This window comes from Xyrauchen texanus, chromosome 4 (genome assembly GCF_025860055.1).
Source record: "Xyrauchen texanus isolate HMW12.3.18 chromosome 4, RBS_HiC_50CHRs, whole genome shotgun sequence".
In the NCBI taxonomy this organism is placed as follows: Eukaryota; Metazoa; Chordata; class Actinopteri; order Cypriniformes; family Catostomidae; genus Xyrauchen; species Xyrauchen texanus.
In genome coordinates this window covers 2,743,842-2,885,678 of record NC_068279.1, presented here as the reverse complement: position 1 = coordinate 2,885,678, position 141,837 = coordinate 2,743,842, and the positions used below count along the sequence as shown (strand labels likewise).

The window sequence follows — 141,837 nt, the reverse complement described above, 5'->3', positions numbered from 1 at the left end:
GCGCCTCTGAGAGCTGTAAACTCAGTGTTAGCACAAGGCAATTTGCAGGTGGGGCCCATACGTCACTGCGACACGCCCCCAGCCAGCATTCAGCCCATATCTGTGCGAGCAAAAGCCTGGGAAAAAATCCCCGACATGCCGAAATGGGTTTTGAACATAATAAAACACGGTTACTCACTTCAATTCGCTCGCAGACCACCCCGCTTTTCAGCGGTGGTCGAGACGAAAGTGAGGAAAGATGTGTCACATGTTCTATGCACCGAGATGCTCAAACTGATAGAGAAGGGCGCTATAGAAACTGTTCCTCCCTCTATGAGCGAGGCGGGTTTTTACAGCCGCTATTTTCTCGTCCCGAAAATGGACGGTGGCCTCCGCCCCATCCTAGATCTCAGACATCTGAACAAAGCTTTAATGATTTGCTCGTTCAGAATGTTAACAACCAAACATATCCGGGGATTGGTTTCTATCAGTGGATTTGAAAGACGCTTACTTTCACATTTCGATAGCGCCTCATCACAGGCCTTTTCTGAGATTCGCTTTCGAGGGACAGTCATACCAGTACACAGTACTACCATTCGGCCTATCATTGGCCCCCGTACATTCACGCGAAATGTATGGACGCGGCACTTTCCCCTGAGACAGCGGGAGTCGCGAATACTGAATTACCTCGACGATTGGCTAATCATAGCACAATCAGAGGGTCAGTTAACGACGCACAGATCTTGGATTATCAGCCATCTAGAATGCCTGGGTCTGAGAATCAATTTTGCAAAGAGCGTGCTATCCCCCAGCCAGAATATCTCTTTTCTGGGAATAGTGCTAGACTCAGTGCAGATGACAGCGCGCCTCTCATCAGAGCGCGCGCTCTCTATTCGACGCCTTGCAACATCATTCAGAATGGGTGCACACGCCCCCATCAAACGATTTCAAAGAATGCTCGGTCTCATGGCCTCAGCATCGGCGGTACTCCAGCTAGGATTGTTGCACATGCGTCCTCTCCAGCGCTGGCTCAAGAGTCGTGTCCCCACTCACGCGTGGCGCTCGGGCCACTTTTTGATCAGAGCGAATCACGCCTGTATAAAAGCCTTGACGCCCTGGAAAGCCGTCAACTGGTATCAAACCGGCGTGAGTCTGGGCGTAAATACGCGGAGAAAAATGATCACGACAGATGCCTCCAAAATAGGATGGGGGGGCCCTTTACGAGGGCAGGCCTGTCTCCGGCTTTTGGTCAAACCCGGAAAAGCGCCTACATATAAACTGTCTGGAAATGAAAGCGGTCGCCTTGGCTCTCAGAGCCCTGCTTCCGTACCTCAAAAACGAACACGTCCTGGTCCGAACGGACAACATGATGGTAGTTTCGCATATAAATCGCCAGGGTGGACTCAGGTCAAGCTCCCTGCACTCTATGGCCAGGGATCTCATCTTATGGTCACAACACCACCTGCGCTCGCTGAGAGCAGCACATGTGCCAGGCGCCCTGAACCAGGGAGCGGACATGCTGTCCAGAGACAAGGTTCTCCTAGGAGAATGGTCTCTCCACCCCCTGACGGTTCAGTGGTTATGGCAAACCTTTGGCGAGGCAGAGGTCGACCTCTTTGCCTCCAGAGAAAACGCGCACTGCCCCCTTTTCTTCTCAAAGAGCACGGACGCGCTCGCCCAAGTCTGGCCGAGCCGCCCCTTGTATGCTTTTCCCCGATCGCGATGCTACCTCAGGTCATCAGTCGGATCAGGGAAGTGAAATGTGCAGTGCTCCTGGTAGCCCCACTCTGGAACAACCAGACGTGGTTTCCAGAACTGATGCAGATGATGCAATCTGCCCCATGGCCGATTCCGTTGAGGCTAGACCTCCTCAGGCAGGCCAACGGGATGATTCTTCATCCCCGCCCCGATCTGTGGGCCCTCCATGCATGGCCCCTCAACGGGTTCCCGAGAACCTCCCCAGTGGAGTTTTGAGAACCATAACTGAGGCGCGAGCGCCCTCTACGAGGCGCTTATATGCCCAAAAGTGTTCAGTGTTCAGTGACTGGTGTGATACCAAGAGCTTGAACCCCAAATCGTGCGAGATACCAAGTGTACTCGCCTTTTTGCAAGAGCTGCTGGAGGCGGGCCGCACACCCTCCACGCTCAAAGTCTATGTGGCTGCCATAGCGGCGTCACACAATCCTGATAAAGGACGTTCATTAGGGAAAAACGACCTAATCATTCGTTTCCTAAGAGGCGCTAGGAGGATGAACCCTCCTCGCCCCCTCTCGGTGCCGATCTGGGACCTGGCCACGGTCCTGGACGCACTCAAGAGTGCCCCGTTCGAACCTCTCCGAACCGTGCACCTTAAACAGCTCTCGCTCAAAACTGCGCTCTTGCTGGCGCTCGCCTCAGTCAAGAGAGTGGGCGACCTGCACGCGCTGTCATCAAGGGCCTTCAATGCCCCTTAGGCGTCAGAGCTCACTCTACGAGGAGCATGGCCTCCTCATGGGCTTGGTCGAGTGGGATACCCATTTAAGATATTTGTGCGGCGGCGGGCTGGGCCTCGCCTTCGACATTTATCAGGTTTTATAACCTACAGGTCCCCTCATTGCATTCCAACATTCTATCAGCCTGACTGTAGAATGGACTGGAGTACGTATATGCTGAGCATTATCTCCTCACTTATAAGGTCCGTCTCTGACCGACTCAGAGGATTTTTTATGCATGCCAGTACATAGAAAAATGCATTCCAACATTCTATTAGCTTGACTGTAGAATGGACTGGAGTATGTATATGCTGAGCATTATCTCCTCCCTTATAAGGTCCATCTCTGACCAACTCAGAGGATTTTTTATGCATATCAGCACATAGAAAAATGCATTCCAACATTCTATCAGCCTGACTGTAGAATGGACTGGAGTATGTATATGCTGAGCATTATCTCCTCCCTTATAAGGTCCGTCTCTGACTGACTTAAAGGATTTTTTATCCATATCAGCACATAGAAAACTCAGTACATAAGATATGTGCTTGTGTTTGTACTATGAGCTCCCACCATGGACCACCTTGGAAGGGCTCTATACTATCCCATTATGTAGCTCGCCGTTGGCCGGCTCGTGGAATAATCACTTTGCTTTAAGGCTCAGGCATCTGCCTCTGGCTTTATAGAGCGAAGTCAGCACGCACGGCGTTTTACATGGTGTTCCCATAGCGTAAGCTACTTACGCAATAGGAGAGACCTCTTGATAGGGAACGACTCGGTTACTAACGTAACCTCGGTTCCCTGAGAGGAGGGAACGAATACTGCGTAAGCTGCCGTGCTTGTGCTTGGTCAGTTCGCTTCAGTCGATTGAACCTAAAGGAACTCGTATGACGGGGTGCCAATTATATAGCCTGGCTATGCTAATTTCGGCGGGCTCTGAGTCGCTGAACGCGGTAGCGCTCCATTGGTCGCTGCGTTCAGAGTCGCCCGTCATTGGTTCGAGCAGTTGCCGCAGCACAGCCAATGACCGAGCTGCCTCGCTCATTACTGTCTGCTGTGCAGCTGCAATGCGTTTTACATAAAGACTTCAATATTTCTCGAGAAACGGAGTTTTCCCATAGCGTAAGCTACTTATGCAATACTCGTTCCCTCCTCTCAGGGAACCGAGGTTACGTTAGTAACCGAGTCGTTATCATCACATGGTGTTGTCAGTATTTGGGTGTTTTCATTATGTTTGTAAATAATTAACCTAAACACTTTATCTTTTGAAAAATGATTTCTACTTGTCTTCTTTCACAAAGATACATCATTGTGGCAGCGGGGGCGTGGTCAAGCGCCCGTCCGGGAGAGAAAAGCGGTAAGGGCGCTCACACCTGAGCTAAATTATGTCTAACACCTGTCTCTAATTTGCAGTAGCTTGAGGAGAGCGGCATAAAAAAGCAGCAGCAACAGAGCCCAAGGGAGAGCCGGACACGAAGGCCAAGGAGCCTGCTGTGTTATATTAGTGTAATATTTGTGTGTGAGAATAAAACAAACAACCTTACCTGAACCCGCTTGCTGTTTCCGTCCCTTCCTCACTGGAAACGTGTTACACTGGTACCGAAACCCGGGAATATCTGCGGAAACAGTGGTTCCAAGCTATGGAACAGAGTCGCCCCATTGAGTCCGCCCAGCTGGCGGAAGTCCTCCAGTCCCTCGCTACGCTCCATCAGGGCCACCAACAGTCTCTGCTTGAGCTCCGTCAGGACCAGGATCGTCGGTTCTTTGAGATCATGCGGGCTCAAGCAGAGGACCGGCTTGCCATCCGGAGCATCCTCAGCCAGGAGGCTGCTCCAGACGCAGCCGCGACCCCGGACACCCGCGCCACACTGCCCCCACCCGCGCTACAGAAGATGGGGCCGGCAGATGATCCAGAGGCCTTCCTGGACCTCTTTGAGCGCACGGCGGAAATTTGGGGTTGGCCACGCGACCAGTGGGCAGCCCGCCTCGTCCCTCTCTTGTCCGGGGAAGCACAACTCGCGGCACAACAACTTCCGGCAACAAGCCTCCTGGCTTATACCAGCTTGAGGAGAGCCATCCTGCAACAAGTTGGCCGGACCCCGGAAGAAAGTCGCCAGCTCTTCCGGGCCATGAAGCTGGATAAATCCGACCGCCCGTTTGCGTTCGCCCAGCGGCTCCGTGATGCCTGTCGGAGGTGGCTGCTTGCGGGGGACCGCGACGTCGAGGAGCTCGTCGATCAAGTGGTACTGGAGCAGTTTGTCCAGCGCCTGCCCCGGAAAACGGCGGAGTGGGTCCAGTGCCACCGCCCGGCGTCACTGGAGGAAGCCGTACGACTGGCGGAGGACCACATGGCGGCAATTCCAAGGGCGGATGAGCCCTCTCTCTCTCTCTCCCCTTCCCCTGTGTCTTCCCCTGTTTTTCTCCCCTCCCCCCTGCCCTCTCGCTCTGCTCTCTCCCCAGGGTCCGTTCCTGCCCTCGCGAGGCTCGAGGATTCTCAAGACCAACTTCCCGGCCGTGGGAGAACCCGCCTACCCCTTCCCCGTCCTTCAGCCGCTCTCCTCCTCAGGTGGGGGCGCCCACCAGCACGGGAGCGTGTTGCACAGCAAATTGAGGTTTCGTAACCTCACCGAGACGCGGGACTATCCTGCGTCTATCCCGCGTCTCATATCAACACTTGAGATAAAAAAATTTTTTTCAAAGTACAAAAACTGAGATAAAGCAAACAGTGATCATTTGTTTAGTCTGGTCACGTTTGGTTTCAAACCGTTTCTGAAGCACATCTTCCATTTTCTTTTTTTACGGATTACAATTAACATGGCATGACCATCCCCCATTTATGTGCCATCACCGCGCGAACGGTGAAGAAAGGGGGTAGCGTTATAAAATAATCTTTCGAATTTTCTCCACAAATTTTTTTTTTACACACCTGAAACTAGCTCATCAGGACAGGCTTCGACATAAACTGGGAATATAAAATAAGGGAGCCATCCTAAATGTGTAATGTGGTGCTACATATCTGGATTGAACACACCTGGTCAACATTTAACGAGACAATTAAGAAATAAAAGGAAAGTACAAATTATTAAGGCTTACCTTTTAGCGTGCACTTGTGCCGACCAGTCTGCCAAAATGTCGTCAACTCAGCAGTTGTTCACTTTCAAATGAACTGGTGTCCATAAATTAAACCACAAAATTGCACAGATTTTCCCAAAATAATGTAGTTGTCTTCTCTCTTAAATTTATGAGTGAAATGCACCCAGTATTTTTTATAAAATGCAAAGTCATCATTTAAAACATAAAATATCCTTAATAAATATAAATTTCATGTTAATTTTTTTAGTCAAATTTACTTGACACATGAATCACTTTTTACAGTGAGGTGTGTTGGGTTTAGTGTTAAAACTGAATGATATCAACATTGAACATTATTAAATATTGTTTAATTCATTAGAAAATGAATTCCATGTAGGGATACACGCAGTAGTCCCAACAAGCATTTTTTTTAATGAAACTGTTTTTTTTAGTTGGTAGATCTTATTGAGTTGGTAATTTAAAAGTTGATCATCTCGCAAAAAGTGTGGACACCCCTGCCTTAAAGGAATAGTTCATCCAAAAATTTAAAATCTCATCATTTACTCACTCTCATGCATCCCAGATGTGAATGACTTTCTTCTACAGAACACAGACTAAGATTTTTAGAAGGATATAAGGACCCAGTAGGGGGCGATGTGCATGAATAATGCAAATCACCATAAACAAAAGAAGAAGAATGTGAAAGTTGAGATTGTTAGTAAAACATTAATTAAATATTGATCTGTTTCTCACCGACATTTATCATATCACTTCAGAAGACATGGATTTAACCACTGGAGTCGTATGGATTACTGTTATGCTGTTTTTATGTGCTTTTTGGTCCTTCAAAGTTCTTACCACCATTCACTTGCATTGTATGGACCTACAGAGCTGAAATATTATTCTAAAAATGTTATTTGTGTTCTGCAGAAGAAAGTCATACACATCTGGGATGGCATGACGGTGAATAAATTATGAGAACATTTTCAATTTTGGGTAAACTGTCCCTTTAAGAAGAGGATATTAAGAAATCATCCAGTACAGGTGGTGGCTATTTACACCTAAAAATGTCTTGTTGCAACATTACATAAAAGACGAAGAAGCGAGACTTGTTTTACAGTTATATCCTCTTAAATCAGTACTCAAGGATAAAATGATGAAGCTAAAGTCAGGTGTGTGCGCTCTAATGGCGGTATTTTTGCTGTCTGTCTATATTGCAGAGGTGAATTGCGTCGATAAATCTGACAACAACAAAGTGCGGAATGAAGCAGGTAAACATACGAAACATGCACTTAATATTAATTCAATGACTGTTGCTGTTTAGAGGTCCAGTAAAGTTCCATGTCTTGAGGTAAGTTTAATCAGAGACTATAATCAATAATGAAATATCTCCTACATGTTTGGGTTGCAATCGACGCTTTTTTACATTTCTGTGAAGCACAACGGATAGCGGTAAATGGGAGTTTCCTCAAGAGATTAAAACATAGAAAGTGCTGGATTATGACAGTCAGAATAGTGAAAATGGCAATTTGTTTGGTTGTCAATCTTCGTTCATTGTCTCTTTCTTGATCCCCAATTAGTGCGCGCGCATAAATGCCCCAGTGTTTGACCATTCCTTTGTCAAGTTTCTTTAGTTTAATGTGTTTCTTTAGTAAGTTGTCTGTTTCTTGTTTATTAAACTGTGCATCTGGGTTCTAGGGCCCCTTATTGGAGGGTTATCCAAGGTGACATATGCCACTTCAGAAGTGCAGAGGATCTGTAATGCGGTAAGTCGAGACAGGTTTTCATTTTGTTATGGTGGTGTTCGCTGATCTGCAAGTGAACGTGATGAGCATTTATTAGAAATAACAAATAAACAAATCCATGTACTTGTTATTGCTTGTAGATGAAGCCATATGTAGAAAGACGTGTCGGAAAGAGGTTTGCTGTTTTCACTGCCAAAAGTTTCAGCACACAGCTTGTGGCGGGAACCAACTATTTTATCAAGGTAAACTCTTTTGCCAAACATGTTTGGAAGGCTGTGAGCTTGTTACTTTGTCATAAAGTCAATTTGCATTTGGGTCATTGACGTGGCATTCATTCTTTAGTCCAGATCTATTCAGTTGTTCATAAATACAATTCATCCTGCAGAAAACACTTGAATACACCAATACTATAAATTACTGAGTTCAATGTCGTTTTGATATTTTTCCCGGGACTTAAAGAATGTTTTAATGGTGGAAATGGAGACTGTGAAATGTATTTTTAAATCTCATTAAAAGCTGAAACTCTTGAAATGATGTCATGAGTAGCGCAGAATAATCTTCTTCAAATGTATTTACAAAAATGAGCAGTAAAACAACTATTTAAAATATGATATTATTATATGATCATATATTTGGTATTTATTATATTTGGAAAAACGTTTGTTCACCAAATCAGTCAAGTGGTGTAACGACTTTTGAGACAAAAAACCGATATGAGCCCTTCAGACCCTCAAGACTGAGTGAAGTTGTAAAAGATATATTTTTATGAAAAGGCAAATTTAGTTCAGGTCATGTGATGTAACCTTGAGAGAACGTGATATTTTTTTACTCCATAATGACAATAAAATAAAGAGAAAATGCTTTGAAAAAATGAAACCACATTGGACAAAGTACATTTAAAAAATGACATGTTTTAAACTTTATTTTTAAAAGATTTCTCATTTTATTACCTCAATTGTCGTTCACACATGCATGTATTTCACGGAAGTGGTGTGTATAAACCACTAAACCTTTAATCCTTTGATTTCTTCAGGTCCATGTCGGAGGGGATGAATTCATCCATCTGAGAGTCTATAAATCTCTCCCTCACAGTGGAGGAAAACTAGAGCTGAGTGGAATTCAGACCTCTAAACGGCACCTTGACCCCATTGTATACTTCTAAACGAACGCCGACATTTCTCTCATCCAAACAATTTGATGCCGACCCTTTTGCAAAATAGTCACTATTAGTATTGCCACACTTTGTTATTCAAATATATCCAATCTATATTAAAGTGAACCCAATATTCAGCCATTTCAGTGCCTGCATATGAGTTTTCTATTGTCAACAACATGACTTTCCTGTGCTATAAAGGTATTGTTGTGAAATAATTACTACTAGATATTCCAAATCTGTTTGATAATAAAGGCAAATTTCATATATTAAAGGATATGTCTTTGTTTTATTTACACCCTCTGAAAGTAACAGTAAAATATTTTTCAAAACACAATTGTAACTGAGCCATCGTTACATGTGGGCCATTACATACTTTATGTAAAAAGTGCTCCCCTTTGGCAAATGTACTCTCCCAGCTACCCCTGTTATTCAGCGAGAAATGGACTATTCCAAAACTGTCCACTGGAGTTTTTGCGAAGTGACAGGGAGAGAGTTAGACGGGTGATAAATGGAAAAGGAGATCGCCTGAATATTGTATATAGTTTGTAGAGTGAAATATAGTGTATTAGCCCAAATCGGAGGAGTTTATCGATTGTGCGTGTGCGTGCATTACACTGTAAGTAATCACATAATTGTTGAACATTCTCAGCGGAGCTAACCCCCGCTGTATCCCTGTTTACATTTAAGGTTGTTTACTTCATTTTATTCTACTGCTGTGACACTGCTACAATTCCGTGTATATTTATGTCATTTGTTGTTAGTAATAGTTATATTTATTCCTTAAGAGTGCCCCGTTCGAACCTCTCCGAACCGTGCACCTTAAACAGCTCTCGCTCAAAACTGCGCTCTTGCTGGCGCTCGCCTCAGTCAAGAGAGTGGGCGACCTGCACGCGCTGTCATCAAGCGCTGCTTGCCTGGAATTTGGACCTAACGACTGCAGAGTTGTCCTTAGGCCAAAGCACGGGTATATTCCTAAAGTGCTCTCCACACCCTTCAGAGTACAGGTGATATCTCTGGCAGCGCTATCGTCCCCAGCAGACGAAAGCGACGCTAATTTACTCTGCCCGGTCAGGGCGCTCAGAGTATATTTGGAATGTTCTGCCCTGTTCAGACAGACGGAACAATTATTCGTATGCTTTGGCGGCCGCACTAAAGGTCTCGCAGTCTCAAAGCAAAGAATATCGTGCTGGATAGTGGATGCTATAGCGCTAGCTTATGAAGCCAAGGGCCTTCAATGCCCCTTAGGCGTCAGAACTCACTCTACGAGGAGCATGGCCTCCTCGTGGGCGTGGTCGATTGGGATACCCATTGAAGATATTTGTGCGGCGGCGGGCTGGGCCTCGCCTTCGACATTTATCAGGTTTTATAACCTACAGGTCCCCTCGTTGCATTCCAACATTCTATCAGCCTGACTGTAGAATGGACTGGAGAATGTATATGCTGAGCATTATCTCCTCCCTTATAAGGTCCGTCTCTGACTGACTTAGAGGATTTTTTATGCATATCAGTACATAGAAAACTCAGTACATAAGATATGTGCTTGTGTTTGTACTATGAGCGCCCCACCATGGACCACCTTGGAAGGGCTCTATACTATCCCATTATGTAGCTCGCCGTTGGCCGGCTCGTGGAATAATCACTTTGCTTTAAGGCTCAGGCATCTGCCTCTGGCTTTACAGAGCGAAGTCAGCATACACGGCGTTTTACATGGTGTTCCCATAGCGTAAGCTATTTACGCAATAGGAGAGACCTCTCGATAGGGAACGACTCGGTTACTAACATAACCTCGGTTCCCTGAGAGGAGGGAACGAGTATTGCGTAAGCTGCCGTGCTTGTGCTTGGTCAGTTCGCTTCAGTCGATTGAACCTAAAGAACTCTCATGACGGGGCGCCTAATATATAGCCTTAGCCATGCTAATCTTGGCTGGCACTAGAGTCGCCCCGTCATTGGTTCGAGCAGTTGCCGCAGCACAGCCAATGACCGAGCTGCCTCGCTCATTGCTGTCTGCTGTGCAGCTGCAATGCGTTTTACATAAAGACTTCAATATTTCTCGAGAAACGGAGTTTTCCCATAGCGTAAGCTACTTACGCAATAGTCGTTCCCTCCTCTCAGGGAACCGAGGTTACGTTAGTAACCGAGTCGTTGTCACGGCAACTGAATAAACAAAAATCTCGCCTGGTCAGACAGATACTACACGCAGTAGTCCCAACAAGCATTTTTTTTATGAAACTGTTTTTTTTAGTTGGTAGATCTTATTGAGTTGGTCATTTAAAAGTTGATCATCTCGCAAAAAGTGTGGACACCCCTGCCTTAAAGGAATAGTTCACCCAAAAATTTAAAATCTCATCATTTACTCACTCTCATGCATCCCAGATGTGAATGACTTACTTTCTTCTGCAGAACACAAACTAAGATTTTTAGAAGGATATAAGGACCCAGTAGGGGGCGATATGCATGAAGAATGCAAATCACCATAAACAAAAGTAGAAGAATGTGAAAGTCGAGATTGTTAGTAAAACATTAATTAAATATTGATCTGTTTCTCACCGACATTTATCATATCACTTCAGAAGACATACATTTAACCACTGGAGTCGTATGGATTACTGTTATGCTGCTTTTATGTGCTTTTTGGACCTTCAAATTTCTTACCACCATTCACTTGCATTGTATGGACCTACAGAGCTGAAATATTATTCTAAAAATGTTATTTGTGTTCTGCAGAAGAAAGTCATAAACATCTGGGATGGCTTGACAGTGAGTAGTAAATTATGAGAACATTTAAAATTTTGGGTGAACTGTCCCTTTAAGAAATCACACAGTACAGGAGGTGGCGATATACACCTAAAATTATCTTGTTGCAACATTACATAGAAGAAGAGAGACTTGTTTTTCTTACAGTTATATCCTCTCTTACATCAGGAGGTACTCAAGGATAAAATGATGAAGCTAAAGTCAGGTGTGTGCGCTCTAATGGCGGTATTTTTGCTGTCTGTTTATATTGCAGAGGTGAATTGCGTCTCCTGCGTCAGATCTATCGACAACAACAAAGTGCGGAATGAAGCAGGTAAACATACGAAACATGCACTTAATATTAATTCAATGACTGTTGCTCTTTAGAGGTCCAGTAAAGTTCCATGTCTTGAGGTAAGTTTAATCAGAGACTATAATCAATAATGAAATATCTCCTACATGTTTGGGTTGCAATCGACGCTTTTTTACATTTCTGTGAAGCACAACGGATAGCGGTAAATGGGAGTTTCCTCAAGAGATTAAAACATAGAAAGTGCTGGATTATGACAGTCAGAATAGTGAAAATGGCAATTTGTTTGGTTGTCAATATTCGTTCTTGTTTCTTTCTTTGATTGTTCTCCAGCTTTCTTGATCCCCAATTAGTGCGCGCGCATAAATGCCCCAGTGTTTGACCATTCTTTTGTCAAGTTTCTTTAGTTTGTTGTCTGTTGCTTGTTTATTATTAAACTGTGCATCTGGGTTCTAGGGCCCCTTATTGGAGGGGTATCCAAGGTGAAATATGCCACTTCAGAAGTGCAGAGGATCTGTAATGAGGTAAGTCGAGACAGGTTTTCATTTTGTTATGGTGGTGTTCGCTGATCTGCAAGTGAACGTGATGAGCATTTATTATTAAATGATGCAAGATCACCGCTTTTATTATTGCATGCAGCATTGATTGCAGGCAATTTAATTTAGATTTTTGCAAGCTCAAAAACAAAAAAGAAATCAGAGAATTTAAGGGATAATTCAGTAAAAATTCAAACGTTCTCATCATTTACTCACCCTCAGGACATCCCATATGTGTATGACTGACTTTCTTCTGCAAAACACAAATTAAGATTTTTAGAAGAATATATCAGCTCTGTAGGTCCATACAATGCAAGTGAATGGTGATCAGAGCATTGAAGCTCCAAAAGCACATAAAGGGAGCATAAAAGTAATTCATAAGACTCTGGAGGTTTAATCCATGTCTTCTAAAGCAATATGATCGGTGTGGGTAAGAAACGGATACATTGAAGTCATTTTTTTACTCTAAATCTTAACTTTCAAACAGCCCTGCTAAGCACGGAGAGATCCTAAGAGTCCTCCTTTTGTTTTTGCTGATTCACATTCTCAGTGCACATCGCCACCTACTGGGCAGGGAGGAGAATGTATAGTATAAAAGGGCTTAAATATTGATCTGTTTCTCACCCAAACCTATTATATTGCTTCAGAAGTCCTGGAGTCGTGTGGATTACTTTTATGCTGCCTTGATGTGCTTTTTGGAGCTTCAAAGTCCTGGTCACCATTCACTTGCATTGTATGAACCAACAGAACTTAAATATTCTTCTAAAAGTCTTTGTTTGTGTTGTGCTGAAGAAAGAAAATCATACACATCTGGGTTGGCATGAGGGTGAGTAAATGATGAGAGAATTAAAAGTTTGACTGGACGACCCCTTTAAGCTCTCGATCTCACACCCAAACTCAATGCTGATACATGAACATTGATGTGTGAGAAATCATCATATGATGTGTAATTAGTGTATCATTGTGTTGAACAAGACATTAGAAATAACAAATAAACAAATTGTTTTTGCTTCTTGTAGATGAAGCCATATGTAGAAAGACGTGTCGGAAAGAAGTTTGATGATTTCACCGCCAAATGTTTCAGCACACAGGTTGTGGCAGGAACCAACTATTTTATCAAGGTAAACTCTTTTGCCAAACATGTTTGGAAGGCTGTGAGCTTGTTACTTTGTCATAAAGTCAATTTGCATTTGGGTCATTGACGTGGCATTCATTCTTTAGTCCAGATCTATTAAATACAATTCATACTGCAGAAAACACTTGAATACACCAATACTATAAATTACTGAGTTCAATGTCATTTTGATATTTTTCCTGGGATTAAAGTAAAACATCTCTGGTTACATGTGTAACCCATGTTCCCTGAAAAAAGCGGAACAAGATGCTGTGCTGCTAAGCGCTATGGGGAACAATCCTAGTTTTGACCGAGTTGAATAATGTGTGTAACACGTCAATGAACATTGACCGGAATTTATAGCCTCGGCTGATGCAATCATTAGATGCACCTGCAGCTACATAAATGGATACATCACCAGGTGTCTTCAGATACTTCTTTTTGAAGAGCAGTCCTGGAACGTCCCAGTGCGGCACAGAAGCGCAGCATCTCGTTCCGCTTTTTTCAGGGAACATGGGTTACACATGTAACCCGAGATGTTCCCTTTACAAAAAGCTTCACTATGATGCTGCACTGCTAAGCGCTATGGGGAACGCAATACCCACGCTGCCGCACTTGGGGCTGTCCGGACCCCTACGGTTGTGCAGTGTACTCACAAAAACGCGAGAGGTCTCAGACATGAGCTTGAGATGTCGACTCAAGAGCATAAGAGCCCGGAGTAGCATAAACATCAAAACCATTCAATTTTGATGAATGTGTGCGGAGAGGACCAGCCTGCCGCATCACAGACTTGCTGCAGAGGGAGACCTCTAGCCAAGGTTTTAGAGGAGGAGAGCCCTATGGTAGAGTGCGCCCTAAAACCTACTGGCGAAGCTTGACCGCGCGCCTCGTAGGCCCGGGCAATAATGAGGATGCCTCTTTGAGGGCACCCCGCCCACCAAGCCATGGCAAACCGCAGTGGCCACATAGAACCTGGCAGTGGCGAGGCAAGTGCCCGCTGACTGTTCTTTCTACAGAAAATCCAGAACTGAAGCAAACTGGCAGTTAATGTTGTGGTTTCTGCCCCCTTTGTGACAAACTCACTCTCAAAGAAAGTTTTTCATTTCAGAAGAATAGACTTTATTATCAGACCATAAAGCTGAGTTGCCTCCAGAACAACTAACACGTCTTGAGATTGCACCAGCTTACATAGTTCTCACAAGGTGTGGCTAAACCTTCCATACATTTTTGTTCTGTGTCTTCAGTCTGTAGTGTTTTGAGCAGAAAAACATCTCTGAGGCCCCACCAATAAATCTTCTCTAGTGTCAAACCATGAGACTCAAGCTTACCATATATGAGTACCATATGTGGTCACACATTGCATTCTGATGGGCCTAATCTTCACAGGCCTCTTTTCTCACACACACACACACAGTAAAATACATACTTGACCATCAGAAATAATTGTAGAATAAAATGGCATCGATTATACTTGATTAATGTATACTTAACATGATATAAATATTCTACATTAGCTGGTTCTGTAATATGAACTTTAGTAGAAGGAAACGCATGCAGGCGCATTTGTGCTATGTATGCGTTACTACGATCAGCCCCTCCCGAGGGGGGGGGGGGGCTGGGCGACTCGGGGAGAAGTAGAGGAGACATTGCACTATCAACGGAGGCGAAGAGGTCCTCTTCTGCCCTGAAAAATCTACCCAGATCAGTTCCAAGTGGAGGGAGCCCTAGCACTTGAAATGGTCTCGACAACCTCAAGAGAAAACCCTGTGAACCTCATTTGGTACCCTTAGGGGCCAGACATGAAAGGTTTCACAATTCGGGCTAAGGATGAGAAGGTCCTCCCTGTTCGAAATCGCCCAAGGCGAGCCGTCGAGGACAGGAATTAACTCAGAGAAACACATCCTGTTCGGCCAGCGCAGCGCCATTAATAGGAGGCAAGACCCTTGCTGGTGAACATTGCCAAGACTCCCGGGAGCAGAGAAACCGGGGAAAGAAACGCATACAGATACATTCTGGGTCATGTGTCTTAACCCTTAGGGGCCAAACATGAAAGATTCCACAATTCGGGGCAGGGATGAAATATTGCCCTGTGCCTGAGATAGAAGATCCTTCCTGTTCGGAATCGCCCAAGGCGAGCCGTCGAGGGAAGAGATTAGCTCCGAGAACCAAGCCCTGTTTGGCCAGCGGTGCTATCAGTAGAGGCAAAAACCCTTGCTGGCGAACTCTGGGCAACTACTACCTTAGGGTGGAGTTCTTAACTCCCCCGTTGGTATTTTCTGTCTGGACCGTAAATCTGCTCCCGTATACGGGCATCCAGGGATATAACTGACCTGAGTGACAGGAGCTTGCCCTAGGCCTTAAGGAGAATCCAACGTGTCAGAAATACTGCTGACAAGAACGTGGGTCTCCTTCATGATTTATGTAAGAGGCTACCGCTGTATTGTCCACCCACACCAAGACATGGCAGCCTCAGGAGGAGGTATTTCAGGGCCAGAAATACAGCCATCAACCCGAGACAGTGACTGTGACAACCGAGCTGACGACCCTCCTATCCCCTTAAGCTGGACGACCACATAAGGCCGCTACCCTGCCCATCAGCGAGGCGTCTGTCGTTAGCAGCCTGCGACAACAAGATGCACCTAGAGTGGGACCCAAGGCAGAAAACCGGGGTCTGAACCACATAGAAAGGGAACGAAGCCTGAGGCGCGTAACACTTTTAGCCTAGGGGTTTTGGCCCTTGGAAGAAATCCCTGGCTTTTGGCCACAACAAAAATGGTTTCATGAGCAGAAGGTCCAGAGGGATCACCGTGGGCGCGGTCAGCCCTGAGACCTGGAAATCGTTGATACTGATAACAGTGCAACCTTGACCTAGCCTGACTTTGCTCAGGGTGATCTGAAAGGACTCAATCCTAGCGGGAGACAGTTGTGCCCGCATTGTGATTGAACGCCATACGATGCCCGATAGACAGTGTTCTGAGTGGGAGAGAGGCGCTTTTCTTGGCGTTGAGCCTCAACCCCAGAGAAACAGATGAGCTTAGACGATGTCCCTGTGCTGAACTGCCAGTTCCTGGAATTGCGCTAGGATCAGCCAGTCATCGACATAATTCAGAATGCAGATGCCCGAGTCGCAAGGAGCCAGCGCTACATCATGCATTGTGAATGTGCGGGTAAAAGGGCTAGGCCAAGTGAAAGACCCTGACACTGGAAGACTTCGCTCCCGGAAGCGAACCTCAGGAACTTTCCATGTTGTGGCAGAACTTCTAATTGAAGTATAGAAGTGCGTCATAAGATCGATGGTGACCAGCCAAACAAGTTATAGGGCTTGAGACACGACCGTCTTGACAGGCATCATCTTGGACTTGAACACCCACGGGCAGTTCAAGCTTTAAGATTTAAGCCAGACGCCACCCCTCACCCTCCATGGGAAACGGGAAGTATTTAGTGTAATAACCTAACTCTCTCTCTGGAAGGGGAACACATACCATGGCCCCTTTAACCAGGAGTTTGAGTTTTTTTTTACATAAAGAAATCCGGTTACTGGTAGTGAGAACTACGCCGTTGAAACACGGAAAGCGGCGAGTGAATTAATTCCTGACGCCTTTATAAGACCCACAGAAAAGAATATATCTGGCAGAAGTTTCCACGCTGCCAGGATCTCTGAGATGGGTATTATATTTTAACACTTCCTGTTGAGGGGTTGTCGAGTGTTTCGCGTCCTGAATAAAATGCAGGAACAGCGAAAACACCCAATTTTGACGGCAGCCTCTGCAACCCGAAACACCAAGAGGTGGCGAGAATGGAGGGGCTTCGAGGGGGTACTGGGAGGGGTGAAGTGAAGCACGCGCCCCATCCTGAGGGGAGCTACCCCCTAATCTAGGCGCAAGACCGTCAGGGTTTTCTCTTACTAGAAATTATAATCCTGAGGTCTTGCTGGCGAGGGCGGCGATACTGTCCCCAATCCCTGGGAGGAGGAGCATGACTCGCCACCCTTTTGAGCCTCCCTTCAGACAGGACCGAGGCGGGTCTGAGGCTTGCTCGTCAAGTGCAGAACCCACACTCAGGCTTGTAAAACAGCATAGTGTGCAGAGAAGCACCAGCCTGACCTGCTGCTTGATAAGCCCTTCCCACTAAAGTGGAGGTTGTCCTACAAGGCTTTGAGGGGATAAAGGGCTTCTTAAGTGACGATGCCGAGCCCGGCGAGAGAGAGCCCGCAAGCATCTCTCCGACCGGCGGCATCACTGAATATGTGCCTCAGCACCCACGATAGTCGAATATAATGACATCGAGTGTATGTGAACACGGGAAGAAAATATATATATATATATATATATATTACTTTTTTTATTTTTTGGGGGTTCCTCCATGAGCAAAGTCTCTTCATGGAGGTTATCAAAGAAGGGAAGGGACTCATGAGGCGTTCCCTTTCTTAGACTGGAAGATAAAATCTATCCCCTAATTTGGAGGGTTTGGGGGTCTCTTTTTCGCGTGGCCAATCTAATCTGGCAACCGCACGAGTAACAACATCGAGCAATTCCTCCGTCGTTTTTTTGTCGCGGACGGAAAGCTCGGAGGCGGGAAGAGAATCGCGATCCTCCTCATGATCCGAAGAAGCGTCGGAACGCGCTTCGATATCATGTGAAGGACCTGCTGGGTTTGGGGAGAGAGCGAGAGAAAGGGACCAACCCGTCTCTTGCTCCTCAGCCAAATCCATGCAAGAGCCCCACGAACGATCTTTTGTGCTGACTCCCGGAAGCAAGTGAGGCGAGCGTGAAGCACTTTGCCTGTTAAAGCAAATCGCAGTGCTCGCACCCGCCCTGCTGCAACGCGAGAGCAGCGTGCTCTTCCCCCAAACAAACGTTTGTTTGCGGCTTTCAGTCATTCTCTTTTTTTTTTTTTATATATATATATATATATATATATATATATATATATATATATATCATATTTTCTAAACAGAAGAGAAAAGAGAAAAAGATTCACTGCACACTGCCTAAACAATTCTAACTCCTAACAGAGGAAAGAAAGTTTTGACAGGGTTTGTGAAACACACAGAAACAGAATCTCTCTGAAAAAAAGAGTTTCAGAGGACACCTGGTGACGTATCCATTTATAGCCTGGCCACAGGTGCATCTAATGATTACATCAGCCGAGGCTATAAATTCCGGTCAATGTTCATTGACGTGTTTCACACAATATTTCAGCTCGGTTGACAGCTAGAGTTGTTCCCCGTAGCGCTTAGCAGCGCAGCATCATAGTGAAGCTTTTTGTAAAGGGAACATGTTTTAGTGGTGAAATGGAGACTGTGAAATGTATTTTTAAATCTCATTAAAAGCTGAAACTCTTGAAATGAGGAATGATGTCATGAGTAGCGCAGAATAATCTTTTATTAATTTCTTTACAAAATGAAGCAGTAAAACAACTATTTAAAATATGATATTATTATTTGATGATATATATTTGGTATTTATTATATTTGGAAAAACGTTTGTTCACCAAAGTGAACAAGTGGTGTCAAGTGGTGTAACGACTTTTGTTGACACAAAAACAAACAAAAACAAACAGATATGAGCCCTTCAGACCCTCAAGACTTTGTAGAAAATGCTATGAAGAAATAATGAAACCACATTGGACACAAAGTTTTAAACTTTATTTTTAAAAGATTTCTCATTTTTATTACCTCAATTGTCGTTCACAAATGCATGTATTTCATGGAAGTGGTGTGTATAAACCACTAAACCTTTCGTTCTTTGATTTTTCTTCAGGTCCACGTTGGAAAGAAGGAATTCATCCATCTGAGAGTCTATAAATCTCTCCCTTACAGTGGAGAACAACTAGAGCTGAGTGGAATTCAGACCTCTAAAGTGCGCCATGACCCCATTGAATACTTCTAAACGAACACAAATCATTCTCTCTCTCATCCAAACAATTAGCTGCCATACCTTTTGCAAAATAGTCACTCTGTTAATATTACAACACTTTTTTGTTATTCAAATATATATCCAATCTATATTAAAGTGAACCCAATATTCAGCCATTTCAGTGCCTGCATATTACTTTCCTGTACCATAAATATATTATGGTGAATAACTGCTCATATATTTTCCAAATCTGTTTTATATTGGAACTTCTTTATATTAGAAAATGCTTCTTTTATAATAAAGGCAAATTTCATATTTTAAATGATATGTCTTTGTTTTATTTACACCCTCTGAAAGAAGTTAACAGTAAAACATTGAGCAATGAGCCATCATATACACTCACCTAAAGGATTATTAGGAACACCTCTTCAATTTCTCATTAATGCAATTATCTAATCAACCAATCACATGGCAGTTGCTTCAATGCATTTAGGGGTGTGGTCCTGGTCAAGACAATCTCCTGAACTCCAAACTGAATGTCAGAATGGGAAAGAAAGGTGATTTAAGCCATTTTGAGCGTGGCATGGTTGTTGGTGCCAGACGGGCCAGTCTGAGTATTTCACAATCTGCTCAGTTACTGGGATTTTCACGCACAACCATTTCTAGGGTTTACAAAGAATGGTGTGAAAAGGAAAAACATCCAGTATCGCGGCAGTCCTGTGGGCGAAAATGCCTTGTTGATGCTAGAGGTCAGAGGAGAATGGGCCGACTGATTCAAGCTGATAGAAGAGCAACTTTGCCTGAAATAACCACTCGTTACAACCGAGGTATGCAGCAAAGCATTTGTGAAGCCACAACATGCACAACCTTGAGGCGGATGGGCTACAACAGCAGAAGACCCCACCGGGTACCACTCATCTCCACTACAAATAGGAAAAAGAGGCTACAATTTGCAAGAGCTCACCAAAATTGGACAGTTGAAGAGTGGAAAAATGTTGCCTGGTCTGATGAGTCTCGATTTCTGTTGAGACATTCAGATGGTAGAGTCAGAATTTGGCGTAAACAGAATGAGAACATGGATCCATCATGCCTTGTTACCACTGTGCAGGCTGGTGGTGGTGGTGTAATGGTGTGGTTGATGTTTTCTTGGCACACTTAGTGCCAATTGGGCATCGTTTAAATGCCCCGGCCTACCTGAGCATTGTTTCTGACCATGTCCATCCCTTTATGGCCACCATGTGCCCATCCTCTGATGGCTACTTCCAGCAGGATAATGCACCATGTCACAAAGCTCGAATCATTTCAAATTTTTTTCTTGAACATGACAATGAGTTCACTGTACTAAAATGGCCCCCACAGTCACCAGATCTCAACCCAATAGAGCATCTTTGGGATGTGGTGGAACGGGAGCTTCGTGCCCTGGATGTGCATCCCACAAATCTCCATCAACTGCAAGATGCTATCCTATCAATATGGGCCAACATTTCTAAAGAATGCTTTCAGCACCTTGTTGAATCAATGCCACGTAGAATTAAGGCAGTTCTGAAGGCGAAAGGGGGTCAAACACAGTATTAGTATGTGTTCCTAATAATCCTTTAGGTGAGTGTACATTTAAAATGTATAACAGTAATAATTAAAGTCTTTGTGGCAAGTAGGATGGTGGGGCTGGGCTGTGATGACGCATGCCTGGCCCCTAATCAGGCTAATCAAGCCGAGGAGAGAATAAAGGCCACTGGAGGCTGCAGTTCCAGAGAGAGAGAGCTACAGGCAGCTGCCCTGTATGAGTTTATCTTTGTGTTTTTGTTTAATTAAATATTACTTTGATGCTTTGTCCGGTTCTCGCCTCATCCTTTCCCTGTTACCCCGTTACATTGCCGCCAAAACCCGGGAAGGAGGAGGGATCCACCGTCGTAGACTCCTCGCCACTACCATCCACCCCAAAGGAGCAGCCGCCAGGGGGACAAAGGAGTTGCTACCAGCCCCCTGGACGCAGAGGAACGATCGCCGTCTGTGAGAGGATGGCTCACTGCCGGCCACCTGGAGCAACGGGGCCGCTTCCAGGGATGAGGAGTTCCCTACTGGCCGCCAAAATGCGGTGGGGTTGGAAGAATGGCCGCCTTCTGCGAGGGGAGGAGGGGCATGCTGCCGACTGCCTGGCGTGGTAGAGTCACTGCCAGGGGTGGAGGAGTTCCCTACCTGCCTCCGAAATGCAGAGTTGGAATGTCTGCGGTCTGCCCGGGGAGGAGTGGCTGTTGTCCACCAGAAGATGGAGGAGTGATCGAGGACCAAGTACTCGATCCCCTGTTATTCGCAGTACGAGAGGTCCCACAAGGCTCCAGGGATTTCCCTATTCGAGCTGCTGTATTGGCAGTGCCCACGCGGCTTGCTATATGTTATACGCGAAGCTTGGGAGGAGGGACCTTCAGCCAGTAAGAACGAAATTCAATACGTTCTTGATCTTAGAGCAAAACTCCACACCTTGGGGGAACTAACACAAGAGAATTTGCTCCAAGCTCAAGAACGGCAGAGCCGACTGTATAATAGGGGAACTCTGCTGTGGGAATTTGCACCAGGAGATGAGTTACTCATATTACTCCCCACATTGAGCTCCAAATTACTCACCAAATGGCAAGAACCCTTTGAGGTTGCACGACGAGTGGGGGAACTCAATATTGAGGTAAAGCAAACCGATAGAGGGGGCACTTTTCCATGCATCTAATTTCTCTCTCCCTTTTGTATTGCATGGACGCTTCAGACAGGGGCCTGGGGGCCGTGATCTCCCAGGTGGTGGAGGGGAAGGAGCACTCGGTGCTGTACATAAGCCACAAGCTCTCCTTGAGGGAAACAAAGTACAGCACTGTGGAAAAGGAGTGTCTGGCCATCAAGTAGAGGCAGTCCTCACTCTGTTACTCTCTGCTGGAGCGGGCCTTCACCCTCTGCTAAGATCACACCCCACTCCAATGGCTCCACCGCATGAAGGATACCAACGTGCGGATCACACGGTGGTATGCGGGTCTCTAGCCCTTTAATTTCAAGGTGGTCCATAGACCGGGGGCGCAGATAGCTGTCGCTGACTTCCTTTCCAAAAATGGGGGGTGGTAGACAGGCCGGATGGCTCCCCAGCCTGAGTCAGGCAGTGGGGATAAGTGGCAGCGGGGGTGTGGTCGAGCGTCTGTCCGGAGAGAGAGAGATTTTGTCTAACACCCATCTCTAATTCCAGTGATCATGGGGAGAGTGGCATATAAGCGGCCACGCCACCAGCAGAGGGAGAGAGAGACTGGCACAAGGAAGCCTGCTGTGTTCGTGAAACTAGGATGCTTTTGTGATTTACTGTGTACGTGAAGCTAAAGAGTCTGAGAGTCTACATGCCTGTAAAACTGCTGAGTTGTGTGAAGCTATAAGTGTTGAAGTTGTCAATTAAACCGTACCTGTAACTGGAGAAACCCACTTCCTGTGTCCTCCTTCCCTCCTTCTGTAAAGTTTGTTACAGTAGGTTTGGCTGGTACTGTTTTTGCGACTGTAATCGGAAGTATAACAAACATTATTCTTGTGATATGTTTTCTTTTTTTTTTTTACTTCGCAGGCAGTCAGGAGTTTAAAACTGAACCCTGTGTACACAGTTTCATAACAAGGAAGCTTTGGGTAAGTCACATGTCTGTCTCTGATACAGCTCCATTTTCTTGAAAAACTACATTTCAAAAATCCTAGAAAATTTCTAGACCTAGAAAGTTGTTTCCAACTTTGGGTGTCTGAGACTAAAGGCATAGTAATAAAACTAAATGCTGGGGAGGCCTAAACCTCCTTTGTCAATTGTTCTATGTCATTTATTGACATAGAACCAAGGTAGTTTATCATTCCAATGATATTTACATTTATGCATTTGGCAGACGCTTTTATCCAAAGCGACTTACAGTGCCCTTATTACAGGGACAATCCCCCCGGAGCAACCTGGAGTTAAGTGCCTTTCTCAAGGGCCCAACAGTGGCATCTTGGTGGTGCTGGGGCTTGAACCCCCGACCTTCTGGTCAGTAACCCTGAGCCTCAACCACTGAGCCACCACTCACAGATATGTTTAAATTAAGAAAGAAGAATATCTAGTGGGAGAGACTGCAGTAAATAATTTAATTAAGGGATATAATTCTTTATTATAACATTGACCTTCCAAGTCATAGACAAATGTAGTGAAGCCCACCTATCAACATCACACGAGAACCTTTTCATTAAAGGGTAAACATTTACTCTAATAAACCTCTCAAATTTGCTGGAAATAAAACGATTAAATACTTAATGCCTTGCTTGGGCCATTGGAAAGCTGTTGTAGGGCAATGTGTTGTCAGAGCAAGGGCTTACTATTTAGACCAATTCAACCTGTATACTGAAAATTTGGACTCTGTGTAAACTTCTAACATAAGAGGAACCAGTTCTGTGACATCAAATCAAAAACGTTCTGCGGCAAAACCATCAGACCATGGTGCCTTACCTTTTGGCAAGACTTCAATAACCTCAACAAGCTCCTCCAACGTAATATCTTAATCAAGAAAGTCTTTTTGATCACACTCACACACACACACAGTGATGATGTAGGTGTATTCATTCTGAGATCTCCTTTTCATGCGGCGTGAAGAGAACGCTGTGCATTTACTGAATCCTTATTGTCAGTAAGCGAGATTATATAATTCTATAAGAAATCACACTCAGCACTGACAAAAGATATCTGCTGGAATTAATGTCTTTTTGAAGCATAATGGGGCACATACTGTATCAAGTCTCTATTCATTTACCAATGTTCATTCTCTTTGTATAATGTCACAGTCACACAGGATGAGCAGCATCAGGTTCCCGAGGTTGTGGGAACTGAACACTTTGGCTTTTATTCTGTGCCTGGACTGTGATATATACATGCCAGGGATCAGGGGCCACTGCATGTAAACTTCCCACTGACACTGTTGTTTCACGCTTCATTTGGTAATCTGGAAAGGCAACAGGCCAACTTCTAAAGATCCTAGTTCGCTGGGTAAAAGTAGACGTGTAAATGAACATCCTAGTGTTGGCTTTACGATAAATCAGCTGAAGTCTTTGTTACGGATCATTCTCAGGAAACACTGCCATTGTGTCCCCGTCACTTGCAACTAATAACAGGATTCTGAACCGTAAATTTGTCACATTATATAATAGAATTAAATCTGTTTAGTAATGAATGCAATTAATTGCATTTAAAAATGTAAAATACATTTCGCATTTGGCCGATTTGCATGTCTCCATTGAGTACCATGACATCACAATGGGTTATGTAGAACAATATAGAATTCTACCTGCACGAAAAAATACAATCAAAATAAATCAGATTTATGAATTTGAATTTCATAACAAAATTCCATCAAATTAAATTGAGCAATCTTTAAGAAAATAATAAAAAACTAAATATTTTAAGTTATGAAATGTTTTAATTGAAGCGTGTGAATCTTAAAAATAGTGTCAATATTTGTGGGTATATTTTTATTAAATATCATGTTTTACTGTCTATAGTTGTTTGTTTGTTTGTTTTTGTTTCGGGTTTTTTGTTTTTGTAATGCTTAATGCTTTTTCTGAAAAAATGCTAAATTTGTGTTTGTGCCTCACTTGCACTAACACCTGCAAACAATTAAAGCACATTTTATTTTATTTTTTTGCATTTATGAATACAAATCACAAACTAAAATGGCCAGTTTTGTAGTTATTAGAATTTAAATTAAACATTTTATTAACCTGTAATTCTTTATTAATTGTAATAACTTTTTTAATTCATATGTATGATGTTTGTGAATTACTCACTTGAATTTCATGACGTTTATGCATCTGGCAGACGCTTTTATCCAAAGCGACTTACATTGCACTTATTACAGGGACAATCCCCCCGGAACAACCTGGAGTTAAGTGCCTTGCTCAAGGACACAATGGTGGTGGCTATAGGGATCGAACCAGCAACCTTCTGATTACCAGTTATGTGCTTTAGCCCACTACGCCACCACCACTTTCATAAATCTTAAAAATGTTTTGGAGTGATGCTGTGACATTTCCCACTTTAAACATGATGGTTTGATCTTTTTGATCATGTCTGAGTGACATGTTTTAAACACATGGGTCATACAGAAGTATGTTTCTCTTATTCCTTTTTTTTTTTTTTTGCCTTCGATTTATATCTTGTTAGAATTTGCAGAAGTCAGGTATCCACATTACCAATAGAGAAATGTTTTTATTTTGTAAAACAGGTGTGACTTGCATTAACATTCAGTAGTCTTCAAAAAAGGGATTCTTAAATCTCATAACAGATTAAATGGTGACACAGCTTTGTTTGTAAAGATCATTTCGGCGAGTTAACATCTGCAAAAAACTTTCATAAATACCAGCATTGTTCACCTCTCTCTACTCGCAGTGTGTTAGTATAAGAGTCAAACAGGTAAACAAACACTCACTCATGGTGGATTTCTGAGAAAAGCATTTTCTTGGAATAATTGATCGTTTATACCCAGGGCAAGGCATTTACACCTCTTATAGGGGTACCTCACCTATATAATAAGAAACAGATGTAATGCCACATAAGCAAATTCCTCTGGTATCTTTAAAGGGGTCAGACTATAAACCCGGTCCTGTTGAAGGATGAAAATGCCATTGATTTAAAGCTCACGGAAGCTCAGTAATTGCACCATTAGCCTCATAATTACTGTACAAATCCAAACTAGGAGCAAAAACAACAAGTTCAAGGAGTTTAGTGTGTGTGTGTGTGTGTGTGTGTGCGCGTGTGTGCGTGTCACTGTAAACATGGTGTTTTGAATGTAAAATGCTGACATTAGACTCTGTTTCAGGTTGTGTCCACAGAAAGGTCCAGATTGAGGGAGAGAGAGATAAAGCAGCCTTTTGTCTTTAATCACCCTGTCTGTGATATTTGCTGCTAATTATTGAGGCTCTTTTCCAACACCAAGCTCTTTGTGCAGGGCACAACATTGGATGCATTTAAAGACACATAAACAAACATATGAAGGTTTTTGACATTTGAAATACCTTATATGCCATTTTTATAACTATATTAATAGAGACATTATACATGGAATATTTGTACTCTTAAAATGCATTTGTCACACTATATAAATGTTTCTTTTAAATGATAAATGGTGATCAGTTGTAGGAACTAAGATACACACAAACACTTTTTTTTTTTTTTTGGATTTATGCATCAATTTCATTACAAAATTCCATCAAATTGAATTGAGTAATCTTTAACAAAATAAAAAAATAGAATATATATATATATATATAAATTATTACTGTTTTTTTTTTTTTTTTCATTCAAACCTGGTAAAAAAAGAAGCAAAGTTGAGGTTTTTGAATATTTATTTGGATATTTAAAACAAAGTTATGATTCTGCACTATTTCCAGGTCACTAATCAAATACATGTTGTTATTAAGGCAAATGGGCACATACCAATAACTGAGCAATTCTGTGATTTATGCACAATTTATTTTTATATATATATATATATATAGAATGCCTAATAGAAGCATTTTAACTTGTAATTACAGATGTATTTTGTACATTTTTTTAATGTAATTTAATATCTTTTGCTGCAGAGTCGAATCCAATCACTGTAGTCTTAGTGTTGGTGCTTTAGGGTGTGTGTGTGTGTGTGAGAGAGAGAGAGAGAGAGAGAGAGAGAGAGAGAGATGATTGCATGACATTAAGTTTTGTTCATGTTGTTCTGGGAACTACATCCTAAGGTATTACAGAGCTTTGTGCATGTGTGGCTTTTCTTTGCTATACTTTGGAGACAAACTTGTCCTTAATGGTAAAACTATTAATAAACAAATGCTTTTTTTTTAATTATTATTCTAAATATGCAAAAAGTCTTATAAAGTTTGGATTAGTCTGCAGTAACTAGCTTTATATCAAAACCAAAAATCTATAGTACATCCTCAGTTAGATAAACGTGTGTATTATAGGATGATTATTTGTGTGTTATTCTGTGGACGGTGTGTGTAGGGGGCGTGTGTTTATATAACGGGGGGCTGCACTATAAAAGAGCATGCATTGGTACTCCGCTCAGAACTCCGAACTTGAGATCTGTTCCCACACAGTCTAGACTGAGCTCTGCAGTAGCCATGGTAACCACCATGCTGGGATTGCTGGGAGTTATCTTCTGTGCCCATGTCGTTAGCTCAGAGGTCATGCCACAGCCCGACTTTGACGTCAAGGGGGTAAGAGTCAAGACATTAAGAGGAGAAATGGAAGTTGGATATGAACTTAGGCTGAAATCAAAGAAACTGAGAGTAAAAGATAGAAATTGCAAAACTGGAGTAGACGAGGACAGGCAAAAAACTGAAGTATAAGAACTTTATAATTACTTCTGCTGACTTTACACTTCAAATTGTATTTTCTTTTGAAACAATTATTGTTGGTGGAATTACAGCAACAATTAATAAATTAATAAATAATTAAGGTTACAATTACAGCTTCCACAATTAACTATATGCAAATTGCTATTATATACACTCCAGTTGCATCAAAATGTTGTATTTACAATGGGTTTTCTGCAGGGGTTGCTTGCTTTTGATGTTTAATTTATTCAAAATATGTGTTTTTCATTCTACTTTGAATCATTAAGGCACTGTTTTGTTTTGATTTACAATTGTACTTCAGGAACACAGTTCTCAGCTTGTTTTGGAAATGTACCATCATGCATGTGGGCAGGCTACAGTTAAAACTAGATTACTTAGTTCACATAAATAGTCCTGCAGTTTAACAAATAAGTTTTTTTTAAAGATGAATGATTCAACGAAGTCTCAAAATTAATATGTCATAATAACTACATGTATAACAGCTATTCAAACAATAGAACAATGCTGTTTAAAATAGTTTAGATAATTATTCCACACTACGGGAAAATACTGCTTAAAATTTCAAGTCAACTGCCCATTTAATACATAACAAAAAACAAAAAGTAGAAATCTGTAGCTTTGTTTTTAATAACTCCGGGTTTTATGAATGTATTGCATACATGTGATTGTTGAAAATAAAACAAGAAAAAACCCCATAGACTTACACTGAAGGAGGGACCCAAGCCATATCTGGGTACTAAATATCAGAGACTCAGGCTCCCCAAGTTTGGGATGGGCTCTTTTGATCTGGGCCAACGAGCAACCATCTAGATCAATGAAGCAATCACACAGCCGTGCACTAGAAACCAAGCAGAACACCTTAGCAACTGCATAACAACCACCCACAACACCTCTGCATCATAGCGAGGAGTTCTGCATGAGCAAGCACCACTAAAATTGACTTCAGAAACTGTAAAAATCTAGTTTTTACATCTGTTGTTTAAAATGACACGTGCCCCTCTCATAGGTGGCTGGGAAATGGTACCTGATTGGTTTTGCCACCAATGCGGAGTGGTTTGTCACCCGTAAGGATAACATGAAGATGGGTGTCGCCATGCTCACGCCAAATGACGAAGGTGACCTGGAGATGGCATATTCTAGTCTCAAGTAAGATTATTTATGAATAGAATGTTCTCAAAACGCAGAATGCTTCACCGGAATGATTCGAACACTCCACTGCTTCATATGGGAAAGAGGACAATTTAGGGCATTCCGATTCACTTGAATGAATCAAACATTCCACCGTGACAAAGAGGACCATTAGGAACGAACCGATTCAGTAGAATGACTCTTTGAGAGAGTGGGCTAATATGAGCGCATGTTTTGTTATTTTGCCTCAGATTGTTCAGCTAGATGCACAAACACTGTGACATCAACCCTCAAGGTCTGTTTGGTCATTTTTTACTGATTTTATTTAAATGTTTTGAGATTTTTTTATAAAAATCAAGAGGTATAAAACTTTGTGACTTTTCCTCTTTTTACTATAGAAAACTATCCTTATAAGATTCCATTAAGTTAAAGAGGTTTTCTAAAACAAGTGAGAAACACTTGTACCGTTCACGGTCAAATTTGACCGACCATTTAAATGAATGGGGAAATTAAGTAACAGCATTGAGTTATAGAGACCAAGCAACAATAAAGGGGAACAACGAGGCCACCTATAGGCTATACTTGTCATTGCTTTTTCCAGCAGATGGAAACAGAGGCACCTTATGCATGACACATAACAGCCTTTGCATAATTATACAAGTTCGCTTTTTACTGAAGTGATGGTAATAAAAATTTGCTTATTTTGCTTTTAAAAACAATGTATGGTGCAATTTGAGCTCATTGAGGTCTAAATCCATATAGTCCACAAAAATGCAAAAAATAAAAGTGATAATACCCATGCAAGAAGTTAGTTAAGAGGTGTGTCACAAAGACCCCGAAAATACAAGTTTTAGCACAGAATACACATTGAAAGCGTTTGGTCGCACGACTCCGCTACTCGTCGGAAAGTAGTTCCTTTATAGAGACATTATTGGATTGGTTTTCACGCTACTAAAAATGTTAGTAACTTTAGTTAGTTGCTCAGCAACACTGTCAAAACAAATTTTTCCATGGTGTCTTTCCAGTCCTGATGGCTCGTGCTGGAGAATGACTCATCTGGCTCAAAGAACTGATGTTCCCGGGAAATTCAGCTTCCGCAGCGAGCGTGAGGACAATACACCCAGACATAACATACAGTTCTGAATTTTACAAGACTTTGGTTTAAAATAAGAAATGATGTGTTTGTTTCACAGGCTGGGAGAGTGAAAATGACATGCTTGTTGTGGACGTGAAGTATGATGAATACGCTTTGATCCACACCATCAAGACCAAGGCTGGATCCACAACTCTACTCAACAAACTCTACGGTAACATCCCCTGTACAGTTTCAAATTAATCAGTTTTCAACATAATATTAATACTGACTACTTCTATTGACTTTTGTACTATATTTATTTACTCAATTAAAATGTAGCTAATAAGCTCTACCACTGAAATAACTTTCTCTGCAGACATCACCAATACTTCTTTCTTATTTTTCCTCTCTCCAACCACTTCTCACCAGTCATAAGAGACTATTTTGTTTTTGACAGTCCCATCAATATAATCCCAGTGGATAAAATCAAGTCCCATCCTAAATTTTTTCCTTTTTTAATATAAAGTTTTACTCAAACACATGACTTTACATTGGTAAAATGGGATGTGAACACTGTTTAATGTGGACTGTAGAGCCTTAAAATGTACAAACCATGTTTCCTATTCTTTGATTACTGGAATTGTATTGGAAAGTGATGGCTAGTGTAACGGGAGCCAGCTGCACTAGCGACTGACGCTAGAGGCTGTAGCCTTTAGCCTCCTTGTTAGTGCACCCGCCTCCCACGCCGGAGACATCGGTTCGAGTCTCGTTCGGAGCGGGGCGAATAGGACCTGTTACAATGGTGCCGTGACATGGATGGGAGTGAGGTTTAGGGGGGTGAGTGTAACAGGGGCCAGCTGCACTAGCAACTGACGCTAGAGGCTGTAGCCTTTAGGGTCCATGTTAGAGCACCCGCCTCCCACGCCAGAGACGTCGGTTCGAGTCCCGTTTGGAGCGGGGCGAATAGGACCGGTTACACTACCAGCCAGTGAGTTGGCAGTGAAAAGTACTGTGGTGATCCCAGGGTTCTGTGATATTGTCAGATGTTATGGTACCTGATAATTGTGTAAATGACCAGACGGCTCATTATTATTATTAGGGGTTCAAGGGCTGAAATCATATTGTAATTGTAAGGATTTTTATTTTTATTCTGCCCTAAAACTGATCGTGCAGAGCAAAACTGTAAGTCGTAGAGAGCTGAAACTTTTTGAGCACTACATCGTATTAAAGTTTCGGCCTGATCGGCCACAAGGTGGCGCTATAGTAATCATGTTTACGTTTTGGCCCACTAACGCCTAAACCATTTGTCACACATTGGATTCTTTGGCTCAAGACGAACAAAACGTATATCTCTTATTTCTGTCAAGAAAATGTTTGTGTTCATTTGCATAATCCAAAAAACAACTTTTTCGAACTCCTCGTAGGCCGTATGTCCGATTCACACAAACATTGGTGTGTGTCTACTATGAACCCACCTGACAAAAATGTATCAAAGGAATTTGCAAAGATATAAGCCAACAAATTGGTCAGGCATCATCCATTTTGCATGTATTGACCAATATCTACCAAATGAAAAGGCCAAATGTTATAAAACTTGATACACATAGACAACAGGACATTCTGAGGATGCACGCAGTCGCAAAAAAATTTGCCTATATGGGGCACTACAACAAAAAACACTCATAACTCTGCAACCGTATAATCAATGAAGTTGAAAATGGGTATCATCTTGTAGGGGCCAAATTCTAACATACCCTACAATATCAGTCTGACAAATAAAAAACATGTCTGCCAGCAGCCAATCAAATTTCAGTAAAATGGCTATTATGGGTATAAATGGTGTGTAAATTATTGTATATTATCCAATTATACCTGCTATTGTGCACTACATCTAGGACTCCCTAGGTCAATAATTATCAAAGGAAAGTTGAACTTTAGTTATTTATTTAGTTATTTAGGGTGTATTTATCATGTGGGTTTTACCAAGTGTATCCAAAAGCCTATAATTCCTAAAATAAATAATATGTGCTTTGTGGCTTTATAACAGTTAAAATGTAAAAAGAATCACCACCATAACAATTATCCTGTTTCAGGATCATTGAATACATATTTAGTCATATTTAACACTAGTTTGCAAATTGAGCATATTACAAAGTACATATACAAATGAAAGTTTGAAAATGTTAAGAACTTTGAACGTTCTTAAAAGGCTTGAACCCCGACAATTGCTGCTTGCAGTTATATTTATTATTATTTTTTTGTCCATATCTTTTAAATTATTTAAAAATAACACAAAAACAATTACTTGAAAACGCTTCTTCTGTGATGAACATGTTTTAAAAATCTGAGTTCAAAGTAATTTTGATATTTTCTCTGGAGCTTTAAGTAAACAAATATCATGTGGTGCAACCATCTGGAGACAATACAAAAATAATAATTAAAAGCTGCAATTCATGACAGAAATTGTGGCACAAGTAGTGCAGAATAATATTGTATTAATATTTATTTTAGAAAAAAAAGAATCAGTGAAATTTACTTTTAAAATATTAATAATACTTATATTACTTATATAATAAATAGTGATTAAAAATGTGTACACCAAATCAAAGTCAGGTGGTGTAACCAACATGCAGGTTGCCATTCTGTTGTCACGTGACAAAAAGAAAACTTAAAAATGTGTGTGTTTCTGAAATTAGTGATTACATTATTTACTCTTGTATTTAAGCATCAAAAAAAGTACTTTATTACTTTATGTGGTTACACCACATGACATTTTTACAGCCATTAAATCTAGAAAATATTACAATGAAATGTAATATTTGTGTCCAATTTGGTTTCATAATTCTTTATGAAACCAAATTGGACACAAATATTACATTTCAACAACTTGAAAAGATTTCTCATTTTTATCGCCTCAGACAACTTTATCCGTTAATGACCCAAATTCCATTGCCATGATATTTACATGGTATAATACTTCAAAGAATATAATGGTAATACCAAAGTACCATATCTAGAAAATAATGGTACTTTTTGTATGTGTCCTATAGTTCTAATTGTAATTGTGCTAGAACTTACTAACAAAAACCTGCCCACAGTGTAAACTATTTGTACAGGTTTGACTATTTGTGATGTTTCAGTACGTTTGTGTTGTGTTTTGTGCAGGTCGAACCCCAGACCTGGGACAAGATGTCTTGGACAAATTCACAGAGTTCTCTTTGGAGCAAAGCATCCTGCTGGAGAACATCGCCATCCTTCCTAAAAATGGTAAAAACACAGTAAACGTTGGCCAGAAACGTGCTAGAGAAGTTATGAACGTAACAAAGCATTAAATGTTAACGTACTTGCGTAGAATATGTTTCGGGCCTTATGCTTCTGTGCATTTATAAATGTAGCTTTAGTCTGATGCATATAAAATGCAAATATTTAAATAGGGTTATTATTCTATCATCTTTTCTACCTAGATGAGTGCCCTTGAATGGTGAATTTGAAGATGCTACCTGACCCCTGACCCTTCTGCGAGTCTCCAAATGCCCCTAAAGAATACTGACTTATGGCTGTAGTGAAACATTTAAAGTGTCCCCTAGTGTTTATTCTTTAATAACCTGGCTTTTATTTAACCCTAAACTTATACGTTTTTTACTTTCTGAGTTTGGACTAATAAAATCTTTTGTGATACTAACTCTGTTGAGACATTTTGTGTCCTGATATTTAGACTGAAATGTAGAATACATGACAGTATGTAGTCATTTCTCTAAAATGTATTGTGCAAAGTGGGTGAAAACACCCGTTTTTATACACGATGTATAATGTCCATCCACATCCACTTATTCTTCATTACACTTTTGCAGCATGTTTCACATTTTAGGATAATAGTGTATAGTCACCACAACTTGGATTTGTGTAGTGACCCCAAAAAAGCTTATAAAACTCTTACTTTTGAGCTTTTTAAGAGTAGTCAATTGCAACTACTAGATTATTACAGAGCATTTATAAACTTCTTGAGGTGCATCCTAACTTTTTAAAGAATACTGAAAAACAATCATGTTTGCTGGCCACAACAACACAAAAATAATAATAATAATAATAATAATAATAAGTGTGTCCAAACTTTTGGCTGGTAATCTAGATATTATATACAAGTACATGAATGATCAAACTTATCGAAATACTTATAAAATGCACACATTGAATACATATCAAGCTGTTTTGGATAAAAGCATCTACCAAATGAATGTAAATAGGAATGCTTACCATGTCCCGGGTCCAAACCGAGTGTTTTTGGTATTTTATGAAAAGACCATGAGAAAAGTTCTGCATCCTTTTAGGGATAATTCACCCCCAAATTAAAAATAATTTACTCACTCTCACGTTTTTCCAAACCCATTTGACTTTATTTCTTCGGTGGCCTCAATGAGTCACCATTCACTTTCACTGCATTGCAAACTTTTCCATACAATAAAAGTGAATGATGATTGAGATTTGATCATCTCCATTTGTGCTACACAGAAGAAATCAAATCATATGAGTTTGAACAACACGAGGATCAATGAAGGATCACCCTTTAAAAATTCTGAGTGTCTATTTGCACCCTGGAGTAAATAGTATCTGCCACACAGTGCAGCTATTTGCACACCAATAGAGAGATGAAACCACAGAAATATACTACAAACAAAACATTTCATGTTGCTGCAGTGGTGTTGGGTGTAAAGAGGGTGTGTGAATGTGTACTGTTGTCATAGTGACCGCATTCTGATCTGGAGGCGGGGTCTATTGATCACACTCATTTCCGCGGCTCAGCATCGCTTGTTTGTTGACTGAATCACTGTATTACTATAGTATTACTGTAGAAACCATGTTTTTTTGGCAGAACCTATAGTTTTAATGCAGTATCTGGTGGTAATATTTAATTCTGTGGTTACTGTAAATTTACAAAAAGTACCATGGTGGAACCATGGTTACGGTAGTAAAACCAAGGTTATTTTTTCTAAGGTAAGGTTAGGATTAGTTTTAGGGGTAGAGGTTAATGTAGTGTGTCTGTGGGACACACTGCAGTGATGCTGTGACGAGGAGGAGGGCGTGGCCATGCCGTGAGCGTGCACGGTCGGCGCTGAATCAGTTGATCAGCGAGATAAAGGGGAGCCGGAGATGCCAGTTCTGGAGAGAGAGAGAGATGCACGTGGAAGTGCTGCATGTTTGTCTGTGTTCGTTATGTTTTGTTGTTTTAAGTTTATTTATGTAATTAAAGTTTATGTTGAATGTTCAGCTGGTTCCCGCCTCCTCCTCGCCCAACCTTAAACTGTTACAGTGGTGCCGAAACCCGGCAGGGAGGAGGGATGTGCTGTTGCGGAGTCCTCGCCGCTGCCGTCTGCCCAAAGGAGCAGCCACGGCTGCCTGTCTGGGAACGGAGGGGTCGCTGCCGGCCGCCGAGGGCCAGAGGATCCGTTGCCGTCCGCCGAGAAGGGGAGGAGCGGTTCCATCCGCCAGGGGTCGGAGGGCTCGCTGCCATCCACTGGGGGAGGAGCGAGCTGTCGTCCACCAGAGGGGTGGAGCGGTTGAGGACCGGGCGACTGCGTATCCAGTAACTGGCAAGTTTTCTCTCTCTCTCTCTCTCTCCTCTCTCCAACGGTGGGTCTCTCACTCACCCTTTCCCTCTCCGCACGCCTCCCCTTGACTGTCCCCCAGGTTCCCAGGTGGCGCGGTGGACCACCGGCTGAGGGAACGGCCAGAAGGGCAGTGTCTCCCCTCCAGAGATGGGGGATGGAGTAAGTCAGTCCGGTGGCGTCCCAGCCAGAATCGGGCAGGGGAGGAGTTTGACAAGGAGGACGGCGTGAGCTGATCAGCGGGAGAGCGAGATAAAGGGAGCCGGAGATGCCAGTTAGAGAGAGAGAGACGCACGTGGCCGCACTGCATGTGTGACTGTATGTTAGTATTTATATATGGGTGCAAATAGTATCTGACACTATTTGCACCGGGGTGCAATTATTATCTTCCATTATTTGTACAGGGTGCAAATAGTATCTGCCTTAAAAATTCCACATTTACATTTCCAGACAGAAAAGAAAATGCAGGAAAATACTTTACATTTTATTTCCTTTTTTATCGTTTTTTTTTTTTTTTTTTTAAACAAATGTGAAGATACATCCATTACAACACAAAGTTCTGACTCCTCCTTTCGAAGTGTTTACATCTACACTCTCTCTTTACAGATCTGTGTACAAAACAATAAGTTATAGTCCCATCCTAGATACATTTAACTATACAACAGTTTAAACGTGACCAAATAAATATCTGCAGTAGGTATAAAAATGATCATGGAGAGGAAGGCGTGTGAGAGTTAAAATGAAGTGCTTTATCAGGGAGTGTCAAGACGGACACCTGTCCTGACCAATGGCATTGGTTTGGGTGAGATACACACTTGGCCTATTCGGCAATGGTGCTGTTCAGTGTTAGATAAGAGGCTGTTTCAGTGTTTTGAGGTCATGTAAAATATGTCAGCTTCCTCTAGGAACCACTGGCCAATCACATGCAAAACTTTAGATGACAACAAACATCACGTCAGTGGAATTGCAACCGAAATCAGTATTCATCCAACATCTGATTAACAAAACATAAACAAAAGAGTGCATTAGACTTGTCAATTCCAGCTTTTCGCACATCAGTACTGCGCTATACTTGCACGGTAAGGGATGGCAGCCCAGTATGCACTCTAAATGAGGTCTGACGTTGACTATTAAGACATTTACTGGTATATCTGAACTGACTGTATCTCATAAGAACCGACCTCTACATGAAAACAGCCTAACAGTACCATCACTATGAAGTCGCCAAGACAAGATAGTCACCATAACAGTCACTCAAGGGTCACTGGTGAAAGGTCATTGGCAACGGCAAATGTATTTGATGCATTGCAAATAAACCGGAAAACCCTGCTAACACACAATCACACAGACACACTTTCACACACAGATATGATCATTTGTAATCTCATATTACTTGTGTTTTTGAAAAATACATACTGTAAGTTGTGTATACTGATACAATACCCTGATACTGTTCAATAAGGTTATTTGCGAGACATGACTGTTATACTGAATCTTACTGGGTATACAGTGTACAAATTTATTTTAAACGAATCAACAAAGCTATGCCCAGGTCGCATTTTACCCCAAAATCATATATTTAAATATTTATATATATAGCATCATAAAATTAGCATCTGGATATTTTATATTTTTTAAATAATTGCTGTTATTTTCAATGGTAACAGTAATTACAGTACCATTAATTGTATTTACTAAACTTTTTTTTACTATTATTTAAATTTGCATGAATGAAATGTAGTAGAACTACTACTAACATGATGTATAAATACTTTACTGTAATTCTAAAAAAAAAATTATTATATTATTATTATTTATACATTGTCATGAGAATGTCAGAACTGCATTATGATGATGAGAATCTTGGGAGAAAATCTGCATAATTGTCATGAAAATAATGTAAAACAAAAAAATTGAGGCTTTATTTTAATTGAGCAAAAAAAAGAAAAAAAAAGAATCGCATTTCTTTATTGTGATTTTGGGGTAAAATTTGAACGGCCCAGACACATTCCAAGCAGCTTTAGTGAGATGAACCACTTAGTAATTTCTACACTCAAAAAATATTTTAGTCTATTTTTTAGATTTACAATTTCAATATTATGAAATTCCATTAAATTAAATTGTGTTTTTTTATTTTATATATATATATATATATATATATATATATATATATTATTTTAATTTTATTTATTTTTTTAAAGATTACTCAATTTAATTTGATGGAATTTTGTTATGAAATTAAAATGCAAAAATCCTAAAATATTTCTATTTTTTTTTAAATGCATGATCCCATACAGCCACTCTTTATGTGCAATGGATTTAAATCAACTTACAACATTAGAAAACAATTACCTTTGCATTATCAGACAATTCTTCAAACATTAAAATCCTTCCTTTGTTACCGCAGAACTCGAGCTTTCTTATAATTATAGCAGAGACTTAAGGCATTACCTGATTTATAACATTCCAATTTACCCACAAGGACGCCAATCAACCCGACGGACATGCCGTTAAATTGCAAGACATCTGTCACATATACCTATATTCAAAAATCATTTTAGAGAGTTAGGGTCAGACTGCCCCTGTTCCAACTCATTTGAGATGACAAACTAAATGCATTCGCAATATGCATCTGAAATGCTTCAGAAATATCGCACCTGATCCCAGAGGCCGATTCCAAACGTTGTTCATTTGTACAAAAACAAACTGAAATGCGTTGATAAAAAGACATAAAACAATTACACGCATCCATTAACCCAAGTTAAAGGAATGGTTCATCCAAAAATGAAAATTCTGTAATCATTTACTCACCCTCATGTCGTTCCAAACACGTATGATTTTCTTCAGTGGAACACAAAAAGTTAAATGTTAGAGGAATATCCTGGCACCGTTAAAGTAGTCAAAGCATACATTAGCTTTGTGTGAGGAAAAGACCAAAACTGATGTTATTCACTGATAATCTTTCCCTCCGAGACATATCCAGCTGCAGACCCGCAGCACCACCAGTTTCAGAACCCCAGCGCCAGAACCTGAAGTGAGGGGCGGAGTTATTGAAAATGAGACAAGCATGGCGGAGAGCATGGTGAGTTGTGTAACGTTGTCTAACGTTTTTGACATCATGTGGTGAAAAATTATCGCATATATTAAGTTCAGCGTTTATCTGCTAAATATTTAATTTGTGCATAACTTTATCATCTTAATGAAGCTTGAATATGTTGTCATACTTTATTGTATTAAAAAAAATTCTACGGATGGTTCGATACATTTTTGCGTGTTGTAAATGAGCCTTACGGTGACGTTCTGAAGACATCTTGTGAAGGTGTTAAAGTGTTTGTTCCACGTTCCTCTGTTATATGCAATGTTTGTGAGTTAATGTTACCTTATAGTTGAGGTTTTATTTTACGTTGAGATTATTGTGTGGTGCTTTCATCTCTTGTAGAGACATTTCGAATGAATGAAGACCACAAGGAAAAGGCCCGCAACAATCTCCTGGAACAGTCAGAAGCTTCCAGAGAGCCCTTTCTATTTCATTTTGTGTTCAGGGATGACATGGAGTTATTTTTGCAAGAATGTAAGGACAAAATGGGCCTGAGAGTGAATTCCTCATTTGATACATTTTAAGTTTAATTTATACAGGATTGTCATGATAATAAAATGGGCCTAGGGGTGAATTGGTCATTTGTTGTATATATTTTTATTGTTTCTTTTAAAATGATGCTGAATTTTCTCTCTTTTTTAGTTTTTTGACATGTTTTATTTTACATAAAGAAAAATGCATGCTGCACATGTTCTTGTGAAATAAAGTATATTTTATATAAAATGCCCATTAAGTTTCAAGCATTATTTTTCACCATCATGATCAGGAAGTAACTCTCATAATACAATGAAACGGATAACATTATACAATTATATTACACAAGATCAATGTTTTAAAATGCTTATTGTACTGTACCTTAATGTATCATTATAACATATGTATAAAGTATGATGTTTCGTTTGTAATAAAAGCAAACTACGCTCCAAAACGTTAGGTGGCGCTACTCAGTTTCGAACGTAAGCTCCGCCCCTCACTTCAGGTTCTGGCGCTGGGGTTCTGAAACTGGTGGTGCTGCGGGTCTGCAGCTGGATACTATTGTTCCCTCCGGCGAGCTCACGTTTTCCCGTGTTTGCATCCAGGATTAAAAAAAATTAAGCATCTTGTTCGGTTACTTGCACACGTAGTCGATGACATCAACATGCAACTTTTTAATCCGGACAGGAACGATTATCAATGCATAATGACTTAAAGCTATCACACGGCTTCAGAAGACATGGAATATAGCACACAAGCTGTATTGGTCATTTATATGGTGTTTTTATCCTTTTTGGAGCTTGACGGATGTATGTATATGGAAAAGAGCGGCGAAACGATTAAAAACGCTTAAAACATTTCTACTTTCGTGTTCAACTGAAAAAACACTGACAGCTTTGGAATGACATGAGGGTGCATAAATCAGTTTGGGGTGAACTAGTATTCCTTTAACGCAGAAGACCACGAAAATGGCCATTAAGATGCAAAAATGTGTTCTATTTCACGAGACATTTCATATTCACTCTCTCATAAAGACACAACAACGTACACACACAAATATACACACATTGCAATGCATGACAAGTCTTCAAAATGAATGCCTGTGCAGAGGTTGCCAATACGAGGGATGGCGTGCTTTTGAATCACTGGTTGATTAGTGTCTTTACGGAAGTGAGTGACGTATGGACAAAGATGAGGAAGAGGAGGGGCAAAGGGCTTCTTCACACTCATTCTGCTGGCGCCATGTCTTTATGGTGCCTCGTAATGTGCTGATTTTTCTCAGAAGGTCTACGGAAGCCCTTAGAGCAGTACTGACAGCGGTGAGGGTAATCTTTAGTATGGATAGAAATCACGTGTCTTTTGAAGCCAGATGCGTCGCCCGTGCTATAGTCGCAATACTGACACTGATACACCCTCCTTTCCCGCGGGCCCTTGCCTGCCCCTCCACCTGCTTTCTTTACCGCGGCACCAACCGCTGCTAATTGCGCTGCCCCTATAGTCCTCTTGGGGGCGCTCTTTTCTGCCAATGGCTCCTGTGCTTGCGTAATCGGTGATGGAGAAGTTGGCTGTTGCTGCATTTGTTGTTGTTCCTTGGTGTGTACTGACAAGATGTGGCGACTAAGTACGAAAGGGTCTGCGATCTTGAAGTTGCAGTGGCGACACTGGTGTAGCTTCTTCGCTTTGTGCGACGCCGAGTGTTTCTTGAGTTCGGACGGCCGGTGGAAGCCTTTTCCGCAAATGGCACATTTGTGTGGGTAGTCTTTAGTGTGCACGGAAATAACGTGCCGTTTAAGGTCGCTCGAATTGGAACTGCGATGGTCGCAGTGGCTGCATTGGTGCCCTCGTGCGTCTTCATGCGTCGCCGCGTGCTGCGTCAACTCCTCCTCCTCGCTAAAGGTCTGGCTGCAACGCTCGCAGCGGAACGGCAGCTCGCGACTGTGTTTCGTTTTCACGTGCATCTTGAGGTTGGACGAGTCGGCGGATTTGTAATCGCAATACATGCAGGAGTACGGTTTCTCGCCGGTGTGCGTCCGCATGTGTTTCTTCAACTCTGATGGATGCCGGAAACCTTTGCCGCATTCCACGCAGATGTGCGGGAAGCTCTTACTGTGTACGGCCAGTAGGTGGCGATTGAGCAGGCCTTGTTCGGCAGTCTCATAATCGCAAAACTTGCATTTGTACATCTTGGTTGCAGCAGGGGGAGGGATTGGTGCCGCAATGGCCGTCGGTGATTTCTGTTCGCGATGATGGTGTTGAAGACGGTGGGAAAACAGCGCCGCCTGCTGGTGGAACTCTTTGCCGCAGGTCTCGCACTCGAAAGGAGCTTTGTTGCTGAGCGCGTGGACCTCCATGTGGTTGTGCAGACTGGCTTTTTTGTTGGTGGTGAAGTCGCAGTCGGTGCACTGGTACTTCTTGCGGGTCAAAACTTCTTGGTGGTGGTTGCGAGTATGACGCTTCAGGAAGCCGCGAGACTTGAATTTCTTTCCGCACAGCATGCAGGGATAGACCGTCAAAGGCTGTCCATACGGACCAATGATGATCGCTAAATACAGTGATAAATGAGAGAAGACAGAAAAGGAATTTAAGATAAAAAGAAAAAGACGAGTATAGCGTGGCTGATATAATGCCATAATAAAGTCATACTCAACGAACATTTATTTTACACATTATATACTTACATTAAAACTGCATCATCCATATAAAATAACGTCAATTAATTTATTATTAATTTATTAACATTTATTGTTGATAAAGCCGTCGATAGATTTAAGACATACCATTTTAGAGCTAGCAATTCTGTAACTTGACCAAGCAAACCGTTATAGCACCACATTAATATGATCAAAATGGTGATAATCTCATACGGACCTGGCTGAATTACTGGTCAATCGCAGGCTAATATATCTGCAGATTTTTTGACCTTTTGAGATGATTAGCACTGAACGACACTGGGACCGGATTTAACAAAGTTGGTCAATTCCAAAATTCAGATCCTAAATCTACCATCCCTAATATTGAATGAATTGAGTATTTATTCAAATGAGTGGTCATTTAACTTCAGCAATTTTGTGTACAATTTATAGGCTAGAATTAAACTGTACTGTATATCTACATTGTTCCGGCTAGGCTCCTCTCTAGATACTGGTATCAGCCATTAAACAACCCATATTGGTCAACCAATAATCAGAATTGTCCATAACCTAATCAATTTCCTGTAATGCTCAGTATGCAACACTACAACATACAATTTTTAAACAACATCCGACAGGTGATGGTGTGGTGCAGTAGTACCTGTCTGGACCTGTCGGGGTTCAGCTCGCCTCTTGTTTTTGCCGTGCTGCCGGCTAAGTTTGTCCAGTCCATCCGACTCGTCGATGTGCAGTAACGCACTTGCTGCACCGTTACGATTCTCACAGCCCTCATGATCATCCGCGCCTGATTATGGAAGACATACGAGAATATTTGACTGCTCACGACTGGCCCTACAATGCATGTTGAGTTTACGGTGGTATTGAAAATAAATAATATTGGTAAACATCCTATTAGCACCGAAATATCATAAAAATAATGAATATAATACAAATGAGGAAGAAACATCTTGATGAATATCGGATTCGGCTTCAAAACTAAACAACATCAAAAGAATGAATCAATTGTTTTAAAGAGGATCAAAACATAAAAGTGAACCCTAGATGAAGCATTTTCCTTCTCCATTGATACTTTGAGAATATCTGTTTATACTTCTGCAACCCAATGTTTCTAGGTCTAAGCACACATAGCTCGATCAAAGGCGAACATCACTGTCCATAAAACATGTAAATGTTTACATTAATAACTTTGCACTTAAATTTAGGATACATTTTATAACCAGTTCGATCTGCAAAGTCTGCAGAAATCACAGACCCCTGGAAAATATTTTTATATGCATTATTATTAGAAATTGAATAAGTGACCCTACACTAAGTCTTACATCTATCTCTAGAACGCAATTACTACGGAATGACAGTGTTCCTGGTGTTTTCCAGCATTTGCATTTGAGTAATAGTATTTAGATAATTTAAAATGTGCATGCAGTGGGTCATTTGTATTTATTAAACTGTTCTCTGGACTTCAGGTAGAGCGATATATCGGTTAGAGGCGAGCGATATATCGGTTAGAGGCTACCGATTAATCTGTGCCGATAAAGCTTTTTTGGAACTATCGGTTATCGGCATTGCAGATCTTATTTTTTTTTATCTCTGTGTTCATTCTACAGTATAACAGCGGCCTCTAGAGGTGAAATAAAAACAATCACTGACCACTCGTACTATCTTGATGTTAGAGGTAGTGTTGTCTAAAGTACCGACTTCGGTACCAAGTCGATACTGAAATGTAAAAAATGTGACGCTTTGAGCGCTGTTGAGCGGAATCGTAAACACCTCTGATTGGCCATTGTGTTCACGCGCTCATCGGATATGTCTGTGATTGGCTACAATGTTCAGCGCTTCAAAAACATGTTGTAAATATACATCAATGACGCTCTTCACCGAGCGCTTGCACAGATACACACGGGAGCGTTTGAAAGCAGGACCGGTCCGCTGATAGACGGCTGCTTGTGCTTTCCAAAGCTCCCACTCCCGTTTTTAAAAAAAACTTTCAAACGCTCCCGTGCGTTGAAGCCAATCACAGACATATCCGATGAGCGCGTGAACACAATGGCCAATCAGAGGCGTTTACGATTCCGCTCAAAAGCCGATAGTGGCTTTTTGGAACTAACGGTTATCGGCAACAATCTATGCCATAAATTGCTAATAGTTTTAATCTAGTGAATGTAAGCTATAAATAGCTTAATTAGGTAAATACTTAAATAAAGAGGATTGTAATGGAGCCAAGTCTCCATCATTTCAAAATAAGTAAGTGTATACCGTTCTCGTTTATAGTTAAATGTCCTGTGTTATGCACAAAATCGTAATTTGTTTGTGGTTATTATTGGGATTTGGGATGCACAATAAATTGCTGGGATTTTATTTATTTTATACTCTTGCAGCCTCAATGTCTGTGCCGTCATAGTAAGGAAATATTTGGAAATGTATTACATTTTAAAAACTACCGGCCGATTAAATGGTTATCTGCCTTTTCCACCACCTTAGTTATCGGCATTTGCAAAATTCAAAATATCTAAATCTTACGTCATTGACAATACTTATCCACATTTGTATGCATCGATGCATATTTTGTTAAAGAGAGGGCATGCAAAGAAAAATTTGACTATTTTAAATGTACCCCACCAGCACATCGTGTCTCCAACTTCATATCTTCATCATACAAAACCTCAATAAATATATATTACATACTACATCATTATTAATTTTGTATGTAGTTGTGTCGGTAGAGCGTCCTGACCGTATGCAGCAGCCCACGCTACAGGCATGAATTCCTTGCTCAGTGCCGTGCTTTCATACGGTCTGTCATGAGGCACTGGCTCCTCCCCTCCGACCACCACCTCCATGTACACTTCATCAGACAGCTTAGACCCTCCTGCACACAAAACATGTCAAACTTTGATGCTCAGACCACTTGACCTAAACATAAGCAAGTGGCAAATACTGGTTTACATATACTGTACACTAAGTGTGTATTATTTTGTATGATGAATTGCTTGTGTCGCTTTGGATAAAAATCCTTAGCAGCACATAAAAGCATAAAGCACTTTGAGCAGCATATAAGCATCTTAAAGTCATAATGTAGGATAGCTTTGTATGAGGAACAGACCAAACAACAACTAGCTAACTGAGTCAGTACAGAAGTATTAGCTGGCTAGCGGCTACCTAGCCCTGCTGTCATGTAAACCAGTAATTAGGCTAGGTAGTAATGCAGCTAGATATTCGGCTTCTATGATATCATTGTGTATTGAACAGCACTGTCAATGCAATAAATCTTTCGACTGAGCACAACAACAACTCCGACATCAACACCATTGCTGTTTATGTGTTAGTTAAATGTGTTTTCATGATCCAAAGCACTGTTAAATCTGCAATATTTTTTTTAAAAAGGCAATAAGTTCTTTCAGTGGACTCTCTGGAATACTATGATACTGACTGGTCAATGGCGCCATCTAGTGGTCTGATATTTCTCAGTAACAACTGCACATCCTCATATCCGTCTGCACATTTGGGTATCTGAGCCATCTTTACTACTTCTCAGATTACTGTGTGATCTTTGCAAGTAAGCAGAGATAAAATAATTCTAATTTAAATCAATGTTTCATGTGCATTTATTTATTTATCTGGCAAGCAGTCTTGTAATAAGATGCATATTGAGCAGTCAGAACTTCATTAATTACAACATAAACACAGACAGATCTCCGAAGCAAACTGAAGGTCGATTTTAGCTGTTGAGAGATTTATTTCTTCTCACATAATTTCAACAAAAATCAATACTTGATGTCATATATGTATATCTTGGTTATTATCCATGTAATAAGCAGGATAATGTATAGTAATATGGTTGTTATTGGAAAATAACCGCGTCAGGGTCCTGATCACCCTGTTGGGTTTATTTTCCGTTAACATCCGGCTGACTGTATATTTTTCCTTACGTGATGACTTTTAGTCTAGAGTATTTACGTCATGTACACGTTACATAGCTGCTGCGCGTCAGGCCAAAACCAGGAAGAACATTGTTGGAAACTTAAAAAAGAATGATTATGAAAGATTATGAAATTGAGGCAAAAAGAGGTCACACACTTTATGTAAGATTAATCCTAAACCACGTATACTCCTTAAACTTCAAACTAAAAATGTAGCTTTCCCTGTGGACTAAACGGACAAGTTATGTTTAATTCATTCTTTAGGTCTAACACACATGTGGAATGCATTTCCTCCCCTATTAATAGTATGAAATGTATATTGTGATAAATATTAATATCGAACAATATGAAAACAAATATTTATAAAAGATATTTTGGCCATATCGAGCAGCCCAAGCGCAGCTTACAAATCAAATTATCACATGCACATATTCACCACATTAAGATGCGACACACCAGGTTTGACATCAATGACCCTAAACATTAAAAAATTGATGAAAATCATTTAGAAAATGACTTTCATTTTAATTTTCAGTCTTCAAAACGTTTGTCTGTCTTCAGAAGATTTGGGACATTGTGGCATTTAGTTGAATGGACTACTTACAATTATGCTTTTACTGCTTATGCTTTCATTGTATGGGAGGCAGTGTCAACTAGAGGAAGACCGATATATCGGTTTTGCCGATTAATCGGTACCTATAGTTGCTTTTTTCGGTTATCTGGAAAAACCCTTTGCCGATAGTTGCTGATATTTGATTTGAATTATTTCCCCTAATTTTTTTTAATTTTTATTCCTCAATCAATAAACCTTATCTGGTGAAAATTATACATACAAAACTCTTCATCTGGTGAATCTATAGGCATTGTAATGGAGCCAAATCTCTGTAATTTCTGGCTTGATTAAAGAAAAAGTCCCATGTGACCAATCTTATAATTGCCCCAAATTCTCTGGTTATATTTGGGATTTTGGGTATCTGCAAAATCAACTATGGGTTGTCTCAAGCATCAACATTCTTCAAAAATCTCCTTCTGTGTTCCAAAAAATTATGACATTCATAGATGTTTGGAACGACATGAATGTGAGTAAATGATGACAGAATTTTGATTTTTAGATGAACTAACCCTTTAACTGGTTACATAAAAGTATTTGAGCTCCAGACACAGGAATGATAAGCAGTTTTAACTGCTTGATAAACCGTTTATTCACCATCAGTTTGTGTATGGTGACCATCTCCCACAGACATATAGACCATCTTCTCTCGTAGCGGTCGAACCACCGGCTCAGCCAGAGCTACTGCCTCACTTTCACTCTCACCGAGGTCCACCGTCTCCCCTACACACACACACACACACACACACACACACACACACACACACACACACACACACACACACACACACAGGTATTAGACAATCAGGCCTAAATTATATTACATCCCCATACATTTTCCTTTAAGCGAGAGGCAGCCTACATAGTACACATACTATGGAATGCCAAATTGACTTTTAATTATGTGCAGGATACTAATTTCAGATATATATATATATATATATATATATATATATATATATATATATATATATATATATATATATACTATAAACTGTATACTGCACGTGATAGATACTATAACAAACACTTAGTAATCTTGGCACACTCACCAAGATCATCCTCTCCAGAGTCTGCTTTGAAGATGTAAACTTTAATAACTTCCTGTCCATCTTCATCTTTCTCCACCTCCTGATCATCTATTGCCCCCTCCACCGTCACCTCGTCTCCATCACCCGACACCATCTTACCTGCATCATCCACTAAAGAGAAAGACAGATTACTGATGCATTATGAATATATTAGGGATGTGCATGAGTACTCGATTACATATTAGAAAATAATCGAATATTGCAATTTGATTTTCCTTTGTGCCTTTGCCTGCCGTGGGGAACAGTGAACCATTGCTCATGACAACCCGACGAATTGGTTGGTGCTGTGAATGCATGATGTTTTTCAACGAATCGTTCACCCAAAAAGAAAATTAATTTTGTTATTATTTACAGTGATTGTGTTGCTTTGTTTCTAAGTGTAAGTGCAAATGTTTCTTTTTGTAATGTTTGAATTGATTTGTTGTCGTTTATGCATAGTGCTCATTTTTTCATAATAAAACGGGTTCAAAGGTTAAAGTTTGAACTTAAATTCTAAATTCGCAATAAATGCTAGTTTTATTATGTATTTGAGCAGTGGTTCTCAACTGGTTTTGCTTCGCGAACCAGATTTTCCACTGCACATCTAGTGACGACCCACCATAGTAAAAAAACATAACCTGTATTTAATATATCCTGGGTCGCATTTTCTTTGATCTTGCACAGTTTTGTTCATGGTTTTAAAGTATAAATGCATGTATCAAGTGATATTATTTTTGTTGTTGATGTCAAAAACAAAAGATACAGAAAGTGACAACATGACAACAAAATGTCTTGAAATGACCAATCCTACAATGTATCAGAGTTTTAGCGCATTATTTGAACTGTTCCCACACTCCCACACTTCGATTCATTGAAAAAAACCGACTCGAGAGAAAGATTCACTCACAAATCGAACATCACTATGTCTTGTGAGCATGTTTCAAAGAAAAATACTGAATGAATATTAATAAGAGAAAAAATGAATGGATAAAGAACTCAATTACATGAGATCATCAGGTAGTCTCCGCAGCTGTCGGAGTCGTGCTCTGGGTCCAGTCCGTCCGGCTCCCTCCCCTCTGCCACCAAAACATCCTCGGTCATCTCTGCCATGGCAACACCATCCTCCTCTTCCTCCTCACCCTCCAAGGACATCACACAGGTCTCCACGGCAACACCCTCGTCGTCATCACAGTGCACATACTCTGCAACCACGTCCTCCACTGCGTCCTGGATGACGAGCTCGTCAGAGGAGAAGCCCTGAACAGAGATGCCCTCCCCATCTACCTCCGACACCAGGACAGTCTCCTGAAGCTCCACCACGTACTCCTCCTCACCAACACCTCCCTCATCTACAACACAGAGACGGAGAGAGAATGGCTGAACTGCCAAAACAAGCTCGATCACAAATGTACAATTCATGATATAATATAACGACTAGTACCGATATATGTTTACCGATATGAAAACTTTTTCCAGAACATACAATGCAGAAAATAATGCTTTAGAATTGGTGTCATTGCGTAGTTTCTCCAGCAGAGTGCGCTCCAACTCCACTGTTTACAGAGCTGACGGTGGCTCTGCAGACAGGGCGGAGTTAAGCAGTGTCTTCATGGTAAGATGCTAACTAGTTTGTGAAATACATACTGGAATGTTAATAAACAATGACCCAATCATTTTCCCTTTTCAATTTAACTAATATAAAGTTAACCCTGTCCCTGACAATCATCATGTTTATCACATCTGTTTGCCAAGTTAGCCAGCTATAGTTTGTCAGTGCAGTCAGTAACGTAAACATCAGAGCATCTTTTTGCAGCTACGTTGTTACCTAGTTGGTGAGATGCAATACTGGTCTATCTTTTACTCTCCGTGACAACGAGCTTATAGCTAACTAGCTAACCACGTAGCTACTTTCATTGCTTAGTGGAAGCCAATGTGTAAACAAGTATTCACCAAACGGTTTTGTTCAGGATTCAGTTTGGTACCCCTTTCAACCGAACAATTCCAGTCATGCTTTTATAAAATATAATATTTAAAAGTCTAGTTTTCCACCGTTAAATGTTTCCTCTGAACTTATATAGCAGAATACTGTATAACGCCGCTGTTTTTCTCTCATCTCGGCAGGTGTAAATGCTTCTTGATTTACATCCTGCCTCTAAATGACAGGCAGGATTAAAATAGTCAGAATTTGACTGATACTAAACAGTACTGATATTTATTTAGCTATTTATTCTTTATTTTCCTCAGTGTTAATTTCTAGAATTGGAGGACAATGTATAATAATAATGCCAAATATTCTTTGATAAAAATATTAGTTTAAGAAAGCAGCCGTCTAAGTACCTTTGCATAGTCATATCGGTGCAAAATCCACATAGAAAATGTCTGTTTTCATTCCAGCTCAAAAAGTAACTGTATCGGCCACCATATCGGAAATCGGTGAATTTTCCCCCTCTAAAATACCTTATCGTTCAATAAGACATTTACTCATAGCACACGTTAAGCGCTTTTACTTTGAAGTTGCACTCACGCGTTTGTGCAGATCCAGCGTGAGCAGCAATCTCTAGTCACGTAGTGCATGGAGGCTTCGCGCTATTCTCTGCAGCATCCACGCAAAACTCACCACGTGTCCCACTGAGACCGAGAACCAAATTACAGCGACCACGAGGAGGTTATCCCATGTGGCTTTACCCTCCCTAGCAACCGGGCCATTTTGGTTGCTTAGGAGACCTGGCTGGAGTCACTCAGCACGCCCTAGATTCGAACTCGTGACTCCAGGGGTGGTAGTGAACTACCCAGGACACAAATCAGAGGATCTTTTTCTCCCAATCCTAAAGTTTTAAATCTGGCTGATAGAACACGCGTTTCAGAGGAAGATATTAGATGAGCGCTCAACGGGAAGAAACCGCTGGATTTTCACGAGCTTCTTGAATTACATCTTTTTATATGCGCATATTTGCAGACGATATAGAAGTTTTATTGATATTTGCCTTTTATCATTAGAAATGAAATTTAACAGTGACAGGGAACTGTTGAGGAGAGGCTGTTTACATGCTTCAGAGGAAGATTTATGAGCGTTCCACAGGACCCGGATCTGCTGAAGTTTTGTGAGGTTGGTTTATTACATCTGTTTAAATGAGATTTGTGCATATTTGCAGATGGTATATGATATTAGTTTTATTGATATTAGCCTTTTTATCATTTGACAAGACAGTTAAAAGTTACAGGGAACTATTGAGGAGAGAGAGGGAGAATGAAACAGATGAGCACTTTAACATTATGCGCTCAAACGCATCTGCCACGGCTCTGATATACGGACCATTTAAATGGCACTGTGTTGCACACCGGTCTATTGTTGTATATATAGTAACACAATGACGCGTAACAACAAAATGAACCGTGAATGGTCGTTTACATGTCTCCATTGCTTCACATGCAAGCAGGCGATTCTCGGCACCTTCAAGAAATGTATCTGCCTCAGCGATATATCGGTCAACAACTAATCACAATTACAATATCGAGGCAAATAATTCAAATAATTATGATTTTTGTCATGATTGTGCATCCATAATCTGAACTGTTATCCACTAGTTAAGAGATCAAGGAATTTTTTGTTTTTTGTTTTACAACAATGCAATACCAATTATTTTTATGTTGACATTTCTAATACCCGATATGTAGCACCGATGATCTAAATAGTAACAAATTGTTTATTAGAAAGAATACCTTTATTATGTCTAACTGTTCAGTATAACAATTCAACACAATTCTCAATTAAGAACGAGTAGCTGTTACATAAAAAGTTGAGTAATATATGCATACAATACATTAAATGTGAAGTCATTTGCATGTGCGTCATCAAACAGAATTTCAAAAATAACAACTGTTATCACAGGTTTCCAAACACTCCCCACATCTGCGATTGGCCAGACAAACAAATAGTCCCGCCCCAAACTCGTGCTCATTGGCCAATGTTGCTGTGTAGGGCTGGTAGGGATGCTCAAACATAGAGCAATGTTTTGTGTAAAAACTTTTGGGGAAATCAACCTACAAATTACAGAACTCACCGTTAGACTTGATATTAAATAACCGATAACCAATTAAGCAAAAAAATTACATTTAGTAAAAAATATAAGATAAAATAAATAGTAGACTATGGCTACTAGTTCCCCACTGAATGTGTATTATATACCAAGTATATAGTCAGCATAGAGAGATCAGACAAATGACTATGGTTTATTCATTACCTGAGCCGTGCAGTATTATCTTTGGCTCCTGGGAGCGGAGTGCAAGCCTTGTCACCTCCTCATCCATCGTCTTTATTCTTCATTTGCCACGGCACAACTAATAACACAAAAATACATCTAGAGAACCAGCCAGAAATCATTTGCTTATGCAACAAAAAAGGGTACAAGTCCAGATGTGTTTAAATATGAAGAAATTAAGTAAGCCATTATAACAGGGCTGCTATCTCATAATAAATGTAATAACAGAAGAAAGTCATTGCAGCACTTGCTGTATGAAATACAGATCATAACAATGTGACAGATTTCAAAAAGTGGTCATCACATAAACACGCAATTCATTTAAAGATAGATAGATAGATAGATAGATAGATAGATGTGAATATGATCAAGTAAGTGACGCGTTCAGGGATTGCGTGTCCCTTCAATTTGCAAATGACTGCGACAACAGAGGGGAAAGGACATTAATGCAACATACATACAAGCACTAATAAGGTTGTGCATTTGGAATGTGGTATACAGCGAGGCAATGCATGCATAGCTTTACCATAAAACATATTTAGATGCGAAGCATATGGTGTTAATGCTTCATGCATAACAGTAAATCCTCGCAGCTGCATGCATTTGAAAGGAATGCGTAGCAGCGCGCGTCGAACACTCCCACCCCCCGCGCGCGGATAAAAGCAGGCAACATTTCCTCGTATTTCAACACCTGAAACCGGACATAAACATGGCGCCTTGTGACCATAATTTCCCCTCTTTCCCTTACAACAAAACCTGTGCGCCATTTTGAGACATAATAAATCATGCATTTTATTCCCACGTATAAGAACGTATGCATATAAACGAGCACACGCCCTCCCCTTAAAAACAAAGAGGCGTTTAATATCGCGAGCTCGTGCGTGCGTGAATGCATGCATGCATGCAGGGAATTTATAAACAATAACCCTCCCCAAATGCAGAAGGCCTTAGTGTGGCCTGCTCAAGGCCTGGGCCCTGACGGCCAATCCGAGGCCTCGCGTCTACAATATAATTCAATATAATATGCAATAACGAAACATAAGCCTCACGTGCACGTGCAATAGGCTCGTCTGATAAAACCCGGGCGAACCGATTCATCTGTAACGGCGCGCTTACCGTAGATAAGCGCACGCGGCGGCCTCCAGATTTTCCCAGGGCAGGCAGGCCGTCGGGTTTCCCCAGACTCGGGCAGGGCTCGATCGGGAGTTAGCGGACGCTGGGCGGGCCGCGGTGTGCGCAGGGAGGGCGGAGCTCCACACACAGACGCGCTGCAGCCTGCAGCAGCTCCACCAGCGCGCGGGCCGCCGTCAGCGCGACACGTCACTGCGCCAGAGCCGCAGGAAAATGCGGAAGGCCGACAAAAGCCATTGACCGTGCCAAAGCTAGCAGAACATGTTTAACTATTTTAGTAGTGATCTACTGATGATCAAGCAGCCCAATCATTGATACTGATGAGACAGAGAGTTTTTTCCCCCCTTTAAGAGTGTTCATGAGAAGCCACATGTTAGGTTTACATTTTCATGTCCCCATCATGTACAATGAGACAATGCCACTGGTGAAATCAATCTATTTCGCATTTTTCTCATTCAATGCATCATTAACTGAATAATAACCACTGAATCCCCTTTTGCTTTAACCCTTAAATGCATGGGTGTTTCACCAAACTTTGTCACATACCTCGGGTCTTAAGCAACCCGGCAGTATATCTATCACAAATGGATATACAAAATGCCCAATTAGTGTCAGATTTTCAAAACATTTTCAAGACAACCAGAGAAATAGATTTTTTACATTTATTTTGTCATGATTCATATTTCAAAGAGAGGATGCAACAACTATAGAACAGGATTCATTACGTCCACACTGAAATGTCATGAGGCTGCCAAAACACATACTGAGCTACAGATAACACACATGTATTTTCTCAGGCAGTTTTTGAGTCTAAATAGATGCACATCTTACATAATTTCAGTAGTACACCCAAATTAATATAGCCAAATCATACTGTTCATGCATTAAACTTGCTATAGTTTACTTCCACGTTTCTTCTTCATGCCAAATGCAAATCAGGTCGATCACTGGAACATCAGTGCCACCCTGAAGTAAGAAATAGCATGTATAATATCTATGTGTACATGCATATGAGACACTGAAAATCAATCTACTGGTAACATATGCATTAAAGGGTAAATGTCAGCATTTACACCTGGGCTGAGCTAGCATAAAAACCTGTTTTATGGTTCAATCTGCAGTTCATTCTCTTGTAAATCCAGCTACAAAACTGGACACAGATTAATTGAACACTAAACAGAATTATGCACAACTGCATCTGGTTTGTATTGGCTATTTAATGAATTTGCAAACTTGAACCAAGGCCTCTACTAGTCTAAAAGATCAGTTCTCCATACAACTCGGGTGCATCTACAGCATCTATATCTAGTTGTTTTGACCAGTTGCACAGTTTCTCAGCCTCTTCCTCCCATTCAGAGTCAGATGATCTGTCACCGCAGTCTTCAGTCTCAACTGATGGTACAACTATCTGGATGTCCCATTTCTCAGCGGTTCTGTTCTGTTTATTTATGCTGAATTTATTCAGTGTTGTCCACCTGCTTCTCTTCCAGCACCTGGAATTGGAAAGCGAGCAGCGTTTCATAGTCAATTCAATGTTGCATTGCAAGGTCTTTGTGCATATACTGCATACTGACTTTGTGATCATCTGATGTTCTTGCTCAAGTCTAAGTTGTATACATTTCCATTTGGGAAGTTGTTCTAGACTCTAGACTCCATCAAAAACTATTTTAAACATTATTTTGCTCCTTCTTTTCTATTTGTTATGCAGCCACTTCAAATTAGTTGAGAGACAACATGTATAAAAGCTATTCATTTGTCATGCTGCAAGACCAATTAAAAAGCAATAGGTGTTTAAATATGGTGACTAATTTTAGGCCCTAAGATATAATTTCCCCCTAATATATTTGTATCTGTCCAGCTGTGTTGAACATACTCTCTCAGCTTTGTCCAGGTTGTAGAGGCATCTCTTGCGAGCTGCAGTGCTTTGAGCGTGGGCAGAGCGCCGTCTCGAGGTGACCGAAACCACCGGTGATGATCCATCAGAGCAGCGGGTAATGCTGAGCACATGCGTTGAATGAAAAGAGTTAGAAAACACATCTCTGCCTAGTTACAGAAACAGGTGAGCAATCATCTCTATGCAGGAGGCTGAGTAAAGATTTCCAGTGTTCTAATATAATATGGTTTATATACCAGTGGGTCTCAACTGGTCTTGCTTCAAGGACTGCATATCAAGTGACAATTTACAGTACAAAATTGTACAAAAGTGCATCAAGCATTGGCAATTACAGTATATATGGCCGTCCATTTTTATGTACCAGGGGTTGATTTGAATTCAAACTAAACAGATTTTCGCTTCTTTTCTTTTATTATATGAAGGTCACAGTAAACCTGATTTGGAAACTTTTTACCAGGCCTTCATCATTTATTTTTAATACTTTTCAAAAAATCTGAGGTCATGGTTCTCAGCAGGAAACCGATGGAGTGCGTACTCCAGGTAGGGAAGGAGTTCAAGTACCTCGGGGTCTTGTTCACAAGTGAGGGGACAATGGAGCGGGAGGTTGGCCGGAGAATCGGGGCAGCGGGGGCGGTATTGCACTCGCTCTATCGCACCATTGTCACGAAAAGAGAGCTGAGCCGAAAGGCAAAGCTCTCGATCTACCGGTCAGTTTTTGTTCCTACCCTCACCTATGGTCATGAAGGCTGGGTCATGACTGAAAGAACTAGGTCACGAGTACAAGCGGTCGAAATGGGTTTCCTCAGAAGGGTGGCGGGCTTCTCCCTTAGAGATAGGGTGAGGAGCTCAGTCATCTGTGAGGAGCTCAGAGTAGAGCCGCTGCTCCTTTGTGTCGAAAGGAGTCAGTTGAGGTGGTTTGGGCATCTGGTAAGGATGCCCCCTGGCCGCCTCCCTAGGGAGGTGTTTCAGGCACGTCCAGTTGGGAGGAGGCCTCGGGGAAGACCCAGGATTAGGTGGAGAGATTACATCTCCACACTGGCCTGGGAACACCTTGGGGTCCCCCAGTCAGAGCTGGTTAATGTGGCTCGGGATAGGGAAGTTTGGGGCCCCCTGCTGGAGCAGCCCCTGCGACCCGGCTTCGGATGAAGATGGATGGATGGACTTTTCAAATGTCTTTTATGTATAGATTTGACTGTATTAGTCTTGTTTCTGACCCAGACTTTCAATACTAAATCATGAAAATCCATTATAAAAATAAAAATGATTACATTTAAGACTTTGATCATCTGAACAAAGAGTGAAATAAACTAACCAATTTAATATATACTGTGACAAAATTATTTCTATAAATTTTTGGTTTTAATTAAAATGTTTCCACAGTCATGGCATCATTTCCACCACACAAAACAATGTTTTCAATCGATGATCATGCGCTACATGGACGGGTTTAGCCGTTGCGCACCCTCTCTATGTTTACATCGGCATTTAACATATGCCCTCCTGAGAATGTCGACAGGACAATCCCGAGATTACTGGGAAGGATTACAAACCCTGTCATAAATCCTATTAAAGAAGTTGTTGAAAAGATCAAATGCAACATCTTGGGTTAATACTATATGCAATATGAGAGATTTATAAACAATCATAGTGGGCCGGTCATTTTTGATCGGGAACACAAAATGTGTTAGAACATTTAACAAGGGTTAAATACAATTTGAGATGTGCTGGAAGAGATACAGTGGTGGGAATTTTCATGATTTTCAACAAAAATAAAATACATTATATAATGACATAAATCTCCTGTGATGCATGTACAGACACGGTTGGACATGGTTAATTGTTGAAAAATGTAAGAAATTAGTGAAAAAGTGTAAAAAATATTTGAACAAGAATTTACTTTCTAGAAATCCACATTGCTAAAAGTGCCTGAAGATGAAGAAACACTCATGTATTTATCGTTTTTTTCTTTTTTTTTAACTATCCAAAACGACCCTGCATCAGTGTGGAGTGGCATGAAACATCTTCGAATTACAGGACTCCTGCCCCCAACCCTGTGGTGGGCCAACTACTAGCTGACGACCTGAATGTGTTTTACTGTAGATTTGAAAGACCCTATCTCACACCCCACACCCGCTCTGACCTTCACTTCACAAACATCAACACCTCCTGCTGCTCCCATCCTGCTACTCAACCTGCACTTAAGATCTGTGAAGAAGAGGTGTCCCATGTCTTCCAAAAACAAAAGATAAGGAAAGCGCAGGGCCCAGATGGTGTTTCACCCATGTGTCTTAGATTCTATGCTAACTAGCTGGCCCCCATCTTCACACAGATCTTCAACACAACGCTCAATCATCATTCCTGTCCCAATGAAACCAAAAATCACAGGCCTTTATGACTACGGACCTGTCGCCCTGACATCTGTGGTCATGAAATAATTTGAGAGACTGGTGTTGGCCCACCTGAAGGACATCACTGGACCGTTTCTAGATTCCCTTCAATTTGCTTATTGTGCAAACAGGTCTGTGGATGATGCGATCAACATGGGTTTGCATCATATCCTGCAACATCTGGACAGACCAAGGACATACGCAAGGATCCTTTTTGTGGACCCAGACTTTCCCATCTGTCAGTGGGAAAATCTGTCAGCTTTCTGACAGGGGAAAATTCACTTCCAGCACCTGCACGAACAGCACTGGTGCCCCCCAGGGATGTGTGCTCTCCCCACTACTCTTCTCTCTCTACACCAATGAGCTCCTGAAGTTTGCAGATGACACCACTGTCATCGGCCTCATCCGAGATGATGATGACTCTGCATACAGAAGGGAGGTTGAACAGCTGGCTGTCTCGTGCAGTCAAAACAACCTTGAGCTGAACACGCTCTAAACGGTGGAGATTATTGTGGACTTTAGGAGGAACACCCCAGCATCAACCCCGCTCACCATTCTACAGCACTGTGGCACCAGTGGAGTCATTCATGTTCCTTGGCACTACCATCTCACAGGTCCTGAAGTGGGAGACCCACATTGACTCCATTGCTTCGCCAGTTGAGGAAGTCGCAGGTGCTGCTGATCTAGTTCAACTCAGCAGTCATTGAGTCTGTCCTCTGCACTTCAGTAACTGTCTAGGTTTGGTTCAGCTACGAAATCGGACATCAGAAGACTACAAAGGACAGTTCGGTCTGCTGAGAGGATTATTGGTTGCCCCCTGCCCTCCCTTCAAGACCTGTACACTTCCAGAATGAGGAAAAGGGCTGGAAAAATCACTCTGGACCCCAATCACCCATCCCACTACATATTTGAACTGTTGCCTTCTGACCGGCGCTAAAGAGCTCTGAACACCAGATCCGTCAGGCACTATCAGAACAGACCTGCAACCCATTTTTGGGTTGTGACCCACCAGTTGAGAGCCACTGTGTTTATAACACTTCCATCCTTGTTAATAGTTAGAATGCATGCATAAAAATGTCTCTCGAATTATGCATCTATGGATTTAAAAATCATCATTGGCCTCATCGGTAAAATGACTTATTTGAAATTATTTGTTTATTGTCTTTCAGAAAATTTCATTAGAATCCTTCTGAACCATCAGAAAATGTGCCAATACATTAATGTCTGTTTCTAACCACATTACTGACCAGTGAAAAAATGCAGCTGCAAACCTGTGAGACGGATGTTGTCTGGGAAAACTAGAGACCGCAATATGTCCAAATGGCAGCACCTTCTTCAGCTGACCTACAGCACCCTCCCGAGACAGCACCTTCAAAGACAGAAACCTCCAACCATTTTCCCTGCCCCCGAAACATGCCGGAAGTTCGTCCAGGTGACTGGAATACTGAGTGGGATAAAGACAGTACAATGGGCAACACTGAATATTACAGAAAACCTGGAAATATGATGACATTTTTGTGATGGAAAGGTGATGGAAATCTCAACTCTAAAAATAATTTCATTGGACAGAAACTGTTCTTTGTGAGTGCAATCTTACAAAGAAAACATCCTTACTCGGTAATCATGAATGACTAGAAATATCAGTGGTCAAAAATTGTGGGAACCTTGTTACAAATACAAGCCCACTCCATACAATCACATTCACAAATGGAAATGGGTTGTGTTTTGCTTCCACCTGCATATAGTCTCTCATGCACATCACATCTTGTGGTTCAGCGATCATTGTGTTCTTCCTGTGAATGTCATCTTCTGCAATGATCTCCAGAAATGTCCTGTTCCCCATCATTCTGCAGGTGTCTGCTGTGGCCTGTTGATTTAGATACACGCTCAGTTCAAAACTGAAATGCATGTCATTTTATTATCTTGCTTTTTAGAGTTTTTTTAAACAGATATGATCCAAGCAGGTCGATGTTTTTGACCTGGCTGGAGGGAGTGAATAGTGTTTTGCCAGACAGATAATGTCCTCCAATGCCAGTGCGGAATATTTTGAACACAAGTGATGGTGGAAACCGAGGGCCTGCAAACCTAAGAACATAAACACATCAAATATTTTGATATATACTGTATATAAAAATGAAAAAGCGATGACACACCTACACATTGTTCATTATTACTATAATTTTGTAATAGTAGTAGTCATAAAAAAAAAGTCCACTCGAATTAATCAAAATTTTTAGAAATGAAGGTGAAATTTTAATTTGTCTGCAAAACAAATTTAAACCATTTAAGCATAAGCCTTTAGATCCAAAGATTTTTACAATCATGATCAACATAAAATCTACATAAAATCAAATAGAAAATGTTATGCTGACTTGTAGTGTACAGTACAGTATATAGAGATGATGCAAAATACAGAGTATATATGTAAATATTTTATATAGTTTATAAAGTACATGCAGTATATATATATATATATATATATATATATATATATATATATATATATATATATATATATATATATATATATATATATACATATATATATATATTATATAGTGTATACAAAATATAGAATATATATATAGTTGATACAGTACATATTAATAGTTTATATAGTTTGTACAGTACATTGATGTCTATTTGGAAGCTGTAGGGAGGTGGGTGCCATTTTTGTTGTGCTCTGTTTTCTCCTGTTTTGGGGCCAGGAAGGGAGCTAGAGTATAATTGTGTTATATTTTTTTATTTGGTCTTTTCTATGTAGCTTTTAATAAGCCTTGCCCACTCCTGAAGCCATTGCTTCCCTTTTCTTGTTTATTTACGATACCTTGTCCTTATTTCTTTAACTGTAAATAAAGACCTGGACAGCAATTGATTTACTTGTGGTGCTGTGGCAGGGCGGAGACTAATACTCTTTAAACTGTATCATTGTTGCGTCCGTTTATTCCGAATTATTTTGGGACGTAGCAATTGGGGGCTTGTCCGGGATCATATCTCGGGACGTAACAATACAGTGTGTGTGGGTATTCTTAGAAGTATCTTTTATCAGTAAAACTTTACAAGAAGTTGACATTAGTTAAAGCTGCATTATGTAACTTTGAGCTCTCTAGCGACATCTGTGGTTGAAACGTAAAACTGCAGGCAATTTGCGGAAAAACACTTCACGTCAGTCGTGACTCTTCTGGTGGAGGAATCTCATGATTTGAGATTTTCCTGTGTGTGTGTGTGTGTGTGTGTGTGTGTGTGTGTGTGTGATCATGTTTGGAGATATTCAGAGCCGGAGTCATAGCGTGCTATTTTCATGTTGATATAATGTTACATATGTTGATATACATTTTGCACTGGAAAATAGGTGATACTCATGATATGAGTTAAATGGAAGGCTTTGTTATTTTTATATGATATTGTACAGCCTCAGTTGATAATGCAAGTGAACCGTAATACTACAATAGTATGTCTATGAATGCGCACAATAACACAGTAAATTATAAACCTTAAACAAGGATTCAATAATGATGGGGATAAAATCTACTTTATTAAACATGAAAATAATAAACTTAAAAATGCAATATAACAGTCAATTTCAGAAGTCATAAAAATGTGCAAACATGTCAAAGTGACTTCCCCTGACAATGCTGGTACATTGCAATTTGAAACATGAGTATTGTTGAATTCATACAAGCATGACAAGCAATATAGGCTTTAACAACCCATGTTGTTCCAAGCATTATAGCAAGTAATCAACTTTGCCAAACGGATAACATATACTAACAATGAACAATTGCATTTTATTAACTAATATGAATACAGATTAACAAATGCTGTAGAAAATATATTGTTGAAAACCAACCTGAATCTGAGCTTGCACTTTAGGCTGGGGTCGTTCAGCAGTTCAGCTTCTTTCGGACTGAGTTGTCGCAGAACGGCTGGTGCCAGACAATGTTCCTGTAATACACAGACCACTAGATAAAAAATAAATAAATAAATATTGCACAAAAAAAAATTTGCTATATAAATACATCTAACTGGAGTATTCTTTAAAAGGGGAAAAAATTGAAAAAGAGCATCCCACTGAGTTAGCAATGGACATAATGAGATTTGTTTTCTAGTGAAAATGAGTCAATGTCATTTTAGTAACTTACAAATGAGCGCACAGTATTCACAAGCTGTTTGAAGAGCCTTCTGTCTCTGTATGATCTCCAGTATGCTTGAATACTTCTGGCACAATTCTTGTACCTCTCCATTCTAAACCTGAAATAATAATTTTGCATGTCATATTGGAGGAAATTAAATTCTCCTGTATGATTGTGCGTTTAGGAGGTTTTGAAAGTATAAAACAACACTCACCTGTCCTCCATAAGATCAGATAAATACTTAAAGTGTCAAAGTGCTGTAAAACAGTGTTTGTTGTCAGTGCATTAAAACTGTCTCTTGGTTGCTGGGAAACCAAAGAAAGAGTTCAAACCACATGACAAAGAAATTAGATAACGGCTAAAATTTCACAATAAACGCTGCCTTCCTCACAAACAAAGTCTATATAACAAATATAGGCATAAAAAAAAAATTGAATTTAATTAAAACAACTGATTGGAGAAAAATATTATGACTGTAATGCGCTGCATGAACACTAGATGGCGGAATACATTTATTCTAACTGTAATGCGCTGCATGAACACTAGATGGCGGAATACATTTATTCTAACTGTAATGTGCTGCATGAACACTAGATGGCGGAATACATTTATTCTAACTGTAATGTGCTGCATGAACACTAGATGGCGGAATACATTTATTCTAACTGTAATGTGCTGCATGAACACTAGATGGCGGAATACATTTATTCTAACTGTAATGTGCTGCATGAACACTAGATGGCGGAATACATTTATTCTAACTGTAATGTGCTGCATGAACACTAGATGGCGGAATACATTTATTCTAACTTTAATTTGCTGCATGAACAGTAGATGGCGGAATAAACTTGTTCTAATTGTAATGCGCTGTTATGATGATTGTTCGTTTAGGAGGTTTTGAAAGTATAAAACAACACTCACTTATCCTCCATAAGTTCAGATAAATACTTAGTGTTAAAGTGCTGTAAAACAGTTACGATTGTCTTTGGTTTTTGTTGTCAGTGCATCAAAACTGTCTCTTGGTTGCTGGGAAACCAAAGAAAGAGTTTAAACCAAATGGCAGCGATAAGATAACGGCTAACATTGCAGATTGAAAGCTGCCTTCCTCAAAAACAATGTCTATATAACAAATATAGGCATATAAAATGTATGAATTTAATTAAAACAACTGATTGGAGAAAAATATTATGACTGTAATGCGCTGCATGAACACTAGATGGCGGAATAAACTTATTCTAACTGTAATGTGCTGCATGAACACTAGATGGCGGAATAAACAGGACACAGGATGGCGGTAAGAACACCAAAGAGGGATTGCGCCCCAGAGGGCAACAGTAAAGAAGAAGATTGGAACATGAACAAGGTGAGAATTTAAAAACTTCAAGCTGACCTGTTTCAGTTCGTCTTCTTGACGGTCGTTCTGCTTTAAACGCAAGGGGTATTGTTTTTACTTATGCGCTATTTAGTCTTAAATACGCACTTACAATATTTATATTTGAGCTAATGTAATTATAAAAAATAATAATTTGTTTTTGAGCTTTAAAAGGGGCATTTGAGGACAGGAAGTACAGGGACACTGCAGAAGATCTAAGACTAAACTATTATTATAGCTTAAATAAAGCTATGTATTATTATTTGCTATTTCAGGTTGGTATATTTATATATTCTCGCCCTTACTGCCTAAAAACCCTATACATACTTCAGTGTGAGATCACTATATATATATATAACTTTAAACAGTAGTCCACCTCTGACGGCAGTGCGTTGTGGCGCATCGGTGCTCAGGTGCATTACCACATCTGGCCACTAGATGGAGACAAAATACACTTAAATCCTCAAGAGAAACTAAATTAAAGGGACAGGTCACCCAAAATGAAAATTCTCTCTTCATTTACTCACCCTCATGCCATCCCAGATGTGTCTGACTTTCTTCTGCAGAACACAAATTAAGATTTTTAGAAGAATAATTCAGCTCTGTAGGTCCAAACAATGCAAGTAAATGATGGCCAGAACTTTGAAGCTCCAAAAAGCACATAAAGGCAGCATAAAAGTAGACCATACTTAATTTACACTTTCACCTGTCCTCTTACAGTATGCACGTTCACGGAGGACCGAGTTCTTCTTCTGTTTTTTGCTGATTCGCATTCTTAGTGCAAATTGCTACCAACTGGGCAGAGCGGAGAAAGAACAAAAGGAGGGATAAAAGAAAGGAAAATAATAAATATTTGCACAAGTTCCTAGTAGGTGGCGATAAGCACAAAGAACACGAATCACCAAAAAACAGAAGTAGAACTCTTGTGAATGTGCATAGGAGGGCAGTGTGAAAGTAGATTTATAGCATTGAAATATTCTTCTAAAAAACTGAATTTGCTGAAGAAAGAAAGTCATACACATCTAGGATGGCATGAGGGTGAGGAAATAATGAGAACATTTTAATTTTTGGGTGAACTGTCCCTTTAATCCTCAATTGTGCACATTATGAAAGCAGTGTTTAAAAATAATTCCCTTTTCTTCACTTTTAATAGCTGATAAGCCTATGCATAAAATGGTTAGTTGCATTTTATTATTTGCATTTAGAATTGTTTTCCCAATCAGAACAGACCTATGAGACATTTTTGGGCCACGGCCCACCAGTTGAGTTAAAACTAAATTATGTAACTTGTTTGTGTGTCTTCATCCCTTGTCCTAAGCATTGAGTATAAGTCCCTTATAGTAACATTTTAAAGAATGTCCTCTTATAAACAACTAGGTGGGCAGTTTGTGTGTGTGTGTGTGTGTGTATGTGAGTCCTTACTGAGCATTATTCTTGCTTAAATAAGAAACATACAGCATGTGTTGACCTTGACCACAAAACTGCCGTTGATAAAGAAGTCATTGTGAAGTTCTAGGATGTTGAATGCTACATCTAAGGGGCGTTTTGGGTCAGTACATTTCGTCTGACTGGTTTATTCATGCACTCTGTTTCCATGATGATGGCGCTGCGGATGTGCCGATAGGTTGGAGGCGCAGCAGGAATCTCAAGCACTCTGGGATTGTTCTCGGCCTCTGTGCTGGCCGCCAGCGCTGATGAGAATGCCAACACAACTCTGAGTGTAGATGAGGTAATGTGGGCCTTCTTACAGCCTGGCAGGAGAATCTCAATATCAAAAACTTTGCATGGAGAAAATGAAGCCTATTTTTGGCAGTGTGACATTATTTTAATTTCTGCCCCCCAATTGACATTCCCAAAAGATATTTTAGCCTGTTTTTTAAGATTTACGCATTCAAATTTCATAACAAAATTCATCATAAAATGATGTCACAATGCAAAAAAATGTATTCTCATAACCATAGTGTGACATCATCTCATTACTGTAAATGCTACATTGTTTAAATTGCAAAATGTTTATGCATCATGGCAGTATCGGTTGTTCCACCTTTAATTTATCCTTACATTTTTAATCATTAAACCACTGTGTCAAGACGGGATGTTAAAATCATGTCTAGACAGTAAAAATCTCATTAAAACCACCTTTGACAATTACAATAGAAATAAAAAAATTTTTTTATTTTTATTTACTGTCATGTCAATATTGTCCGAATGTATTAGTGATCAAAATAAGCTCAATATAATTCAAAAAAATATTTATTATTTTTTTATTTGGATTTTGGGGTGAAATCTGAACATTTGAATGAGATTAAATCCTTAAAATTCAGTCGAGAAAATGTCATTTTTATGTTAAGATCATTCTTACAATAAGTTGTTTTTCATACTGAGACAACATTGCTTTTGCAGCTCTCTCTTTACACGACACCACCGCAGAAGTGCCAATATGTGGAGCCTGAGAGCGGGCAGGTGGAAGAGGGCGTGGCCACATTGCGAAGACTGGCAGAGCCTTATGCCACCTGGTGCCAGGTAAAGATTTGCAGCAAGTTTATCATACTCAAGCGTGATTAAGTATAATGGTTTTGTGTGCTAATGAACTTTTAGCAAGCTTGACTGATTTGGTGGGGTAATATTTGTTCTGACACTTTGAAGAAAACTTGGTTTATGGATGTTTTGGGGGAAAGATGGACTCCTCTGGCATACTGGTGTCATGACATACTCATTTGTTATAACTAGTATTATATTCCCCGAGGTCTTCTTATAATACAAGTTAAACAACAAGCTCCACAACATTATAAAACTGTATTTCAGGGTTTACACATAACGTACACCCTATGCATTGCATCCAGATACATTAAGCACAGCGGCACCTTAACTATAAAATAGTCACGACATTTGAAATGTTTGTGAATGAAACTATTTACTGACGGTTTTGCTTTGGGTCCATTATCTGCCCCATCTTTAATAATGCTCATTCAATAACAGTTCCTTTGCAATGATTGAGTCATATTCTGACTGGTTCACAAGCAAACCACGCTGGTCTGAGGCCAAAAAAACACAAAGATCTAGGCTAAACGCAAACATCAAGCAATCCATGGTGATGTTGGGTGCTTCAACCGGCTTCAACAGGTCAAAGCAGAGACACTGGTCTTCATATCTCACATCTTCCGTGTTTGTTTACACACAGAATGGCATGTGTTTTTCCCAGTCAGTGGCAGCAGCAGAATGAGATGCACTTTTAATAGCCCATCTAGTGCATGTTTACCAAAGACCAACAATTAAAAATAGCACAGACGGGTGCAAAAAGAGTCCAGGATGCTTTCAAAACATTAAGACACAGCACAGCTGCTCTAACTTGACACTCAAGGACATTCACAGAGTTGTTCCTAAGCCACTCTTGTGTTGTCTTGTCTGTGCGCTTAAGGTCATTGTCCTGTTTAGGACATGTGATATCTTAAGGATATCTCTGTATTTTGCTTTCCTTCAACCCTGACCAGTCCCCCAGTCCCTGCTACTGAATAACATTCCCACAGAATGATGCTACCATGCTTCACCGTTGGGATGATATTGTGCAGGTGATGAGCGGTGCCTGGTTTCCTCCAGACATGATGCTTGGAATTGAGGCCAAACAGTTCAGACCAGAGTCTGAACAGTCTCACAGTCTGAGAGTCCTTTAGGTGCTTTTTTATGTGTCTTGTACTGAGGAGAGGCGTCCGTCTGGCCACTCTGCCATAAAGCCCAGATCGTTGGAGTGATGGTTGTCCTTCTGCAAGTTTGTCCCATCTCCACACATGATCTCTGAAGCTTAACCAGACTGACCATTGGGTTCTTAGTCCCCACTCTTACCAAGGTCCTTCTCCCCGATTGCTCAGTTTGGCCGGGCGGCCAGCTCTAGGAAGAGTTGTTCAAAACTTCGTCCATTTATGGATAATGGAGCCCACTGTGGTCTTTGGGACATTCAATTCTGCAGAAAATGTTCTGTACCCTTCCCCAGATCTGTGCCTGGACACAATCCTCTCTCTGAGCTCTGCAGGCAGTTCCTTTGACCTCATGGCTTGGTGTTTTGCTCTGATTTGCATTTTCAGCTGTGAGACCTTATATAGACAGGTGTGTGCCTTTCCAAATCATGTCCAATCAGTTGAATTTGCAACAGGTGGACTCCAGTCAAAGTGAAGAAACATCTCAAAGATGATCCAGAGAAATGGGATCAAAAATCTTGTTTTTGCTTTGTCATTATGGGGTATGAAGTACAGATTGATGTGAGAAAAAGAATAACTTAAAGCATTTTAGCATAAGGTTTAATACTTTCTGAATGCTCTGTATATATAAATAATAACTTTCTCTAAGTAAATGTTTCACTTTAGAACAAGGAGTCAAATGTGGCTTTTCCAATGCAAGGCTCGACTCGACTCGACTCTGCTCGCTTTTTGGGGTTTTCCACTGTGGATAGTATCTGGTACCTGATACTTTTTTAGTACCACCTCGGTCGAGGTTCCAAGTGAGCCGAGCCGATACTAAATGTGACGTCAAAATCCTGCAGATCACTGATTGGTCAGGGAGAATCGTCACTACTAGCGTCACTGGATTTGCGACATGGGACATCAACCAGCTAGTTTTAAAGTTAGCAACAGCGATAGCAGTATCATTTGTTCATGCAACATTCGAATTGTAAAAATAAATGGATATGCGCAAAACCCCGCCGTGGTCAGTAAACGAGGTGCAGATGTTCCTCTCGTTAGCTAAGAACGAAATGACGCGAAACTAAAAAGTCTTTCAGGAAGTGTCTCAGCTGTTGGCCGCACACGGCTACCACCGGACCTACCAACAGTGTAGGGAAACGTTAATAAAAATTAAAAGTGACCAGAACTATCAAGGAAAATTGGAAGTGGTTCGACCAAATGGACGCTATCTAGACCGGCGAGTAATGGGAGGGAGAGTGAGCTGGACTCGATCATGGCGTTGTTGGAGTCCACGATGGAGGATGGTATGTTTTGTTACGTTAACTCTATACTCTTCTTGAAAGCTTCACTTTATTTAGTTGAGCAGCTACTAGAAAGCTTGCTTCTAAAACAACAAGTCAAGTCAATTTTATTTATATAGCGCCTTTCACAACACACATCATTTCAAAGCAGCTTGACAAACAGGCCAATTGAACTTTTACACTTATGTAAAATCAGCATGCAACAACTGCTTTATGCAGTACAATGAGCTAGTAGCTAACAGCTAGCGGTCGTGGTATTGTTTTGGTCAGTTTGTGTCGTGTTTAAGATGATGTCATGGCAGTAGAGGCAGCGCAACTATGACGATCATCTTATAATCCCGCCCACGTTGAGGCGGCACTAAACTGCAGTGGAAAAGCAAGCTCAGAAAAGTATAGCAATTCGAGTCAAACCGAACCGTAACGTGCAGTGGAAAAGTGCCAAAATTGTCTTTATTTTAAGATGATAGCAATTCATAGTAAAAATGTAGTAAATCCAATACTAATAGTGTTAATATAGTTCAATAAATTCTAAATACAACCTAATAAGTGCAAAACAAACCAGTTAGGTTAAACTTTGACTTTCAAGACTGGATTTTAGCAGTTTATTATTAAGAACGATTTACTATCCTAATGTTTTGAAAAAACCTTGAATACCACCTAATAAATGCACACGAAAAAATGTAACTTGAAAAGGTCAAATTTTCATTGTAGAACAGGGAGTCCACTTATTTGTCTTCAATAGAAGATTTTAGTCATTTATTTGTACCAGCTTTGTGAAGCCAGAACTAATTAGCCTTAATTACTGGCAATTAATATTGTTTAGTAAACATAAATATATGATGGATCTCTGAAATAGAGCATTAATTACATGACTTTCTACACAAAAATAAGATGTTTAATGTGTTGTAAATTATGGCTAAGATATCCTTACTCTACATTCAATTGTTTATTCGTTAATGTCTTATAGTGCAAGTCAAACTCTAAAATGGAGATGGCAGAACGCTACAGTGCATTTTGTTGTTCCCTGTTTTGTGCTGCTATCAGCTGGATTGTGCAATATGTTAGTTTGTGTTGTGTTTTCACGAGGACTAATGCTTTAAGTAGTGTGGATCTCTCCAAAAAGACCTGAGACTTTACATTGTATAAAAACAACAACTTCGAAAATGTCTCCCGTGAAATGTCATATTGATATTGTGCATGCCTCAATCAAGACGCCCTCCTAATTATCTCCATCTACTAATTGGCTCTATAACTCTACTCTCTCCTCTCCACCAATAGCTGGTGAGTGTACTGGCGCACTATGGCTGCCGTCGGGTCATCCTGGATGCGGCACACTGGTGGTTGTTGAGGAGAGTCCCCTGTTCTCTGTGTAAAGCGCTTTGAGTGTAGTGTCTGAAAAGCGCTATATAAATGTAACATTCATTCATTTATTCATGCCATTAATGTTGCCCTGTCACTGTGTTCTCACTGTTACATGAATCAGCATTTTATTTGGCATACACAACACAAGAGGATGCAGGGCACACTGACCCGCAGTTAAAACCGCAACATCTTGTAAAAATATTCAAAAGCAGAAGCTTGAGTGAAGAGACAGCACTTTATAAGTATTGAAACTTCCCATTACAGAGCTTTTGTCACATTGACACCAGACAAACAGTGTCAGAAATTAAGTGTTATAATGAGGGTGTTTTTTTTTACAGTGTGCATCCATTTGATTTCGTCCAGTCAAACACTTTAATAGAGCCATGTTATTGCACAATTATAGCTGTTCCCTACTAAATTAAAGCATCAAATGGAAAAGCATTTTCATATATGGCCCTATATCAGCACTTATGTAATCACTGCAGTGCTTATTTAGGGCCATATAGCACAATTGCGAGTGTGATGTTGCTTATATACAACAGTTCAATAAACAAGTAAATAAAAAAAAAAATTACAAAAAACTGAGTACGTTCATAAAAACACATTTGTGCATGGAACTATTTTTTTACGGATTGGATCAGAATCTGCCGTCCAATTAGATTCGAGGACCGGAACTAACTGTTGTGTGTATATATATATATATACACTCACACAAATATATATATATATATATATACACACACACACACACACACACACACACACATATATATATATATATATATATATATATATATATATATATATTATACACAGTATCTCACAAAAGTGAGTACACCCCTCACATATTTGTAAATATTTGATTATATATTTTCACGTGACAACACTGAAGAAATGACACTTTGCTACAATGTAAAGTAGTGAGTGTACAGCTTGTATAACAGTGTACATTTGCTGTCCCCTCGAAATAACTCAACACACAGCCATTAATGTGTAAACCGCTGGCAACAAAAGTGAGTACACCCCTAAGTGAAAATGTACGAATTGGGCCCAATGTGTCAATATTTTGTGTGGCCACCATTATTTTCCAGCACTGCTTAAACCCTCTTGGGCATGGAGTTCACCAGAGCTTCACAGGTCACCACTGGAGTCCTCTTCCACTCCTCCATGATGACATCACAGAGCTGGTGGATGTTAGAGACCTTGTGCTCCTCCACCTTCCGTTTGAGGATGCCCCACAGATGCTCAATAGGGTTTAGGTCTGGAGACATGCTTGGCCAGTCCATCACCCTCAACCTCAGCATCTTTAGCAAGGCAGCGGTCGTCTTGGAGGTGTGTTTGGGGTCGTTATCATGCTGGAATACTGCCCTGTGGCCCAGTCTCCGAAGGGAGGGGATCATGCTCTGCTTCAGTATGTCACAGAACATGTTGGCATTCATGGTTCCCTCAATGAACTGTAGCTCCACAGTGCTCATGCAGCCCCAGACCATGACACTCCCACCACCATGCTTGACTGTAGGCAAGACACACTTTGTACTCCTCACCTGGTTGCCGCCACACACGCTTGACACCATCTGAACCAAATAAGTTTATCTTGGTCTCATCAGACCACAGGACATGGTTCCAGTAATCCATGTCCTTAGTCTGCTTGTCTTCAGCAAACTGTTTGCGGGCTTTCTTGCGCATCATCTTTAGAAGAGGCTTCCTTCTGGGACGACAGCCATGCAGACCAATTTGATGCAGTGTGCGGCGTATGGTCTGAGCACTGACAGGCTGACCCCCCCACCCCTTCAACCTCTGCAGCAATGCTGGCAGCACTCATACGTCTATTTCCCAAAGACAAGCTCTGGATATGACGCTGAGCACGTGCACTCAACTTCTTTGGTCAACTATGGCGAGGCCTGTTCTGAGTGGAACCTGTCCTGTTAAACCGCTGTATGGTCTTGGCCACCGTGCTGCAGCTCAGTGTCAGGGTCTTGGCAATCTTCTTATAGCCTAGGCCAACTTTTTGTAGAGCAACAATTCTTTTTTTCAGATCCTCAGAGTTCTTTGCCATGAGGTGACATGTTTAACTTCCAGTGACCAGTTTGAGGGAGTCTGAGAGTGATGACACCACATTTAACACACCTGCTCCCCATTCACACCTGAGACCTTGTAACACTAACAAGTCACATGACACCGGGGAGGGAAAATGTCTAATTGGGCCCAATTTGGACATTTTCACTTAGGGGTGTACTCACTTTTGTTGCCAGCGGTTTAGACATTAATGGCTGTGTGTTGAGTTATTTTGAGGGGACAGCAAATTTACACTGTTATACAAGCTGTACACTCACTACTTTACATTGTAGGAAAGTGTCATTTCTTCAGTGTTGTCACATGAAAAGATATAATCAAATATTTACAAAAATGAGGGGTGAGGGGTGTAGGGGTATATATATATATATATATATATATATATATATATACATATATATATATATCACACACATACATATATATATATAACACACACATGTGTATATATATAAATACACACACACACGTATATATATATATATATATCACACACACACACACACACACACATATATATATATATATATATATACTACAGTGTCTGCAGAGGCAAGCAACCTATAACTAAACAACTTAACAAATGTTAGAAAATAGAATTGAAGGAATGTCTCTACATTTTAAATGTCTGAGGAAGTTTTGCCCTCTATGATTATTTCTATCATGGATTATGAGTTTATTACCATTGATAAAGATTTGTTCATGAAGCACTTTTATAAATCATCAAAATCGTAATGAGCTAATCCACGTTAAAAACCTACAGTATAAAGTCCACTAATAAACCTTTGGACTAAGGGTTTGTTCACCTAAAAAATTACAGTTCAGTCATCATGTCTTCTCAAAAGACATTTGTGTGACTTTCGTTGAACACAAAAGGAGACATTTAGCATAACTTTCACTCTGTTCCACTTAATAAAAGCATACAGGATTTACATGACTTCAGAAGGCTTGGAATAGAGTGCACGTGTCATGTGTACTTCTTTTATGGTATTTTATGCCCTTTTTGGAGCTTGACAGCCCCTGCTCACTGTCTGCTTTCACTGTATGAAAAGAGCAGCGTTAACGTTCTGCTAAACGTCTCCTTTTGTGTTCCACATGTGTAAGAAAATCAAAGATGTCTTCGATTACCCATTTTTTTTCTTTCATTGAGTGCACACCAGCTTTTTTATTGTTTGTTCTCCTTTTTGCCTTTTTTTTTTTTTTAACATGGATTCACATGAAGCCCAAAAAGCTTGGGTAAGGGTGAAAGTTACATTGTAAAGACTAACTTACTTTCTTTGTGCTGACATTGCAACCCAGGGTGTGTATGGCGTGGTGAAACCCAAGGTTGACAGTTCTGTACAATTTGGGCAAAGTAAGCAAACCCTTACAGTCACACACAGAGACACAAAGACATCATGCACTGAATGCTTGTTTCATATGTCACATGACTCAATAACATGGTTTAAATGTAGTGACTTTCTTGCTCCGTTATTTAGACAGTCACGCCTACCTGAAGAACCCTCCACCTGAGTTTTACTCAAGAGCTGGAGTCATTGGCTTTGCTGGGATCCTCGGCCTTTTCCTTGGACGAGGTATTGAACACTTTAGAAGAGATAGTTAACCCAAAAATGAATATTCTGTCATCATTTACTCACTCTCATGTTGTGGTTTAGAACAATAAACCACATTATGATGACAGAATACATAATGAACTATCCCTTTAATGGCATAATTGTTTTAGCACTGTGGTATGCATTTTTATTATCAGAGTCACTATTTGCACCCAGGTCCAAATATCACTGGCCAACAGTGTTACATCAGGGAAATCAACGTACCAATGGCTTACCTATACCTGTAGTCATCTACCCACATTCAGCTGGGATTGGACAAAAAACATTGCATAGAAAAACAATTGAACTGCTGTGTGCATTTTCCATTTCCCTTTTGGATTTGTGACTAGTAGCACCTAATAAACAAGCAAAAAATAAATTGATTCTACAGCAAATAGTTTTCCTAAAACATTATGTCCACATACTTTGAATAGTTGTGAAATATTCATGGAGTTAGGATTTAATCAATTATATACATTTATGTATTTATTATACATTTATCATATATATTCAGTTTAAATGGAGTTAGGATGAAAGTAAGGTGCATTTGAAACTGTTCTGAGACCAGTGTAGACAAACAGCACACTGGAGGTTAAGTCATTCACTAAATAGGGAGCAAGAGTGCATCGATAGCTTTGCTATGCAGTTAAGTGCGTTCACTCCTAAAATCAGGTGAAAAGTTCAGTTTCAGGCTGGAGATGATTTTTGGATCACTCAACATATTTGGCAGACATGGGACAATGATAATCAGTACATACTGTAGATTCACAATTTTCACAAATTACCTAATGTTACTCAGTACTTTTATGGGTGAGTTACCTAATGTTACTCAGTACATTTATGGGTGAGTTACCTAATGTTACTCAGTACTTTTATGGGTGAGTTACCTAATGTTACTCAGTACTTTTATGGGTGAGTTACCTAATGTTACTCAGTACTTTTATGGGTTAGTTACCTAATGTTACTCAGTACATTTATGGGTGAGTTACCTAATGTTACTCAGTACATTTATGGGTGAGTTACCTAATGTTACTCAGTACTTTTATGGGTGAGTTACCTAATGTTACTCAGTACATTTATGGGTGAGTTACCTAATGTTACTCAGTACATTTATGGGTGAGTTACCTAATGTTACTCAGTACTTTTATGGGTGAGTTACCTAATGTTACTCAGTACATTTATGGGTGAGTTACCTAATGTTACTCAGTACTTTTATGGGTGAGTTACCTAATGTTACTCAGTACTTTTATGGGTGAGATACCTAATGTTACTCAGTACATTTATGGGTGAGTTACCTAATGTTACTCAGTACTTTTATGGGTGAGTTACCTAATGTTACTCAGTACATTTATGGGTGAGTTACCTATTGTTACTCAGTACTTTTATGGGTAAGTTACCTAATGTTACTCAGAACTTTTATGGGTGAGTTACCTAATGTTACTCAGTACTTTCTTGGGTGAGTTACCTAATGTTACTCAGAACTTTTATGGGTGAGTTACCTAATGTTACTCAGTACTTTCTTGGATAAGTTTCCAAATATTACTCAGTACTTTTATGGGTAAGTTACCTAATGTTACTCAGTAATTTATGGGTAAGTTACCTAATGTTACTCAGTACTTTCTTGGGTGAGTTACCTAATGTTACTCAGTACTTTTATGGGTAAGTTACCTAATGTTACTCAGTACTTTTATGGGTGAGTTACCTAATGTTACTCAGTACTTTTATGGGTAAGTTACCTAATGTTACTCAGTACTTTTATGGATAAGTTACCTAACGTTACTCAGTACTTTTATGGGTAAGTTACCTAATGTTACTCAGTACTTTTATGGGTAAGTTACCTAATGTTACTCAGTACTTTTATGGGTAAGTTACCTAATGTTACTCAGTACTTTTATGGGTAAGTTACCTAATGTTTCTCAGTACTTTTATGGGTAAGTTACCTAAAGTTACTCAGTACTTTCTTGGGTAAGTTACCTAATGTTACTCAGTACTTTTATGGGTAAGTTACCTAATGTTTCTCAGTATTTTATGGGTAAGTTACCTAATGTTACTCAGTACTTTCTTGGGTAAGTTACCTAATGTTACTCAGTAATTTTATGGGTAAGTTACCTAATGTTACTCAGTACTTTCTTGGGTGAGTCACCTAATGTTACTCAGTACTTTTATGGGTAAGTTACCTAATGTTACTCAGTACTTTCTTGGGTGAGTTACCTAATGTTTCTCAGTACTTTTATGGGTAAGTTACCTAATGTTACTCAGAACTTTCTTGGGTGAGTCACCTAATGTTACTCAGTACTTTCTTGGGTAAGTTTCAAAATGTTACTCAGTACTTTCTTGGATAAGTTTCCAAATATTACTCAGTACTTTTATGGGTAAGTTACCTAATGTTACTCAGAACTTTCATGGGTAAGTTACCTAATGTTACTCAGTACTTTTATGGGTAAGTTACCTAATGTTACTCAGTAATTTTTTGGGTAAGTTACCTAATGTTACTCAGTACTTTCTTGGGTGAGTTACCTAATGTTACTCAGTACTTTTATAGGTAAGTTACCTAATGTTACTCAGTACTTTTATGGGTAAGTTACCTAATGTTACTCAGTACTTTTATGGGTAAGTTACCTAAGGTTACTCAGTACTTTTATGGGTGAGTTACCTAAGGTTACTCAGTACTTTTATGGGTAAGTTACCTAAGGTTACTCAGTACTTTTATGGATAAGTTACCTAAAGTTACTCAGTACTTTCATGGGTAAGTTACCTAATGTTACTCAGTACTTTTATGGGTAAGTTACCTAATGTTACGCAGTACTTTTATGGGTAAGTTACCTAAAGTTACTCAGTACTTTCTTGGGTAAGTTACCTAATGTTACTCAGTACTTTTATGGGTAAGTTACCTAAAGTTACTCAGTACTTTCTTGGGTAAGTTACCTAATGTTAATCAGTACTTTTATGGGTAAGTTACCTAATGTTACTCAGTACTTTTATGGGTAAGTTACCTAATGTTACTCAGTACTTTCTTGGGTAAGTTACCTAATGTTACTCAGTACCTTTATGGGTAAGTTACCTACTGTTTCTCAGTACTTTCTTGGGTGAGTTACCTAATGTTACTCAGTACTTTCTTGGGTAAGTTTCCAAATGTTACTCAGTACTTTCTTGGATAAGTTTCCAAATATTACTCAGTACTTTATGGGTAAGTTACCTATTGTTACTCAGTACTTTTATGGGTAAGTTACCTAATGTTACTCAGTAATTGTATGGGTAAGTTACCTAATGTTACTCAGTAATTTCTTGGGTAAGTTTACAAATGTTACTCAGTACTTTCTTGGATAAGTTTCCAAATATTACTCAGTACTTTATGGGTAAGTTACCTATTGTTACTCAGTACTTTTATGGGTAAGTTACCTAATGTTACTCAGTAATTGTATGGGTAAGTTACCTAATGTTACTCAGTACTTTCTTGGGTGAGTTACCTAATGTTACTCAGTACTTTCTTGGGTAAGTTTCCAAATGTTACTCAGTACTTTCTTGGATAAGTTTCCAAATATTACTCAGTACTTTATGGGTAAGTTACCTATTGTTACTCAGTACTTTTATGGGTAAGTTACCTAATGTTACTCAGTAATTGTATGGGTAAGTTACCTAATGTTACTCAGTACTTTCTTGGGTGAGTTACCTAATGTTACTCAGTACTTTTATGGGTAAGTTACCTAATGTTACTCAGTACATTTATGGGTAAGTTACCTAAGGTTACTCAGTACTTTTATGGGTAAGTTACCTAAGGCTACTCAGTACTTTTATGGGTAAGTTACCTAATGTTACTCAGTACTTTTATGGGTAAGTACACTAAGTATACTGAAAGAACACATACTGAAAAATAAAGTGCAATCAAAAAATTAGACTATCAAGACTGTTAAGTAAAAACAATTATAAAAAAAAACAGATATTTTGACATTTTTATGGAAAATCGCATTTTGTTCAGGTTAAATGTAGTAATCCTAAGAAAATGTATTGATAATCGTGACTGAAACATATGTTTTTACCTTGAAATCTATATTTGAAAACTTTTTTTTTTTTTTTTAAACTTAATGATTGTGTACACTCATGAGCAAGGAAAGTATTTTAATATATTTTACTATATGTCATGTTTTAAAGTCATTAAATATATATATATATATATATATATATATATATATATATATATATATATATATATATATATATATATATATATATATATATTATTTATTTATTTATTTTTTTTTTTTTTTTCTGTAGAAAATTCTTTCAATGTTTTAAAAAAATTCTGAAACCAACATGGAAACGAAAAATTTTATTTTTACAAAAATATTTAATTTTTATCACTTCGGACAACCTTATTTATGACGACCAAAATGTGGGGTGAAATTAGTAAGCTTATACATCACTATTTACCATGTGATGCAAATAGTATATTTTTAACACAGTGGGGCAAATAGCATCCGCCTTCTATTAATGCTTGTTGTGATTCACATTATGCTGCATGAAATCTGACAGTGACACATTATTATTACAAGTGCTTGAATTTTGTGAACTGTAAGTTTTTTTTGGCCATTTCTGTAGGTTCTAGGATGAAGAGACTGATCTACCCAACCACACTAATGGCTGTTGGTGCTTCTATGTACTATCCACAAGAGGCTGTAACCATCGCAAAGGTAGGTGTGTGTATGTGTTCACTCGAGTTCCTGTATGGCTTGTATTTTTACTGGATGTTGGACTGTTCGATGTTTTCATGTTGAACTCCGTCTTCAGTCAGGTCTGAAAACGAGCAGAGGAAAATGGTGACGTGGGTTACGATGTGAAAGTTTCCACCCCATTAGCTCAGTTTAAAAACAGCAGATGAAATTCATGGCCCCTCAAGGCCAGAAACTCAACCTCTCATGAACACGGCGTTATTATCAGACATTTGTCTGTTTTGATTGTACCCAATATGGACTTTGCAGTGGAATGTCATCAACATCTCTCGTGCTCTCTCACTGTGATATGTGTGCTGCAGACTGAAACTCTGTCAACACACATCATTACAAAAACAAGCGGTTTTAGAGTCTCTGAAGGGCAGTTTGAATGCTGTATGTCCCCGTCCTGTTAGATATACTGATGGACATGTCCTGTAAAGCCACATGAATGTGATTATAAAGTAAAACAACCCAAAATTGGCAGGTCCTAGAATTAGGCTGTTGTCACATTTAGTTTGGTTGCTTGGTCCAAACGTGAGTATAATTCAACTCTTTAAAGGCAAATGATTTGATCACTGCTGCTTTGAGAAATGAAAAACTATGATTAGTGCGACAGGGGTCATTTCTATGTTCCCAGGGTCCTGTTCCCCAGATTTATATGGCATCTATACAGGTCTGTGTTGGATGTACGGCCGCAGGGGGGCACAACCGTGGCTCCCCTGCTGGATGAACCACCATCATTCACTCGGGTACCACCAGGACTACTATCGACCCGAGTTTGAGGCCAGTCCAACCTCGCTCAGCCAAGTTATGCATCTATACTGTATGTGTCCGTGTTGGACGTTCGGCCATGAAAGGGTACGTCCGTGGCTCCCCTGCCAAATGTACCACCATCATCCACTTGGGTACCACCAGGACTCGAGTTTGAGGCCGATCTGACCTCATTCGGCTTATAAAACGTTTGTAATAGTTGAATTCCTGGTGAAGAACTACATTACCCATGATCCTTAGGAGAAAGATCCACCAATCACGGCAAACAAAGTGCACCAAAAGAGCTCTGCAGCGACCGCCCACTATTTAAATGATGCAATCGAGTCAGTCTCCCTACACTCATAAACTACTTATATATTTGCAAAGCATTTAAATTCAAATGTGTTGTTTTTATACTTATAGTCATCAACTTTAAATAAATAGTGTTATATTTTTTTTGCCATTTTTAATTCCCTTACATCATTGGCAGTGTTTCATGGGATTGTAGGTCACGCCATCATTAAAATGTTAAGTGCACGTCTTGTCGCTTCGTCTTGAACAGCCCTTCAATAACATGACCATCAGCAGTAGGAACGTCCCACTAATACCAACAGCTTCTAGATGACTTCCAGTAATAAATCATCAGACTTAGATGACCTTTTCTAATCTTTCCACCCCACAGAAAACAGGAGACGCCATTTGCGGCTCGACACTTAAGGCTTATGTTGCCGTGGAGAATCTTATCAAAGACAAACCCGCCTCCAAGAAGGTTCAACAGAAGGTCAGTTTATCTCATGCTGACCCAAACATTCTCTTATGCACAGAAACACATTACAGATGGTATTTTGTTCAGGAACACCCTCAAATTTCATTTTGTTTGCTGTTTTAATAGTCTGATCAAGCAGAGAAGACTTCCAGTGGAGAGACCAAAGCTTAGGTACAAAACAACAAACATGTTATAAAAAGCACGGAATCACAACACAGGTGCACACGATGAATAAACAAGATTTATCTTCTCATAACAAGCCCAATTTTCCCACTCATGAATCAATGCATTATGGCTAATCATTACTGCATCTTCAAATAGTGGCTCTTAAAGGGATAATTCACACAAAAATGAAACTCCTCATGCCATCCCAGATGTGTATGAGTTTCTTTCTTCTGCTGAACACAAAAGAAGGTTTTTAGATTATCTCAGCACTGTTGGTCCATTCAATGCAAGTGAATTGCGGACAGAACTTTGAAGCTCCAAAAAGCACATAAAGACAGCATAAAAGTAACCCATTAGACTCCAGTGGTCAAAGCCATGTGTTCAGAAGCAATATGATAAGTGTGGTTGAGAAACAGGTCAATATTTAAGTCCTTTTTTACTATAAATTCTCCTTCCTGAGCAGTAGGTGGTGATAAAAAAAGATGGACGACGCCCCTTCGCTCTTTTCCATTGGTGAGAACTGAAGCCGCCAGTGTCTCGATATGGCGCTGACATCTTGGGACTTGAGTCTGCGCAGTTGCGATTTCGGGACCAGACCTGCGCAGTAGTGAGCAGGAAGTAAAGCCACGAAATCAAGGCCCCGCCCTCACTCTCGCTGAATCAATCGCAAGGACACGCCCCTGCACTTTTGACTTTTGACGGTGTGAAATAATTAATTATAGAAATTTAGATATTAAATATAAAGCTCCAATCTCCTCAGTCCTCTGAAGATCCCGAAAAAAAGTCAGTTGGTGCTTCAGTGACTACTTCGCTCAGAGGACCTGTCAATCACAGCTGTCAATCATGATGTCACAGCAGCGTTTTTATAGCATCAAATAACTAAAAACAAACTTATTTTGAAAACAAACACTTGAAATGACATCAACGCGATAGAAACGACAGTAAATGACAGACACTATCTTTGGAAAAAAGATATGTGAAGTGTCATTTAATTGTTTAGTTGGTCTCACGTCCCGTTGAATAACATGGGGAGGCGGGGTTTATGACCTATACTAGGACCAGCCACCGGGGGCGATCGAGACGTTTTGGCTTCACTTTTGAGGGCTTGTGTGGCACGCTTGGAGGACTGCAATAAACAAAAGCAGAATGTGAAAGTGGGGATTTATAGTAAAAATTACTTAAATATTGATGTTTCTCACCCACACCTATCATATTACTTCTGAAGACATGGATTATACCACTATGTAGACTATCTATTGCTTTGTTGTTTGTTTATAGGTACATTACCTCTCAAGCCGTTGCTATGACAATGTGTGTTGTCGTCGGGCAATTACAAGATCTCTGCCCTTCAATCAACCTTCACGATCTACTTTTGCACTAGCTACTTCCTCTTTCATCTGTCAATCATCAGAGGGGTTAGTGGTCTGGAAAGTTTTGAACTTGAAAAAAGAACTACTGCGATTATATTGAAAATGCACTTGTATACCAAAATAAATATTAATATTCCATGTAAGGGTTGGATTTTTGACTGCAATTACAAAACATATATTGTGTTCAGTGTTGCGTGTTCCTTGCAAAAATGCCACTACACTAGTCTGAACTAGTTTTTCTTGGATTTAGAGATTCACCACATCCTCACGTGGTTGAGACATTTCCTGTAGGATGATGTCATTGTGTGTCTTAATTGCCTTTTTTTTCCAGTTTAAAAGTAAACAATTTAAAGGTGAACGGTGTCATTTTTCGATGTTAAAATACTTTCTCCTATTCCAGTTAAGCGTGCTGAGTTTATATATGCCACTGGCGAAGGAAGTAAACACTTTTAAAACCGCTGTTTGGTAGCAAAACTGCCTCATGCAATGGCATGCTTTTTGGATGGGACCATCAGTCATATCAACCAGTGGCAGATAGAAAGAGAGTGCTTTGGAAACCTGTTTGAAAAGTCATTTTTGTAATTCAGTTTGGAGCCACCAGTGGCACAGAAAACTTCAAACTTGCCCCTTTGGAAGAATGTTTAAGTTAGCTTTTGAAATTTAAAGGGACAGTTCACCCAAATATCCCTAATCATTTACTCACCCTCACACCATCCCAGATATGTATGACTTTCATCTGCAGATTTTTAGAAGAATATTTCAGCTCTGTAGGTCCATAAAAAGTGAATGGTGGCCAGAACCTTGAAGCTCAAAAAAAGCACATAAAGGCAGCATAAAAGTAATCCATATGCCTCCATTGGTTTAACCCATGACTTTAGAAGTGATAAGTGTGGGTGAGAAACAAATCAATATTTTTATAACTTTTTTTATATATATAAATCTCCTAAGCACATTCACGAGAGCACTAAGTTCTTCTGTTTTTGGCGATTCGCATTCTTCGTGCATTTTACCACCTACTGAGCACAGTGGGCAGGAGCAGAAAGATAAAAAGAGAAAGAAAAGGCAAAAGGAGATAAATCATATGTGCACAACAGCACAGTAGGTAGCGGTATGCACGAAGAATGTGAATCAGAAAATAAATACAGAAGAAATCTGTAATGGAGTGGTGGTGGCATAGTGGGCTAAAGCACATAACTGTTAATCAGAAGGTCACTGGTTCGATCCCCACAGCCACCACCGTTGTGTCCTTGAGTAAGGCACTTAATCCAGGTTGTTCCGGGGGGATTGTCCCTGTAATAAGTGCACTGTAAGTCGCTTTGGATAAAAGTGTCTGCCAAATGCATAAATGTAAATCTTGTGAAAGTGCATAGGAAGGCTGGAATAAGCCACTGGAGTCGTGTGGATTACTTTTATGCTGCCTTTATGTGCTTTTTTGAGCTTCAAAGTTCACTTGCATTGTATGGACCTACAGAGCAGAGATATTCCTCTAAAATCTTCACATTTTTGTGTGAAATATTCCTTTAACATCATAGATGCATTTATTGCATACCAAGTTTTCAAAGAGTTAATGAAGTGTTTCTTTAACCAGAACCAATCAACAATTCAAGTCACTTTCTGCAAGTGTAAACTTTATTAAACAAAACTTTGTGGTTATCATCTCAATTATTGCTCTTAGACTACAGTAACTGATGAACCAATCAAAAGCAAATAAGATTTCCTGGTATTCAACATTCTCTGCCACCTTGACGTCTACTTGGAAGATATCTTGAGTAGGTTGCACTTGTCAATCTCGTACAGACGCCATCCCTCCTCATGGGAGAGATCAGAGGCGCCGCGCCGCTTGTAGAACTCGATGGACGTTGTGTTCCACTCGGCCACGATGAAGTGCATACCGCTGCATCGGGTCTTCACTGCCGTCTATGGGTGATGAAGGAAATAAAAAATGAATGAGGAGACTTCTTATACATTTAATTAGTTTTGGATAATATAATGCCTGATAGTACTCTAAAAGTCTCAGAAATGAACTCTTATTAAGGGGCGACTGATTATTAAGGTTATTTTTTACCTTTTATTAGGCGTGTAACAAACAAATGCATTAAATTGCGGTATATCAAATATTTCAATTAAATCAATTAACTGAAATGGTCACTAAAGTGTCTTATCCCATGACTAAAGGCTTTAAAATATTACCAAATTACAGTACATCAAATGTTAGATATAGGATGAACAATGGAGGAATTCCAGTTCCCTTTCATGTATACCTCACTCAGCATCCTCAGGATATCAGAGCCAATTCCGTAACCTAGGGTGGATAAAGAAATGTTAGTTAATTTTATATGCAAGACATCCTTTACACATTAACATATACTCTTCTGTGCCTTAAAGGGATAGTTCTCATTATGTACTCACCCTCATGCTGTCCCAGATGTGTATGACTTTCTGTCCTCGGCTGAACATAAACGAAGATTATTTTTAGAAGAATATCTCAACTCTGGTCCCCACAATTCATGATAACGGACTTAGGTGCAAAAAGCACATAAAGACAGCATAAAAGTAACGCATAAGACTCCTGTGGTATAACCCATGTCTTCAGAAGTGATATGATAGGTGTGGTTGAGAATCAGATGAATACTTATGTCTTTTTTTTAATTATAAATTCTCCTCCCTGCCCAGTAGGTGGCGATATGCACGATGAATGCAAATCTCCAAAAACAAAAGAAGAAGAATGTGAAAATGGTTTCACACCTACACATATCATATCACTTCTGAAGACATGGAAGTAACCACTGGAGTCTTATGGATTCATTTATGCTGCCATTATATGCTTCTTTTGAGCTTTAAAAGCTCTGGTCACCATTCACTTGCATTGTATGGACCTACATAGCTGAAATACTCATAAGAATCTTCATTTGAGTCATGTAGAAGAATGAAAGTCCCACATCTGGGACAGCATGAGGTGTAAATGAGGAGCGAATTTTCTTTTTTTGGGTGAACTATCTCTTTAAGAATTCCTCATGTGTTGTCATGGGTCATGAGTCCACTTTTCCAACATCTTCATACCTCTGAACTCCATCATGACATAGAAATCCTCCAGATAAAGCAGCTTCCCAATCCAGGGGTCGTAGGTGAAGTAGTACATGGCAAAGCCAACCACTGTATAACCTACATATAACATACACAAAGAATTGTTTTGCATCAACAGCTTAAGTAAAATATTTTTAATTGATAGTACATTAGTAGTTCAGCAAACAATGGGTTAAAACGGAATAGAAAGTGAATATCTGACGTCAGATGATGATTGTGACGCATGACATAACCCATATGTTCAGAATATAACTTGTCTTGTAAATGTTATATAGTATCATAGATGGCATTGGTGTGGTTAATATATATTTGGGATTTAAATGTTACCCTCTATGGACTGTTCATCTTTCGGAACTTCAGCGACGACGCAGTGATAAAACGGATGATCTCCGAAACCGTCCTCAAGTAACTCTAAAAATAAATAAATAAATAAATAAATAAATAATCATCATGTAAACATGCATTTAAGTAAAATATATTTTGAGACTGAATCACAGTTAAATACATACCCTTCTCGGTAAGGACGACCTGTTCCTCCATTTTCTCAAATTTGGCAAGTTCCTGAAATCGAATAAATAAACCGCAAATATTCAATAAACAAAATGACAACCGACATGTAAAATGTCCATGTTTGGACATGTGCAGTGTTGGGTAAGTTACTCTAAATAGTCATTAATTACTAACTACTAATTACATCTTCTACAGTGTAATTAGATTACTAATTAATTACCCTGTCTGCAAGATGATTGCATTACTTATTACTAATGACTTAAATTACATTAAGTCAGACCCAAGTCACTGAAGAACTAAGTCTGTCAGCTGAACACAAAGAACACAATTACCAAAAGGTTAATCAAGGAAAAAGATGTCAAAAGACTGAAATTTCAAAGGATATTGAAATGAACTTCTGTAGCCGTAGCTTATCTCCTAAATGCAGAAGTAAAGGGCAAATGCCTACTTGAGAATAATCACATTAATTAGTGGAACTGCCGAGGGATTAAAGTAAATTTTTCTGAACTGCTGCGTTTATCTGCTGTTGTTAATCCCATTGCCTCTTGTCTTTAAGAGACTCGCTTGGTACAGAGCAGCCATTGACCAATGAAAGATCTTTCACAAGTTTCCTAAAGAGTGTAGACATAACCCGACTGTTTACACAAGATGCTGTCAGTATTGGTCATTCCAGACTTGCATGTTTTAATTGAAAGGGGAAGTGTCACCAACATGTGATTTTTGTCAGACACCACGGTCTATTAAACAGATTTTACTGGAATGACCTACTTTTAATGCCAATAGGCAACATTTTTACTATATAATATATATAATTTAATAATTACATGCATTCTCCATGGATGTTTTAAAAATGTTTCACCAGGGAAAATGTCAAATGTTTGAAATGAACTCTTATATAAATGTTCATGGTGTATATTACTGTATTATATATTGTGTATATCACCTGTTGATCTTGCCATGAAAATTGCCAGTGATGCTGAGTGACATGTCAATAAAAATAAATAAATAAATAAATATGACTAATTACATTCTAAAATCCCTTATCAACCTCGAGCAGAGGAAAAATACAAAGATAGACATGAAACTGTTCTTTTAATTCTTTCAAATATATAATATAAAAATCTAATAAATTATTCATGAACTGGCCAAAGAATTTAAGGGGGCGGCGTTAAATTACAAAACATACAGTTTTAACATTAGACATTAAATTTAGATTTTAAATGCACTATTGTTTTATATAGGATTGTTCTGTAGTCTATACAGTAACACAATTACATCAGAAGTAACTGTAATTAAAATTACAAAAAAATTAAGAGTGATCCCTTACTTTTTTTAGTGGAAAAAGTCATTAAATTACAGTATTTAATTACTTAGCATTACACCCAATACCCAGTGTATGTGTCTTATATTAGTATTTATTTACCTTTATGAGTCGCAATATGTCAGACACGTCCTTGGACTCGGCTTTCCGTAATATAAAATTGGCCATTTTCTTCTTTTACTCTTCTTCCCTTTTCTTACTAGTCCTCGGTATGTGAAAAGCAGTAAGATTTGTTTCTTCATTCGATCCTAAGGGGGGTACCCTCGGCAGAAAGTCCGGGTTTCTAACCCTGTAAACGACGAATTACATGAAGTCTGAAGTCGCCAACGCGCTTTATTATCAGAACAAACTGTTCGAGACGTATTTATATGCGGCTGGTGTTCTGACGTCATCGTCGGGAAATGACTAGATCCAAAGTTTCTTTCAAGGCAAGTCAGTCCACTCGGCGGCCATCTTTGAAACGATCCCAGGCAGCTATTTTCTATGTAAACAAGCGGAATAAAACTACAGCGCCTGTCTACGTAAATGAGGAATCTCCAAAACGGTTGGTCAAGACTACGATCAAAGAACAGATTTAAAATCAATTTTAAAATCTGACTACAGTGATATGATTAATTGTGCTACATTAGCATCAGAGCATGCTAAAAAACGCGAATTTTCAGAATGATTTGGCTAAAGCGCATGCGCATCCTCAAGTTGATTGACAGGCGATTTCTGTATCTAAAAGGCGATTGGCTCTTTTTAACTAAGGCGGGACTTTCTTGTCTATATCCGTTCGCCGCAGTGGTCCGTTTCTGCTAAGCTGTCTCTGAGTTTTGTTTTAGACTTGATCTGACTCACTCACATCAGCAGTAGTACAGGAAAAAAACGGTATAAACCAGAACAAAGGAGTTGTACATGCAAAGATAATTGTCTCAATGACTTTGCTTGCTAATCTGAGACACTCTTCCTTTGTTTATATATATATTTTTTTGTATGACTACTGCCAACAGTTGGTGTATGTTCATGTTTTTGGCCCTTGAGAGAATACAAGCCACCAGTAACAAAAAAGTTATGGTAATGCCATTTTTGGACATATAACATGGCAGTACCACACAATTCTCATGTAAACATTATGGTACATGAAAATGTAAACCAATCAATTGGTCAATATCACAAGTTTAGAACCACCCTTGTAGAGATAAAATGCCACAGAAATAGAATAGAACAGAAGGAAGCTGTTACATAATACAAATGTTTTAGATTTCAAAGGCTAATCCCACCATTAAGGGAAAGCAGGATACAGTATATTTTAAATAAATAATAATTACATATTTGTCATTTTCCCTATGAAAAAGGTTATGGATGATAATGCTTTGTCTTTAGATTTGGGGATGCTTGTAGTGTTTCTAAATGAGGCTATTACCAATTTGCATTTCAAAATCTGCCACATTTTTACATGTTTTCATTGGTAAACTGTTACCTGGGCAGGTTCCCTTTTAGATGTTGAGCGACATCCTGTGTTTTAAGCTGACATGACAGTACTAAATGAGAATGTGAAGTGCCCTTGACCTTTGGAAAGGGACTTTAGAAATGAAATGAGTGTTATTTACATAGCAGTTCGGAAGTGAAATGTCCACAGTGTGCCGCTAAAAGCAAATTACATTTTCTCCCAAACAGATGAGGTTTTTAAGGTTAATGCTCTATCGAGTATTAATTAAAACAACAAAACCGACTTCCGATGACCTAAACCATAGTGTCGTAAAAGCATGTAAGATGAAAAATGCAATTGTTGAAGCAATTGTGAAATTTTGTTTTGCTACTTTGACACTTTGGGCTCACATGTGCTCTTCAGGACTCTTACCCCGGTCCTTTACATCGCAAGTGTAATGCTCTATCAAGTGTAATGCTCTATCTATTGAGCTACCATGTCATTTGATCACACTCGAACAAGCTTGTAAATGTAGTTGGTTATGTAATGCAAATGTTAAAATAAGTCATGCGCTATAGTAAAAGTGTCACAAGTCACAAGATAGCATTGTGTGAGGAAAAGGAAGTGTGTACGTACTGATAATCTGCCGTTTTTAAAGTCATTGTTGTTGCACCTCTAGTGTTTATTACACAAGGAAATTTCCACGATGCGTTCAAGTCATGTAAAAATAATTTTAGTAACGTGATTTAATAAGACCATGTTGGAGAATAATAAACGCAAAGCAGTTATAGATGAAGTGTGATATTTCTGCGCCTCTAGTGTCACCAAATGGAACTACACTCTCAGCTGGAATTCTTGACTTATCGGATGAAGTCAGGATACTGAGTCACTTCCAGCACCCTGAGGCAACAAGAACTCAAGACTGGTAATGTTATTTGTACAGTTATGTATATCCTTTAGGCAAAAGAAATGCCTCTCCAGCACAGTGACAGGACTAAACAAAAGAAAGAAAGAAAGATGACATTCGATCTTCCTGCAGGACTGTGATGATGGGTAGGTCTTTGCAAATAATCCTGTAATTCACATTCAGTTTTCCCAGGAATCTCTCAGAGACAAACGCTCCCACATTTTACATGTCAACACTGTTTGGGAAAGCTATTTTGAAACTACCTTCCTAAGAAAATGTATTTAGCTACATGAAAGTCTACCAACATAAAATAGCGGACTACACTGAAACTTTTTAAAGAGGCGATGTCTTTTTGAATTGGCTACATAACTGAAATAATTTCATTTTACAATTATATTAATTTGGCCCAAAATACCTTGGATCTCAATTAGGGTGTCAGCTGACAGCATTAAACTTAAACATGTAAATGTACACTACAATCACAAATAGAGGTGGACCGATAGAGGATTTTGCCTATACCGATAAATAAGGTGGTGGAAAAGGCCAATTGATTTGATTTTTTTTTATTGATCTATAAATTAATAATAAATTATCTTATTATTTCATTACTATTGAGGCTGCAAAATTAACAAAATCCCAAAAGCAGTTTATTATTCAAACCAAAATCCCAATAATAACCAGAGAAATGAAGATTTGGTGCATAACGTAGGACTTTTTACTGTAAACAAGCACGAAATACACCGGGGACTCTTATTTTGAATTAACAGAGATTTTACAATGTACATTTACAATGCTTTATATGTGAGTATTTACCAAATGAAGCTTTTTACGTCATATAGATTCACCAAACGAAGAGTTTTGTATGTATATAATTCACCAGATGAGGTTTATTGATAAGGAATTAAAAACAATTAGGGGGAAACATTTTATAAATATCAGCAACTATTGGCATATATTTTTTCCAATAACCGATAGTTCCAAAACGCAACTATCGGTACCATTAATCGGTAAAACCGATATATCGGTCTACCTTTAATGACAAATAACACTAGAAACACAGTAAGTCAAAAGCTCTTCTAAGAGCAGAGTTAAGGAATATTCTGGGTTCAATACAAGTTAAACTCCACAAAAAGTTATTTCGACCTATTTCTTAAAAAACGATATAATAATCTGTTACAGTGAGACACAATGGAAGTGAATGGGGCCAATCTGTACAGATTAAAAAACACAGTTTTAAAAGTATAGTCAAGTATTAAAATAATGATTAAAATATTGTTTAATAATAACAACACAAAATATTATAATACAATAAATAAATATAAAATAAAGTTGAGCATGTAACAGAATGTGTACGTTGATTTCAACCCACAATCAGAAATTGCAAGCAGTTTTAAGGCCCACTAAATTTTTTGTAAATACTCGAATGGCCCTTAATAGGAAAAAGGTTCCCCATCCCTGCCGTAAACGTGTAAACCATAAAAATGAATGTTTACATACCTTTACAGCTTAAATAATGCACATATTTTAACAGAAGAATTAATGCAAGTGCTCTTATAAGATTATAACTTCACATTTCTGCTTTTAAACCCTCCAAAGTTGCTTCCAAATTATTCCTGTAACTATTTTTAAGCTACAAAAACACTTAAAAAGGCGAGTTCATATGAGAGTCAGAAAGTCTCCGAAAAAAATCAAGCTTGTTACTAGAAAAGCTACAATAAAGACAGCTAAGAAAAATCATGTTAAGCGTTACAATATAGTTATTAAAGTTAGTAGTGTTGCTATTTTTAGTTAGTTACAACAAACGACAGATGATAATACATTTAAAAAGAAGCAAATGGGAGCAAATTCTACCTGGGAGCATCTAGTTGTATTTACTGTCATTGGTTTATTTGTAGTTATTTTTTTATGAATGTAAACGTGAAGATTGGGTAGAAGAATAGTGTAGCCGTGTACGTGAATGCACAAATGCAAATCTTAATAACCCCTTAAATATATGCAAAATATAATATGTTCTTGAGAGCTGTCATGAGATTCAACCACATGTACAGAATAAAAAAGGGCAAGATCTTACATGAAAAAATATACATTGGCAAATATGAACTTTTCTATTGGATTTTTCATATATTAGTGAGGATGAAAAGACACATTAATATAAACAACAGTGCACTAAATTGGAAGTAGAAAGACCCTAAAACGACAACTCTTTTAACTCTCATAGACTAAACTATACACACAAATGAACATTAGTCTGAGACATTGTAAACTTCCTCCTGTCCAAACGTCCTGCTCACTCATCGTGCATCATCTTGTGAAGGTTCTGTTTGTCAATCTTGAAGAGCCGCCATCCTTCCTCCAGGGAGATATCTAAAGCTCCGCGCCGCTTGTAGAAATCAATGGAGGTTTTGTTCCACTCCACCACGATGAACTGCATACCACTGCACCGAGTCCTGACCGCCACCTAGAGAAAATGTAGAGTGAACGATTAGCGCACACAGATTGTGCACATGATATACAGTGAGGAAAATAAGTATTTGAACACCCTGCTATTTTGCAAGTTCTCCCACTTAGAAATCATGGAGGGGTCTGAAATTGTCATCGTAGGTGCATGTCCACTGTGAGAGACATAATCTAAAAAAAATCCAGAAATCACAATATATGATTTTTTAACTATTTATTTGTATGATACAGCTGCAAATAAGTATTTGAACACCTGTCTATCAGCTAGAATTCTGACCCTCAAAGACCTGTTAGTCTGCCTTTAAAATGTCCACCTCCACTCCATTTATTATCCTAAATTAGATGCACCTGTTTGAGGTCGTTAGCTGCATAAAGACACCTGTCCACCCCATACAATCAGTAAGAATCCAACTACTAACATGGCCAAGACCAAAGAGCTGTCCAAAGACACTAGAGACAAAATTGTACACCTCCACAAGGCTGGAAAGGGCTACGGGGAAATTGCCAAGCAGCTTGGTGAAAAAAAGGTCCACTGTTGGAGCAATCATTAGAAAATGGAAGAAGCTAAACATGACTGTCAATCTCCCTCGGACTGGGGCTCCATGCAAGATCTCACCTCGTGGGGTCTCAATGATCCTAAGAAAGGTGAGAAATCAGCCCAGAACTACACGGGAGGAGCTGGTCAATGACCTGAAAAGAGCTGGGACCACCGTTTCCAAGGTTACTGTTGGTAATACACTAAGACGTCATGGTTTGAAATCATGCATGGCACGGAAGGTTCCCCTGCTTAAACCAGCACATGTCAAGGCCCGTCTTAAGTTTGCCAATGACCATTTGGATGATCCAGAGGAGTCATGGGAGAAAGTCATGTGGTCAGATGAGACCTTTTTGGTCATAATTCCACTAACCGTGTTTGGAGGAAGAAGAATGATGAGTACCATCCCAAGAACACCATCCCTACTGTGAAGCATGGGGTGGTAGCATCATGCTTTGGGGGTGTTTTTCTGCACATGGGACAGGGTGACTGCACTGTATTAAGGAGAGGATGATCGGGGCCATGTATTGCGAGATTTTGGGGAACAACCTTCTTCCCTCAGTTAGAGCATTGAAGATGGGTCGAGGCTGGGTCTTCCAACATGACAATGACCCGAAGCACACAGCCAGGATAACCAAGGAGTGGCTCTGTAAGAAGCATATCAAGGTTCTGGCGTGGCCTAGCCAGTCTCCAGACCTAAACCCAATAGAGAATCTTTGGAGGGAGCTCAAACTCCGTGTTTCTCAGCGACAGCCCAGAAACCTGACTGATCTAGAGAAGATCTGTGTGGAGGAGTGTGCCAAAATCCCTCCTGCAGTGTGTGCAAACCTGGTGAAAAACTACAGGAAACGTTTGACCTCTGTAATTGCAAACAAAGGCTACTGTACCAAATATTAACATTGATTTTCTCAGGTGTTCAAATACTTATTTGCAGCTGTATCATACAAATAAATAGTTAAAAAATCATACATTGTGATTTCTGGATTTTTTTTTTAGATTATGTCTCTCACAGTGGACATGCACCTACGATGACAATTTCAGACCCCTCCATGATTTCTAAGTGGGAGAACTTGCAAAATAGCAGGGAGTTCAATTACTTATTTTCCTCACTGTATATATATATAAAGTTAGATCTTTAACCTGGGATTGAGCTCTTTCTCATAGCAGGCTAATGTATAACTGCATTCTATTGATCCGTTTGGTGCATAAAAGGGAAAGTGTAAACTTACTTGACTCAGTTTCTTCATGATTCCAGTCCCAATACCTAAACCTAGTGTGGGGAGAAGGAAAAGTTTCGTGAAATGACTAATATAGTCTAAATAAAGTCTAACTGACATCACAGACAAAACATATAAAGCCACAATCATACCCCTAAACTCCTTCATAACATAGAAGTCTTCCAAGTAGAGCAATTTCCCAATCCAGGGGTCATAGGTGAAGTAATACATGGCAAAGCCAACGATCACATGACCTGAAAAGAAAAAGAAAATCTGTTTCAATTATTTGGACATCAAATCTCAGAAAAGTTTGCATTGAGACACTTTCATGTTTTGTCGTTTGCATTGGTTTTATGGAATTAATTTGGAAATTTTTTGAATAATTTTGAATTATTGGCATCACAACCCTCCCCGTACCCCACCACAGTCCAGGTGTCAATTTATCAATTAATTGTTGTACTGCATATCTCATTCAGTCTTGCTTTTGTTGTGTTGATTTGCATGCGTACAGCAGTTGTGAGTAACAAATCCGTTTGATTCGTCTGTTAGAAGTTCGTTAGTTTTGGGCATATTTTTGTGTGGTGTAAGGTTGGCGATGTCCCGAATGTTGTGGGCCTTACCTCTGGTGTAATGTATTTGTTACACTAATGTAACCGATCTTTCAGTTACTGTACCTCCCCACCCACCCATGTACACGCCAAAGAGACTGTAGCCTGAAGACAATAAATTACAGAGGGGGATTGGACAAGCGTTCTTGGCAAATGTTCAACAAGTGACATTTTTTGTGTCGAGAATGTTCAGGTTCACAATAGGCACTTCATGTTACAGTGTGCATGTCACTGTGTAATTACTTAAAGGAACGGTTCACCCAAAAATGTAAACGTTGTCATTTACTCACCCTCGTGTCGTTACAAACTCATTTGTTGTTACTTTTTCCAGTCGAACGGTGGAGAATCTTTCACTGTTTGATGTCACTCGTTCCGAAATGACGTCGGTTCTCGGTTGTGTTGTAAACGAAAGCAACACACCAGTTAGAATATGCACAATAACAGAGAACAAAGAGTTTTTGTGAATAACGACCTGAATTCCGGTCTGTTCTTGACACGAAACTATTGTGTATGGACTACTGGGCTGGGATGACAGGGCAAGTGACCAATCTTGGGTCGCTCCGTCACTAAAGATGTTTCATCGTAGCGATGTTCGATTCGCAACTGTAATTTTGAACTTTTTATTGACTTGATCAAACCAATTCGCAAAAGCTTTGGCAGATCACTGAAATGGACGGGGTGACTATTTAAGAGTAAAACTGTGAAATTGGAAAAATGTTCATAACAAAATGGGAATAATTAATATAAATAATCAACGTTATTATTTATATTGGCAGCACTATTGTTCAGCCCCTGCACACCTTATACGAAATCAACGAATGGGGGTGATGTCATTAAGAACAAATTCTGGCCAAAACGAAGGTGTTTTTGAGTTTGTTTCATTGGTTCGTAACAGCTCGCCATCGCAAACTTTCAGGAAAGCTTCGTACCAGCTGCTAAACACCTTCTTACTGCCATTGGTCCATGTCATCGGTAGGTGTGATCTAGAGCTCCACCTACTTGTCGCATGTCGCATCTTCACCTGCTTCTCCGCCTCAATTTCAACGTTGCGTACACTGAAACAAGTGAAACGACCGTGACATTTATTTAAATTACATTTTAGATTGGTCTTTTATATAACATCCCCCTTAGAAAAACTTAAAAGCAAAAATTCGCTTGACACCAAAGAGGTTTTCATGACAATTTTGTGACGTCGCTCCGTGTCGAGTTCTTCTGTCGGCCATTACCTCGCTTCGTATGTGAAGACCGTCTAGTGTACAAGAAAACTATATTAAACAAGGTAAGAATTTGACTTACAGACTGTCTTTGTAAAGTAGCTAGTTGTTGCGCGCCAAGGCTAACCGCTCAATTAACCTAATTCAAACGACGATGCTTTCGTTGCCTCCGGTTGACAAGTGTAATATTTGACGAAAGTTATTTATTGTTGCTGATGTAATTTTGCTGTCCCATATGAAAAAATAATGGTAGTAGTGATGGGTCGTTCGTGAATGATTCGTTCATTTTTAACGAATCTTTCATGTGACTCAGAGGAACGAGAAGCCTCAGAGAGTGATTTGTTAATTTTGTTTTCTGCGCATGTTCATTGCGCATCCTCCGTTCGTTTGCAATGAATAGACATATATATATATATATATATGGTGAAAGCCGCATAGGCGAATAACATTCCCCTCAGAAATACTTAAAAGAAACAATTTAGGTTAAATAGTATTTTTGCTTGACATTAAAGATGTTTTCGTGTCACGTGACAACTTGACGTTGCAAAAGGGCGCTCCGTGTCGAGTTTTTCTGTCGGCCATTACATCGCTTCGAAAGTGAAGACCGTCTAGTGTACAAGAAAACTATTTTAAACAAGGTAAGGATTTGAAATTGTGTTGTTTTAAGGGAAGCGTGTGTTTTCCATGCACATTTCAGGTTAGTGGCAGGATGAACAAGTAGTTAACAGACTGTCTTTGTAAAGTAGCTTATTGTTGCGCACCAAGACTAACCGCTCAATTAACCTAATTCAAAGGATGATGCTTTCGTTGCCTCCGTTTGACAAGTGTAATATTGACGAAAGTTGTTTATTGTTGCTAATGTAATTTCGCTGTCACATAAGAAAAAATAGTGGTAGTAGTGAATGATTCGTTAATTTTGAACGAATCTTTCATATGACTCAGAGGAACGAGAAGTCTCAGAGAGTGATTCGTTAATTTTGTTTTCTGCGCATGTTCATTGCGCATCCTCCGTTCGTTTATGGAATAGACTTGACAGAGGTGAACAAATCTTTTTGTTTCTCATAATTTGTCCTTGGCTGCATTATAAAAAAAATTCTGATTGGGGGGGTCTATTGAAAATGTTATTCTGCTCAAATTAACGAAATTACTTGAATATAGATTCGTTGATTTTGCTGAGGGCATGTTTTTGCTTAGGGCAAGGCTAGGCTCCCCCGACCCACACATTTTGTAATGTAAATATAGTGATATAAATATTATGTAATATAAATATTTTTTTTATGCGTCATTTTTATTATTACATACTAGAAAATGAGTACTGACTGAAGAGGAACAATTCATATTCCATTCATCTGTCAGTATAATGTAGTATACAATACCATCACTATGTCTAAGGTCTAGTTCATAAATAATTCTGCAGTGACAATTATGCAAACTGTCCCATCAAAAAACTAAATGTGAAATCTGACCTTTCCCTTTGTGTTAACAGGTTTGCTGTTGTATCCTGAATAGGTCGCAATTTTACACAAATTGCTGAAGTTGGTAAGTCCCAGAATGAACAACTGTGAACTTTATTTGCATGTATGTTTAAATACAAAATAGAAATGCTGCACTTTAGAGAATAGCTTGGAGCTTACCACATATGTATACTTAATAATATAGTATGTAAATATAAATTCAGCAATTTCACTTGCATTTGTAATGTAGTGGAAATTACATGACAGTATGAAAATGTAATGGCACGTTCACTTCACATTAGTATTTTATATTTATTTTTAAATAACTGCAAACACAAATCAAAACAAAGTTACCCTCCCAATGTAATGTAATTTAATTTGACCAGACAATAACAATAAATAAAATGGTAAGTAATTTAATGTAGTTTGAAATATCCTTAAAAAATACATCTAAAATATTAACATTAAAAGAGAATGACTGCTGTTATCTTGCAAAGAAATTAATCACTTTTTAAAAAAAAACCTATTTACCTATTTCAGCTTTTGAATCATTGCAGAGTTTGTATATTTTCAGTATTGCTTGATAAATTCAAAATATTTATGGAAACAAATAATGATACCTCTTGATTTATACTCTATGAACTAGTAAAATGAAAATCTACTTGGTTTAAAAAACATTGCTTTCCTGCTGAAGTAGTAACTGCATTTTGTTCACTGTACTTTTTTTAATGTTCTATAATTTCCTAAAATACATATAACTAATAAATTAAATAATAATAACTGACAACAAACTTAAATGTTTCTATCAATTAAATGCAAATGGACCATGCTGCATTTGTCTAAATTGTATTTAGTGGCAAATGGGTAAGGTGTTTTTTCCCCCTCCTAGTCTTCTGATGAATGTGGAAATGCAAAGACTGTGGTATTTCTGTTTCACGAAGATCTGAGCTTCTTAAACATTATAAGCTTGAACACAGACATTATGGAAGACAGCATTCCTATCCATGCATCTATTGCAACTGTCCATGTACCTGCAAGACTTGGAATGCACTATTGAGCCACTTGTCAAGATGTCATCAGTCATCCTCCCAAACTGAACTGACCACATTTAAATGTCTCTTATGCAGTTGCAATCAACGTTCGAATTTAAAAGACTATTTTCAACATATAGCACAGCATCTGCAAAACAGCGAAACAGTTGTTTGTGTGTTTCAGGGGTGTTCATACAAAACAAATATTTATGGTTCGTTTCGAACTCACAGAAGCAGAAATCATAAGGATTGTTCAGTAAGTTACTTAAAGCCTGGAATACTTGAGAAACAGGGGTCAAGCTTAGATCTTTCTGTTGAAAGTCATTATTCTGACAGTATCCACATTGATAATGTTGGTACTGACATTACCAATCAGATGATTTAAGTACAGATGACTCGGGTGATTCTAGTTTTGATGTTCAGGATTTAAATGACTTGCAATGTAAGGTTGAGCTCAAAGTTGCCTCTCTCGTACTGAAGCTAGAACATATTTATCTTGTTCCTAGTGTGGCTGTTGATGATCCTTTGCAAGAATTTAACTATTTAAGCTCTGCTTCTGTCCCTCTGATCCATCACACCTTAGCTCAGCACTTACATAATGGAAACTGTCAAGTAGATGAAACTGTTCTTCAAGAGCTAACATCTACTCTTTGTAAGTCAAATCCAGTTACATCTTCTTTTGGTGGTCAAGGCCCTCTTTCCACTGCCTGGAAGCCAAAAACCTACAAAAAACATTGTAGAACCGACAGAATTTGTGCTTGACTCCCAAAACAGAAAATCCTTTCAATACATCTCTATACTAAAATCTTTACAGCAGATCCTAAATTGTAGAACTTTTTTGGATGAAACGATCAATTTGAAATCTCCCCATCAAATTCAGTCTGATACAATTCAGTATAAATCCTTTTATGATGGTATTAATTACAAAGAAAGTTTACAGTTGTCAAAGGAGTGTGCTATTTCACTTATTTTGTATATAGATGATTTTGAAATCTGTAATCCCCTCGGCACCTCCAGAAAAAAAACATAAAATCTGTGAAATGTATTAGGCATTAGGGAACTTACCGGCTAGTTTTCACTCATCGCTGTCCAATATATATTTAGCTGCACTTCTTCATAGTGAGGATGTTAAGTGCTATGGTTATGACAGTGTATTGAAGCCCTTAGTAGATGATCTCATTATATTAGAACAACAAGGACTGTTTATTGCCATGTTGGGAAAAACCGTGAAAGGCTTTGTTCATTGTGTAGTAGCAGATCATCTTGGGGCCCACAGTATAGCAGGCAGAGGTGGGACCAAGTCATTGTTTTCCAAGTCACAAGTAAGTCTCAAGTCATTGCATTAAAGTCTCGAGTCAAGTCCCAAGTCAAGGCAGGCAAGACCAAGTCAATTTACAAGTCCTCAACTTTTAGCTTCAAGTCTTAAACAAGTCATTAGTGCACTTTGCGCAAATTAGTGTCAGAGTATTAATTACTATAGTACATTTATACTAATTTTATCATCTAATTTTATCTTTTTTTTTTTTTTTATCGATATCTACCTGTAAAGACCAAAGAGGTGTCACGAACCCCGCTCCTCTGCCCCATCCCCGCTTCGTCGCACACACACTCACTCCTCAAGCTCGCACACTCGTTCCGCCCCCTCAAGCTCGCACGCTCGTTCCGCCCCCCTCGAGCTCACGATCGTTTTGCTCCCTCGAGATCTCCTGCTCATTAGCAGGTCTCTCTCCTCGGGCTCACATGCCCGCTCCCAATGGCCAGAACATTATGACCACCTGCACTCGTCTCAATCACCCCTTTAATCATTTCACCTGCACTCGTCTCATCACCTTTCATTGTTTACACCTGCACCTTCCCCTATAAATACCACAGCACATCCGTTTCACGGGGGTTGGTTATTGTATTTAGTTTCCCGTGTCTTTGCCCCCCGCTAGTCTCGTCTAGTTTTGCTCTCCTCTTGTTTACCCCTTAGCTTGCCAGCCCCCCTTGTTCCCCTGTCTTTAACTCTCGCTTGTCTTGCTTGTATATTGATTCCCCGGCTTCGACCTCACGCTCCCTTTGACTACTCTCTCCCGGATTTGCCCCCTTGTTTATATCTTGATTCCCCGGCTTTTGACCTAAGGCTCACCCTGACCATTCTTCTCTGGACTTGCCCTTGTTTTGTACTGTTGCCTGCTTTTATTTTAATAAAGCAGTTTTTACACCGACATTGTGACTGTCTCAACTTGTATTCGCTACAGAATAACCAACCTCACCGAAGACAGTCACATGTGGAAACCGCTGAGGATTTCCGCAGCCTATTAGAGCGGATCTACACGGCACTTTCCGCCCAGGGATCTACGGTCGGCCAACACGATCAAACAATCGCGGCTCAGGGACAGCAGATACAGGAGATCCTGCAGACGGTACGTGCGATTTCTAATCAGTTTTTACCTGTTCCGCCTGCGCCTGTCCCTGTGTCCGTTGATGTTCCCACTGTATTTCCCAGCGCCACGAGCTTTCAAACCCCCGAGCGGTTTGACGGTTCGTCGGACACTCGCTTAGGGGTTTTGATGCAGGACAGCGTATATAGTACGAGAGACCCTACCCTTCATGTTATGGACCCAGTGGCTCAGCTCTTGGTTCTTCGTCAGGGGAACCAACCCATTGAGGCTTTTGTTGTTGATTTTTGTGCCCTGGCTAACCAGGTGAATTTTGATGAGGTGGCTCTAAAAGACATTTTTCAATTTGGACTGAATGAGCCAGCCTCATCATTCATGCCTGGTGGTCGCTGCTCTCTCAACCTGGCTCAGTTTATTGACCTCGCCCTACTGTACGCTGGTTCCTCATTTACTGTGGGGGAGGCAGACACTGAACCAGCGCTCCATACCACGGCCCCCGTCTTGAAGCCTACCACGGCCCCCGTCTCGAAGCCTACCACGGCCCCCGTCTCGAAGCCTGACACGGCCCCCGTCTCGAAGCCTGACACGGCCCCCGTCTCGAAGCCTGACACGGCCCCCGTCTCGAAGCCTGACACGGCCCCCGTCTCGAAGCCTGACACGGCCCTAGTCCCGAAGCCTGTCACGGCCCCAGTCTCGAAGCCCGCCACGGCCAGAGAGCCAGCGCCCATGCCCGCCACGGCCAGCGAGCCAGCGCCCATGTCCGCCACGGTCAGCGAGCCAGCGCCTGTAGCCTCGACCGCCCCAGAGCCAGCGCCTGTAGCCTCGACCGTCCCCATGGCCACGTCCCCTGTTGGCCGAAGACGTAAGGTTCTGGCTCTGCCGGGTTCTGCTCCGCCCTCGGAGTCTTCCACGGCTCTGCCTGGTTCTGCTCTGCCCTCGGAGTCTTCCACGGCTCTGCCGGGTTCTGCTCCGCCCCCGGAGTCTTCCACGGCTCTGCCAGCCTCTGCTCCGCCCCCAGAGTCTTCCACGACTCTGCCAGCCTCTGCTCCGCCCCCAGAGTCTTCCACGGCTCTGCCAGCCTCTGCTCGCCCCTCAGAGCCCTCGCGGCCTCCGCCTCACGAGCCTCCCAGCCATTCTTCTCTGGACTTGCCCTTGTTTTGTACTGCTGCCTGCTTTTATTTTAATAAAGCAGTTTTTACACCGACATTGTGACTGTCTCAACTTGTATTCGCTACAAGAGGGTAATAAAGATGATACATGGATCTTATCTTTGGACACACATTAAGGCAAACCAAACTTTTACTCCAAACACGCAGTGGAAGGACGCTGAACGTGCTGAACTAGTGAATGAAATCTGAAATACTACCAGGCAGTTGCTAATTGCAGACATTTAAGTTGCATATACAATTTATATACTGTAAAGGACTGCGAACAGAGTAAATGATTGGTTTTGTGATTTTTAGAACCATAACCAATATAATTAAATAAATATAGCTAAACGCATGACAGAGGACCAGCGTGTCCACAAAAGAATGAGTGTGTTTACATGTACGTTCTGACCAGTTATGCTCAAAAAGCACCAACATGTGTGGTCACAATAAATGGTGTTCCTTTATTGAGGTCATACAACAGCATAATAAAACATTGGGTAGATTTTGTCCATTACACCAATTGCTATAACACGTTAAACGCTACTGACCGCAGTAAAAAATAGTTTGCATTTCGATATGCAGAATTTGTTAGCCTGTAAATCTGCCATGTGCTGCCATAGACATGTATGTTACTGAACCATAGCTGACATAAATTAGTTAACAATTTACCTCTGTCTGTGGATTTTCAGATGCCTCACGTTGTCGACGAGGTGTCTGTAATTTTGGAACCACAGGTTCTACATGTTGTAATCCTTTTGTTGCCTTTAACGCTGTATTCAATATATCCCAGTTATATCACTTTTGGTATAATTTTTGCTGTGTCCTTGTCCTTAAATGCGCGCCGCGGTCTTCAAACTTGGTCCAGCTTTCGTGGAAGCTGATTGGTTGGTTGTCTGATTCGTTGAATAAGGAGCGTTGACATGCAGATTTGTAAATCAAATTAATCGTTTATTTGGGAAATGAATTGTTGATTTACTGCACATTTTTAATTATTCAACTCTTATCATTGGTTTTAAAAAGTATAAGTATTTCCAAGTCAGACGGCTGAAGTCCAAGTCAAGTTGCAAGTCATTGCTGTCAAAGTCTAAGTCGAGTCGCAAGTCTTTTTTAATTCTATCGAGTCGAGTCACGAGTCATCAAATTAGTGATCCGATTCAAGTCCAAGTCACGTGACTCGAGTCCACACCTCTGATAGCAGGTTTCGTGGAAAGTTTTTCAGGTAAATATGTTTGCAGATTTTGTACAGCAGAAAATGAAGACATTCAAACAAAAGAAGTCAAGTCAGGAGCATTTTTGTCTAAGATGCAAGTACATTCATACTTTTCATCTGAAAGCTATTGAAGAAAATTCATTGGCTTGTCATTTTGGTGTAAAAAGGAAGTGTGTGCTATCAGAACATCTGTCATATTTCAATGTGACGCAGAGTTTTCCCCCAGATATAGTTCATTACCTTTTTGAAGGAGTTATCCCTGTTTAGATTGCTCTTTGTCTTACTGTGTTGATTTCTAAAAAATATTTTACATTAGCCCCCGCGACCCTGTACACAGGATAAGCGGTTGATGATGGATGGATGGATGGATGGATGGATGGATGGATGGATTTTACATTAGCCAATTTGAACGAAGCAATAACAATATTTCCATTTAAGTGGACTGATAAGACAAACCGTCCCCGTCTTGTGCCCCCTCACCTGTTCAATAAAGAGAACAATTGGAGGAAATGCTCATGAGAATTGGATCCTGTTGAGATTTCCGCCTCTCTTCATCGGAACCAGAATACCTTTAAAAGAAACAGCTTGTCAAGTGCTTTGTGAATTAAAGGATATTGTAGAACTGAGGCCTCTATTTCTTATCTTGACTTCAAGATATCTGAACACAGGACAGTATTCCAAGAGGTTTTCCCCCCATGAAAGAATTCGTCCCAAACATCATTACTTGGAGCATTATCCACAGTTGTAACGCCAGTTTGGCCCCCTTGTTGCACTATGGACTATGAGATTTGAAGCAAAACATAGCTTCTTCAAAAGAGTAATCCGTCATAGAAACTGTTACAAAAATGTCCTGTATTCATTAGCTCAAAGGCACCAGTTTCAGACTGCACATAATCTGCACATGTGTAGATTTTCTAAGCCATCTTTGGAGGTTACTGATGTTTCAACGCTTCCCCTGGATGTTATTAAAGAGGATATTGCACTGGCAGTGAAACAGAAACACCCACATATGGACACTGTGAACCTTGCAAAAAATGCATCCTACAATGGCTTCAGCTACAGGATTGGGATGGTGGTAGCCCATGGTTCGCTGGCTGGTCTTCCAGAGTTTGTGAAATAGTTCATATGATTGTTCTACAAGGATGCTTGGTACTTGGAACATTATTGAGCTTATGACTTGGTCATATCTACTGTTAGAGAACTAAGGCTTGTTGGGGCGCATGAACTGACAGATCCCTACCCTCTGAATTACTACATGTGTGGTGGACGGCGCCTCATCCCTCTGAAGAGATACATACATGCATAAGTTTGTATATGTATGGGTGTGGGGTTCAAATGTTTTTGAACTTGCTTTCTTTTATCAATTTCTTTTTAATTGTCAGACAATGAAACCTCGTTTCTAAGAATGTCCCCTTAGCCTTTAATCACTCCTGATCTAATTCAGTTCCGATAAAATTGGCAGTTTTTTATAGTATGTGATATAGCTGTGCAACCGACTAACAACATGTATTTAATTGTTGAATAGCTTTGCAATTTGAAAAATTTGTGTGCATCAGAGATGTCCTTAAATTGTTTCCTATAAAATAGTAGTAGTATCCTGTATATGATATTAAGACAATTGTTAGTTGGGATTGTTTATTATGGGAAAGTTTCAGTTTTTTGACAACACTATGCCCTCCCAATACCTTTAATTCCACCAGACGACTCCACGCAGTATCTTTAATCTCATTTTTAAGAGATTGTCTCACTACAGGAATTTGAAAATGACCCGCAATAGATAATAAATCATCCTTCCTACATCTATCAAATTGCTCCACAGTTGGATTGTCAATAAAGGTTTGCAACACACTATGAAAACCTTAATCCAACATTCAAACCCTCCATAACCTGTATCATCACTATGCCTCCAGTACATGAGCAGTATTAAATTGTCTCGGGACAAACCGATAAGGAAATTATCATCCCAGACGAGCCCCCAATAATGTTACAAACCCTTTTAGGTCTAGGGGAATTAGGGTGCAACATTTAAAAAATAATTTAAAGAATAATGGGAGAACAAATATCCCATAATAAGTATTTAAATGAATTTACAAAAATATACAACTCTGGGCCAAGCCTCCAAAAACTATAAATTACACAAGGAAAAGGGGAAAATGAAAAGAACTTGGACCGTGCCAAATCAAATAAATAAATAAAACAATAACCAATCTTACTAAAAGAAAATAAACACCCCTAATCTAACTAATTAATCTCTAGCGCCCTAAATAACCTACTCTCACTATAACCAAAAATACAAGGGATGGCACGTGTCACTAACCTAGTGTTCTAACACAAGTGAAACCTCAGTGTGGCACATGTATATCACGTGATATCTTACCTGTCCTTTTCCTTTTCCCCGTTCAATAACATCAGTTTCACAACCAGTTAATTTAACACGAAGAAAGAAAACGAATAAAAAGGAACGAATGGGCCGTCACATTAAGGATCAAAGAGCACATACTTTACCATAAACATTTACCGATTATCAAAGTGATACAGGGCAAACAATCACAACAGACGCACATGCAGGCATCAAACAAAGAAAGAATCATTTCGCTTTCCACGCAAGCGCTCTCTTTTATACTCGCATAGCCCGCCCTCATTGGTGGAGACACGCGATGTCGTCAACATGCATCTCCAAGATTGACAGATGAACGGGCCAATTAAATACCACGCCCACCTGCTGAGAACTAAAGCTAGAGGCAAGAGACAGAGGGAGAGAGAGAGAACAAAAACAAACATACTCCAAAACACAAGTCAAACTTACCACATGGGACGTAACCTTTGCACTGACTTGTTTGGTGAAAAATACAAAATAAAATGTTTCAACAGCATGTGTGCTTATCCGCATGTGAACAATCTGAAGAATTTTCGACAATTTGAACTATTTTAGTATTATGGCAAAGCATACTAAAGATGAGAGTGCTTTTCATTATGCCCAACAGTGTGTAGTTGGTTAGACAAAAATCTGGTAATATGAATGAAGTGTGTGTCATTTCGGTTGCAGTGCTTCATTATGCAGGATATATGAGGTATTTTACAGTTTGGGTGTGTGGTTTTGTAAATTGTGTGAAGTATTTTGATAAAACCAGCCTAGTTTGCAAGATTGTGTGTTAGCAAATTGGAAAAAAACTGTAATTATTCTACAAAATGAATCAAATCTACTCAAATCCTCTTAAGTGCCCATTCACTCTGTTGTTTGTTATGCTGCTTCACTCATGTGCCGTCTGCAGCCGAAAGCCATTCACATCTGCCCAAAGTAAGGTATACCTCTAACCGTCATTCATTTGTCAGTAGTCCGCCCATTTACACTCTTTTATACACCCATCTTTGCAGTAGTAACGATGTCATCCTTAATTACTAGGGGTGTAATGGTGGTTCAAAAATTTGACATTACGCATTGTGGAGATTGGATTTTGTTTGTTTTTTAGTTATTTTAAAAGCATCTGTATCAAATAGGTGCAACATACTATGCCTACGTAAAAACATGGAAGCGAATGTGAGCGGGAAAGAAGCACCTTTTTATCCGGGAGGGATCTGGAGGCGTCTTGATATAGGATTCTTATCTTATATTACAAAATCGCATCTTATCTCTAGTTAGGAAATCCTAAACCGCTTGTTGTATTACACATTTATAAAATGTTAAATCTAGGTTCAATACAATCATATATAAACTGGGAAAGTAGAGTAGATTGCATTTAGCATTTGAGGAATAGCTGATGATTATAGCAGCTGTTAAACAGAGTTTTCCAGCAAGAGGTTCCTGCCAGTCCTGTTCTCTCTAATGTAAGTTAAATGAGTCAGATTACTGAGAATCTCACCCTTTGTCTTTAATGGCTCCTGGAGCCCCAGCCCCAGTCGTTGAATAGTTAGGCTGATTGGATTAGGATTGGTAACAATCTAGAGCAGGGGTGCCCACACTTTTTTGTGTGATGATCTACTTTTAAAAGACCAACTCAATAAGATCTACCAACTAAAAACACAGTTTCATTTAAAATAAGAAAATGCTTGTTGTATCCCTACATGGAATTCATCTTCTAATTAATAAAAAAATATACACTCACCTAAAGGATTATTAGGAACACCATACTAATACTGTGTTTGACCCCCTTTCGCCTTCAGAACTGCCTTAATTCTACGTGGCATTGATTCAACAAGGTGCTGAAAGCATTCTTTAGAAATGTTGGCCCATATTGATAGGATAGCATCTTGCAGTTGATGGAGATTTGTGGGATGCACATCCAGGGCACGAAGCTCCCGTTCCACCACATCCCAAAGATGCTCTATTGGGTTGAGATCTGGTGACTGTGGGGGCCATTTTAGTACAGTGAACTCATTGTCATGTTCAAGAAACCAATTTGAAATGATTCGAGCTTTGTGACATGGTGCATTATCCTGCTGGAAGTAGCCATCAGAGGATGGGTACATGGTGGCCATAAAGGGATGGACATGGTCAGAAACAATGCTCAGGTAGGCCGTGGCATTTAAACGATGCCCAATTGGCACTAAGGGGCCTAAAGTGTGCCAAGAAAACATCCCCCACACCATTACACCACCACCACCAGCCTGCACAGTGGTAACAAGGCATGATGGATCCATGTTCTCATTCTGTTTACGCCAAATTCTGACTCTACCATCTGAATGTCTCAACAGAAATCGAGACTCATCAGACCAGGCAACATTTTTCCAGTCTTCAACTGTCCAATTTTGGTGAGCTCTTGCAAATTGTAGCCTCTTTTTCCTATTTGTAGTGGAGATAAGTGGTACCCGGTGGGGTCTTCTGCTGTTGTAGCCCATCCGCCTCAAGGTTGTGCGTGTTGTGGCTTCACAAATGCTTTGCTGCATACCTCGGTTGTAACGAGTGGTTATTTCAGGCAAAGTTGCTCTTCTATCAGCTTGAATCAGTCGGCCCATTCTCCTCTGACCTCTAGCATCAACAAGGCATTTTCAGCCCACAGGACTGCCGCGATACTGGATGTTTTTCCCTTTTCACACCATTCTTTGTAAACCCTAGAAATGGTTGTGCGTGAAAATCCCAGTAACTGAGCAGATTGTGAAATACTCAGACCGGCCCGCCTGGCACCAACAACCATGCCACGCTCAAAATGGCTTAAATCACCTTTCTTTCCCATTCTGACATTCAGTTTGTAGTTCAGGAGATTGTCTTGACCAGGACCACACCCCTAAATGCATTGAAGCAACTGCCATGTGATTGGTTGATTAGATAATTGCATTAATGAGAAATTGAACAGGTGTAATCCTGATAATCCTTTAGATGAGTGTATATAATAATGTTCAATGTTGATATCATTCAGTTTTAAAACTAAACCCAAAACACCTACAGCACAATAGATTACATTAGCCAGGGCATTTACCTTATTCTGATGACGAGTAAATATTGACCAGGCGAGGTTTTGTTTATTCAGTTGCCATGGCAACTAGGTTTGCGCATACGCGCCTTCCAAGGACTTCTGAGAACAGAGCGCGAAATTGCGACGCTACTGCCCGGATTAGGCAAACTGAACGGAATCAGACAGAAACTAAAAGAAGGAAAGACATTATATTTATTTGTATTAAAATTTAACGAAAGTACATTTAATTTTTGTGCGATCTACCAGCATTGCCTTTGCGATTGACTGGTAGATCGCGATCGACGTATTGGGCACCACTGATCTAGAGTCTAGGGCGTGTTCCTAAACCTGTATACTTCATTTGCATGCTTTGTTTAAGGTTGTCACCTAGGTGCTTTGTCTCCATTTCTAAGCACTGCCCTCTTAATGTATATTAACTACAATGTAAAGTTCCCTTAGTCAGACTTGATGACTGCAGCTAACGACAGCTCGTGTTCTCAATAAAGAATCCTGCTGAAGATACAACCAAGTCTCCTGGTCTTCGCTTCTGAGTTTCCAACACGCTTCATCGAGTTCGAAAATCAGCTCTCATGTCTGTTACCAAGAACCAACGACGCGCAAACAGCTGATGCGAATTAAACGTTAGATAGACGAAAATGGAGAAACAAAATCGATGCACTTTCAATTTCAGCGCTGCAGAAATAAAAAATTTTATAGCTGCATTATATTTCGTGGGAGTTTGTCATTATTTTGAGTGTTTTATCATCAAAGCATAGCACATCAGCTGGCTTTTCCAGATGTTTCCACCATCAAACGTCACTTTTCTGCATTTTTGTATCGCTATAAATGCAGTGCTAATCTCGGACAGTGCTATAGATGTACTGTGACTGTAACTGTTGGCATTCAAATAAGTTTTCAGGTGTTGTTCTAAAGTTAGGACACTTATTTAAGATTGTTGGCAAATTAGGATGCTTCTCCGTGTGATCTGCTCTGACTGCGCGAGAGAAAACGCAAGCTAACAGAGGTTTAATGATAGTGCCATATTAATCTACTAAAGATAATGTTGAATATGTATAATAATGCTATGCTATGCCAAATATCGTGTCTGATTTGATTTCATCAGTAGGGTAAGATGCCCCCTCTTACCCTAATAATAGGGGGGATCTGTGGACACAGTAAAGTATTAAGATGTTTGGAGTAAAAAAATATCGTTTTTATTTTGAAGTGAAAAGTTAGACCCTTGGGAAAGATATCATATATATATATATTCATAGTATTGTTATTATGAGGGCGGCACGGTGGCTCAGTGTCGCCTCACCTCACAGCAAGAAGGTCCCGGGTTCGAGTCCCAGCTCAACTTGAGCCTTTCTGTGTGGTGCTCCGGTTTCCCCCACAAGTTCAAAAACATGCAGGTTAAGTGAAATGAAGACTCTAAAAATCGCCCCGTATGTGTGCGCGAGTCCCCCAGCCACTGGGGGTTGCGGCAGGAAGGGCATCCGGCGTAACACTTCCGGCCAAATCAAATACATATGCAGACTATCACGAAGCACGCTAGGAAAGAGTATTGCTATTATGACATGCCTTCAATTAAAAATATAGGTGTCTTTATATGTATATATTCATAGGCCTGCACAGTGCATTCTTCATAGAATAAGTTTACCTTTCAGATGCATCTCTTATACTGGGATTTGGGATACTGTCATTATTCAGTTATTTTACTATTCAACTAATTTGTGAAAATAAACCATTAAATAAAATATTTGATTTTATATTTTACATAACAAAAATACATTACTAAGAGCGATATCAGATGTATTTGATACAGTCTGTAAATTTCAGATGATGCCTGGGACAAGTTTACCCTGGGGGGACTTCTTGCCCCAGTAGTGGAGTAAATTGGCCCCTTTTCATCATTTCTAATTGTGTGTCTATGACAACAAAATTAGCAAATGTTTCTATTTATTTCCCTCGATAATATGTTGGACGATGCATAAAGTTCATCTATATATGTTACAATTTAAAAGTAAATGAACAATGTTCTTAAGGGGGGCGTCTTCTTACCCCATCTTACTCTATATTTAACTAGGGTTTTAAGTAAGGACATTATTTAACTGGATAAGCATGCGCTTCCATTAAATATACATTTTTGATTAGAATATTTAATATTTCGAATTTGTATTTATATTTTAATAAATGCATGTAATCAGTGACCGTGTGTAAGCAGCATATGCATGTATCATTGTTACATATTTACAGCAAAGCTAATTATAGGCTAATATTTCCATTTAGTGTCACCATTGACCTGTTCTATGCTGATTTTGAAACCCAGTACATTTACATTTATGCATTTGGCAGACGCTTGTACCAAAGTGACTTACAGTGCACTTATTACAGGGACAATCCCCCCGGAGCAGCCTGGAGTTAAGTGCCTTACTCAAGGACACAATGGTGGTGGCTGTGGGGATCGAACCAGCGACCGTCTGATTACCAGATTACCAGTTATGTGCTTTAGCCCACTACACCACCACCACTCCATAGTACATCTCTGATGTGTCACATAGCACTTTTAATAACAGTGCTACATTTGAAATGCTTTGCATATCTTTAAATATAATACAAGTAATAATAATAATAATAACTTTTGATTCAAGCTTAGCTTAAAGAATCATAAACTGAACCGAACCACGAGAGTGAACGTTACACCCTATTAATTACAGAGTGTAATCGGCGCATATTAGAGGCCGTGTTGCTGCATTAGCGCCATGAATGCAGAATGTATACATGACAAATGACACATTATCTACTGCATATATATTACATTAAATCATCATCAAGGGCTTAAAACTGCTTCTTTTACTGATCTTTTGTGAGTTATACTCTAAAATGTGTTATCAATGACTGTATGCCTCATTTTATATGTCATATTAGTTGATGTTTTGAGCGTCCTCATATTTAATTGCACCTCTAAATGACTCCCAAACAGAACGCAGGTGTCTGAATGTTTGCACACAGTATGTCGTTGCTCGGCTGTTTCAAATTTCTTTTTGGCTCTGAGCAAAGAACGAAGAAGAACTTTTCCGTGGCTGTGCCAGGGCCTTTAGTGATGTTTGTAAACAATAATGTTGGAACATAAAAAGCTATTTAAATACAAAAAGTAAAACAAAACAATTCAGGGAATTCTGAGATTTTGGATGGTTTCAAAAACTTGGTTTTGGATTGTTCTTTGAAACAATTTAAGAAAAGAACCATCTGAAAGAACGGATATGATGGAATGTATTCGGACTTCCCAACGTTATTCCATCAGCACGGTTCTTGGAGAATTCCGGGCTGGGAACAGTTTGCAATCATACCTAACCGTGGTCAAGTGGAAATGCTACTTAAACCGTTACTCGCCATGCTCAGGAGCATTGATGGTGAAAAAAGCATTATTTGTTGGTCACTATGAACTGCACTCAAAAAAATAATAATTTTACCTTTTTGGCCCAATTTGGAACGCCCAATCCCCAATGCGCTCTAAATCCTCGTGGTGGTGTAGTGACTCGCCTCAATCCGGGTGGCGGGGGACGAATCTCAGTTGCCTCTGCTTCTGAGACCGTCAAGCCGAGCATCTTATCGCGTGGCTTGTTGCGCACGTTACCACAGAGACATAGCGCATGTGGAGGCTTCACGCTATTCTCCACGTCATCCATGCACAACTCACCACACGCCCAACCGAGAGCGAGAACCACATTATAGCGACCACGAGGAGGTTACCCCATGTGACTACCCATGTGACTCCAGGTGTGATAGTCAGCGTCAATACTCGCTGAGCTACCCAGACCCCCAAATATTTACATTTATGCATTTGTTTCATTACAATATTCCGTTAAATTGAACTGTAATGTTTAACAAAATTAAACAAAAAAACTCAATTATTTTATATACATTATTTTTTTATTTTATTTTTTTAATGGCCACTCAATTAAGTTTTATGTAATTTTGTTATAAAATTGAAGTGCGTAAATCTTAAACTAATTTTGAGCAGGGGCGGATTACCGACCGAGCCAATAGGGCCAGTGCCCAGGTGCCCTTGACTGCCCGGGGGTGCCCTGGGCTTAAAGGCTGTGCAATCTAGTTGATCACCCCTGCTTGAAAACCCTTTTGGAGATAATTGTCCCCAGGGCCTTTGCAAGTCATAATCCGTCCCTGATTTTGAAAAGAGCAGCATGAGGATTCTTAAAAAATGTGTTCCACGGAAAATAACAACAGAATAACAATGACAGAATTTCTATTTTTAGGTGTGCAAACCAACCGAATAACCGGCTCTCGGTGTGTGCAGGTATGTGAAGCATGCACACTGCGATGCAGCGTTACCAAAGACTTGTTTTGTTTCATTACGCACAGAAATGCATTTGGTAACCCAAGTGTCCGTGAGTATTTATGCACTCCCGGTGCGCTCGCCTCAACCTGATTTGGAAAAAGGCAGAACAACAGAACATATTGTGTATTAAAACACAATATATCTCAGAAACAGGGCTGGTTTTGTCTTACCGTCAGCACTCTGTTGCTCTTTGGCTATTTCAGCCACTACACAGTGATAAAAGGGGTGATCTCCAAAACCATCCTCCAAGAGATCTACAAAGGCAAGAGTGCAGAGTTAGAAGACACTCCCACAGAGACGATATACTGTAAACAAGTGATTGCATTTGCTTCAAAATGTGCTCACCTTTTTCAGTTAGAATAACTTGATGCTCCATTTTCTCATACTTTGCCAGTTCCTGGCAGGTACATTTAACATTATGATTGCAACTAGTAAATGTAATTACCAAACAGTTGGAAGGTACGAAACATTTACAGCTCTTACCTTTATGAGTCGCAATATGTCAGACACGTCCTTGGGCTCGGCTTTCCGTAATATAAAATTGGCCATTACCTTCTTTTACTCTTCTTCCCTTCCCAGTAAGATTTGTTTCTCATCTGCTTCTCAGAGGGCTACCCTAAGCTACAGGTGTGAGATTCGGTCTCTGTTTTTGGAAAGGCATTCAGAGGCTGGTTAGGTGAAGTATCAGTTGAGTTCTAGGCTGGGGCGTTTTCTCCTTTTGTAGATGCTCCAAAGGGGGCAGAAACTTCAAGGCCACTCCCAGACTTGAGTTTGTGTTATGCATCCAGCCCTTCCAGAAACAAATGTGGCTAGCCTCCTTTTCTTCACCACCTAAAGCAATATTGGTTAATTTTTACTCTTCTGACAAGAAAATCAAGACTGACTGGCTTATGGAAAAAGGCTCAAAGGTTCAACAGTAGCTTTTTTTAAAATCCCATCATATAATATCATTTAATAGATAACAGTGTGCTTATGGAAGCTTTAATTGTGTCATAAATTAATGTTTTGCCATGAGTCCAGTTTTGAGGCTTACTATTTTGCCCTGGGACAACAGGAAGTGGACAGTCTATTCATATTTTTCTTTTATGCATTTGTTAAATTTGTATCATTGTTCACTATTCTTGAGAAATTAATAAAAGAAAAAGTCAACTTAAAGAAATAGTTAACCCAAAAATGAAGTCTCATCGTTTACTCACCCTCATGCCATCCCAGATGTTTAAGACTTTTTCACAGAACACAAACGAAGATTTTTGCAAGAATATCTCAGCTCTGTAGGTCCATACAATGCAAGTGAATGGTGACCAGATCTTTGAAGCACCAAAAAGCACATAAAGGCAGCATAAACATAATCCACACGACTCCAGTGGTTTAATCCATGTCTTCAGAAGTGATCGAATTTTGTTGTAGTGTGTGTAAAGAGCTCAAGGGGCTGCATCTGTAACTGTTGGCAGGCTTCTGGGGTTGGAGAGGGGCGTGTGTCGCGGTTCGGTCTTCAGGAACCGTGACACAGGATCGTGGATGTTTGTATCGCGATTTTCGGTTGCGGTTCGCGTATCGTTACAGCCCTAGTAATCGAGCCTGAAATCATGATCGCCAAGGAGATTTCAAGATGCAAAGTGGAAAAGGAGTTATATATTGGTCTGTTCTCACCGCAGTGCCACAGCAACAGCTGCTGCTCAAAAGATGCTTGATCGCATCACATAATCTTATCATGGATGTTTCTACACGATGGAACAGTTCAATGGAAATGCTGGAACGCTATCTCGAGCAACAAGCGGCTATAACGTCAGCCATCTTGAGCACAGAGGTGCGCAAAAATGCCCATCAACTCGATACTCTGGATAGCGCCGACATCAGTGATGCCGAAGAAATAGTAAACCTTCTTAAACCGCTGAAAAAAAGTCACCACCGTCCTGTCTAATGAAAAGAGCGCCACCCTGTCACTCATTGTGCCCTTGAAGTCCACGATCGAACAGAACATGACGAGAAATACTCTACAACTATAGCTAACATGAAGACAGCCATCCTTAAGCAGATACACAGAGGAACAGAATTATCTGCTTGCCTTGGACCCCAGATTTAATCGTTGCCCCACTTACTCCCTGAACAATGCAAAGAGGTTTTCCTCTGGTTGAAGAACAAATCGAACCAGTTACAGCAGGTATATATGCATTACTAATTGTGTGAGAACCTGTGTATTTGCATTTGTGTGTGTGTTTGTCACTCCATTTGCATGTTGGTGTACTGTAACTGTAAGTAACCTAAACAAACCCACAAGCGGTTTGTGTTGAGTTGAACTGAATTTTTTTCCATGCTTGATGTAAACAGACACACAGACACACTTAGCTCTACTTTAACAACCTGTCTAGACAACATCTGTCCTCTCTCCTCTAGACCAGCACGGACTACACCACCCAGCCCCTGGCTGTCTGACGTCCTTCGTGAACATCGGACTGATCTCAGGGCAGCTGAGAGGAGATGGTGTAAATCTAAAGATCCAGCCGATCTAGGTAAATATCAGCTTCTACTTGCAACTTTTTCAGATAATGTTAATGCTGCAAAAACTTCATAATACCAGACCAAGATCAACAGCACCACAGACACTCGTAGCTTGTTTAGAACATTCAACACACTTCTCTGCCCTCCCCCTCCACCACCTGACACATCACTGACAGCAGATATCTTCACCACATTTTTTACTGATAAGGTTATCAGCAATACATTCACTGCACCACACCCTGTCAAACACCTGGCTCCTGTATGCAACCCTTTCCCTATGTTCTCTCCTTTAACTGACACTGAGGTCTCTAAACTCCTCCTCTCCAACCACCCCACAACCTGTTCCCTTGACCCCATTCCATCACACCTTCTCCAGGCTATCTCTCCGTCCATCCTACCGGCACTTACACACATAATTAACACATCCCTTCTTGCAGGCACTTTTCCCAATACATTTAAGCAGGCTCGAGTAACCCCACTGCTGAAAAAACCTGCACTTAACCCCACACAGATAGAACACTACAGACCGGTTTCTCTCATCCCATTCATGGCAAAAACACTTGAAAGGGCAGTTTTCAATCAGATCTCCGCCTATCTCTCACAGAACAAGCTGCTGGATGACAATCAGTCGGGCTTCAAAAGTGGACACTCCACTGAGACTGCCCTGCTGTCTGTCATCGAGTCGCTGAGACAGGCGAAAGCTGAATCCAGATCATCCGTTCTGATTCTGCTGGACCTTTCTGCAGCCTTTGACACAGTCAACCATCAGATCCTACTCTCCACCCTCTCTAAACTGGGCATCACTGGAACTGTGCTTGGCTGGTTCAACTCCTATCTCTCAGAAAGGTCCTTTGAGGTAGCCTGGAGAGGTTCATGCACGTACTAAATTCAAGGCCCTGATGTGGCTCAGGTGGTAGAGCGGGTTGGCCACTAATCGCAGGTTCAAATCCCGGCCCACATGACTCCACATGCCGAAGTGTCCTTGGGCAAGACACTGAACCCCAAGTTGCTCCCAATGGCAGGCTAGCACCTTGTATGGCAGCTCTGCCACCATTGGTGTATGAATGTGAGTGGGTGAATGTGTCACTGTGTAAAGCGCTTTGAATATCGTTAAGGTTGAAAAGGCGCTATATAACTGCAGACCATTTACCATTTAATGCTTTGGAAATAAATCTGTAATTTTTAAAATTTTGTTCAAAATATCGTGATGCGTATTGTATCGTGAACCCAGTACCGTGATGCGTATCTAATGGTGAGCTGAGTGTATCGTTACACCCCTATCGATTACACTTCCAAGCGTCATCTAGCGCTCTGCGCATGCGTCAAGCACTAAAAAGTGCAGTCAAGCTTGACATCATGATTGAACCTAGAGACCGCAAAGGCAAAATGTACAGTGAAAAGGAGTTATATTTTGATCTGTTCTCACCCAAAAACTTTTCAGAAGACACGGATTAAACCACTGGAGTCTTTTATACTGCCTTATTTGCTTTTTGGAGCTTCAAAGTTTTGGTCACCCATTCGTTTGTATTGTGTGGACCTGCAGAGCTGAGATATTCTTCTAAAAATCTTCATTCGTGTTCTGCTGAAGAAAGAAAGTCATACACATCTCGGATGGCATGAGGGTGAGTAAATCATGAGTTTTCATATTGGAGTGAAATATCCCTTTAAGTGCTCTTCTACAAGATTTGTTTTTTTGCATAATATTTTAAGTAAGAGAACATGTATGTGCTTAAACCTGTGATATCTTGTTTAAACAAGTGCGCATAATGCAAACATGTTTTTTACTGGGTGTGCTCATGGACAACGTATTTAATGGCTAACTTAGAAAAGAATGTTTCTCAGGAAGTTTTTCTTGACACATACAGAACATTTTCAGTAAAATTTCCAGAGAACTTCGCACCACACCTTTGACTCCAGTAACACATGCTATGTCAACAACCTTTGCAGCATACACCAAAACACACTAGTGTAAAAGCAGCTTGAACAGCTATTTTATATATATTCTTGGCTATCTCTGCAGGTTACAACTTAGTATGCAATGTAAGATGAACAGGTGCTATTACAACACTTGGATTTTTTATGTTATAAGACTATTTTACAGGGTCCCCACACTTTCACTGGGGGGGGGCTTCATGTAGTAAGATTTTTGAGTTCTCTCAACAACTGTCTTAAAGGGGTAGTTCACCCAAAACAATTCTCTCATCGTTTACTCTTGTCCCTAATGCTATCAGAGATGTGTATGACTTTCTTTCTTCTGCTGAACAGTTTTAGAAGAATATCTCAGCTCTGTTGGTCCATACAATGCAAGTGGATGTGATCAGAACTATGAAGCTCCAAAATTCACAAAGGCAGCATAAAAGTAATCATACAGCTCCATATTTTCAGAAGCGATGTGATAGATGTGGAACAGATCAATATTTAAGCCCTTTTTTACTCTAAAATCTCTTTCAATACTTTTACATCTGAAAGGCATATGTGGTGTTGGTTTAGTTTCAGTTTCACATCTGAAAGTTAAGGTGGAGATTTAGAGTAAAAAATATCTTACATTTTGAAATGTTTCTCACCCACACCTATTTAAACAAGTTTAAAATCAGCAAACAGTAAAAAAAATAAGCCTAAAACACTAACCGCATTATTCGTGTTGCAATGCATGCTAGGAAACTTTTTATGAATATATGAACTTGTTCATTCAGACAAATCTGTTAGTTGGGACAACATTTGGGGAAATGTGTTTTAATATAGATGCAAAGAAATTCACATTTCATATGTTTTTTTTTTTTTTTTACAGAAATTGCTCTTAGAAAGAATTATATATTTTAGTGCAGAGCATAACTAGAAAAACAATTATATCGCCTTTAGAAATGTATGACTTTTAAAAAAAAAATTATTAAATTATTTTTATTATTATTAATAAATTACATTTATATAGCCCTTTTCTAGGCACTCAAAGTGCTTGTTTACAACTTTTCTAGGCCTGAAAAATATTCTAAATTCCCTGATATTTCCAGGTTTTCCGTGACCGTTGAAACACCTGATATTAGAGAAAAAAAATATCACGAGTATACACCTATACTTCCATATATTACCTAAAGCATCTGCTTAGTTCTAGGCAGAGAGTGAAAAACACAATATTAAAATAGCAGCAAAGAATCAATGGATGCATTAAAATCTCCACATACATACTACAGTTCAACGATTTAACAACTTTATTTGTAGACTGTTCAAAGGTTTGCACTTTGCCCTTTAAGCCTGACAGGGACAGGACACATAGTGTCACACAGTTAGAGAAGGCTATTATAATAATAAACAGAAATGTTTGTGGTAGTTGTAATTCAATCCTAACACAATTAGAAAGGAGAAAAGGTTCAGTTTGCTTTCTTTTAATTTCAGGAAAAACACCCCTGTACTTGCAATCAGAGCTCTGTGCAATCAAAACTGTCAAACGGTTTGTCAGGCCAGCAGTTTGGTTAAAAATACTGTATACATAAGCTTCTTTTACAGCCCTACAAACAACCAGACACGTACTGCAGTGCAGGGATTAAACAGACTCCGGGTTTATCAAAACTCCATTTATTTTGTTTGTTCTTTGAAACAGTAATTGTGAATCATTAACCTCAGTTGAGTTTATCAAAGTACTTGAGTTTGCCTGCAGGGTCTGGGATAATCTGTGCAGAAAGAGGACATATAGAGAGAGATATTATAACATTATACACACACAGCTCATACTTTCAGAGAAATATACATCCAATAATATCATACCGTATCACTGCCAGGCTTCCATCCAGCTGGGCACACTAGACCAGAAATATTGACACAAGTATTAGTATCAGCAAAGCACTTACATTTATGTCAGTCAGTCTCTACGTATTCATGTATAAACAACACAATACTAATGTTTTAACTTAGTTCAGAAATCAATATTTGGTGGAATAATCCTGATTGTCAATCACAGCTTTCATACGTCTTGGCATGCTTTCTACCAGTCTTTCACATTGCTGTTGGGTGACTTTATGCCACTCATTTGTGGCCATCCATCTTCCTCTTGATCACATTCCAGAGGTTTTCAATGGGATTCAGGTCAGGAAATTGGGCTGGTCATGACAGGGTCTTGAACCGGTGGTCCTCCATCCACACCGTGATTGACCTGACTGTGTGGCATGGAGCATTGTCCTGCTGGAAAAAACAATCCTCAGAGTAGAAGGAAGCAAGTTTTCTTCCAGGATAACCTTGTACGTGGCTTGATTCATGCGTCCTTCACAAAGAAAACCTCTGGAATGTGATCAAGAGGAAGATGGATGGCCACAAATGAGTGGCATAACGTCACCCAACAGCAATGTGAAAGACTGGTAGAGAGAATGCCAAGACGCACGAAAGCTCTGATTGAAAATCAGGATGATTTCTGAACTCTTCCCAAGTTCAAACATTAGTATTGTGTCTTTTAAAAAGGAACATGAACTTGTTTTCTTCGCATTATTCAAGTTCAAATGACCTGATGTATGAACTGATATCTGAGAAATTATGCCATTGTGTCATGTATAGATTTATATAGCTATATAAAAAACATCCGTGGCAATGTAAGATGTAAAGCGGTTACTAAATGTCGTACCTTCTCCATGTTTATCAGTGTACTGGAAGGCTTGTACCAGTCGGAGGGTCTCGTCAACAGAGCGGCCGACTGGCAGGTCATTCATAGTGATCTGTCTCAGAACGCCTTTATCATCGATGATGAAGAGTCCTCTGAACGAGAGAAGACAAAGCATTTCCACGTTATTCAACAAGCATGTTTTTAACATGGGATGGAAGAGGTAATTCTATGGTTAAATTATATATAACATAATGCAAACATTTACCAGCTTTACATGGTCATCATAACAGGATCACACTAGTGTCATGTTAACAGTGCAATGCCTCGCCCCGCCCCAGAGGCTTTCATTAAAACTGCATTACCGTAAATGCCATTTTTGCATTTTCAGTACCTGAGTGTGTGTCCCTGATCCTCCAGAAAGACGCCATAGTCCTTGGAAATCTGGTGGGTGAGGTCAGAAAGAAGGGGGATTTTCATTGGTCCAAGGCCTCCCTGCTTCCTGGGCGTGTTGATCCTGACATAAACCAAAATGACGGAAACGCGTCAATGAGTCCACGTGTAGTGCTTACTTAGAAAAGCATATGGCGGTGACTATTAAACAGGCAAAAAGCTGAGCTTATATGAAACAAACATAACCCAGGTGAAGTATGCGTGGTCTCACCAGGCCAGGTGGGTGAACTGGGAGTCCACGGAGCATGCGACCACCTCAGCGTTGATGGCCTTAAACTCGTGCACGCGGTCACTAAAGGCGATGATCTCGGTAGGACACACAAACGTGCTGTCGAAGAACACAAAGGTTGTAATGTGATTCGTGAGAAAGAAGAGGCATGACCAAGCTAATCACTGGAGCACACTAAATATATTTATCATCTTCATATTTTGTTTTTATAGAATAATGTAAACACCTTTGCATCATCTAAATAAGGTCCAAAAACATCCCAAAATCAAAAGAAAAATCAAAGCTAACTGTATTTTACAATTTTACCTAAAATGACTAATGAAAATAATCCAATTCTTTAATAATGCATTTTATTAAAATGAATTGGTATAATTGTACATGGATATGCATATAGATAATTGCATGATGTTTAAACGCTTAATTTTAATAACGTTTAATTTACTCTGCATTCAAGTAGAGGGGCGCTATAAATGCGTTTCACTTAAAACATTCAAGTTCCCATATAGGTCAGGCACACGAGGTGTCGTTTGAAAGCTTCGAATCTGAACTTCAGACAATACCGTTCCACAAAATAAGGCCTTAAAACATTTGTTGCAAATTAGCGCCCCCTGAGGTAATGGGGTAGAAATATTAATATGCAAAAATATATATTAAAGCATTTCTGATAACACTTAAATGGGCAAGTCATATATCACATGAAAGCTCTTATTCTCAGGAATGCAACTCTATAGTATATTTTGCTGCCCTTATACCACAGTTCGAAAGATTTTCCAAAAGAATCACAATGTGAAATGTGATTTCTGTAAGTCATCAAATACATATGGCATTCATGCACTGATTATTGCTGCTGTAAGCCTCAAATAGCTAAAACCTTAGGCAGTTGTCTAAAAAATTATCCTTTCTTTTTACTTGTCTGTGAGCTTGATTTGTTGAATAATCCTAATGTTATATCAAAATATGCCATCCAGTATGAAAAGCATGTTAAATAGGGCTGGGACAACGCCAAAAATACGTCGACGCAAAATACGCACGCCGATTCGTCAGACCCAAAACAAAGATGGCGGCGCCGGAGCGTAGTAGCAACACGAGTGGCTCCTCAGACTATCAGAAGTGCAAGGCGGCACGCACTCGTTCCTCTAAAGTTTGGGAATTCTTTAATTTAAAAGCAAACAATTCCGTGATATGTCGTCTTTGCAAAATGGAGATGGCCTTCCATTCTAGCACCACGGCAATGCACCAGCATCTGAAGAGGCGCCATCCGGCGCGCACACACACACACAGTATTCTTAAGGTGAAAGGAAAGGGTCAGAGTGTAAGTTGTTATTTGCATGTGAATGAAGATGCTTTTTTCAGTATGTTCAACATAAATGTTGAATTCTGAATGTTTATTTTCATTATTTATTTTTTGTTGGAAAAGCTCTTTCTGTATTAGCTTAAAGCCCACAAGTTTACAATAGTTACTGTATTTTTGATTGAATGCTAGACATCAGAATGAATTATTTTGCTCTTGTACACTTTTAGTGGATTTTATTTTAGAATTTTGAGTTTAAGAATAAGGTGAGTGGCAGAGTGTATTACTACTATATGTTGTTGTTATTTTTATGTGAATGAAGAATTAAAAGATACACTTTTTAGCTAGGACTATGTGTTTTCAACATAAATGTTTAATTCTGTTGGTTTAGGAAGGACGCCATGACACTGGCTCCCACTGTTGCTGTTAATTTTTATTTATTTTTTTATTGAATGCTAGACATCAAGTTGTTGTTATTTTATTCTGACAGAAGAATTACAAGATGCACTTTTTTCAGTAGGCTAGGCCTATGTGTTTTCAAGGCTTCAAGGTTTTATTGAATGCTACCTCTGACTAAGAATGCATTACTTTGCACTTGTATAGTCTTTTATTTTGGAATTTTAAGAGTAATAAACATTTATTGCAATGTTAAGGAATTCATGTTTTTTTCATTCAGATATGTAAATCAACATGTATAAATTGCTATTAGTCAATTAATGGAGAGATAATCGAACTGGAAAAATGAATTGTTAGATTAATCGTTTATCCCAGCCCTAATGTTAAACAAATCATAATCAAATAATGATTTTTCGACTATTGATGGTAAAATTATATGTATCATCGCAAAGATGAGGATATCGGCTTTCTAATGACACCTTGATTGATCTTCTACTCCACCCAGAGGCCGAGATATTCCATGAAAACATAAGGGTGGTGCATAAACGGAAAATTAGACTGAATGTCTATGGACGAGCAAATCTGTGAGGGGGAAAATGTATTGGAGCGCCCCCTACATTTCAGATCTGGATATTGTGATGGAATGTCAGAGAATAAAAAAAATATTTTTCCTAGTGCTTGCTGCCATCTAGTGGAACAAAATAAGACTTCAAAAGTGAAAGATTGAACAGAATTACATGCTTACAAAGTTGGTACAAAATAAAATATATATTTAAAAAAAAAAAAATAATCATAAGATTATAAACACATACAATATTATTTATGAATAATAGGTTTTATTTTTTATTTGGGGGGTTTTCTGAAAAAAAAAAAAAAAAAGTTTTATTGCATTTAGTCCACGGTGTGTGTGTGTGAATTGTGAGATTTTATAATTGAGTGTGAAAAATTGCATGTGCAAAAATGCACGAGTTTAACGAGTTAAAGTAGTTAATATTGGGAGAAAATGATTATGCTTAATAGTTGTGAAAACATTTATCACTGATTTATATCGCAAAAAAATTTATATAAATCTTTTTATATTTTTAAATCGCAATATTCTTCAATTTTTTGGTAGATACTGAAATAAAAATAATGCCAGTTATTTCAAATTAAATAATTAAAAGTATAAGAAAGAGTTCTCACCAAAGACTGTGAAAAAAAGGCACCTTTTGATGCAAATAATTGTGCAAAAATTAACTAAAGACGGATATAAACATTGTAAGGATTATTTGTACTGCAACATCTGATTGGCACATGCATTTCTTACCATGCCGCTCAACTGCGATAGAAACTGCACTTAAAAACTTGTGTGATCTGAGTATTACATGACTGTGTCATTTATTAAACATGCTTGACTGGTGGTCTGTGTACCAAGCATCCAAGAACCAGTACAACTGAGGTGTTGTCAGAGCAGTTACTTACAAGTCCAGTGGGTAGAAGAAGAAGACCAGGTATTTTCCTTTATAATCGGACAGTTTCAGGTCCTTAAACTCTCCATTGATGACAGCTGTTCCTTCCCAGTGTGGTGCTGGCTTCGAAACTGCATGGACAAATCACATCTTTAGTCAAGCAATACTCCAGAGCAGTTCTCAGTTTGAGCATCTGCATGAATGTGAAAGTGTCATGTCTCTTTAAGAGATTCAACTGCCCGCCCAGTCCATGCTTGGGTCCAAGTTTTACATCATGACGTGTCCTTAACAGCTGTGCATTTTTAAACTATACAAAGGCCAAACACAACAATTGCTCAAATTAAAACACCTCAGTTGTTGGTTTGCACATATGAAAAACTCAAATATTGACGCTATTTAATTAGCCTGCTAATGCATCAAATCAAAAGGGTCAGATACAAAATGTTACTTTAAAATACTGCTGCAACAATTCATGCAACATGATTTCTTTCTCTATTTAAAGTCTTAAAGCACTTTTACAAACATGCATTCTCTGTTATATTCCTAAATTAAGACCTAGCCTAATGCTAATAGGCCAATAGTTGTAGATGTTGACAGCTGTTAGAGATATCTCCAACATATTGCAACGTTAATACAGTTTATTTTCTCTTTTTTTATGTTAATTAAAACCATGCATTTTGAATGCATGAGACTTTGAACTGCATGCACGAGTAAAATGACACACTTTTGGCTTTGCTCAGGTGTAGTGAATGATCAGAGACTGGAACACGGAAGGCTTCTCCGGGATAAACGTGTCCACTGGCGTAACTATAACACTCCTGCTCTTTTATTCCGTTTGCACGCTCTCCGACAACCGAATCGATTAGCAGAAACAGCGCACACACCAGGCCGAGCCACTCTCTGAGCGTTTGAACGGAGCGACTGACATCCATTACTGAATCTTACAGGCAGCACGTTTGTCCGATTTGATCATTATTCCTCGTTTCCTCCTTTTGGCCAGAGAGTATTTAGCAGAGACGGGCCACTTCTTTTTTAATGAATGGGAGAAAGCGGAACGCCCAACGGTCAACGGATGTTGACAGAAAGTCCCGCCTTCCAGGTAAACGAGCCAATCTCCTTTTAGATACATACATAGCCTGTCAATCAATTCGCCAATGCGCATGCGCATTAGCTATACAAGCCAGGACAATTGCGTGTTTTAGCGTAATCTGAGGTAAAGTAACACAATTTATTATTTCAATTGTATCAAATTTTATTGCTGATTTAAAATATTTTATTAAATTGTAATCTTGACCAATCTTCTTTGAGATGCCTGTCTTTCTCCACTCAAGTAGATAGAAGCTGCACTGGCATGACTGGAATTAAACTAACGAGAGCGTTCCAGAGATGACCGACAGTGGAGACTTGCTGGAAGGATTTACGTTGCATTCAAACGGGATAAATCACCCTCCGAAGGGCACTTCGAAGGGAGAACAATCACGATACCCATACTATAAGATCGCTTCAAACTGAATTTCCAGTTAAAAAAAATGTTTTAATTAAAAAGAGTGTTTCGAATGACCCTTATTTTTGAGGCCCACACATTTTAGCCCTCCAAAACTCTCACAGTGGACGATAAAGTCTTCGAAGGGAATAGGGCATAGGGATGATCACTTCTGAATGGAACACACCCTTGGGGCTGCGTAGACACTTGATCTGTATAATGAATGGATCGACTGCTACTGTATTGTTCTGGTCGAGTCTGACGTCAATCCATATACCATAGAAGTTTGGGGTTTTCCACGCCTTTACTAATTTTATTTACTTATTTATAATATTGAATTGTTTTTGTATTACATTCAAATTCCTTAAACTTTCTTATTATTTTCGGGTATTTAAAAAAAACTTTTTTTTAAATTGTTTCAAAAAAATTGTCTAATTTTATACGATTAATCAGCCTGGCAGGATATATCAAGTTCAAAATAAATAAATAAATACACATCAAGTTTAACTTTCAAGTATATCTTCCTTTTTATTTTTATTATTTATTCATATTTTATTTGATGTCCTCTGTAGGAAAAAACATCAGGACCCAGTTACTATCAAAATGAAGGAATGCTTTTTTATTATTATTATTATTATAAAAAAATTCAAGGTTTAGATTTTGATATAATTATATTCTTTAACACATACTCACTCACACTGATTTAAAGAAAATGTCTAAAAACAATCTGCATTAAAAAGTTTTATGTTTTGTGGAATTTAAACAAACTCTTAAATATATATGCATTGTGCAGTGCCTACATTTAATCGGTGTTATATTATAAATATGAGTTTGTCAACACTGAAACAGAAATTTAATTTCATAGGAATATTTCATATTTAATAGAAATATGTTTTAACCCTCTTTACCTACATTGTCACCCAATGTAAAGGTACTAAGATTTAAATCCCAGTGAAGACTATAAGACTATTATACGTTATATAAGCTTAACGTAAAGTGTCTAATTAAATAATTAAAAAAAAAACAGATCTCGTGAAATACAGATAAATATTAAAGTCCTTTTTTACTATAAATTCTCTTCCCTGCCCAGTAGGTGGCGATATGCACAGATAATGTAAATCGGCAAAAACACAAGAATAAGAAAGGCTTATTAAAGCCACAAGAGGGCTGTTAAAGTAAAAAAAAAAGTCTTAAATATTGATCTGTTTCTCACCCACACCTATCTTATCGTTTCTGAAGACTTTAAAGCTGATTTATTTACACTGTCCAAAGGGTCATTGTTTCTGTTGATCATCCGGACACACGGTGGCGCTGTAGTTCTGAACCTGCACATGTTTCTTCCTCTCTGCTGCCACTGTTGTTCCAGACGGGCGAGCGCTGGCGGGAGATAACCGGATTAAAAGCACTCGAACCCCAGTATCTGGTTAGTTTTCGGTAATCAAACCCATTATGTTTAATGCTTTTATTACCTTTAAAGCCTTTTAAGCCCTACTGAAACCTGCACAATGTATGAATCCAAGTTTTTGTCTGCATTTGTGCTTTACCGGCCCTTTTGTTGCGGCTAGTGACTCTTTCCTTACATAACCCGGCTAAAGCAGTTTCTAAAAATGTGCCGTTTGGTCTTAACATGCCACTATTGCTCTAATAATTTAATTAAATTGTATTTGGGCGTTGAAACGGTTCGATAATTTACTCGGTATTGCTTCAGTGTTGAGTTGTTGGCTTTTACGGACATGAGCTAATAGGTGTGTTAGCCCAGTGTGCGTGCGCGCGTGATGACGGGATTTGTTTCATTTGTCAATGATCCCCAAACCTAATTAAACATTGACGGAACTCTTAACTCATGATTCATTAATTCACCAAATAGTGTTATTCATATGTTTTTTATTCATAAGTCAAGTGTTATTGTATGAAAGGGTTGAAATGTAGGGTTATTTACAGTAATCACTTACACACAAAGTCTTGTTTTGTTAAGTATGTTAACCTAATAAGTAGGTATGTGTGTATTTATTGGTGTTTTATTCATTATTGTAACCTACGTCCTCATGGTGGCGTAGTGCCTCAATCCGGGTGGTGGAGGACGAATCTCATCTCAGTTGCCTCCGTGTCTGTGACCGTCAATCCGAGCATCACGTGGCTTGTTGAGCACGTTACCGCGGAGCCATAGCATGTGTGGAGGCTTCACACTATTCTCCGCGGCATCCACGCACAACCCACAGAGAGCGAACCGCATTTTAGTGACCACGAGAAGATTACCCCATGTGACTCAACCCTCCCTAGCTACCAGGCCAATTTGGTTGCTTAGGAGACCAGGTTCCTCTTCATTTGGGTATAGATGCAATTTGCCAATCTCCACTCTTTTGTGTCTCACAGCAAACCTTTTTTGATACTCGTCTGTATTTGAACACCATGGCCGACAGCGATGATGAGTATGACCGCAGACGCAGAGACAAATTCCGCCGTGAGAGGAGCGACTATGACCGGTCCCGAGAGAGAGAGGACCGCCGCAGAGATGACTGGAATGACAGGTGAGGAAAAGGGAATTAATCTACCTGAGAGAACACATTTTAAATGGGCTTAGAATGGACACATTTGTGAAATTCTTAATGGTAGTTTATCATCAAGATTCTTGTGCGTTTGCATGGTGTTATATGATGTTTCTTGTGGTTGTCGTTTACTGGCGGCCCTCGGCTAGAGAGTGGGACAGGGGCCGGGAGCGGCGCAGCCGCGGAGAATACAGAGACTACGAGAGAGGCAGAAGAGAGAGATTTTCCCCTCCACGACATGATATGAGCCCTCAGCAGAAGCGCATGAGGAGAGACTGGTAAGTTGTAGTTTTTGACAAATAATGAACTTGATGACTAGCGAGACGTATGCAAGATTGCTTAAATTAAGCAAACACTTTTTTTACACTATAAATTCAAAATTAATGGCAGGCGGTAAATTTTGTAAACATTTGACATACTGACCAGCACTGATGAGGGAAAGAGAAAACATCTGCCCTGCACCTGATAAAAACAATATCTGTTATGCAGTAGGAAACAAACATAAAGTTGAAGTCAAAAGTGTACATACATTTGGGTTGAAGTCATTAAAACTCATTTTTTAATCACTCCACAGATTTCATATTGGCAAACTATAGTTTTGGCAAGTCGTTTAAGACATCTATTTTGTGCATGACATGATTAATTTGTTTTACAGACAGATTGTTTCACTTTTAATTGACTATATCACAAATCCTGTTGGTCAGATATTTACATACACTAAGTTAACTGTTCCTTTAGTAGCTTGGAAAACTCCAGAAAATTATGTCAAGCCTTTAGGCTATTAGCCAATTAGCTTCTGATAGAAGGTGTACTGAATTGGAGGAGTACCTGTGGATGTATTTTAAGGCCTACCTTCAAACTCAGTGCGTCTTTGCTTGACATCATGGGAAAATCAAAAGAAATCAGCCAAGACCTCAGAAATAAAATGGTGTACCTCTACAAGTCTGATTCATCCTTGGGAGCCATTTCCAAATGCCTGAAGGTGCCACGTTCATCTGTATGAACAATAGTACACAAGTATAAACACCATGTGACCACACAGTCATCACACCGCTCAGGAAGGAGATGCATTCTGTCTCCTAGAGATGAACGTAGTTTGTGTGAAAAGTGCAAATCAATCCCAGAACAACAGCAAAGGAGCTTGTGAACATGCTGGAGGAAACAGATTGACGAGTATCTAGATCCACAGCAAAACCAGTCCTATATCGACATCACCTGAAAGGCTGCTCAGCAAGGAAGAAGCCGCTGCTCCAAAACCGCCATAAAAAAGCCAAACTACAGTTTGCAAGTGCAAATGTGGATAAAGATTTTACTTTTTGAGAAATGTCCCCTGGTCTGATGAAAAAAAAATATTGAATTGTTTGGCTATAATGACCATTATTATGTTTGGAGGAAAAAGGTTGAGGCTTGCAAGCTGAAGAACACCATCCCAACCGTGAAGCATGGGGGTGCAGCATCATGTTGTGGGGGTGCTTTGCTGCAGGAGGGACTGGTGCACTTCACAAAATAGATGGCATCATGAGGAAGGAATATGATGTGGATATATTGAAGCAACATCTCAAGATATCAGACAGGAAGTTAAAGTTTGGTCGCAAATGGGTCTTCCAAAGGGACAGTGTCCCCAAGCACACCTCCAAAGTTGTGACAAAATAGCTTAAGGACAACAAAGTCAAGGTATTGGAAAATTTGTGGGCAGAACTGAAAATGCGTGCGTGAGCAAGGAGGTTGTATGTGAATCTTTTGCAATCTTGTTGGGAAAAGAATAATATTTGTTTTTCCAGGTGAGCCAGCATTGGTAGACTGATACTGGCCTGGTAATAAATGGTTTTAAAAAATAATACACTCATCTTAGGACCTCATTGTACTACTTTTTCCCTATCTCGTCTCTTAGGGATGACCATGGAGGTGACCCTTACCACGGTGGCTATGATCTGGGTTATGGTGGAGGTGGACCCAGCTATGCCCCCCCTCAGCCGTGGGGTCACCCTGACATGCACCTCATGCAGCCGCATCATGGGATCCCCATCCAGGCCAGGTGAGTGAGAAGGAAATGGGCAGCATAGAGCGTTTCCTGTTAGAGACAGAGCAGTCTATCACTTTCCTGACCTGGAGTTTAGATCGCATCTAGATGATGGAAAACCTGGAAGTAACGTGAATTTTCAAAATTGTGATTGTCATAGTCATACACAATTTCAGTTAAGGAAATTTCCATGTAGTGTATAAAATTTCCAGTTTCATTCGGTCTATAAAGCTTATAGATTAGTTTTTCATTTGCATCGATATGGATCATATGCATTGCATTTCTAGATACTAGACAATCAGATAGTTGTTCTTGGTAATCTTTTTAACCATTTCACATTTATTTCACTGTTGCAACAACTTCTCACCTTGTGTTCCTCCAGGTTGGGCAACATCCATGATATGGATCTTGGTCCTCCACCTCCTGTCATGAAGACCTTTAAAGAGTTCTTGCTGTCTCTAGACGACTCTGTGGATGAGACGGAGTCTGTCAAACGCTACAATGAGTACAAAATTGATTTTAGGCGGCAACAGATGCAGGATTTCTTCCTGTCCCATAAAGATGAAGAGTGGTACGAAAACAGCTGCTATTTTTGCTCTAGTGTTTTGTGTTGATGATGTTTGTGCATGAATTCAACAAGTCTTACATCTCCATAAAGCAGCAGCTAATTTCTGCCTCTTAAGCATATGTCCCTATCATTAGCACACTGTAAATGAAGACACATTTGGCCTATAGTTAAGATGGTTGAATAAAGTGACCATGAGAATTTCCGACTGACCATCAGCATGGCCAAACGCAGTTGAAATACAGTTTTTAATCAGGCCAATGCCCCTGGCCTTAAAGCAGGGGTGTCAAACTCAGTTCCTGGAGGGCCACAGTCCAGCAGAGTTTAGCTTCAGCCCTAATTAAACACCTGAAGCAGCTAATCAAGGTCTTCAGGAGTGCTTGAAGATTACGAGGCATTTTGGAGCAGGGCTGGAACTAAACTCTGCAGGCCCTCCAGGAATGGAGTTTGATACCCCTGCCTTAAAGGGATAGTTCACCCAAAACTGAGAATAGTCACCATTTACACATTTAATCATGTACTTTTTTCCGTGGAACACAAAATTAGATGATAGGCAGATTGACGGCCTCAGTCACCATTCACTTTCATTGTATAAGAAAATTCTGCAATGGTAAATAGTGTCTGAGGCTGCCTAACATCACCTTTTGTGCTCCACTGAGGTTTGGAACAACTTGAGGGTGACTAAATGGTGACATGTTAATTTTTATGTGTCTTTTACGAGGTCCAAGACCCAGTCCTGCCAGTTAGTACCCTTGAACATGACTTATGTTCAATTCTTGTAATCAAATATCCTTTAACGGATATAGGTAATGGATTAATACTATCAAATGTGCTTTCAACATTTAATGCTAGTGTACTAACATTGCCAATTAGCGTAATGTTTATATCACATAATATTATCTCCACAGGAACTAATTAGGTCTCAGCATTGACTTGTTATGGCTGTTTTTAATATTCATTTAATTCCAGGATTCTGCATCATTTTTTATTTTTTTGCAAATTAACAAAAATCCTCCTCTTCTCTATCACTACAAGGCATCGGATGATGAGAAAATCTCTTGGACCCGTCGCAGGAGACGCTGTTAGTTAGTGAGGGATTGCTCTGCGCACAATGCAGATGCCATTAGAATTCAAGTACCAGGGCTCTTAGCTAGATAGCCGAAAACGTAATGCAAACCTACCTCTGCGTGTTCGAGGAAAGGTTTTTTTTTCTTTTCCTTAGTGTTTGATTCCTTCCTTCCCCATTTTTCTTTTTGCTATTTGGATCGAAATCCCCCAAAATGCAGAAATCATGCGTGTACATACACACACGTGAGAAGACCTCTCTCAGTGTAAATGTGTTGTAATGCGGGAGTACATCAGGTAAATGTAGTGCACACAACGGAAAATGTTTCACCCAACTCTTTAAACTCCTGTTTCTTGATAATGCCTCAGTTGTTATTGTTTATTTGTTTGCTTTGTTGTTTTTCTTTCCAACTTCATTGGTGGTGAGTGCAATGACTGAATGTTTTACACAAGCACACTTAAATGTATAAGTTTCATCAGCTGTCATGTAATTACGGGGCAAATGCTTGGTTCCAAAACCTAATGAGCTGCCTTAATTGGCAGAGACAGCATCCTAACTGCAATAGTGACTGTTTTAGAACACCCTATGTAGGCAGCAACTCTTTGTATCATACCAATAATGCTCCTCACATGAAGTGGACTCCACTTGAGTTCAATAGAGTGTGGTGTTAGCATGTTGCTAAGCTAACAGCGTGAATTTGAAAAGAAGGTATCTTAAAAGGTATCACAATTATGCTGGAACCAGCTTTGCATCGGGAGCATATCTGTAATGCCTTAAAATGCTCCCTACGTAGGTAGCTCCCAAGGTTTTGGAAGAGATCCTCAGTAACATTTATATGGCAGGAAGTTTGGGAGTTTTTGTTGGATCTTTTTAGTAAGTTTAGGAATTGCTGGATGGCGTTATAATATAAAGAGGTTAATGTTAGCAAATTAAGCAGACACTGTGATAACTTGTGGTGTTTAAGGCTTGCATGACTTGAAAAATGTTGCTAAACATGTTCTCTTCCCCTGCTATCCCATCCCAACCTCCCCCCCTCTGCTTTCTCTCAATCAGGTTCCGTTCAAAGTACCACCCAGATGAGTCCGGTAAACGTAAAGCAGAGGCCCATAGCACGTTACAAAACAGGCTCAACGTCTACATGTATCTTATGGACAATAACTGGTTCGAACCGGTCTCTCTGGACATAGAGCGTGCTCCGCAAATCACCAAGATTTTAGATGCGGGTATGGATAAACGCATTTAGTTTTACACTTACTCTACTGCACGTTATCATTCAGACGAATCAAAGCCTGCGTTTTATTGTTGCCCTTTCTAGCCGTGATAAAGATGGAAGGAGGGGGAGAGAATGACCTGCGCATCCTAGAACAGCCGAACGAGGAAGAGGAGGAGAGAGAGAGACTGTCGTCTGGTGGCGCTGGTTCTGAACCACCCAAACGAGATGAGCCCAAGCCTATCGATGCTGAGCGCAAACCATCGACTGAGAAAGAGAAGATGGTGTGTTACAAAACAGAGCAAATTGTCATGCCGTATCAGCAGGATCTTTGTCCTTTTTGTTCTATTGCTCATCTCGGCGTTTGTTTGTAGGATGAGGGTGTGGAGAAGGAAGCAGATGCTTCTGCAGGGGCGAGTGAAGGAGAGGAGAAGGTTGAGAAGGAACCGCCTGCAGAACCACTTCCAGAACCTAAGAAGGCAAGTGAGGTGTTTGTAGGGCTGGGCAATGTATGGAATATGCAAAACACATTTGCAATTATTGCTGACAGACGTCCAGTTTTTAAAGTGTATCAATAGCCCCTTTTCCACCATTGCACTAAACAAGGTGAGGAACGGTTCCGGTAGCATTTCCACTTGAGTACGGTTCAGTCCGGCATGATTATAAACCGTTCTTTGCACACTTGGCTAACTGTGCTTAACTGTGCTGGTGGAAGGGTTTTAGTGCTTGGAGACTTATGATTGTCAATTTGCCAACGACAAGGTATCATAAAGGGTTAGTTCACCCAAAAATTGTGTTTGGCTGAAAGAAGAAAGTCATATACACCTAGGATGGTGTAAATTATGGAAAATTGTAATTTTTGGGTCTACTAACCCTTTTTTTGGGGTGAAGTTGATAAAAGTAAAAAACTAAAATTATGTTTAGTGTATCTTCATGATTTTATGATGATGGTTTAACTAGTATAGTAGCCTACATTTATTTTCCTACACACCTATTTCAACAAGGAAGTAGCTCATTAAAAGCCAAAATATATAAATAATAAAACATTTAAAAAAATCATTTGTTTTATAAATTAAGTTTTTGTTAATTCAATTTGATGGATTTTTGTTTATTTATTTTTTTGTCCAATTTTCTCCCCAATTTGGAATGCCCAATTCCCAATGCGCTCTAATGGTGCGTTCACACCAGAGGCGTCGAGAGCGTCAAATCGGCCCGAACTCATTCGTTTTCTATGGCAGCTAGCGTCTCTCATCTGCGAGAAGCGGCGCATCCGTGACCGGCACGTCTTGGGCATTGTGGGCATCAGAGGAAAGTTCAAGTGTGGGCAACATTATGGTAATGATCTTTGACACGGTTCGGCGGCAACCTATTTGAATATAGATGTGCTCCGCTCTAGCGAAGTCTAGAGAACATTGTAAACTTTGGTTCCCACCAAACATTAGTTATGAAGACAAAATGGAGGAAATAATTAGAACCGTGGCGGGTTTTCTCGTAATATACGATCTGTCCCTGTTTGCTTACAGGGATATGTATATTTTATTTAGTTTATTTTGTTAACAAACAACCATAATTTTAATTACTTTCTGCCATCGATCGATTTCTTTCACATTTAAAAGATTTCATGAGGATATACGCTACTTGTGATAGGTCGGCAAAAAGATACCGGTCGACATGTTTTGCGGCCCCTTTAAATATAGTTCACAAAACCAAACATTGCCACCTATTTCAACTACGTCAGAGCGTCAGATAGCGTTGTTGGTGGGGCAGCCAGAGCGAATTTTGACACTCTCGCCTCCTCTGGTCTGAACTCTGGTCAGTCCTTGTAGTGGTGCAGTGACTCGCCTCAATCTGGGTTTTGTCATTGTGCTTGGTAAGGCTTGAATACAGCTGCTCGACCATGAAAACCCATGCCATGAAGCTCCCGGCACACAGTTTTTGTGCTGATGTTAATGCCAGAGCAGGTCTGGAACTCTGCATTTATTGAGTCAGCAGCGCGTTGGCGACTTTTACGCACTATGCGCCTCAGCACTCGGTGACCCCGCTCTGTAACTTTACGTGCTGTGGTTCCTAAACGCTTCCAATTTGCAATAATACCACTTACAGTTGATGTTAACTTGATGGATGTCTACTTGCATTCAGTGTGTTCAAGCTTGCTTCTCTCTCTAGCTGAGTAAGAAGAGGAAGAGGAAGCACAGTGGAGATAGTGAAGATGAAGCCAGCGCGTCTGAGAGCGAATCTGATTCTGATTCCGACTCAAACTCGCACTGCTCAGAGAAGCCTTCAGAGAGGGAGAGGGAGAGGGAAAGAGAGCGAGAGCAAGAGAAGGAACCCGATGAGGGGGAAGACAAGGAGGACGAGGAAGAGGAGGAGGAGGGGGAAGGTGATTGTTTGGAAGTGGCATTACATTTAAAATGTGTGTTTGGCATTATTAATAATGTTTGATAAGATACTCAAGCTGTTTTCTCTTCTGTTAAGCCATTGATGTAAAGGAGAGTTCAGAGGAGAAGCAGAAGGAGAAAGAAAAGGAGAAGAAAGTGAAGGATGATCAGCCGCTGAGACCTCGACCTTTTCACAGGACGTGCTCTCTCTTCATGAGGAGCATCGCTCCAACTATATCTAAAGCTGAGATTGTTGCAGTAAGTGTACACACAGTAACACACAAGTAACACCAGTCTAAGTGTAATCATTGGATGTTATTGCTTTTAGTCCATTAAGCGTTGATCAGTGAGAATTAATGTCCGCTACTTTCTTTGCAGCTTTGTCGCCGTTATCCAGGTTTCATGCGCGTTTGTTTGTCAGAACCTCAACCAGAACGCAGGTGAGAAATGGCCATCAGCTACACCCACAAAGCAAGATAAATAAGGGGCTTACCCAGCAATCAGGGGATGTTCTGAGGACGTCCGCATTTGGTCCGCTTTGTAACGTTCGCTGGAGGACGTTCCAAGGACATTCCGAATGTTCGCTACAAGTCCTAAACTTCCTGAATGGGCTTTAGCCCACTACGCCACCACCAATCACGTCACATAAAGAATGACCTTTAAGATTCTTTTTCTCTTTATTCTACCATCTAAACCCAGAGTAAGCGGGCATGTCCTCCACTGTGTCAATGCGTTTCATTAACACCATGTATGAACCCAAATTACCAAGAATATTTGACATTACACGAACGTTAAATGAAAGTGAAACCGGAGCGCTGTCCGTTCTTCACGCATCAGAGCACTTCATTAGCTGTTAATCTCTTATGAGTGCAGTCTGCAGCTCAGCGAGACAGTTGGAGTTTAATTTAATAAGACACAAATGCTATTTTCTAATATAATCTGAACAGAAACAGACAAAATAATAATACAAATTAAATAAATCTCATTTGTGTGCCTCAGGTTTTTCAGGCGTTGCTGGGTGACCTTTGATAGAGGGGTGAACATCAAAGAGATCTGCTGGAACCTCCAGAACATCCGAGTGAGTCCTAGAACCATCAGTCTAAAGCTGAACCATGAAAAGATCTAGTGTTTAAAACATCTTCCTCCCCTCGTTCTCTTTCTCCAGCTGCGGGACTGTGAGTTGGCTCCCGGCGTCAATCGAGACTTGGCAAGGCGTGTGCGCAACGTAAACGGAATCACTCAGCACAAGCAGGTGCTCCGAAATGACATCAAGATGGCTGCTAAACTGATCCACGCCATGGACGAGAGGGAAAAACTCTGGAGCAAAGATCCACGGGAAGAGACACCCACAATGGAGGTACTCTCACCCACAAGTGCTCAGACCGATGACTTCTTAAATGCTCTTGAGAGGGAGTTACATTTATTTCTCCCTTCATTTCCAGCATCTTCCTGCTCAGAACCCCATTCTGAAGAACATCACTGATTACCTCATAGAGGAAGTGAGTGCAGAGGAGGAGGAGCTTCTGGGAAGTGCGGGCGGAGCCGACTCTGAGGATGGAAACAAAGAGGGAAACCCCACCGAGGTCACTGTGGAGAGGGACGAGAAACTTGTCAAGGTCAGAAGATATCTAAATTCAGAATACTATTATTACTCTTGCTATTTCTGCCATACATACATTTAGCAGTTGTAGTAAGAGTAATATAGTTAGATATCATAGATTCTGAATTTAGCCAATGAATCAGTTACATTTATGCATGCAGAATGTGCTTTAAAACAGGTGAGTGAATCTCATGAAACCGGGCACGGACAGGATCACGTCCATTTCATCGAAATCTAAAGAAGTTTTATTTGCATAAATGTAAATTATAAACAACAATAGTATAATAACTAACAACAATAAACATTTATAATTAATTTTAAATAAAGTAATTAATAAATAAGAATTAATTGAGATACATTTATAAATTATACTTATTAAAAATAATATCTAATACAAATGTAGACAAATTTATAAATTATTATTATACTTGTTAAATATAATAATGAATTAATAACAATCAATTACAATATCAATTTAGATACATTTAGAAATGCTACTTATTATAAATAATAATAATTTAATCTTAATTTAGATAAATGTACAAATTATTGTGCATATTAAATATAATATCTAACACAAATTTAGACAAATGTATTAATTATTATTCTTGTTAAATATAATAATGAGAATAATAACAATCAAAAACATTAATTATAGATTATAATTACAAAATTTTATGATTGTATTTATTTTTATTATAAAGATTATAATTATAAGATTTATTATTTTATTATATTTTTTAACTGTACAGTATATTTTATTTTGTTTAGTGCCTATTTTAACAACCATTAAGATATAATTTTTTGCATTGTGACAATATTTTCATGACAATTAAGCATATTTTCTCCCTAAATTCTCAAATATGCAAAAGTGAAATAACTTGTATACAAGGTATTGTTAACATTAGCCTAATTCATTAGCATTAATTAAACAATTCACAAATTCGTACTTAACACTGCCTAAATCTGTTCGTTAAGTGTATTAATGTAAATTATATTTAAACAATAGGCTACATGCACATTATTTGGAGTCCTCCATGTGTGTTTTGTGATATTCACATTAATGATTAATCAATTAATTATAATGACGATTATGAAATTGTCTGATAATTGACAACAGTTATTACAGCAATGACAATCGGAGAATCGCCATAGAGGAAAATGGGAATTGCAAAATTCGAAAATAAAATGTACATTAGCTTCAAATTACGGAAATGAGAATTGGTGCTTTATTGTCATAAAATTAAAAATGTATATAAAAAAAATGTCATGCAAAGTATAAATTTAACTTTTCTTTTCATTTTGGAGTAAAACTTGATGTTTTCGTGAGATTCACCATTTGTTCCCAAACAAGAGTGTTGTATATTTTAGGAAAACTTTTGAACATGTATTACTCGTAATATATCCACTCAAGTATTGTCAGTGAATCTGGATGAGGTCAATTCTGTTTAAATGTGACAATCAGATCTCTGTTTGCTGCTGGTGTGTTTCACTTTTTAATGTGGTTTCTACTTTTCTTAAATTGTGGCATTGTGACCCATGACGTCCCACCTCGGGAGTGTAATGTGTGTTGTGTGTTGTTCCTCTCTAAGGTGCTGGATCGTCTTCTTTTTTATCTACGTATCGTTCACTCTATTGATTACTACAACACCTGTGAGTACCCGAGTGAAGACGAGATGCCAAACCGCTGCGGCATCATCCATGTGCGTGGACCCATTCCTCCCAACCGCATTACTCACAGAGAGGGTAAGTGGCTTTATATGTGTATATATATATCATTTTCTTTTCTCCCCAGTTTAATGTGCAATCTCAACTAAAATGTAATCCAAAAGTAAGCTTTTGTTTGACAAAATGTTTCTGACCCTGGTCCGTTTTTAGTGACAGACTGGCAGAAGACATTTGAAGAGAAGCTGGGACAGCTGTTCAGCGTGAAGGAAACCCTGTCTGAAGATGAAGCGGCGAAGATGGGCCGCAAAGACCCAGAACAGGAAATGGAAAAGTTTGTGGTGGCTAACACACAGGAGCTTGGCAAGGACAAGTGGCTCTGTCCGCTCAGTGGGAAGAAGTTTAAGGTGCGTTAGTGAAAAGCATCATCTTTTGAAGACTACGTGAATCTGTTTGCTGGGAAAATGACTTTGAGGAGATGTATAGAAATAGATCCTTGCAAGCCATAAAAATAATTATGGGCCTCTTTTGACAGTCTCATTGAGCATCCGGAGTTTTGAACTGAATTATACATTTTGTTCATTTATAATTTTTCTTTCTTTGAAGGGCCCAGAGTTTGTGAGGAAGCACATCCTTAACAAACACTGTGATAAGATTGAGGAAGTGAAGAAAGAGGTGGTGTTTTTCAACAACTTCCTGATGGATGCAAAAAGACCCTCCATCCCAGAGATGAAGCCTCCACCACCTCCAGGTCCTGGCCAGGGTAAAGCACCTGTCAATCATACAGTGCTATCTGAAGTTCAGCACTGTTGATAGACACGAGCTCTAAACAGCCACTCTGACAATTTGAGTTCCTGTCATTGTATTTCCCATCCTGACACACACTCTCTCTCTCTCTCTTTAGGATTGCTTTCACCTGGAGGTCTTCCTTTCCCTCCTCAGGGTCCTCAGGGTCTGATGGGTTTTGGCCAGCCCAGACCTCCAGTTATGGGCTACGGAGGTGTGTGTTTAATGAGAGAAAAAGTGTGAATGATTGTTAGTAGGGGTGGCGGTCTTTCAACACCTCATGATTTCATTCATGATATGGTTTTAAAACCATTCTCAATCGATCTGCATCTCATTCAACGACGGAAAGTCAGTCCAGAAACCATTTTAGGTCTTAGGATGTTGAACTTATACCTTGTATATGTTTTTAGTTCTTTATCTATTATTATATTTAATTTGAACTGTTTTTTTTCCACATAAATAGCCATAAAAGCTGGCATCGTTATTTGTAATAAAGTTTTGTAATGCAGAAGCTGTAATTTTGGCTTTTTGTTATTTCCCACGATCATGAAATTATCAATTAACAAAATGGAATTAACAAAATGTAATGTTGATCATTTGTGGAAGCATTGTGATGCATCATTAAATACTTTCTTTTGTTATTAGTCACTCTGTTTGGGTCTGTATTATGCCATATTCAGGTGTCCATATTCAACCCTTTAACAGGTGGTCCTCCTTACCCCCCTAACCAGTATGGTGGAGGCGGCAGGGGCAATTATGACAACTTCCGTGGACAAGGCGGTTACCCTGGGAAACCTAGAAACAACCGGTAAGTCTTTCATGTTTAATGTTGTGCCATCGCAGCTTTACAGTTTTAAACTTTACAATCAGGTGAAAAAGATGTTAATGTTTTATAAGCCGGTAGAATATAAATCCTTCTGTCTGTCTTTTCCAGAATGATGCGTGGGGATCCGCGCAATATCATTGAATATCGTGATTTAGATGCACCAGATGATGTGGACTTCTTTTAGAGCTCCATTTTTATCCTCACCATTTTAAACCTTTTTTTTTTTTTAACACAATTATCTCAGTGCTTAAGTCTTGTTTGTGCATTCATTCCAGAAACTGATCTGCATTGTCCCGTACTGTTCACTCACATGTTACTGAGTAGCGCTGCCCCCGAAGTGAACACATGTCTCATATGTTGATCATCAAACGCTGTCATATTGTGAGTTTGTGCTGTTTCCTTAATTTTTCTGCCAATAAAACTAATTTAGATACCATTTGTGTATTGTGTTGGGTAACAATTTTAAATAGTTTGTTTCCATTTATTTACATATTTTCATTCTATAATTTATTTCCCTCTAAAATGTATGTTTTGGGTTCAATACAAAGTATTCAGAGTTTACAGCAATGCACATTGAACTTATGAACGTAAACCAGGCCAGCATTCTGGAGGGTTTAAAAGTAGCAATGTATAGATCAAATGTTTGTTAAAGCGCACAATGACGTATTCCGTATAAAACCTGTTAATTATTTTATCTGTAAAATCCAAATAGTCCTTTTTGAGGTGGGACTAATTTTCTAGGTGGATGATCTTGTTCTGGTTCTCAGATAACATCTTTAGGCATTATCTGAGCTAACTCGATAGTTTATTTAAAAACTGCATGCAAGTCAAGGTTTTCCATAGGTATTAATCTCACTTCCTTAGCTCAGTCCATTTTGGTCATATTAAAAGTGTCACCTCCGCCACCCAACTGTAGTTTCATAGGAGGTTATTTACAACTCAAGCTGTGTTGACAGTATCTATAGTATCTTATATAGTAGTATCTTGATCCACAAGCTCTGGGCCAGCTTTCCTTAAATATCCAAACCATGAACAAAGGTGGTGGTTTGGGAGTGGTTAGGTTTGGAAGTCCTGGGGGTCATACCTTATTAACATACAGGCAATGAGGGGGACAGACCTCCAGAATTATACAGCATTTGGCAAAAGACTTTTAACTTTGTTACCATTAGTTTTATCAACATGGGAAAGAGACCATTATACCAGTCACACTGATACCTTTAAATTATACCAAACATTCATATATACATTTTTTGTGTCTGTGGCAGAGACAAGGGGGAGAGAGAGAGCAGATGTGAGTGAGTTTTACAAGAATTGGCCTGAGGTGAGAGAGGTTAGATGTGAGATTTGTGTTTTATGGTCCTTAATCAGTAGGGTACGTTGTCAGGTGGAGATGCTCATCAGTGTAAGAGTTTCATGATGTTGGTTCTCGAAGAGTTCTTTGACTTACAACATCCTGGTGCCAGCCTTACAATGTTATGCAGTGCTGTTTGGTAAATTTTGTCTTTCAGGGCAGCATGTCAACGAAGGACTTCTGTTGGATTCGCTGTCAAGATCTGCACATCGCACATCCTCAAGTGTTTTCGCCTGTGGAGTATGCCCGTGATGAGCTGCATATTGGGGCTCAGGGCTCCATTTTGTTCGGTGGTTACTGCGAAGACAGGGACGATATAGGTGGTCTGAAGGTGAGGCCTTTATTCAGTCAGTGGATGAGCTCACCAGTGTTTTTCTCAGAGGAGAGGAAGACCCCACTGCAGTCTCTGAGCATTATACTGAGGCCTGTACTCTGGATAGGGATTGATTTGGAGGTGGAGGGTCTATCATGGTCTGCAGCGGTGTGTCACAGCATCATCAGACAGCTTCGGTACCTCTTGCCAGACGGCAGGAGGGTGAAGAGTTTGTGTGGGGTCACCCACAATGCTGGTGGCTTTGCGGATGCAGTGTTTTTTTTGTAAATGTCTTTGGAGGGAGGAGGAGACCCCGATGATATTCTCAGCTGTCCTCACTATCCTCTGCAGGGCTTTGCGGTCCGAAACGGTGCAAGTCCCAAACCATGCAGTGATGCAGCTGCTCAGGATGCTCTCAATAGTCCCTCTATAGAATGTAGTGAGGATGGGGGTGGGAGATGTGCTTTCCTCAGCCTTCGAAGAATGTAAAGACGCTGCTGGGCTTTCTTCTTTGAGCTGGTGTTGAGGGACCAGGTGAGGTTCTCCGCCAGGTGAACACCAAGGAATTTGGTGCTCTTGACGTTCTCTACATAGGTGCCGTCGATGTTCAGCGGAGAGTGGTCACTCTGTGCTCTCCTAAATTCAACAACCATCTCTTTTGTTTTGTTGACATTCAGAGACAGGTTGTTGGCTCTACACCAGTCCGTTAGCCGGTGCACCTCCTCTCTGTATGCTGACTCGTTGTTCTTGCTGGTGAGACCCACCACGGTCGTGTCATCGGCAAACTTAATGATGTTATTCAAGCTGTGCATTGCTGCACAGTCGTGTGTCAGCAGAGTGAACAGCAGTGGACTGAGTTTGCTGCAAAGTGCCCGCTTTCCCCACCGCAATAGAAGTAATAATCATCTCCACCAATAGGCCTTTTACCACCCACAGTTCTGGTACATTTTCCTCAGTAACTTTCTTGATGAGAACTCTTATGAGGAATGGCACACCTGTGGAGACTTTTCCTCTTTTGCATTAGCATTCTCTAAAGTACCTCAGTAGTGTCGTCATATAGTATAGACCATTTTCAGTGTGACGCTGTTTGCGCTTGCAATTCAATGGCAACAACAAAATCAACAACACCAACGGTGGACCCCGGGATCGGAAATACACTTTTATTATGGCTGTTTTACATTAACTTTGGCTGCATCGAAAACGTAGGCAGCTGACTAATCTGTTAATGGTTTAAACAACATCGGATTTTGATGAATGGAACTCTTCAGTCTCTCACTTGGGTGTTGCTGCATTAACCGATAGCAATGTACAACTTTTTTTGCTGTGGCTCAGTTGGTAGAGCGGGTCAGCATCTAATCGCAGGATTGGTGGTTTGAATCCCGGCCCACACGACTCCACATGCCGAAGTGTCCTTGGGCAAGAAGACACTGAACCACAAGTTGCTCCCAATGGCAGGCTAGCACCTTGCATGGCAGCTCTACCACCATTGGTGTGTGCATGTGTCACAGTGTAAAGCGCTTTGAATACCGTTAAGGTTAAAAAAGCGCTATATAAGTGCAGACCATTTACCATTTCCCCAGATTCTGCTTTAATAAAAGCACTTTCATTAGCCTCTAAGCAATATTCTGGCATAACTTCAGCTTCTGCAGCCCGTACAGCTTTCATGACAGTCATTCTTCTGTTATACCATCGTCCTCCTGTGCACTCGCACCAGACTTTTATCAGTTTGAAGGGTTTCTTCAATCTGAGGAAATTCAGTCTCGTCAGGGATTACCTTTAGTGCTTGAGCCTCATTGATAGACTCTCCTCGACACACCATCCTCTAAGCAAATTCACAAGCTCAGGATGATTGGTATGAGCAGCTATTGTCACACAGTAAATTACAGTAAATGATCACTGAGGCTTTTTTTCAGGAACTACTAACACGTGTTGTGACTTGATACCCTAGGATCCCAGTGGTGCCTCCAATTTATGTAGTGCTTCTTTACCCTTTCTTAGCTAGTACACAAGGGCAGTGCCCTGAGTTCTTTCCAAAAAACACTTTTTTTCCCCTTTGCTATGTGTATTTGGTCTCTCTGTAATCCTTGGTTCATTAGAGCGTGTCTCATCCATGATCGTGGTTATTCCCTCTGGATCAGAGGAATTTGAGAGCGTCCAGTGGCTCAGTGTTATCTGGTATCGTTCTCTTCAGTAAATATCATGAATTCTCGCCCTGATGATTTTTTGAGCAAACACACAGTCCAACTGAGCAAGCTAGACATGGTTCAGTCTCTGAAAACACTCCATTCCCTGTTTTATAAAGGTTAATGGCAGATTGGGAACAACAGGAAAATTTCATTAGGAAATAGTCCTTATTAGCCACTTATCACTCCAGTAGCTGTGGTATTAGTTCTGGCTCTCATTTTGACAACCTACCTAAATAAATACAAGAATGAACACACTGTGATGAAGATAGAGACATATATACCCCATGCACTCTCTTTTCGTCTATCTCTTTACACTCCTCTTACATTTTACACAGGTAAGTTCACACCATTGTCTCAACAAGAGTAAACAATAAACACAAAAATAGTAAATATCATTTTCAACACAATAATAATGTAATTTTGTGTATAGTTAAATCATTATACATTGTAACATGTATTTTTTCACAGTTTTACATGTTTATTTGTTCTCTAAATATATAAAACGATGGTGTTTTGTTGTTATATGTGCGCTTTGTATTACAGAGTTTCATGATTAAATCTTGTATGCTTTATTGTCAGTGTTTTTCTTGTAATTATTTAATAAAACAAATATTCAACCGTGAGTTTAAAGTGTTTATTTACCCTATCTATGAATGTCATGACTTTTCAAATAATAACTTAAAACTGCATGTATGTGAAAAACAATGTATAAAAATTAGTCATCTGACTGAAGTCTTGAAGTCTGTCGCAAATGCACACTTTTATAACTCACACACCCTCATGGACTTGCTGAGTAGCA

The 141,837-nt window shown here is 39.7% G+C and overlaps 9 protein-coding genes and 1 long non-coding RNA gene across 12 annotated transcripts; 5 read left to right on the top strand and 5 right to left on the bottom strand.

Moving 5' to 3' along the window:
- The first annotated feature begins 6,625 nt into the window (after positions 1–6,625).
- LOC127643026 (cystatin-B-like) lies at positions 6,626–19,274 on the top strand. 3 transcript variants are annotated; one of them, XM_052125553.1, is made up of 4 exons: positions 6,626–6,790; positions 7,218–7,285; positions 7,405–7,506; positions 8,298–8,647. In XM_052125553.1, exons 1-4 carry the CDS (start codon positions 6,673–6,675, stop codon positions 8,424–8,426), a joined length of 417 nt encoding a protein of 138 aa, XP_051981513.1. In that variant the 5' UTR covers positions 6,626–6,672; the 3' UTR covers positions 8,427–8,647. The 3 variants fall into 3 exon arrangements, with proteins under 3 accessions (XP_051981513.1, XP_051981512.1, XP_051981511.1); XM_052125552.1 differs by lacking the exons at positions 7,218–7,285; positions 7,405–7,506; positions 8,298–8,647 and adding exons at positions 11,920–11,987; positions 13,019–13,120; positions 18,876–19,274 and having other exon boundaries at positions 6,646–6,790; XM_052125551.1 differs by lacking the exons at positions 6,626–6,790; positions 7,218–7,285; positions 7,405–7,506; positions 8,298–8,647 and adding exons at positions 11,272–11,487; positions 11,920–11,987; positions 13,019–13,120; positions 18,876–19,274.
- Positions 19,275–27,037: 7,763 nt separating this feature from the next.
- On the top strand, positions 27,038–33,235 carry zgc:153704 (Lipocalin-like). The gene is made up of 6 exons (XM_052125549.1): positions 27,038–27,200; positions 28,348–28,487; positions 29,495–29,574; positions 29,663–29,776; positions 32,710–32,811; positions 33,009–33,235. The coding sequence occupies exons 1-6, from the start codon at positions 27,105–27,107 to the stop codon at positions 33,020–33,022; spliced, it is 546 nt and encodes a 181-aa protein (XP_051981509.1). The 5' UTR covers positions 27,038–27,104; the 3' UTR covers positions 33,023–33,235.
- A 4,119-nt stretch (positions 33,236–37,354) lies between these two features.
- On the bottom strand, positions 37,355–52,519 carry LOC127643220 (zinc finger Y-chromosomal protein 1). The gene is made up of 8 exons (XM_052125860.1): positions 52,342–52,519; positions 51,208–51,304; positions 47,971–48,315; positions 46,949–47,098; positions 46,494–46,619; positions 44,101–44,235; positions 42,010–42,153; positions 37,355–41,260 (listed from the first exon to the last, which is right to left on the bottom strand). Exons 2-8 carry the CDS (start codon positions 51,272–51,274, stop codon positions 39,945–39,947), a joined length of 2,283 nt encoding a protein of 760 aa, XP_051981820.1. The 5' UTR covers positions 51,275–51,304; positions 52,342–52,519; the 3' UTR covers positions 37,355–39,944.
- Positions 52,520–53,087: 568 nt separating this feature from the next.
- Positions 53,088–61,059, bottom strand: c4hxorf58 (chromosome 4 CXorf58 homolog). The gene is made up of 8 exons (XM_052125957.1): positions 60,985–61,059; positions 60,780–60,888; positions 60,488–60,582; positions 58,617–58,722; positions 58,373–58,504; positions 57,909–58,081; positions 54,230–54,353; positions 53,088–53,849 (listed from the first exon to the last, which is right to left on the bottom strand). The coding sequence occupies exons 1-8, from the start codon at positions 60,993–60,995 to the stop codon at positions 53,814–53,816; spliced, it is 786 nt and encodes a 261-aa protein (XP_051981917.1). The 5' UTR covers positions 60,996–61,059; the 3' UTR covers positions 53,088–53,813.
- A 1,010-nt stretch (positions 61,060–62,069) lies between these two features.
- On the top strand, positions 62,070–80,695 carry LOC127643080 (MICOS complex subunit MIC26-like). Its single transcript, XM_052125640.1, has 9 exons — positions 62,070–62,133; positions 63,767–63,871; positions 64,546–64,665; positions 71,852–71,906; positions 72,031–72,126; positions 76,741–76,832; positions 78,286–78,384; positions 78,496–78,540; positions 79,813–80,695. Exons 1-8 carry the CDS (start codon positions 62,125–62,127, stop codon positions 78,538–78,540), a joined length of 621 nt encoding a protein of 206 aa, XP_051981600.1. The 5' UTR covers positions 62,070–62,124; the 3' UTR covers positions 79,813–80,695.
- Positions 80,696–81,511: 816 nt separating this feature from the next.
- LOC127638907 (diamine acetyltransferase 1-like) lies at positions 81,512–85,154 on the bottom strand. Its single transcript, XM_052120658.1, has 6 exons — positions 84,922–85,154; positions 83,498–83,549; positions 83,316–83,399; positions 82,965–83,066; positions 82,166–82,206; positions 81,512–81,821 (listed from the first exon to the last, which is right to left on the bottom strand). Exons 1-6 carry the CDS (start codon positions 84,985–84,987, stop codon positions 81,654–81,656), a joined length of 513 nt encoding a protein of 170 aa, XP_051976618.1. The 5' UTR covers positions 84,988–85,154; the 3' UTR covers positions 81,512–81,653.
- Positions 85,155–85,300: 146 nt separating this feature from the next.
- LOC127638921 (uncharacterized) lies at positions 85,301–112,655 on the top strand. The gene is made up of 3 exons (XR_007969909.1): positions 85,301–85,363; positions 94,655–94,707; positions 112,540–112,655. It is a non-coding gene; the product is annotated as an uncharacterized LOC127638921 (long non-coding RNA).
- Positions 89,200–112,545, bottom strand: LOC127638913 (diamine acetyltransferase 1-like). Its single transcript, XM_052120670.1, has 6 exons — positions 110,629–112,545; positions 110,491–110,542; positions 110,316–110,399; positions 91,499–91,600; positions 91,359–91,399; positions 89,200–89,595 (listed from the first exon to the last, which is right to left on the bottom strand). Exons 1-6 carry the CDS (start codon positions 110,692–110,694, stop codon positions 89,425–89,427), a joined length of 516 nt encoding a protein of 171 aa, XP_051976630.1. The 5' UTR covers positions 110,695–112,545; the 3' UTR covers positions 89,200–89,424.
- A 3,198-nt stretch (positions 112,656–115,853) lies between the features above and the next one.
- LOC127637686 (peroxiredoxin-4-like) lies at positions 115,854–122,068 on the bottom strand. Its single transcript, XM_052118899.1, has 7 exons — positions 121,768–122,068; positions 121,057–121,174; positions 117,891–118,007; positions 117,621–117,743; positions 117,251–117,381; positions 116,404–116,438; positions 115,854–116,309 (listed from the first exon to the last, which is right to left on the bottom strand). Exons 1-7 carry the CDS (start codon positions 121,973–121,975, stop codon positions 116,259–116,261), a joined length of 783 nt encoding a protein of 260 aa, XP_051974859.1. The 5' UTR covers positions 121,976–122,068; the 3' UTR covers positions 115,854–116,258.
- Positions 122,069–123,879: 1,811 nt separating this feature from the next.
- LOC127637682 (serrate RNA effector molecule homolog) lies at positions 123,880–137,661 on the top strand. Its single transcript, XM_052118887.1, has 20 exons — positions 123,880–123,949; positions 124,900–125,055; positions 125,208–125,350; positions 126,964–127,107; positions 127,475–127,663; positions 129,777–129,946; positions 130,039–130,217; positions 130,308–130,412; positions 132,100–132,313; positions 132,409–132,569; positions 132,690–132,751; positions 133,311–133,389; positions 133,477–133,668; positions 133,754–133,927; positions 135,504–135,657; positions 135,790–135,983; positions 136,183–136,339; positions 136,481–136,576; positions 137,068–137,170; positions 137,297–137,661. Exons 2-20 carry the CDS (start codon positions 124,936–124,938, stop codon positions 137,370–137,372), a joined length of 2,712 nt encoding a protein of 903 aa, XP_051974847.1. The 5' UTR covers positions 123,880–123,949; positions 124,900–124,935; the 3' UTR covers positions 137,373–137,661.
- The last annotated feature ends 4,176 nt before the right edge of the window (positions 137,662–141,837 follow it).

Excerpts from the sequence above, each read along its gene's own strand:
- c4hxorf58 (XM_052125957.1), bottom strand. Across the intron at positions 58,505-58,616 it reads TATTCACTCCCTCCAGCCAG|GCCACAGCAGACACCTGCAG; the intron begins GTCAAAAACATC and ends CTAAATCAACAG. Across the intron at positions 54,354-57,908 it reads AGACAACATCCGTCTCACAG|CATTACCCGCTGCTCTGATG; the intron begins GTTTGCAGCTGC and ends GCATGTGCTCAG.
- LOC127638907 (XM_052120658.1), bottom strand. The coding sequence starts at position 84,987 with ATGGCCAATTTTATATTACGGAAAGCCGAGTCCAAGGACGTGTCTGAC. Across the intron at positions 83,550-84,921 it reads ACATATTGCGACTCATAAAG|GAACTTGCCAAATTTGAGAA; the intron begins GTAAATAAATAC and ends ATTCGATTTCAG. Across the intron at positions 81,822-82,165 it reads TCCTGAGGATGCTGAGTGAG|ACGGCAGTGAAGACCCGATG; the intron begins GTATACATGAAA and ends CATCACCCATAG.
- LOC127643080 (XM_052125640.1), top strand. Across the intron at positions 64,666-71,851 it reads CTTATGCCACCTGGTGCCAG|GGTGTGTATGGCGTGGTGAA; the intron begins GTAAAGATTTGC and ends ATTGCAACCCAG. Across the intron at positions 76,833-78,285 it reads AGGCTGTAACCATCGCAAAG|AAAACAGGAGACGCCATTTG; the intron begins GTAGGTGTGTGT and ends TCCACCCCACAG.
- LOC127637686 (XM_052118899.1), bottom strand. The coding sequence starts at position 121,975 with ATGGATGTCAGTCGCTCCGTTCAAACGCTCAGAGAGTGGCTCGGCCTG. Across the intron at positions 118,008-121,056 it reads TTCTTCTACCCACTGGACTT|CACGTTTGTGTGTCCTACCG; the intron begins GTAAGTAACTGC and ends GTTCTTCGACAG. Across the intron at positions 117,382-117,620 it reads GATCAGGGACACACACTCAG|AGGACTCTTCATCATCGATG; the intron begins GTACTGAAAATG and ends TCTCTCGTTCAG.
- LOC127638913 (XM_052120670.1), bottom strand. The coding sequence starts at position 110,694 with ATGGCCAATTTTATATTACGGAAAGCCGAGCCCAAGGACGTGTCTGAC. Across the intron at positions 110,543-110,628 it reads ACATATTGCGACTCATAAAG|GAACTGGCAAAGTATGAGAA; the intron begins GTAAGAGCTGTA and ends TGTACCTGCCAG. Across the intron at positions 89,596-91,358 it reads TCATGAAGAAACTGAGTCAA|GTGGCGGTCAGGACTCGGTG; the intron begins GTAAGTTTACAC and ends CATTTTCTCTAG.
- LOC127643220 (XM_052125860.1), bottom strand. The coding sequence starts at position 51,274 with ATGGATGAGGAGGTGACAAGGCTTGCACTCCGCTCCCAGGAGCCAAAG. Across the intron at positions 44,236-46,493 it reads TCACCATACACAAACTGATG|GAGGGTCTAAGCTGTCTGAT; the intron begins GTGAATAAACGG and ends TTTTGTGTGCAG. Across the intron at positions 41,261-42,009 it reads ACCCCGACAGGTCCAGACAG|CGATCATCATTGGTCCGTAT; the intron begins GTACTACTGCAC and ends CACTGTATTTAG.
- zgc:153704 (XM_052125549.1), top strand. The coding sequence starts at position 27,105 with ATGGTAACCACCATGCTGGGATTGCTGGGAGTTATCTTCTGTGCCCAT. Across the intron at positions 28,488-29,494 it reads ATGGCATATTCTAGTCTCAA|TCCTGATGGCTCGTGCTGGA; the intron begins GTAAGATTATTT and ends GTGTCTTTCCAG. Across the intron at positions 29,777-32,709 it reads TCTACTCAACAAACTCTACG|GTCGAACCCCAGACCTGGGA; the intron begins GTAACATCCCCT and ends TGTTTTGTGCAG.
- LOC127637682 (XM_052118887.1), top strand. The coding sequence starts at position 124,936 with ATGGCCGACAGCGATGATGAGTATGACCGCAGACGCAGAGACAAATTC. Across the intron at positions 129,947-130,038 it reads CACCAAGATTTTAGATGCGG|CCGTGATAAAGATGGAAGGA; the intron begins GTATGGATAAAC and ends TGCCCTTTCTAG. Across the intron at positions 130,413-132,099 it reads CACTTCCAGAACCTAAGAAG|CTGAGTAAGAAGAGGAAGAG; the intron begins GCAAGTGAGGTG and ends TTCTCTCTCTAG.
- LOC127643026 (XM_052125551.1), top strand. The coding sequence starts at position 11,361 with ATGATGAAGCTAAAGTCAGGTGTGTGCGCTCTAATGGCGGTATTTTTG. Across the intron at positions 11,488-11,919 it reads CAAAGTGCGGAATGAAGCAG|GGCCCCTTATTGGAGGGGTA; the intron begins GTAAACATACGA and ends TCTGGGTTCTAG. Across the intron at positions 13,121-18,875 it reads GAACCAACTATTTTATCAAG|GTCCACGTTGGAAAGAAGGA; the intron begins GTAAACTCTTTT and ends ATTTTTCTTCAG.